Consider the following 140,348-nt stretch of genomic DNA (forward strand, 5'->3'; position numbering starts at 1 on the left):
GGGACTAGTTTTGTAGTAGTGGGTAAAAAAATTTAAGCATATACCACTTGGTATACCCTCCAATCTCCAATCATGAGTATATATTTTGATTTTGGTTTCATATGTTGGATTGGATCTGATGCTATCTGTAAACTTAACTTTATGTTAATTTTCATGATCTAATGCTTACAATTTTTAAAGGATAGAATCCGTTCCAGTAAAGAACTACAAGAAGCAAAAAGAATTGCTGAAGAAATTGAAAGGAAACGGTATGTCTTCTTTATCAATCCCTTTTTTGGTTTTCTTCTATGTCACTGAAAGCATTTTTGCTTTCTGTCTGAAGTGAAATATGTTTTCTTCTTTGCTCAGCAATATTAATTCTAGGCAAGTTGAGAAAGAGGAGGAGAAAAGAGCAAGGGAAAAAGTTGTACAAAAAATTGAACAAGATAAGGTTTGCTTTCTCCACCATTTTATTTAGTTTTGTATTAACCAATAATGTACTTTATCTGAGTGAGATACATTTTGACGGTTCTTTCATTTTCATGATTTATAGCTAAGCATCCCTGAAGTTTTAATTTTGTATCTAATTAGTCCTTGAATTTTATGAAGTGTCCAAAAGCCTGCTAAACTTTTGATGTTTCAATTTTGTGTCTATTAGGTCCTTGACCTATTCAGCAATTTTTAAAATTCAGAAATCTATTAACCACATAATTGAAAGTTTAACAATCTACTATATGCAAAATTCAATTTTATGTGTAATAGATTCGTTAATGGTAAATCCTAGATAAACATCACTGAGGCATTAGCATATATTTTATAACCACAGCTAGAGCATATACCTGTTGACACAGAAGGTTATAAATTTATTGCTTCTTTGAGCTAAGAGAACTGCATTTATGGGTAAAATTGAAAATACAAAATGGTTAAAGAACGGCACAAACTAAAACCAAGCAGAAGATCCTCGAAAAGAAAGAAAAAATAAGCCTGGTGCAAAGAAGCTTATTAACAATAAACATGGGCTTACTGTTTTCTTTTTCTTTTTTCCCTTTTTGGATATTGAGTTATGACAAATTGTTTCCTGTCTATATCCTTCCATTATAGAATTCTTCACATTTGGCAGATAGAAAGAAAGAGGTTCGGTGGAATTCCCTCTGAAAGGTCTGAAAGCCTTGCTACAAAAGCGACCGCAGCCAGAGCAGGGGAAAAGGATGAACTTAGATCACAGTCACTGCCAGCAACTTCAGTCAGTAAAGCAGTCTCTATGAGAGAATGTTTAAGGTCTCTTAGGCACCATCATAAGGTATTGATATCTATGGAAAATGTATGGGTCATATTTTGATGAAGCATTCTTTTTAAGTTTGTCCATGATTACTACAAAATATCACAACTGTAGGTCCACCATTCCTTCAAAAAATCCCTTTTGGCTGCCTGATAAATTTTCTTGTTCTTTTTCCTATGAGCAATGATAGACCATATGAAAATGGAAATCCAAGAAAAAATTTCTTTCTTTAGGAGAATTTGTTATACTTGTTCAGTTTTTTTTGTGTCGCATCTCACACATGAACTGATTTTCCTTTCCTAGAAGTATATTGCTAGATTAGTATACTTTCATTTCTTACTCCTAATTGTTCTATTTTCTGGGTTCAAGGATGATTCTGACAAAGTGAGAAATGCCTACCAAACTCTCTTCATCTATGTCAGAAATGTAGCCAAAAATCCTGATGAGGAAAGGTTTAGGAAGATTCGACTCAGTAATCCTCTGTTCCAGGTAAACTTTTTAATCCAGTATGTTGATTATATTACAAACCTCATGGTTACAACAGCATGTAATGTAAATCTTTACGAAGTTAATATATTACTCACAAGTCACAAATGAGGTCCAAAATTTTCTTGTAGTTTGAGCACTTAATGTAAAATTAGTCTTCATAAGCATTAAGCTCATTCAAATTTATAGGTTAATATTAAGAGACAGGAAAGCAAGAACTGATCAGTCACACAATCACGTTTTGTTTGCTCATTTTTCCTGTCCCATGTATTTTCATTCTTCATTGCAATTTGAGCTTATGAGATCCAACTAAATCTTCATTTGAAGATTAGGCTTTAGGAAGTGCAGCCGCTGTTGGAATTAATATCACCCTTTTCTTTCACATCTATCAATCTTAAAAGTTAATTTCCAAACAAGATTATATTTATCTGTTATTGTTTCTGTACTTCAACAGGAGAGAGTTGGGAGTTTGAAAGGAGGGATTGAGTTTCTCGAGCTTTGCGGCTTTCGAAAAGAAGGAGAGTTTCTGTATCTTCCCCGTGATAAAATCGACTTGGAGGCTTTAAACACTGCTGGATCATTGTTGAATTCTGCATTGACAAATCCCTTTTTTGGTGTTCTACAATCAGTTTGAGCTTATCACTAGGTAAAGCCAGTTCATTGCTTTTAACCAAAACCAACAAGAGATGGCACATAACCTTCATGCTTTGGGATTGGAATTTGTATTTAAGAATATAATTGAATTACTATCATATAATGATTGTATAGTAACAGATTATGATTTGAACACATAAAATGAAGCATTTTAGCTGAATTTGTTTCTTACATTACCTGATACTATTATCTTCAACTTTCAACTTTGATATTGTTTGTATTAGTATTTAGTTCAGACTAAAATCTAGGTAGCCACATTACATTTTTCACATTTGATAATCAAATTAGTCACTACCCTTTTGTTCAAATTTCAAACTTTGGTCACATTAAATTTTGATAACCATTAACTTCAACTAGAAACTTCGAGTAAAATTTTAAAAAATTCAAATCCATATAAAACTATAGCATTTTCAAGTTGATTGATTATTTTCAATAAAAATTCAAAAAAGAAAATTCTCCAAGAAAGAACTCAATCTTTACAAATTCTATTTGAGATGGTGAATGAAACGGTGAAGCTTAAACGAGAACGGAGAAGTCATCCTCAATCCCATCCCTTGAACATCTCTACACAAAATTATATCATTACATACCTAACTATTTGCATTAAGTTAAATTAATATTCCAATTGTACGATATAAATGTCAATGTGAGTATTGTTCATCTCTAGAGATTAGGGGTTCGATTCATTCCTCTTTCGTACTAAAAAAAGAATTTATTTTAATAGAATATTGAATAGGGGAAAATGAAAATGTGTATTAAACACAAAATTAAACTAAAACAAATTTTAGAATTTGAGGGAGGTTTATATAAAATTTGAAAAGTTGAGGGGGGTGATAATGTGTTGAAGTTGAGCTGAGTTCATAACCGAACTTGAGCCATACCGTTTGGATTTGATTGGATTGATGGAATTAGAAATTTAGAACAATGACTCACCAACACATAATCAATGCCCTAATCTTACATCAACAGGATTGATTCCTCATGATTTATTCAATAATTAGTAGATGAAAACACAAAAATCCAGATTACATATACGACAAATCCACGACTTATAGCAAAAATGTCAGCCAAGAGAAATTCCTGGTCCGAGACTGCTCCATTGCTCGGTCAGCAGCACCGCTTCCAATCGCTTCCTGCTCGCCTCCCTTCCTCCAACATCGGAATGGCTTCTCCAACCGATTCTGTTCCTCCCCCTCGACCCGTCTTCCTCGGCGTCGACGTTGGCACTGGCAGTGCTCGTGCAGGTTTCTCAATTTCCTTGCTTCTTCTCTTTATTTCATTTACCATTCGATATTGTTTTCATTTGATTCTATTGCGTTTCTGGGTTTGAATTGGGATGCGTTGGAAATCTGTGTTGTATTGTATGCGTTTTTGCACTTAAGGATCAATTGATTGTCTAGTTATGTTCTATGTACATAGAATTGTAAAGGGTGTTTGACAATGGGTGAAAGTTTTATACTTATTTAGGTGATCGATGGTGGTAGACAAGAAGAAAAAAATACTTTAGTTTGACAATTATATGTCTGACATTTGTTGAACACGATCAAACACTTGTTGGAACAATAAATGCATTGGATACTTGTTGTACAGACACTGCTTTGAGTAATTTTTTAGAGAAATGCATCAAACTCTTTTTTTAAGCATATTAATGTACTTTACCTAGTGATTTTGAATAAATCTTGTGAGTGAAATGCACCAAACTCCTTTTTTAAGCATATAATTGCATTAACCTATTGACTTTAAATTTTCTTGTATAACAATGATAAAATACTTTTTTAAAGTATAATTTAATAAACGTGTCCTTGTCCTGTTTATGTCCTAGATGTTTAGAAAATGATGTCAATGTGTGTTGTGCCATATCCATATCCGTGCTTCTTAGGTTAGCAGCCAAAGGAATTGTTGATTGGAACTTTGTTAGCCAAGTTAGGGTGGGAGAGAGTGTGTGTTATAAGTAGCGAAGTTAGTTTTGGGCCAGATGTGTTGTCCATTTACTCCATTGTTAGCTTGGTTGGGACTTGATTGGATGCTTCTCAACCGTTGAAAAGTACTTGAAAATACATTGTTGGCTTGTTTTGACAGCCTATGATTAACTAGTAGTTAGCTTCAAGTGTTGCTAGGTAGTAGGCATATGAGATAGGTAGTTGTTTGTTTGCTAGCTAAATTGAGGGGGAAGAGAGTGTATTACAAATAAAGGTGATTAAGGAATTTGGATATATAGTAGGTTTTGTGATTAGTTTGCGGCAGAGGTAAGTGTCTTGAATGCTTTATGTGCATTGTGTTTTCAATAACAGTAAATACTGAAGTCCATGCTGTCCAAATTCTGGTTCCTTAGATTTACTGCTTTGACTATTAAAATTTATTGTTGTGGACTTCTCTTTTAGGGATCTTTGATGAGACTGGGAAGCTTTTGGGTTCTTCTAGCAGCCCAATACAAATTTGGAAAGATGGAAACTGTATCGAGGTAATATCCGTACTGAGTTGTTCTCAATTGGTACCAGGTGGATCAGAAATAAAAATTGCATTATATGTTGCCAACATGAACCCATAAGGCAATAATGTGACTCAATTTGTCTAGCCATTGTCAAAAAGTGAGTAACAACTTTGTAGAAATCTTAGAGTTGTATTGCAAGTTTCAAAATTTTGTGACAGCTTGCTTCTGGCCATATAGCAATAACAATAACAGTCAATAGTACAACTGCTCACCCAAGAGTATGTCGGGCTTTCATGATTGTTTATGAGCTTTCTGTTTCAAACCAGCAATCCTCGACAGATATCTGGCATGCAGTCTGTGCTGCAGTGAAATCAGCATGCTCCAAGGCGAATGTCTCAGGGGAGGAAGTGAAGGGTCTTGGATTTACTGCTACCTGCTCTCTTGGTCTGTATGCTATTAGTTGGTTATTTTATCTTGCTTTATTAATGACTGACTGACTCACAAGATAACTATTCCTTCTTTAATTGGCATTTGATGGCAGCCTTTACAAAGTTTCATTTTAAATGGTTTGTTTGCAGTTGCAGTTGATGCTGATGGTTCACCAGTTACAGTATCTTGGAGTGGTGACTCAAGAAGAAATGTAATAGTGTGGATGGATCATAGAGCTGTAGAGCAGGCTGAAAGGATCAATTCTTTCAATTCACCAGTACTACAATACTGTGGTGGATCTCTTTCCCCTGAGATGCAGCCACCTAAGGTATTCAAATAGATGTTTGATCCCATTGTGTGCTAGACATATTTGTTTAAAAAGCGGAACCATTTTTCATTTATTTAGTGAAAAAATATATCTGAAATCTGTGCTCCTTGAGGTTTTAAAAAATGCTCCCCCATCTGTTGTGGTAATACTTAGGGTGTATAGTTACAGAAGTTGGAAAATGAAAATGGAAAGGAGTGATGAAACTTGGAATAGTTGCAAATATAGCAATTTGATTCAAAATAATGAAGTATAAAGCAGCACATTTTAAAAAATTACAAATATAGCAAAATTTGTCAAAATCTATTGATAGACCATGTAGAAAATATTGGTCTATCACTGATAAACCACAATAGTTTATCAACAGTAGAAATCTATCAGCAATAGAGGTCTATCATTGATAGATTTCGCTATATTTGCAATTTTTTAAAAATATTGCTACATAATAATTATTCTGAAAATTGCTACCCATTATAATTACTCACCAAACTTTGCTAAAATAAAACATTTATTCCCATGATCTATCTTCATCATTGTCTTCTTTTCTGTTTTGATAATTGAGAGGAAGTGCACAAAACACCCTTATTACAGATTCAGTTACTTTCTGCTTCTTTGTTTTCTTTTCCTTTTCCGTTTCCACTTTCCATTTTTCTGTTTTATCATCTGATCTTCGACTATTGAGATGAAGTGCATAATATGCCTTTTTCTACAGATTCACAGTCATGGAATATGCTATGATACAGATTATTTTTGCAGCTTCTCTGGGTTAAAGAAAATTTACCAGATACATGGTCGATGGTGTTCAGATGGATGGATTTGAGTGACTGGTTGTCTTATAGGTAAAGAGACAGCCAAATCTCTTGCTTTCGTTTAATCCCAACTCTCGATATCTTTCGTACTTTAAGGTCATTATCTGAATGTTCTAGGGCCACTGGTGATGACACACGCAGTCTATGCACCACCGTGTGCAAATGGACCTATCTTGGTCATGCACACATGTCACAGTACAATGAAAAGGATTCCCGAAATATGGAGGCTTGTGGATGGGATGATGATTTCTGGGAGGAAATTGGATTAAGAGATCTTATCGATGGTCATCATGCGAAAATAGGTGTGAATGAATTAGCTGAAAACATATTTTGGTTGAGTTTTTTTATTGATGAAACACTTAGAATTTCTAAATCATTTTGCACTGATTACGTTCTGAGTGCAGATTTATCCTTTCCATTGCTTGAACTATTATTCCCTCTCTACTCTTTAGTATCCATAAGAAAGAATTGAAACACTTTTTTTCTTGATTATTCTTTGTGTTGATCACTCTGTATATTATTTCCTTTCATAAGAAATGTAAGTTTCGCTCTTATAATTTACCTTTTGATTGCAAAGTTTCTCATGAAATGTGTATGTGGATGTAATTGTACTCAGTTACTCTATACTTTTTGTTTATTGTACCAATCCCATAAAACTGGTTTACTTGTTGCAACTCAGTAATTGATTGTACAAAGTTATTGATGTATAATGTCATTAGGAAGAAGTGTCGCATTCCCTGGTCACCCCTTGGGTTCTGGTCTGACTCCAGTAGCTGCGAAGGTAAGAAACATTGTCCTCAAAATTTGAACTTAGTTAGAATTTTGAAAGTTCCTCATTAGCGAACATTTATGTAATATGCAATATTGCATTGATAGTGTAGGGAAAGGAGAATTTGCTCTGGCTGCTAAACTGTTTAATAATAGGCTGGTTGTGACGTGAGATTAGTCGAGGTGTGTGTAAGCTGGTCCGGACACTCACGGATATAAGAAAAAATAGGAACAAAAATAAAAAAAACAAAAATAATAAAGTAAGAAATCAACTTCAAGGTCATTTTTAATTTGATTGAATTGTTTTTTCTTTGTGCTTATCAGGAACTGGGTTTGGTTGCTGGCATCCCTGTTGGTGTTTCACTGATTGATGCTCATGCAGGTGGAGTTGGGGTGTTGGAAAGTGTACCCGTGCAAGATTCTGATTCTGAAGGTTGTTGTTTGTCCTATATGTTTTCATCTTTTTTTCTTATTATATTTCATTCTTTCATATTGAAAATAACTTTTCTAGGTTTCAATAAGGAGATGATATTGAATCGTATGGCACTGGTTTGTGGAACATCTACCTGCCATATGGCTGTCTCAAGGGATAAGCTCTTTATTCCTGGTGTATGGGGACCGTTTTGGTCAGGTATGGTTGAGATTAATTCCAATATTTTCTGTCAAGTTCTTGATTATAAATAGTAGCATGGTGAGGAGGAAAGAGGCAGGTGGACTATGTTCTCAATGGGACAACGAAAATGCTTTTACCATCAAAATTTACATGGATTTGTTCTTTGCCAATTACTGGTATCATACAACAATTTGTTATTTTTCAGTCTTTGTTGGTTGCTGAGTTCAAATGTCGAATATTTAATATCTATTTCTTTCATAGCTCGGTAAAGAGGGAACAGTTTTATTGCAGTATTTCTTCTAATCGTGATTGCCATCTTTTCCATAAAACTCCTAAATTACATGAATTTTTTTAAATGTCAGCAATGGTACCTGAGTATTGGCTTACTGAAGGTGGTCAGAGTGCTACCGGTGCTCTACTTGATCACATAATTCAAAATCATGTTGCCTCTCCTCATCTTGCAAATCGTGCTGCTTCGCAAAGTATGACTCTTTTTGTTATTTGATTATACTGATGCCGTCTACTGTGATTAAAGCAGGGTATACATAAAAGTTAAATGATTGTGTCTAATCTGGAATTGTTCATCTTCTCTTTTGTCTTTTCTTTTTAAATTTTAATCTTTCAGAAATCTCTGTGTTTGATATCTTGAACAAGTTGTTGGAGAATTTGGTGGTTGATCTGAAGAGTCCATTTCTTGCTGCTTTGACTGAAGATATACACATACTTCCTGATTTTCATGGAAATAGGTGAATGAATGACTGAGACATTTTGCCGAGTAATTTTTCCAGGCGTTCTTTTTCTTCCTTTCCCTGCTAGAGATTATCAACGAACTTGATTGCATCATGGATTAGGTCTCCTATTTCGGATCCAAAAGCAAAAGGAGTGATCTATGGGCTAACACTTGACACAAGTGAGCAACAGCTTTCTATTTTGTACCTTGCCACCGTACAGGCTATTGCATATGGTACACGCCACATTGTGGAGCACTGCAATTCCCATGGGCACAAGGTATTGTGAACTGATACTTTTTTCCCTTGACAAATGGGACTGGATACTTGCCATTTGCCAATGTTATATTAGTTATTATGACAGGATTTTTAATATCACAAATGCATAGTACTATGTAATCCCACACGGCTTTATGTCCTCTCGTAATTTCATCCCATCATTGAAACTATTCATATGTTTCTCATAGAAAAAAGGTTTTTAATTGGTTGTGTAGATTACTTCTCTTCCATCTGACTTCCTTCAAATTTTGTATAATTTGAATGGCCTTTTAAATTATGTAGTTCTCTGCAACCTTACTTGAATGGGATCTGTTCTATAAGTTGTACAACTATGTTCTTGAGTTCTAAACAATGTGTGGTTCTCTACTTCCTCGTGTATTTTTCCACCGCTATTTTCTCTCTCTTAGTCTTTTCTCATCGAATGCTAGCACTTTCTGATGGATTGAAATAATTTAAAAAGAAGTTAAAAATAAGATAATTACAAAACTCAACCCAATCCTAACCCTCATTCTTCCTAGATGGTTTTTGTATTGTAGAATATCCTTACGCATATGTATTTGAAGTGGTTCTTGGGCAAATTTATACATATATCTCAGCTTTATGCCTTCTCAAATCCAATTTTGACTATTTATAGTTTACTTCAAGTATATCTTCTTACTTTTGTTTCTTCTCTTCCGACAGATTAACACTTTACTTGCATGTGGTGGCCTTGCAAAGAATTCATTGTTCATTCAAGAGCACGCCGATATTATTGGTTACCCTTCATTTCTCTATTATTATGATATTTTCATAGATTTTCTTCCGAAAGGCTAGAACTAAATCAAACCCTATCGTAGAAGGATTTTTTATGGCATTTGGATCTTACCCCCTGGCAATTTTGGTGATCAAGAGCAGGTTGTCCTATTATTTTACCTCGGGAAAGTGAGTCCGTACTCTTAGGTGCAGCAATTCTTGGAGCCGTGGCTGCTAGGAAGTATTCTACTCTGCAAGATGCCATGAAAGCCCTGAATTCTGCTGGTCAAGTATGCATCAAATTGTTCTTTCTCCTTTTTTCTCATGATCTCATTCAGCTTAGTTTATTTTCTTTCATTCACAGAATAAGCAAGGAAAATAGTTGAATCCTGTTGAACATAGACCATTCAATATGTACTAAATGGAGTAGTGTCAAGTCAACCATTAAATTTTTTGCTGCATTTGGCAGGTGATTTATCCATCTACAGATCCAAAGGTGAAGTTATACCATGATGCTAAATACCAAATTTTCCGAGAGCTTTATGAACAACAGTTGTCTCACCGCTCAATAATGGCACGAGCTCTGTCATAGCCACTTTGCTCGCTACCGAATCACAATCATTTCCATCTTGTTACTCCATTCCTTTCTTTTCTTATCTTTTCCTTTTTGTGAAGCTCTCATTTGCTTCCCATCAATAGCTTCTAGCTTTACCTTTCTCAGGAGATGGCTGGACGGCATGGGAACTGAAATAAGGAAACATTTCCAAAGTTAACGATATCGATACTGTTTATAGATTGAACTAAGTCAAATAGACATCTTTCTCTCTCTTTCTCCACTGCTATGACAACTTTGTGTGCAGGAGGACTAAACTGGTTTACAAATAAGAATAGTGATCAAAATTTAGTAAAGTCAATCACAGGTACAGAACCGAGAAGTTAAGAAGTTGAAAGAAGATGATGCTTACTCATCACTCCTCTGTGTTTGGAAGAAATTTAAGGATCGATTGCATAATTTAACAACATAGGGGATAAACATTACTTGGTGGAGCAATCCAATATAAAGTTGGAAATTTTGCTCAAATGTTGTTTTTGTACCAAACTATTCATTTCACATATCACTACATAGTCTCATTTGAAAGCATCTTTTTTTAATTTGTAAGAATAACAAAAAATAATGGTAATAATAAAGCTGTTATTTACATTTTCAAAATTGTAAAAATAGCAAATTTAAAAATAAATGGCATATTTATCAAATTTACAATATTAAAATATTAAAAAAAGAGGTGTTGATTTATGTTTTTTTTAAAAAAATTACAATTTTTCATAAAATATTATTGTTATTATGGTCATTTTTTACTTTTAACAACTTTTGAAGTAATAATTTTATGTGTGTACCATATACCAACTGTCTAAATATATTTACAAAATTTGAACAAAACATTTTAGGGTTTATTGAAATTCTCTTAGAAAGAGAAAAAAATCTCTTTTCCCTAATTAGTTTCAAATCTCTTGTTTGCTAATTGGCTTCAAAATTTACCCACTTATCCGATTGATCCAATAAAATAAAATATTGTCATTATTTTTTGGTAAACCCTAATTAACTCATTTATTTACTATACCCTAATTAACTCATTTATTTACTATAGCTAATTGAGAATTGAGAATTTTCAAAAGACGCTATTATCTAGTTCCAAACAAGATTGAAATATTTATCAAGACATCCATAAATGAATGAATCCAAATCTTTCAAATCCTTTTATAAATACTAAAAAAAGCATACACATATTTTGAAAACAAAAACTATAATTAATTTGAGAAGTGCAACTTTAGTCATTAATTGACATAATGACATCATCGTAACCATTACAATAAAGTGCAATATTTATATATTGCCTCAGACTATTTGACTTTTTTAATATTCCTTGCAAGATATTTTGTTTTTTTTTTTTTAACTAAAAGACAGCAATTGAAGAATGTAAGACATCTAATTCTCCAACCCTATGATTTTATATCATATAAAACCCCTTAGCTTTGTTCATATGAAATGGAATATCAAAAACTACAATCTTAACATAAATCTCTTCCTCTTTCCCTTTCAATTTGAAGAATTTTCAATACTTTGCTTTGGGACTGTATTTTTCCTCTCCCTAACACTTAATTTCGCTCGTCAATAAATTCGTTTCTTCTAAATGAAAGATATTAAAACCACATAATTCATTACCTACCAACAATCAATCTCCATCAATAAAGTAGCAATGAACAGAAAAATATAGCAAGTTTGTGGTTGATATTACCTTTCTTGCTGTTGATTGTACTTCTCCCAAAGCTGCATTATAAATCTCTAGCTACAAATTCAAAGGGCCCATTCTTTTAATAAAAAGAATGTCACGCCTGATTCACCTCGAACGGAATGTCGTGTATAAAGCATTAAATCTAAAAGGAATGTCTCAACCAGGTAATTGGGTGCTAAATCGCTAGTGTTCGACATTAAATTGGGGAAAATTGAAGAATGAAACAAGACCATGAAATAGGGATGTGTACATTTTTTGCATAATGTGTCCCAGACTCAACTACATGTAAAGTCCTTCTGGAACGCCCTCTTTCTTTTTGAACATTACCTTCTCCTTTGCTTTCTTAAAGTCTGCATGAGTCACCTGAAGTACAAAGCAAGTGAGTTCGGAAACATCGATCTTGAAAGCATTTTATAGCAGCATATGAGGTAACGTTTCAGGCGTTTAGTTGGTTATTATAGTTACTGTTTATCATAGTCTATGTTTAGGATGCAAACTATTTTAGTAGTATTTACCTTCATTCTACGTTCTCTTAGAGCAAGCAAGCCAGCTTCTGTGCAAATTGCTTTGATATCAGCCCCAGAAAATTCGTCTTTGGTCATTACAAACTCTTCCAAGTTCACATCGTCAGCTAGCGTCATTCTTGATGTATGAATCTATAATTTTTAAACAGCAGCGTCAATAAAATTATATGATGGAAAAAAAAGAGAGCCAAATAAAAGGGTTTTGGGATTCTTCATGCAAAAAGGGTATTTGAAGCACCTGAAAAATGCGTCGTCTTGTTTTTATATCTGGAAGGGGAAATTCAATTTTTCTATCTATTCTTCCAGGTCGTAGAAGGGCAGGATCAAGGCTTTCAATTCTATTCGTAGCAAGAATTACTTTAACATCTCCTCTTGAGTCAAACCCATCCAATTGGTTCAGCAATTCAAGCATGGTTCTTTGAATCTCACGTTCACCACCAGAATGAGCATCATACCTGGCCAACATGTAATACGTGCAATGCAATAAGGAATGCTGCGCTTACATACAAAGATAGAAAAGCTGTCACTATAAGTTTCAATAGAATGAACACCTCTTTGTACCAACTGCGTCAATTTCGTCAATGAATACAATGGATGGGGAAAGATCGTCTGCAACTCTAAAGAGCTCCCTAACCAATTTAGGTCCATCTCCCAAGTATTTCTGGATCAATTCACTTCCAACTACACGCAAGAAAGTGGCTGAAGTGGAGTTTGCCACGGCCTGATCACATCAAGTTAGTAGCACAGTTAAAGTCAAGAACAACCTATGTCGCAGAGACTTCACACCAAACTCAAAAAATAAAGAACCCAACACCGAGCAAACATGAAACTTCTAACAGCCAGTTCACTAGCATGAGAGTTGGAATATATCTTACACGGTTAAGATTAACATAATAATCGTCCTAATTTCCAGATTAACACAATTTTGTGACAGTTTTGCTTGTGTGGTTTGGCTAAGTTAATGGATACCTTTGCGAGCAATGTTTTCCCTGTTCCTGGCTCCCCATATAGTATAACTCCTTTGGGGGGTTTAATTCCAATGTCTTCATATAATTCAGGATGAGTAAGAGGAAGTTCTACAGCTTCTTTAATCTCCTGGATCTGAGCATCTAAACCACCAATATCGGCATAGGATTCCAATGGAGCCTTCTCAACCTTCATAACAGATACCATAGGGTCGACCTCATCTTGAAGAAGCCCAACAACAGAAAGGACCTGAGTAAAACACACAAAAAAAAAACATCCACATTTCACAAGAAAGAAAAGTAATATTCAACAGGACGCAATATTGCAGTTCACCATAGTTCAAGTCCAATTTTCCCCAACTCAGTGTCATCATAAAACTTAATTTAGGGCTCAAATTCGTTCAAAATTCCCCACAAAGCGAACCAACCCTAACCTGAAATTGTGGTCCTAGAGAAATTCAACAGCCTAAGAACCTAGAATCGAAGAGTAGCGAAAAGTAAACAAACATATTCTTCAGCAATTTCTAATTACAAGAACGAAGCATTCCCAGATTAACAACTATAAAAAAACCTACCTTGTTGTGCATAAGAATGGCACATCCAGGCTCGAGCTGGTCTTTATCGACAAACGACAAGATCCCAACATAGTACTCCGGACCGACAGACGAAGACACAATGGCATGATTCTCATCAATCAGCTCCTCCAAATTTCCAACACTCATGGGCGAGCCACGAAGGTCGTCGACCTTAGATCTATCCTCTTCATTCTTCTCCTCCTGGGGCTTCAACCGCTCCTGATTGGTAACAAACTCCTCCTCCATGAGCAAATAGTCCTTGACTCGCTCAAGCTTGAGAAGACGGAGCTTGCACTTGGTGTGGGGGGTGACTGTCGGGAGACGGGCGGCGGCATCGGGACCCTTCTGCTTGCGCTGTTTGCGGCCGACACGGGAGGGAGGGGCGGCGGGCTCGAATTTCTTGTCCTTCTTGTTGGGGTCATCTTGCTTTCGGTCGCCGGGAAGACCGCCCTGCCGGTTGAGTCCGCCGGGAGTTCCTTGACCCATTTTTGGTGAAGAGAGTGAGAAGTAAGAAGAGATGTGAAAAGAGGGGAAGGAAATGAGGAATTGTATTCAGAAATCAATGGTTTCTTGTCCAATAATCCCTCTCTTTGGGCCTTTCTTCTTTTTCCTTTTTCTTTTTTCTTTTTTCTTTTTTTCTTTCTTTTTCTCAATAGTTTCGAAAAGAAAATTTTCATACCTACAAACAAAACAAAAAAAATCAACAAAATTATTCATAAAATATAAAAAAATTTCATATTTATCAGACTTATATGTGTTTATAGTTATATTTGTAGGTAATAATAAAAGTTTATTGATAAAATTTTGATTTTTTTTATATTTGTGTCGAGCTTACATCCATATTGATTAATTTTGGACAACATGATCCTACAAAATTTGTGTGTCAAGAAAATTCTTAGTAAATTAATTTATAGATAAGTGGTTATCATGGATTAAATCTATGACCTTTTAGTTAGTCTTTAAGAAAATTATATTATATTTTGTAGATATTTTCAAATAATTGTTCTTCAGTAGAAAAGATGTAAAACTATTTTATAAAAATAGCAACAAAAAAAATATTTATAGACGTACACCTCTATTGTTCATAATGCACTAATAACAATCACTAATAGTATCAACAATAGACTTTTCTTAGTTTCTATCATTAATAGCATCAATTATAGACTTCTATCAATTTTTATCACTGATACACCTTAGTAGATTTTTATAAACCTATATCAAAGATAAATGACTAATAAAATTAGTAGACTTCTATTTAGTAATATATTTGTATCAATTTTAAGAAGAAAATGGTGGATGGAGTATACAATTAGAATGGTTCGCTTCATTTGCCACATAAAGCCAATTGTGCAAGACTTATGTACCAAGTACACTTGTAGGGACAAACTAGCTTCTATACCTACAACATGAGTAGTGTTGAGTTTGCATTTCTTTTCTTTTTAATGTTGCTTAATTCTAATTTTAATTTATATGTAAATTATGTAAGTTATGTGAAAATTGACTAATCAAATTATTATGTTTAAATAAAAGTACGTATATAAAGTTAAATGTATTAGTAGGCTAAATTTCAAATTCGCTAAATTATGATCAAAAGGTAAAATTTTATTGTAAAAGAATAAAAAATAAATAAAGTGGAAATATAATGCAAAGGTAGATTTATAGGATGGGTTACTTTGTTGCTAAAAACTAAATTTGTTTTAGAAAATAACTAAATCTATTATTGTTATGGAAACTAGTAGAGCAAAGGAACTAGTTTAGGATTTTTTAAAAAAACATGACTAATACAAATAAATGAATGGATTAATTTTTTCATTCAAAATAAAAAATTTATTTTAAATGACAGAACTTCTTAAGGTAAGTTATCATAATTTATTTATGATAAACCACGATAGACTACTATTTAATATGTAATAATTTACTATATTGTGTAAATGACACTTCAAATATGAACATTTGTAATTCCAATCTTCAAAGGCCCCTCAGATAAGTTTTAACTATTTTGATTCTCTAAGTTCTTATATTTCAAATCTGAGCGCAAAATGTCACTGAGTATGCTTGTCCAAGGCGTTTTTTGTCCATGGTTGCATGCTCGAACATCCTCAAACCACCTTATCTTTATGTTTTTTACTTAGTTTAGTCTTTTCCTTTCCTTGTGTTGTCACCGACCTAGAGTGTGACATTTCAACATTTTCATATGCAAGTCTACCAAAGTTTAAAATGTTTAAAATGTACTATAGGGGAGACATAGTAGTTGAGTCCTTGACCAAGCCTTGTTGTACTCTTTGCATTCTAATATTTCTTTGCAACCAACAATCTTCAATGCTTTCTTTAACGATGTTTTCAATGCTTTCTTTAACGATGTTTTCAATGCTTTTCTTTCTCTCTCACGTTTTATAAAATCAATTTCTGTCAAAACGTTAAAGAAGGCTACATCGTATTACAAGTTTGTTCACAACTTTTAGATTTCATATAGCTGACTTGTTCACCGAATTAGAACAAATGTCATACAATCGCATATCCCGTATTTGAAAAGTTGCAATTGTGACACAAAATGCCCCCATTGGCTTTTTGGTAGGTGTATAGTGTCTTAGTCAATATAGCATGTTATAGTTAATAATTTTGTCTATAGTATTAAAGTTTAGCGGGATTGTTTAAATTGTACTTCAACCACACACAAACCCTTCATCCTCAATCTTCATGAGCAAACCTCATCGTCAAAGATCCCACGACGTTAGCTCCCAATGTCAACTATCGTAACTATCATCTCCAAACAACAGGCGACACCCTTCAATGTTGTTCATCAATGATTGTTGTCATTGAGAGTGGTGTCATCAAGCAGAACAAAGGTGTTTGTTCCTCTCTCTAACCTAAGCTCCACACAGTTCGATGACGATAACGTCTTTCTCAAATTATGTTACATGTTTCTGCCTTCAATCGTGTCGCGTGTTGCCACCTTTCATTCACTATTTTCTTGTTTGTTGAATTCATGGTTGTTAGAAGGTTTTTTACATGTTTTTGTTTTTCTTATTTAGTTTTTGAATCTCATTAAGATTTGGACTAAGTTTTAGTTTACCCATGACTTTTAGATGTTAGATCCATGCATGTTTGAGAGAGAGCTTTGTCATTGTCCAAGAGTCTTTTTGGATTTTTTTTTTTTTTTTTGTAGGAGTATAAGGATAATCTGACAATCCAAATAACTTGGACTACTCAATCCATATTATAAGAGTTGGATTGGGATATTTTAAATTTTGGGTTGTGTTGGTTTTTTTTTTTTTTTTTCAGATTGAGTTTTGAAATTTTCAATTCAACCCAACCCAACCTAAGTTAATAATATATTTATATTAAGTTTTATGATATGATGTTTAGAACGTTTTTTTAGAAGTTTGGTCCATATTTGACTCTCCTTAAGTAATACATGTTTTAAAACTTTTTGTTAGGGCAAAATATACTTTTGGTTCATAAAGTTTAGGGTTAGTGTCTATTTAGTCTCTAAAGTTTAAAATAAACACTTTAGTCTTTCAAGTTGGTTAAATACTTCAAAATGGTTCCATAGTGTCTATTTGTTCCCTAAAGCATAAAAGAAACACTTTAGCCTTTTAAGTTTGTTAAATACTTCTAAATGGTCCATTCGTCCATTTTACCATTAGTTGACTAACAAAAAACTGACATGATATATTGTGTGGACAAATTTTAATTCAAGTTGCAATTATATTAATTTTAATTTTATTAGGTGACTTTTTATACATGTTTTTTCTTTTTAATGTTTCCTTTCAATCTCCCTTTTTTCCACCTTTTTTCTCGTATGCAACACCCTCTCTTTTTTCTTCTTTCTTTTCCATTTCCTTAGCTGTCTCCATTTCTCCTTACTCGCAACTCACTTTGAAATTAGAATTTATCATTCTAATTTCTACCGTAAGATTTCAACATCCTTAAAGATCGATATATTATCCATGTCCTTCAGTTCTTAGTTACTTCATTTTATTCATTCAACTTCAACTTCATTTCATCGGATACTCTCCTTGTCGGTTACACTGTAATGATGGTCTGCAAATGACGCCTAGGTACTTTCAAATAAAGGTTAACTTGATTATTGCAACAGTGGTATGCAATTGTACTATATAACACAAGAGTATGAGATATGATTTCAAGTTTATATCATCTCATCCTGTGATTACACTTAAACCATGACATTCTTTTTTAAAAAATCTCTAATATTTTTTTGTTACAAGGGTAAATTAACTAAAAGTTGTGGGCTAAAGGTCAAGGTTGTTGAAAGTTGCAAAAAAAGGAAAAGAAAAATTATGATGACTCATCTTGCGGTTTGCATCGGTAAGAGTGCCTCGAGTCGTGAACTTAATATGTGTATCATTTTAGGAACTTGATGAAATGGTGAGCTTGTAACACAGTTTCACAAGTTGAAGTTCATTCATTCTCTCATATGTAAAATAGATGAGTGGTTCTTTTCAGTGTTAACTCAAAAACTTGAATATGAGGTATCACCTTCTCACTCGCCAAGTGACTTGAATTTATGATTGACTATAAACAAATTGTTCATTCGAGGAATTAGTGATACTCCAAGGGATAAAACCTAAAGATATTTATAGGAGTAAAACACTCTTTTGGACCCAATTATATCTATGAACAACTCGTAAATGATCAACTTGCTTATAATAGTTATATTTAAAGGAATTGAGTTTCGTGCAAAAGTATGTGCTTCCTTTGCTTCAATTAAGTTCAAAAGTTAAAACACATCATTAAAACAAAACATATCAGATTAAACATACTTTTTACATGTTACAAGGGATGAGTAAGTTACCTTTGAAAACTTTTCTTCAACTCTTCTCCCGGTTTTGAAAAGACATCGCACACTCTCTTTTGAATCGTGAATTAACACTCCAATATCTCCATAATGGTATGTGATATTGTCTACATTGGGCATCACTTTTGGTTTCACCCGAAAGACATCATACCATTGGAAATAGTTGTTGTCCTCCTCTCTTATATTTTCATCCATTTATTTATTTAATGTCGAACTTTGATCAATCCTCTTGTCGAACAAAGTATAATCAATCGATCCTTCCAACAATCATCAAATCTTCTTGCTAACTCAACTTTATCCATATACAATAGACCTTTTAAGTTAATACTTGAACATGATCCACTTGTAGATTTTCAACCACATATTGTTCAAGATTGCACATAAAATCTTGATTTTTTTTTTTTCAGTTAATTGATAAAAAAATACATGTAATGTTTTTTAACTTGTCACTCGATCTCCTATTTGGATTGTATATGAAAAAAAGATGTTATTTGAATAATCATTTTTAGTTTTTCAAAAGTTTGTTTCATTTGATAGATACTCAATTCATTTTCTATTTAATCACAAATTATATAAAAAAGTACTATTAAATACCCCTAATATAATAATTTTAATTTTATATTTAAAATACGTTCATCGATTGAGTTTTTGTATTTTATATTTTGTTTTTCTAGTATATATCGATCGACTTTAGCATTAGAGATAAGTGTTGGAGAGATGATTGATAGAATTGGTTTTCATGGATGATTATCAGGGTTAGCAGTCGAAAGTAACTACGTGGAGACCGTCATTGTACAAAATGGTTGTCATAGAGCTTTTCTTAAAGTGGTTCTCGAAGTTCGTGCAGACATATGGTATTTGTTGAAGTTGGTCTCCAAAACATTGTAGGATTGTGTCCTTACAGTTTGCGAGTTACAAATAAAGACATGGAAAACATTGAAGAGAAGGACAAATGGATTAAGTTGAGGGAAGTCAAACATGTTTCGTTATAACCATCTCCACAGGTAAGTTGGTGAATCGAGCATTGTTAAAAGAATTAACTGAAGAGTCAACATGAGATGTAAAAGATAAAAAATAAAAAAGAATCAAAAGTATGTAATGTTTGACCATGGAAGTTGAAATAAAATGAGTATCTTAAGAATATGCTAAAGAAGAAAAAGAATATCCAAAAAAGAAAAAGAGAACATGTTCTCTAAATTTACATTTAAAGTAGATGTTGATTCATATTTCATTTCCAACTTTGCATCTCAAAATTCCGAAAGTGTGTCCTAAAATTTCTATAGGTTAGGACTTAAATAGACATATCCGTTTTTCTTTTTCATGGGAATACGAGTGGGAATCCCCAACTTAATAAGTCACAAACACAACTCACCCATCTTAGTTCATCTTTTACCTTTTATTTTCACTTTTTCTTTTTAGCAATTTTTTATTTTCAATTTTATTTTGAGTCGTTCTTTTGCTTTAAATTAATGAAACGTCGTTTACAAATATCACAATCTATATGTGATAGATAAGATAATTACTATCTATGTCTATTAGACTATTATAGATTGTGTTATTTGCTATAAACACATATACTAATCTATAATATTTTGGTTAATTTTGATATATTTAAAAACAACATTTTAATCTCAATTTGAAGACGTGCAAAAAAGAAAAAAAAAAACAATAAATTTTCTTAGGAGGAAGTTGCAAACTTCTCAATCCCAAAATATGGTATGGGATTAAGAAAGGCACATCCCCTCCACCTTACTTAAGTAATTCTTCTTAGGAATTATTTAAGATAGTGAAATGCATGCTAAGTTAAGCTTAAAATGAAAATGAGATTATAAAACGTCAAAATAGTCGAAAAGAGATTGAGTTTTAAATTGTAGAAACAAAATGAATGAATTGAGTATATATTATTATATATTGAAAAAAAGTAGATAATATTTTCACCCTAGCTCTTCGTCATCGTCCTTGTAAACAAAAAGCAATACACTTGTCTTTTGGAACCTTACAAAAAATTATATGTCTTTATATACATTAGGGTATTATGTTTTTTTAGACTTCTTTATCTTTGTCTTTGAATTGTAATTTAAAACTCGTTCATTTTAATAACTTGTAAGTGAACGAACCTTGACTAAAATTTATTTTTGTTATTAACCCTTGCATTTATTCAAACTATCTTTTCTTGTTAGAGAGTGCACTCGTATGTAACGGAGGGAACATACGAAAATATAATATGTGTTAGCGACGAATAAGAAAAGCTAGGTGAGGGTTGAGAAACCCATCTCTTTATATCTTTTGTAAAACAACAAAAATAGTAGCCTTTCGATTAACACGAATCATCATAGTCGATGAAAGGTAAGGTACAAAGGAGTTTTCCCTTTGGCCGATTTCTCCTTCCCTCAGCCTTCCACAATCGCCACCGTCATCTCTCCCTTCCCCCATTTCTCCTCCTCTCCATCTTCCTATCCTCCTCACCCTCACCCTTTCTTGATCTCCGTCCATCCCTTTCACCCCCTCTATCTCAATTCCTCTCCCTTGATCCCCCTCCCGGCGTCTCTCTCTTCCACTCCGTCGATTTCCAGTGCCACTGACTCCAAACTCCTAAGGTAAGTCTTCACTCTTCCCTCTTCCCTCTTCCCTCTCTCTCGTCTCCCTCACCGTCTTTCTCTGTTTTTTTTTTTTTATGTTTTTTTTTTTGGTTAATCTCAGATCTCTGATTTATTTATTTATTATATTCAGGGCATCGGGTTTAGCTATTCTTCAGTGTAAGGTATGCAAGATTGTAAATTTATTGTAATAGAAGTTTGATGTGTTTATGTATTGGTGGGTGTTGTATCTGTTTCTGTGTTTTTCTCTCTCACTCTTGAATGTTTTGTTATGTGTTGTTGATGAATTTAAGTATTTTAAATTATGATAGGAAATGAAAATTGTAACCTGGTAACGCAATCCACTATGAATTTGAACTTGTCCAAAGATTCAATATCTGAATTTTGAGCTGAGCTGCTACACAATGTTGATGCAATTGATAAGGTTTATGTAAATGTTCAAAATTCTCTATCTAAAAGACCTTTTTTGAAACCCAAATCCCAGTCTTGTTGTCTAAGTGTTTCTGGAAATTCTATGACAACAGGGAGCTACGCCTCCAATCCAGAAATATAATTCAATTTTTTAGGCTTAGTTAGATAAACATTTGGTTTTTGGTTTTTTTGGCTTATTTGGTAGCTATTGGATGTACTACTTCAACTTTATTTATTTTCTAGAATTTATGAAGGGAATACCAATGGTATTGTTTTTTGTTTTCATGCCAAGCCACAGTTCGTTAAGGAGTATTGACCAATATCCTTGATCTTTTAATGTGTTAGTGTTAAGGATATAATAGATCACACTTCTCCGCCATCTTCAAGATGTTTGTGATAAATAGTCTACTTTCATAATTAGTTATTTTGGGTTTACTTTTGGTTTCACTATTGGAAAACTCTACCTTTATCGTAGAAATAGACATGAAATAATCAAAATTAAAATAAAAAATAGGAAACTCAAGAATTTATGTGTAGAACTCCAAAATTGATGAAAAACCACGGCTCACTGAAACGAAACCCATGACAGTGATAAATTGTTACAATCACACAAAATTATCTCCCTGATTCCAGTTACATGAATGCTCTCTGGAAGCTTTTGGTATCACTCACACCATTTTCCTCACTCTCCAACTAGAAAATACAAAAGATATGGGGACTAAAATTGGACACTTGAAAGTACAAGGACTAAAATTGGACACACCTCAAAGTGTATGGACAAAAATGGTATTGTTATCCTAGGTAGCTAGCCATCATGGATTGAACCTTCCCTTTATCAAGGTCATGCTTCCTATTTATCATTAGGCAAACCCATTATGATTTGAACTATTTTATTCTTTTCACACAATTTTGTATCTACATGCATAAAACATGTGTGCATGCACACACAATTTAGGTAGATAAAAGAATATCTTTCCACCCGACCACAATGAACATAAATATGAATACAATTTATAATGTGTGTATATGGACGGAGATTTAACCAAAATGATAGTCTTTCCCAAACTTGTTAGATAATGGACCAGAGCTTGATAAGTATATGTCTTCTAACCCCATCCTTATCACCCTAAAGGATAGCTCTCTCCCCTGAAATACAATGACCCAACAACTATTAGTGTGTTCATAACAAACAAGTATTTTAATTGCAAGCACTCAAGTAAAAATATGTTCATACAAAAAATGATAAAGTAAAAGGAAACCTAAATCTCGTGTAGACAAAAATAGAGGCAGTATAACCAAAAAGCTACATCTAAGCAGTTTAGGCAATGGTTGCTAAAATAAGATTAGAGCATGTTTAAGAGTGATTTTTGAAATGGTTAAAATCACCTTTGTCATTTTTAAAATCATTAAGAAATATGGTTTTAATTATTCAAAACTGACTTTTATGATTTTGAACACCAAAATGGTGATTTTAAAAATTTCAAATTATGCACTTAAATTATTTGTCTCTCATAGTTTCAATTTCAATTTCCCTTTCATTTAAAAGATTTATCACATATTTTTAATTTTTTTTAAAGATTTAACGTATTGTTTTTTTGTGAAAAATTATATAGTTTTTATAGCATTATTAAATCTCCCAAAGTTCTGAAAAGTTTACAATTTCCTAATGTTGCATGTTTTCATTATATGTGGTAGAGAGAAATTTAGGCAGATTTATTATAGTTGTATGAGATGCATGGAAAAACCTAATCTTTTTTCTTGCACAACTTTGAATTCTTTTTAATATTAACTAAAAAATTCACTATACTTTCTATACCTCTACTAGGCTCAAATCCTAATATATGGAGAGTCCTATAAAATAAATCTTTGATATATTTTATACGCAAAAAACATAAGTATTATTCGTAGGTCAACAATTGAGACATATCTCCCTACTTCTAAGAGATTGTAAGTTGAATTTCCACCATATTTGTGATGTAATATTGTAGAAGCATGTATATCACTTTTCCATATACATCAAAGAAAATATATTGTCAGGGATGTTGAAACCACCCACATAGCTCAACATTAATGTGATATTGTCCATGCTCTCATGATTTTGTTTCTAGATGACCAAAAATGAGCCATATTAATATATACATTGTTATGAAATTCCTGCTTCTTTGTGAATTGGAGGATTTGAATGATCTTTTGATCCATTTTTAGAATTTCTCGTATTTTTGGACTGCCTTCAGTTTTGTTTTTGATTGATTCGTTTCTTTTTTGTTTTCTTCTTTAATCTTTTAAACTGATTTTGTCAGGATGTTTTTTTGATTCCTTACAATGTGCCAAATGGATTTGGGAAAACTGAAGAATTTGGTTCGTTGAAAACTGAGAAACTTGGGAGTTGCTTTTTGGATGGTTACAAATTTTTGGTTTGTATTAGGTTTTCGTGATTTTGTCGTCATGTGATTAAAATTCAATGTTTGGGCAAAACTAAGAACTGCATCAATTAGTGACATTCAAATATCTAAACAGATGGATAGCCCTTTGACGCGTAGCTCTACCCCTAATTCCTCACCTATCTCAAATCCTGGTTCACATGATGAAAACCCACGCGTTAAGTTCCTGTGCAGCTTCTTGGGAAGTATAATGCCTCGCCCCCAAGATGGCAAGCTTCGGTATGTTGGGGGAGAGACAAGGATTGTGAGTGTTCCGAGGGATATTACCTATGAAGAGTTGATGGTTAAGATGAGGGAACTTTATGATGGGGCTGCAGTGTTGAAATACCAGCAACCAGATGAGGATCCTGATGCTCTTGTGTCAGTTGTCAATGATGACGACGTGATTAACATGATGGAAGAGTATGATAAGGTGGGTTCTGGTGATGGGTTCACTAGGCTCAGGATATTTTTGTTTTCGCATCCTGAACAAGATGCTTCTTTGCCTTTTGTGGATGGGGATGAGAGGGATACTGAGAGGCGATATGTAGATGCTCTTAATAATTCAAATGACATGAATGATTTTGTTAGACAACAACAACAAAATTCCCCTGCACTTAGTGGCATAGATGATATGCACGGGACTGAACATTTTTTGAATCCAATGAATATTGAAGGTAGTCTTCACACTCAGAGGAGTTGTGAGCCCTTGTCACAATACCACCTGCATCAGCTCACAATCCCTCATGTTGGGTCTGGGGGGCAACAACAATCTGTGGCTCAAAGGTATAGTGAAATGGAAGCTCCATGGAGTCCTGCTTTACTTTCACCTAGGCATCACGGTCCATATGATTCAAGACCAATGGGAGACTATCCATCTTCTCCATTTGCACGGTACCGTATGCCATTCCCCGATTTGCCAGATAAATATTTGGAAAGAATGCCTGAAGACTATGTCAGGCAACAAATGAATCACCAACATATGTATGAACATCAACCACAGTATAATGAGAATATTGTATGGCTGCCAAATGGAACAATTAATGAAGAATCGGGTTTCCCAGGTAATATATTACATGGACATGGTGTTCCAGATGGGAATAGTTCTTGTGAACACTGTCGAGCAAATTTTCATCGGTATCAAGCACACATGGAGCAAGTTAATACCTTAAATGGGCTTCCCCTTGAATACACTCAGAATAGGGAGGCCTTGATGCAGAAGGCAGACACAAAGTTCCATCATGGTATTTTTCCAAACGAGCAGAATATTAATGATCATCGATCTGCTTATAATGAGACACCACCCCATGAGAAAGGATGGATTATGCAACACCAAATGAGTGTGCGAGGGGATGACACGAGAACACATGTTTCTGGGACTGGGCGATTAACTGATCACTACATTGTGGATGGTTCTGGCTCAAATTTGCCTTCTACACAAAGTAATGTTGCTGATGGCTACCATGCTTCAACAAATTTTCATGATGAGGTATTTCGTGATCAGGTTGTGCCTAGTGGGCAACATATGTGTGTTCCTCCTCCTGAAGATCGTGGTGTTGGTTATATGCCTTATGGATATGGAGGAGAACCTCATTATCCTCCAATGGCACAAAGGCATATGCCCGGAAACGCCTCTTGGCGAAATGTTCAGAATCCATTGCATGTTGCTCCCCCATATGAAGCATCTGTTTTCCATCAACAAGGGAATGCAAGTATAAATCCAGGATATATCAAAGCCATGCAAGATGGTAGTCCACGAATTCATATGGGTGTGGACCACCAAAATCCATGGCATGAATCCTCACAAAAAGTTTTGGGTGTTGATGGAGCAACTGGTACAGAGCATTTACCTGCACATGTTTTGAAGACTAACTCGACCACAGTTGGCCATGACAATCAACAATTCACAAGTTTAGAACACATCCAACCACATCTTGATAAAATAAACCTTGTTGCTTCTCCTATGCAGAGGTCAGATTCATCTTCAGCATTCATTCAAGAAAAAATGGTTGCACCTTTTCATCCTAGCCAAAATCCACAACTAAGGGCTGTTAGTGCGGTTAATGAAGCTATGATGATGGAAAGGAAAGTTGTGCATGGGGAAGGAAATGGTCACATGATAAAGGATATGGGGAAACCTGACATCTCTGAAGCACACACTGCGTCTCATCCAGGGCAGAATAACACTGATGATACATATTCCAAGGTTGCACCCCTTGAATTGTTAAATTCAACTTGCACAAACTCTGCAGTAGAAAATGGTGATGGCTTGAAACCTTCTGTAGAGACTCTAGAAAAACCTAAACTATCTGTCAGCCGTCTGAGTTTCTTACCTGAGTTGATTGCTTCTGTGAAAAGAGCAGCACTAGAAGTATCTGAAGAGACAATGGTTGAAGAAACTGCTCTAAGGAGACCAGATTCAATAGAGAAAAAAGAGACAACAAATGAGCAACACTCCTCGGTTAGGACAAAGCAATTGAGCATTTTTTTTGTCACCTGACATTTCATTGTAATTGTATTTGTTTTTGTTGTTTCCTTTGCCATACAGAATAACCATGTGGAACCTGAGTTGGAAACGGAGAGTGAAAATCAAAGCTCCAGAATTGAGCCAACAAAAGCTGAAGAGGAAGCCATTTCAAGAGGATTACAAGTAAACTTACAATTATGCATATATTTTCTTTCACCTAATATATTTCAATTTTCTTAGAAGGATCTTTGATCATTCCTTGTGTTCATTATGACTTTGCTTATGCTTTTCAATCATGTGCTTTGATTCTTTATTCCTTGTATTTGTTGTTCAGACAATTAAAAATGATGATCTGGAGGAGATTCGTGAACTAGGGTCTGGGACTTATGGTGCTGTTTATCATGGGAAGTGGAGAGGTTCTGATGTTGCAATAAAGAGAATCAAAGCTAGTTGTTTTGCTGGACGGCCTTCGGAAAGAGAACGTTTGGTAGAATCTTGGTCTTATTGCTCTTCTTTCACTAGGCATTTGTGTTTTCATAGAATGAATGATTTGGTCCATGTCCTACCATAAGTTTGTTACTTGTTTGTGTTTCAATGCCTAGTTTGTGTAACCAAATATATACCAGCTTTTTGATACCTCTTCCTGCATTTATTTGTTACTGAATCTGTTCAATGTTTTGGTGCAAATACCTCGTTATTGATTTGTACTTCTTTCATACAACAGATTGCTGATTTTTGGAAGGAAGCTTTGATATTAAGTTCTTTACACCATCCAAATGTTGTTTCCTTCTACGGCATTGTCCGTGATGGTCCTGATGGTTCCTTAGCTACAGTGACAGAATTCATGGTTAATGGATCATTGAAGCAGTTTTTGCACAAAAAGGACAGGTAAATTGTGGCAGATAGTTCTTATTTCACTTTCTTAAAGTTCGTTTGCTCTTTCTTTGAATGTATTTCATGCTAAACTGTTCTGATAGCGAGTCCTGGAATTGTGATGTGACACAAATACTACATTTTCATAGGACCATTGATCGTCGTAAGAGGCTCATTATAGCTATGGATGCTGCATTTGGGATGGAATATTTACATGGGAAGAATATTGTACATTTTGATTTGAAATGTGAAAACCTTTTGGTGAATATGAGAGACCCTCAGAGGCCTGTTTGCAAGGTACACTGATCTATTTATTTATGGATATTTCAAAGGCCTGATTTGTAGCACCCTTTCTTCCTGATATTTCTGTTGGGACCTATAGGCATTTTTTTAAACGGAGACAGGCTTCTTTATTAATGATAGAACTATAGAACTCAAAGTACAAGAGAATTATACAATGGCTGTAATAAAGAAGCTTTGAGAGCAAACCTAGGAGGATCAGGAGGCGACCTATAGGCTTGTTTTAATGCATTGTTGTTCTTCTATTATTTATTTGAACTTAGATGTTGAGCGTATCAAATATATATGATTTATGAAGCTAGCGATTTAAAAAAAAAAATAAATCTTTCAACTAAAGAACTACAAATTCTTCCCACCAATGCTTAAGAGTGAAAAAGATTTTTGTGGGTGGGGGGATGGGGGAATGGGGGACTGAAGGTGCGGAGCATTTTGTCTTGGGAAGGAGCTGGATTCTAAATTCAAATGCTATGTGCATGATTTTTTAGATTGGTGATTTGGGATTGTCAAAGGTGAGACAACACACGTTAGTATCGGGAGGGGTTCGTGGAACTTTGCCTTGGATGGCGCCAGAGCTTCTTAGTGGGAAAAGTAACATGGTGACAGAGAAGGTAGGGTCGCCCTTTTCTCATTCTTACCATTTTGTTTTAGCTAGTTACATTTTAAAAACTATATACTGATCTGTTTTCATTGGCATACAGATTGATGTTTACTCATTTGGAATTGTTATGTGGGAACTACTCACAGGAGATGAACCATATTCAGATATGCATTGTGCTTCAATAATCGGTGAGCTGAACTATGGGAGTAAATTTATGCCTCTCATCTATAAGCCATGGATTTATTTATTTATTATTGTTATTTTTTTGTACTTGCTTGCAATTTTCAATGATTTCTTGAATTTTCTGTTTAATGATGAAATCATATCTTAAGCTTGGTTGTAAAACTCTTATAAAAAAGATTGGTTTTAAAACATGTCTGTTGGTTACTCCTGGATTTTTCATGTGGACAACATATATTAATTTAGAGAAGCAAAAAAGAAAAAAAAAAAGGAAAAAAAGGAAAAAAAGAAAACCCTTCTAATTGTACAGCAACTATTATCCAATAGGTTTATGTTCGTGTGATTGGTATTCCATTTTCTATTATTGATATTCACAGGAAAAACAGCCCTTTGGGGTAATTTCCAATCGGAGTGCTTTTGGGATCCTATTATCTACAAATTCAAAACTAAACTCGATAAATAGAAGCCTAGAAGGCTTACGCCTAGAAACAATACCCATAACAGCTCTCGATTTTCAAGGCCCCAGTTATAGGGATCAATGTTACCGAGAAGCTGGTGAGAGATTTTTCTTGGAGGGTTGTGCCTTTGATTTGGGTAACATTATCCTGTGCTTTGTAATCCACACAAAATCACTACCTACCATACTATATGTTTCTTTAGTAAAATTGGGCTCTGAAATGGACTTGTGCTTGGTTGAACGATTCCTTCTGTTAGCATTTCCTCTACTAATTGCTCACTTTTCCACCTTTTTGAAACCGAGCATATCAATAAGGTCTTGACATTCCCTGGTTGAGTAGGCCAAAGATCAACTATGGTTTTGTCCCTAGAATGGTGAACTTTAGTATTTGACCTTTTCAAGACCTCTACTTGAAGACATTGTTCCATCTTCCATGTTCTTTTAAATTTCAATTGACTTCTTCCACGTTTAGTTCCTACCATGAAGAATCGAAGAAACCAGCTTTTATTAGGAAAAGTGAAAGTATCAAAGCGGAGCCAGCAAAAAGGAGACAGAGGCTAACATAAAGGACTTTCGAGACAGAGCCTAGCGAAAATGTGTCAATAATTCTTTTCTGGTATTATCAATAATGTACGGGCAAAATCTGCCACAATTTTTAAAAATGTTTATGAAAATCAAATGGCAATAATTAGTCATGTTATCAAATGCACATCTCAAACTTGAAGAAAGAAAAAAAAAAAAATCCAAATGCGATTATCAAACAAATGAACGGCTAACATTTACAGTAGGCTAAAGATCTTGTTCTACTGAATCTTATTTCTTGTTTTCAGGAGGAATTGTGAACAATTGTTTACGCCCTGAAATTCCGACATGGTGCGACCCAGAATGGAAGGCTTTAATGTCAAGCTGTTGGGACTCGGATCCAGCTAAGAGACCATCATTTTCAGAAATTTCTCAGAAGCTAAGGAATATGGCAGCTGCAATGAATGTGAAATAGTTGTTAATCTCCAATCCAACCCATCCACTATTCCATTCATAAGCTAAGCCAAGAATTGGCAAAAGACACTTTTAAAAAAAGAACATGAAGCATAGTTTTTGCAACTTTAAGGCAATCTGCTGGTTCTCAAAGTGTAAGAAGGCTATTAGATGTGATGTCATTCTCTTGTGGAATCCTTTTCTTTAGCATATTATCTATAGAGTATGGTTATTATATGTGCTCTATAGAGACTGCATTGCTGGAAGACTACAAGTACATATATGAAGGAGATCCATGTAGTCATTGGAATGTAAGGCATCTCTTTATCTCTTTTTGATACCATAAATATTCTAGCTAGTTTAATATTCTCGTATTTGTTATTTCTACTTTTTTGGGTGTTTAAGCATCGAGTTTATCTGACATTTCCCTAATTCCTTTGCTCAGGATTTCACTTGGGATTCTGCCGTTGGAAGCGTACGCCTTACAGTAATGATACAATACATATATATGTTGGTTCTGCTATAATTTGCTGGAAGACCTGTTTTCCTAAATTTTTTTCTTTCACTTCTGTATGTGGGAGTATATATGTAAATAAGAAGGAGATGGAGAGGGGGAGAGGGGAGGGGGGGGAGGGAGGGGTTGCAAATTGGGAAGGTACACATCATCTTTGGGAAGGTAAAGATACTGCTGCAAGCCTAACAATGTACTTCCATATCTGAGATGAAACTGAATTAAATTTATTATACATATAAGTTTTGAGAAGAAAAAATGTTGGTTTGGGTGAGTTTGGTAGGGCCTCATTTGACTTGTCTAATATTTCAAATGCTTGTTTGACTTCGTTGTTTCTATTTTGCTTGCTACTATATGCGTTTGCATAAAGGACAATGATATGCATTTAAAGTTTCTGATGATTAACATCATCAGCATTTTCTTTTCAATGATTTGACTCTCAACATAATACCTAATATGTTCTTAAAGTCAATTCTTTTTGTCACGATTGTCTTTCTATGCAAATGTAAGATTGCTTGTCAAGTATCATCAATGTTGAAACTAGAGTTGACTTGAAAATGTTTGTTCTTTTGTGTCCTATACTCAATTTTTGAGAAATAACTTGTGCGAAAGTGAGCATAGATTGACATCAAAATTTGTACTCGATGGGTTTGGTTGAAAGAATAAAGTTAAGGGAAGGAGCAAGAGACATGTGAGCTCATGAAGTTGATAGGATTCCCAAATTGTTCAAAAGGGAAAAGTAAAAAGTGACATCACTTCACTTGCAAACTACATATTATGGGATAGGATCATGGGTCGCAGTTTTGATGTCCTTTGTTTCTCTTTTCAATTCAAAGAGTTTTTTTTTTTTTCACAAATTTAAGTTGTGCTCAAGATCCTTTAAAATGTGAGTTTCTCAAATTTTAGTTTTATCAAATTAAACTCTAAATTTTAAGATGTGGGTGACACTTTTAGTTGAGTTTTCAACATTAAAATAGTGACATGGGAAGGGCATTTTTGTAATTTTCAGGAAAATGGTGTTTTTGAGTAGACATTGGCTCTCTTAGCTATGAATTGGGTCTGAATTTTTTGGTCTTTTGACTTTGAGTGATCTTTTACTTTGTTCATTTGTGGTTTAGGTTTTGATATTAGTTTGGTGTTTTGTCCGTTAGTTCTTTTTTAAAATTAATATATTCTATCTTTCTATCAGCTTTATGGACACTAATAGACTTCTATCAAACTTCTATCAAAATCTACTAATGATAGACTTGTATAATTCTATTCGCTTTTATCTAAATTGTAAGGAATATAAAAATTTTTACTATAATTTGTAAATAGTTTACCATTTTTTTATATTTAAAGGGTCTTCTTAAAAAAAATAAAGGACTAAATAGTGAAAGTTGAAGAAAGCTTAAAAATATAACTATCATTTATTTTCTAAACTTTTTTACCCTAATGCTTTCTCAAATTCATCATCCAATAATGCACAAACTTAACTAGACCTCTGTGTTTTAACATGTTTCTTGTTAGGTTTTGATATATAATGATTCAAACAAAGAATCAAATTTTCAAGAGTATGTGTAAAAGTTCAGTCTCAAACTTTTGGTATAACTTTTTTTTTTTTGCTAATTACAACACATATCTTCCATCACCCTCTTTATCCTAAAGTTAACAAACTCATAAAAAGAATTAAATATTATTATTACTCACAACATTGAAAGAAAGACATAAAATAATCAATTAGTTTGTAGAGAGCTTAGCTTAACTGACATTCGAATATACCGATATTTTTTATTCAAATCCGCCTAACCCGATTGTTGTCATAGTAAAAGAACATTTAATAAGAAATGAATAATAATTAATTAATGGGATTTGGTTTAGTTAACGAGCAAAGCTTATCTTTTGAGAAAGGACCACTCTTTACCACCTAACACTACTTGAAGAATTTTGCAATATGTCAATGCTTTGATTCTTTGGTTAAGAGAAATGACAAACACAATGAGAGATTTCATTTCTTGATCTTTGAGAATTAGAATCCCAACAAATTATTGAGATTATTTTTTTATATATAAAGGGGTTTGAGTAATTGGCAATTGGAGATAATTTACTTTAATTTCCCCTTGGAATTAATTAATTGGTAGTAGAAACCTATTTTTAATTATTATTATTAGTTAAATATTAGGGTTAGTAAAAGTCAATATTAAAGGTCAATGAGGGACCCTCTTTTCCTTTGATTTGGTTATTAGTTTCTAGGCTTCCCTTAAGGGCTAATTAAGATAAATTTAGTTAATTATAAGTTAATTAAGAATTCAACCGATTATTTAAAAAAGGCACAAATTAATTGATAATAAGAAGACATGAGTAGAAAATAAACTTGATTAAGAAAAATGATTACTAAATTAAAGCTAAATTAAGCAACAAATATGAAAGTGTGTATGAAAATTAAGAGGACAGGAAACCAAAGCAATAAATTTCAAGACAGAAAATAGAAAACAAAATAAAAGACTAGAAAGCAAACAAATTAACCAAGTTGTTAACTTAATTAATTAAAGATTACTTTTGACTTTTATCACTTAATCTTTTTTTTTTAAAAAAAAGGATTAGTGCCAAATAATTGAGCTAAAGATATAATTGAATATACCAATTTGATTTTAAAATGGAAAACAGTGTTTAAATAATATAATTTCTATTCTTATATCCAAAATGTCAAATTTTAACAAAGCCAAGAGTCTAGATGTATGAGTCGATCAATGGTGAAAAAGAAATTAAAGTAGGGATAAATGTTTCAATTATATCAAACCCTTCAACCCCTGTGGATTGCAAATTCGAATACGATTAAATGGATAAAAACACTAATTTCTTTGTTCTAACGGATGATTCTTCCATGTCCACTCTACTTTAATCATTTTAGTCAATAAACCTAATTCAAGTTTTAATAGGGTTTAGGACACCCATTGGCAATGAAAAAGAATAGAGCAATAATAGTTATCAAAATTAAATTAGTTTTCGAATAAAAAAATAATTAGGAACTAAAATGATATTTAAAGTTGAAAATTGTTTGGCATCTAAATAATAATTTGAAAAAGTAATATGAAAAGCCAGATCAAAATTCATATAGAGTTAAAAAAATTGTGGTTGGCAAAGGAACATTATAAGGATAATAGAGACAATAAGGAAGAGAATGATGCCTCTTATATCAATTAAATGAAATAATTTGGGACAATAATTCAAATCCCAATAAATTAATTAATTATTAACCCCCAAAAGCAATTTTAATTAATTTAATATAAGTACAAAAAGATTGAGAGAAAAAGTTAGTGTTGTAGTTTGTGTAGTTGCATGCATTTTTGGACAAAAACCAAAATGAACTAATCCAAAAACCCTAAAGGGATAAGAAAGAAAAAAGAAGAAGAAGAAGAAGGAAAGAAAGATGATAAAGTTTGTGTGTCTTTTTTTTTATTTCTATTTTGAACTTTTCTAGCACAAAATTCAACCAATGATTATTCTTAATAAATATTAAATGAAAATTTATTATGTATAATACTATTCTTTTATTAGTAATATTAAGTCTATAGATGCATTTTTCATCTCTAATTTTTTTTGTTTTCATATCTTCTTTTTACTCTTCTTTCTCTGTTAATTTGTGTGCAAACTAAAAACAATCGTTTTTAAAAACTTGCTTTTGTTTTATAAGAAGGCAATTTCTATATGTACGTTTGGTACGAACTAGGATAAGAAAAATTGGATTCCAGTGATTGTTAATCCGTATGACATAATTTATTGGATCATTTTAAGGTTCACTTTTAAAACTCTTTTATTCTCTCATTTCATTTATTTTTTACTAATCAATTTTAGACAAAGGTTTGATTGATACCACTAAACTCACTTTGATAAAATCATTATTTTTTTTTTTAAAAAGTCGTCCCATATTTTATTTTTAAATAGAGTTGATGTTATTTGTCATAATATTTAACAAGTAATGTAGATAAACAAAATATATGGTTTTTAACAGTTAAAAAAATTATATTTCTATATTTTTAGTTATTATATTATCTAAAACACAACAATCTTATATTTATTTTCAAAAACACAATAATTTAAAAATGGGAACAATCCCAAACTTAACCTAAACATACTAATTAGAACTAAAATATAAAGCTTTTATAGAAGAGAGAAAATAATACTATACTATACTATACTATCTACTACGTACACTGGCTATTGTCACATCTAACATCTTTTAAAAAATAATACAACGAGGATCCCATAATTCTCTCTTTCTTTCTCTCTCTCACACAGGTTTCCAAGGTGTGTATATATATATATGTATATATATTGGAGTAAGGGTGTCTTCTTCACCTATCCAACAAAACTTTCAAACTCTCACTTATAGTTATAGTTGAGTTTTGAGAGAGAGGGAGAGAGATGGGGAGAGCTCCATGTTGTGAGAAAGAGAAAGTGAAGAAAGGGCCATGGTCACCTGAAGAAGATGAGAAGCTTAAGTCTTATATCCATCTCCATGGAGCTGTTTCCAATTGGATTGCCCTTCCCCACAAAATAGGTTCAATATTTGTTTAACTTTATTCAATTTTTTTTTTCCATCTCATGGTTTATATTGAAAGTCCATGATTGAATTGATGATATAAGAGAAATGAAAAACAGGGTTGAAGAGATGTGGAAAGAGTTGCAGGCTAAGATGGTTGAATTATTTGAGGCCAAATATAAAACATGGAGGATTCTCGGAGGAAGAAGACAACATCATTTGTAGCCTTTTCATTAGCATTGGCAGCAGGTTTTTCCCCTTCTTTTGTTTTGTCCCTTTCTCTTTGTTTCTCCTACCTCTCTTTAAATTCCCTCTTTCTTTTTTCCCACCATAAATCATTTTTCAAATTCTTTCTATTTCTTTCATTCATATATGGATATGGTATATTGTATTTTTCAACCACATTTGATTAATTACTGTTTTCGTGTGTTTCGTTTTTAATATATTTTTAAAAAAATTTATACCATTATTAGTTTTGGATTTTAATTTTATTAGTTTTATATATGACGGTGAAATTTCATTACCACACAAGTAATATTTTCAAAACAATAAACAGTACCTTATGCTATTTTTAGAAAAAGAAAAATAGTAAGTAACACTTTGTTTTGTTTGATAGTTATTTGATTTTTGAAGTTGGTAAATTTAAATTGGAAAAGAGATATTTAGAAGTGATCATAATAAACTAGCTGTTCATTTAAAAAGAGTCAATGTCTACCCATTTTATAAAACAGACCAAAACTTTTACCAACCTATATATATATATATAGTACAATTATTAGATTAGATTAGAGAGATTATGTCGTCGTGGTTATTATTACACTAGTTAAGATAAACTTGAGAAATTATTATGAAAGTCTTTAGTTTATATGAATCTGCTTTATTTAACTTTTATAAATATTTCAATTACATTCTTCAATTTTTTTATTTGAATTAAAAAACAATTAAACTTAATGAGAGTATACCACAAGGTTTTGATTTTTAAAATGAATTTGCTGCCTGCCCAAGTTTTTAACCCAACCCATGTGAGATACATAATTAACAATTTTTCTTAATTTAGACTGGAGATAATTAACAAATCTCTTGTGTCTTGATTGTATTGAACTCAGAAATGGAATATATACATGTGGTTTCAGGTGGTCGATAATTGCAGCGCAGTTACCAGGAAGAACGGACAACGATATAAAAAATTATTGGAACACAAGACTGAAGAAGAAACTCCTTGGAACTCCCAAACAATACTTCTCCAACATCAACAAGTTATCATCGCACGGCAACTACAGAGATACTGCACAGGCATTGACAAACTCAGGCATTGAAAGGCTTCAGCTTCAAATGCAGCTCCATCAAAGCACTTTTTCTTTCAACAACGCCTCAACGCTCTGGCCTCCCATGCCGGTCGGGGAAGTTAAGGTAGCCCGAACTGGCCAATTGGCCAACCATAACCATGTTGATGGTGCCTCCTGTAGAGTAGGTACCCCTATGTTGGAAGGCTATGCCATGAATTGCAGGTCGATGAAGAGTCCGACGGTCAGTTCGAGCTCGACGGAGTTAGGAAGGTTGGAAGGTGGAGGAGGAAGAGGGGGGGTTGAGTTTGTGAAGGGAATGGATGGTTCGAAGGAGAGTTTGTATTGGTGGGGTTATGATTTTGATGCAAAATCTGGAGGAGCGACAAAACTGTGGGAGACGGCTGCTTCAGTTGATGTTCAATTGGAAGAGATTTTTAAGGAATTCGAACAGTTTAGTCACAGCCTTTAGGGAAATTAAATGATGTTTGTAATTATTGTTACAAAAATGATGAGAGAGAGAGAGAGATGTTAATTACTAAGTTTTGTAAATTGTGTGAATAATAATGGGTGTGTATTTTGTTAGCTTTCTTGCACAAATTTCTGATTAGATATATATGAATTCACAGATTGGTGGTTTCAATGATGTTTGTGATTAAAGAAAAAAAAAAAGAGAAAATAGCGGTCCAAGTTTCTATAAACCATCAGAAAATTATTGATTATGTACCATATGGAAGTTAAGCCATACTTAGCTTGCTTTGAAATAACCCATATAAACATATACATTATACTAATTATGTTACAATATATTTTCAATTTTATGTTTCATTTTTTTACATTTTAATAATTCGGCGCAACCTCTCTTGACACTGATACTCAGTATATCCACTTTTGTCTCCAACCCTGTAAGTGGACGTGGTTTTGAACTCGTCCTTGGCGCCAACTCTTCCGGTTGATCTTTCTTTGAAGGTTTCACCACGGGAAGCAACCGCCTTGGTTGAGCTGGTTGTACAGCTTCCAGTTTGCCTATTACGATCATGAGTCCTCCAACTTTGTTCGTAGCTGCTCATCTGGTTGTCCTCTATAACCTCAATGTATCCAATTGTTGCCTGAACTTCTTGTCCTTGATTGTATGAATAGTCATTCGAATAGTCATAGTTCTGGTACCCACCATCGTAATGACCAACCTGCTTTGACATCGCTGTGTTTTCTTCCACAACCAAAAGTAAGGATTAATGACATAACCAAAGTCCAAAAATATAATTTCATTCTTGATATAATAAGAAAAGGTGAAATCGGGTGTATGGCAAACTCATTCTGAAGTTAAATTGAAAAGAGAGAGCAAAAAGCTTCAAACAAATGTACCTAACTGGAATTGAACTCTTGAGTTGAGCATACATGAAAATTTTTCAAATAATACGCAAGGATTAATGGCATGTCCAAAGTTTGCATTAACTTGTTACACTACGTTCTGAAAACAAGAAAGACAATACACAATCAAGAGCAGAGTGCAATTGGAACTACACCTCCACTATTACAGAATTCAATTGAAGATCAATTATACTGATGTAAATCCTCTTGTCTTTGTTACTTCTATTGCATAACTAATTTACCAAGCTAGAACACCAGCTCACCAGAAAATAACAGACCGGTTGCTTTATCAAAAGAAAAATCATCGTTGGTTAATACAATAGTCTCCAATCGGTTCTAGTGACCATATAGTTTGTGTCCCTTCACTCCTTTTGTTTATTCTTACAAGAATGCACTTTCTAGCTCTCAAGTTAGCTTGTCTTCCTTGTTTATATGCATTTGCTGCACTAAAAAATACTGATCTAAAGGATCATTTGATCAAGCTTAAATAATTATCCGATTAAATTCCTTCTTAGAAATGAGATTCCATCGAATTTTAAAGGTACCAAGTAAGACCAAAATTTTCTGATATGCCAAAGGGTATTACTCAAATCTAAAAGTCTCTGCATTATTCCTAGTTTAGTACCACTCCATACTTTATTGCCGATTTTATAAGAACTTCTTGCAACTATAGCAGTGTAAATAGCTTGATTTTCTCCATTCACTTCCCCCCCTAAGTTAAGCTACTTCTAAAGAGACAATTGTTTTTCGATTCCTTTGTATGAACCCAGTAGAAAGTAAGAACTTCCAGTTTGGCGAAGATTTTAACATAGCATAACTTCTCTAACCTGGTTGCCTACCTGTCACAACACATCATCGACCAAATACAAGAAGCTCTTGTACTAAACGCAAATCCAGCCATTTCATCCTATTACAGCATTATTGTAATTAAATTATGCTTTTCAAGATTTGTCCACGCTAATAAAGCCCGCACAAATCTTCCAACGTCTTGACAACTTCCTGTTGTCCAAGAATCCATAATCTTACCCACGTTAATAACTTCATTCCCATTTTTACACCAAGCTTTCACGATACATTACTTCTCTTATCAGCTACGATACACTCAGTTCATGAGATCAAAAGATACAACAGATCTATATCATACAATATTTACTATCAGAAACTATTAAAAAGTCTAGTGGAAACTCTATAATTACCACAACACATGCAAGCATATAGTATAAGAATGTGCTATATTTTCGTTGAATATTAAATATCCAGCCACAAGAAACCAGGATTTTCGTAGAAATGGCTGATTCTCATGAACGTACACATATTAAACATTTGGTTTGACATGAAATGAAGATGAAGGGAACACAAAATTCAAAAATAAAGAAAATAAAGAAAGCGAGTAGTCTTTATATAGGCTGAAGGTTTAGATTCCCTGCTTCCGCCACTAGTACATCCCAGTTCATATTGGAGAAACGATGGGTCAAGATGGATGGGTGAGATAAATCGCAACCGTTCATTTTTTCAGTGTTAGAAATGATCTAGGCTGTTGAGATCCGGTTATTTTTTTTATATCATTCAACCCATATCTACTGATTTTGTTATATTTTATAAATAGTTTTAATATTTTATTTTTGTTAGGTTAAATAACAAATTATTTGTTTTCACTTGTGGACAGTAACATGACGGTGCAGTGCTAAGCTCATGTTGGCGAAATAATCATTTTTGTCAAGTATACCACGTTATAACATAAGATTTGGAAGAATGTCTCAATCTTTCCATTATTCACAAGATATTTTTTTATGTTTTTTTTTTTCATACAATACATCATTAACCTTCAAGCATGCAGAGATATCAATGTGACCTTATCATTGGAATCATAAAATTTTCAACAATAAAACTTTATTAATTGTTATGACATCTTTTTTGGACATATATTATTTTGCGCCAATGATTCCCATAATTCTTCTTTTTGCAAATCCCACCACTATAATCACTATAGCGTGTGTTATCTATCCACTCAAAATATAGTTTTTGTGTAAATATGTTGGCTATGTTTCCATGCTTCATGTGCAAACAACTTTCCTTTCCCAGTTTTTCGTTCAACGTCGCACTAACATGAATTTCCATTTTACCCAAAAATTAAAGAGTAACATTTCTTACGACTATATATCAATTGAAGTCATTGGTTATCTCATAAACTTCTCGAAAATATGTGGTACAACAAATTGATTATCAAAAATTTGTAAAACAAGTCTCACAAAATATAATGAGACATAAAATAAACTTGAGACATATATATCATTCATTATGTCTGGAGATGTCAAACGATTTGAGAACAACAGCAGGCTTAATACCCATAATAATGCTTAAATGCCGTCCATTATGCATAATAGTTTACATAGTACATCAAAATAAGACAATTTTCTTTTTCTTCAATCACCACTCAGCTCATACATCTATAAGAACACAAAATTTGTGCATAAAATAAAAAATAGCCCACCCCCACATAACAAACAGTGAACGTCAAAGAAATTAATTATATATACACTAATAATAATTATTAAAAAACAAAAAGAAAAAAACTTGCCAACGTCAAACAAGTTTATAATTCAAATACATTAGAAGAATTATTCAGAGTTTATAATTCAAATACATTAAGCATCCAAAAGATTAGAAGAATTATTCATTTTAGTTGTGAATATTCATTCACAAAATGTGTGATGATCAATGTATCTAACGGATCACTACATAAATATGCTAAAATTTGAGAACTAAATGAATTTGTATTTTGGCATTAATATCATTCCAAAACATTTTCTGATATCGATCTACTAATTCTTTCCACTGCTTTCTTAACCTGAAAAATAGAGAAATTTAGATTATATTACACATTTTTAATTAGAAAAGATGGAAAGAAAGTAAAAGAAAGTCTAAAAGGTGGAAACTCACTTCGTTATCCCAATTGGTGCACAAAATCAAGATCCCAAGAAGTAAAGATTGAATAAACACTCCCATCATGATTCCCATCCATAGTCCCTACACAAATTATTATATCATTTCAACTCAAAAAAACATAACAAGTTATGAACAAACACAAAAGAGAGAAATGGAAATTGTTAAAAGTAAATAAAAGCACACACCTTTCCTCCAATGCCTTGAAAGAAGGCTAAAAAGATGGCCATAGGGATGCCCACAAGGTAATAAGCTCCCAAGTTAATAAAAGCACCAATCTTTTGCCTTCCACATCCTCTTGTGATACCTATTTAACAACAACAAAAGTTAATTACAATCATTTTCAAAAGAAATTTGATTGATATGAATAATATTAGATTGTAAATGTTAGCTGTTATATTTTATATTTAGAGAGAGGTATTTTAGAGAAAGAACATATAATTAAGTTAAACCTGAGAAAATAGATTGAATTCCATCAAAGATGTGGACAACTGCAAGCAAAATCAAGATTTGAGCCAAATATGCAACAACAGTGTCATCACTTGTGTAAAAGTATCCCCATAATCTTCTATCAATGATGATGATGGTGGCTACAATTGCACCCTCTATGCTCACCATCCCCATTGCAACACGTCCCGCTAAGATGGCCGCCTTTGCCCTCATTGCCCCAAGTTCATTTGAAACTCTTGTACTATACCATCCAACATATATATATATATATAGATCAAATTAAATAATTAACCAAAGTTAAATATCGTCGTCCTCTTCATTCAAAAAAAATGACTCCCGAACTTAAATTTTCATAATTTCTTTTATAATTTTATTTAAAAATTATCTACTTTATTTTGATATCCAATCACAAAGTAGTAGACAATAGAAAATGACAACTTCTATTTGTTGTTTTATTTTAAACAAATTATTCACTCAACATTCCACCCTTTCTATTTCCTTAATTGGTAATTCAATTAAAAAAACAATAATTATTAAAACATAGAAAGGAAGAAAAATATGGAAAGCAAAATTAATAAGTGTAACTAACCTCACAGCACCACTTATTCCAAGGGGTATCATGTAAATCATTGAGCATGTATTAAGGCTGTGAAAAATAGATTAATCAATTACACTAATTAAGATTAGAGCCTGCATTATTTAATAACTTGTCATCCTTAATCAATTAAATTTAATTAAAACCACACACACGTATTATACTATATATATTGCTAAAAGACTAGTCCTCCATATTCACCTGATTGATAGAACAGAAGTTTCAAGCTTTGGATTGGGAAGAAGCCCTGATAATAAAACCACCATCTCAAATGACCATATCTCCAAACTGTAATTCCCATACGTACATTCATCAATCAATCAACTGTTAGTAAATTTTTTTACAATAATAAAAAATAATCAATCTTCAAAACTTTGATCTAATGATTTGCATCCATCATATTTATAAGCTTAATTAATAGTGTACAATATTCCAAGGGGGGTTGGAAATTAAATTGCTTTGATGATGTTTATAAATTATTTAAAATTGCCATATGCTTCCATTATGTATCAAGAAGTTATATTAATTAAGAAAATTATAGCATAAGTTAGTGTTAAATTAGTTAAGTATAATAGATATTACCATTAAAAATGGAAAATCAATCTTTAGTGAAAAATTGAGGGTAAAAGTATAATACTAAAAATCAATATATATATATATCTAATTGAAAAAAAAAAAAAAAAAAACTTTAGAATAATAACTAAGAGAATATTTTGAAGAACCCTTTTCTGAAAATAATCGCCAACAGAAAGGTGCCATGTGGCAAAAGATTTGTAAAGAATTGAATTTCTTTAAATTCAAATTTATAATAAATGTTGAGTATTAATTAGATCGTGCACCTCATCATTGTCTTTTTTAAATTATGAAGTTAACCCTAACCAACCATCAAAAGTTCAAAACCAAATTTCATAGCTTTCGTGTTAAGGTTAGATCTCTATACTGCAATTGTTGTATTAAAATAAATAAATTATATTTACTTTTTCTATGTAACTATTTCGTTTTTTGTTTTTATTTTTAAAAATTAAATCTATTTTATGTCTATGTTTTACAATAATTGATTTTTAAAAGAAACTATAGAGGATGCATTAATGTGATTAAATTGAAAAGTTTAGAACCTGTGCATGAGGGCAGAAGGAATGGCGAGTTTAAGGAAGTTCAAAATCCCACAAAAAGCCTCACCGGAAAATCCTGTCCACGTCTTCCGGCACGATGGCGAAACTCTAACATAAACCACCATCGCCGCCGCATTTATCCAGTACGACACAGCATTGGCCAATGCTGCCCCTCGGTTCCCCAACCCCAACCTGACAACTAGAGCCCAACATACAAAGCAGTGGAGCACCGCCGTGGCAGCGGCGGCTGCAGTAGCCGGAAGAACATTGTTCTGGGTCTGCAGGAAACGGACATGGCATTGAAGAATGGCGTACGCAAAAATGCTGGGAACCATACAACGGGCGTAGTGGCCAGCTTCTGTGGCGATCTCGGAATCTTGACCGAGAAACTGGAGAATGACGCCGGCGTTGAACCAGACGCCGGCGAGTGGGAAGCTGATGAGAAGAAGAACAACCATAGCTCTTTGCAAGTGAATTCCAAGTATATGGTATTGTTTTGCTCCATATGATTGCCCACAAAATGTCTCTAATGCACTGCACATTCCATTCTAATAATACCATAATAATATATGTCATAACTCTTTTTTTTTTTTTTTTTGTCTAAAAAAGAATCATCACTTTATTATATGATATGAATGTATGAATTTAAACTTTCTATTTGAAAATTATCAAATCATCTTTATTACTATTACACATCTAAATTTTAAAATCGTAGATTCCTTCAAATGTTGACAAACCCTTTGACAATTTTCTAATAAAAACTTAAAATTTGAGACTCTAAATTAATTTCATTATAGAAGTTGTAAGGGCTTTAGTTGTTAAAATTATACTATTGCATCATATGCCCACTTTATCAAAATGATAAGGAAAATGGTAAATATATATATGCATAAAAATTGACCAAATATTTAAAAACAATAATAATAAAGTGCAACATTTTTTATTGGTTTTTTTTTCTATCCATTATAGATGAACGAACAAATTTAGATTCGAAACTTCTAGTCTACGAATATAAATCGGGCAAGTTGAACTGAACTAAATTCTATACTCACTCGTGATATGTTGTTATTATTATTTATTGCATAATTGTACTCACTCTTACATGTTGCATATAGTTGTACTAATTCTGCCATATTATTATTACTATTATAATCTATATTCTATACTCACTCGTGATCTATTATTATTATTATTTATTGCATACCTGTACTCACTCTTACATATTGCATATAATTGTACTAATTCTGTCATATTATTATTACTATTATTTATTGCATGACTGTACTCATTCTTGTTTGTTTAAAAAATATAGAAATATAAATTAAAATATTTGTGATTTATTAGCGATAATTAACACTAATAAATATTAATAGATAACTATGATAGCTAAGCACTTATGATTGAAATATTTGCTATATGCATTTGTAAATATTTTTCAACAACTCCCTATTTAAATGCTATTATATTCTATTGTTTCTAAAAGTATATATAACAAATGTTTGAACTCAGATCTCAAAATATATACAACCTGTTCATATCTTCGTAATATTTATAAAATACATCATTCATAGGGAACAATATATACTATATTATATCGTTCGACATTTCGGGATTACAAATCATGTAGTGAATAAACTTCAAAATTATATAATAAATTTTTTATTTTTCAATTCTTTTAATATATAAATAAAATTCACGTTTTTTTTTACTATTCGATGTTTAATGGGATTTATCAATCTACGTTATCAAAAGTTTAGAGTTTTATTTAATATAAATTTCTAATAAATCAATAAATTGATTTTCTATTGTTTAATAGAAATTTTCTTTATCTCTTTTGAAAAAATACTTTTAGAGATTGGTTAGATATAAAATTAAAAATTTTAAAAATATATATAAATCTATTATCTATATATATAATTAAAAGTTTAGAAAAGAAATTAAATTAAATTTGTAACTTACGCGAGAATAGGACAATTAACATATATATTTGTATTGTTGACCACCAAATGAATGGTTTGAACTTCCTAACGCTTATTATATTAAAATATAGAAATTTAACATAATTAATAGGAAGCACTCTAAAGGTTTGATATATTTTCAAACCTACAGTAATAATAATTTATTATATTAAAAAGTTACTTTTGGTATGTATTTGAGGTGAAACATCAAACTCCGAACTTGAAGTTAGTGACAGATTTATACACGGTCATCAGATTTTATATAATAAACATACTAAAAAATATCACGACGTTTTACTGATGGTTTGATAACATTCACTACATTTGTAGCAATAAAGAAATACCAGTAATTTTCACGTGATTTTTTGTAATGCAAATATGTGAATTTAAAATTATCATAAAAAAAAAAACTAATATATTTTACTGGTTGAGAGAGTGAAAGTTTGGATCAATGATTTTGTTCATTTTTCTAAAATTATTGTTAGATAACAAATGATGGCTAGGAAATAACTTAGGGTGTTATATGAGTTTTTTTTCAAAAAATTATCTTCCTTTTAGAAAATCATTGAAATTTAGAAAGAAATTTGATATTTGGGCAAAGAAAATTATTGATATTTGAGAAATTTGAGAAAAAAAAATTATTGATGTTTGAAATAAAAACTATTTCGTGACAATTTATGAAAAAAATGATATTTGAGGAAATAAAAATTATTTCGAACTCACAACCAAATGATTGTAGAGGTTAGGCAAAAATGAAGCTAAATTTAATATATATTATAATATAATACTTCAAAATTAATATTAAAATACGAAAATCAATAATATAAAAAAGTGTCGTCGAACCCATGGCCTCTGATCCGCCTTGCTTGAAGTTTATATATATACAAAAAAAACTACTAAAATTGTATTATATTTTGAAAAATATTATAAATGATAATTTTTTTAAATATTAATATCAAAGTAGAATTTAAATATTTTTATTTATAGAAAGATTAGTCAAACATATATGATCTCTTGGTCAAATAGCATACATCTTTTATTTATTTATTTTGAAAAAGATATGATATAGCACACCTCTTTTATTAGATTCTCAATTAAAGTTATGTTCGTATTGGCTTTTAATTCTAATGTAATGATTAAAAAAAAAAATCTACTATAATGTTCATCTTCTTAACTTACATGATTTGAAGCATTATCGTATTAATACGTAATTAACACATATACTCAACCCCTCCCCTGACATTTTATAAAATTAAAAGTAAAAGTAAGAAAAATAAATGAAAATAGTTAGTAATTTCAATAACGTTACGTAGAAGAAGAAGAAGAAGAAGAGAAATGGTTACGTACGAGGAGGCTGAAACCAGTGACAGCAGCGAAGGAAGTAGCCATGGAAGCACTTGCTAGAGGGAGCTGCCCGAGGTGCCCCACGAACATCACTGATATCATTTGCAAACAGTTTATCAACACGTTCATCGTCATCAGTGGCCCAGCTAACCGGAGCTGCCTTTTCACCTCCTCCCATGTCTCATACCTCGTAAAACATCCCCCATCGTCCTCCCTCGGCGGCAGAATAAGAGGGGATTCCAGACTTTGCTTCTTCGTCTGCTCTTCTTCCATGGCCACTCTCTCTCTCTATTGTCAATGGAGGGACAAACTTCATTTTATAATTGCATACGTTCTACGTACTCCTTGGATGCATTAATGAGTGAAATGGAAATATTATTTAATTCAACTTTACTCCCTATATTTTTATATATTTGCATGGACGTGTGATAAACACTTACTTAACTTTCAATTTATTTTAGGTAGAGTGTGTTCTACTCTCTAGATAGACATGAGATTTTGTGGAGAAAAATATATTTATCTGTTTTCTATTTTCTGCATTCAACAGGAAGAAGATAACAAATATATATACGATTGAAAACCCTAAAATTAATATAGGTGTAAATTAAGCGAGTCGTAACATGGTTGTGAGGACTTAGCATTTATACGTGACTTAGCACTAATAAATAATTTGAGAGTGCTGCTGATGTGGTCATCTTCCTTGATACAGTTTGTATCTAATAGACTAATACGATATATGTATATACTATTCAGCTCTTATGTCTAATTTTATTTAGTTGAATTTCATAGTGTTGTAATTTAGTTTTGGAGTTTTGAATTAGATTATTCAGTTTAATATTTAAATTTTAAAAGGTTAAGATTTTGAAGTTTGAGATAATTGGTTTCAAATTACCCGTAAAGATTATAAATATTAATACTTAAAAAATGATACTCAAAATTTTCATGAGGTTTTTATTAAGCTTATTTAGATTAATAATTAGGTTGTTTTTACTCTTCAAATCATATGTGAATATGGTTAAATTTTTATTTCTATTTATATTGGACTAAATAAGTGACACATATTTTAGGAGAATTGTTGTTTTAGAAGCATGTATACGAGATATTAGAGATATACATGAATACTTAATAACATTGTCGAACCATTTAATTCACATATGTATGAATATTTCTATTCTTATAATTATATTATTTCAATGTGTCTTTAAAGGGTGTATTTTTTTGACACTCTTGAAATGCATTATAATGTAATCTAAAATTTATATTTGGATTGAGAGTTGAATCCGAATTGTAATATCAAGTATTCGAATTGTAATATCAAATTTATAATTCTGTCTCGATAGTTTTCAATTAAACTCTATTTTTTTTATCGTTTTGTATTTTGTTCCACCACTAATTTACACAAGCATTTTCAATATTTGTATGATTTCTACCTGTTTTTCAAACACTGCCTACAACACACTTGTGGGGGTGGTAGTCGGGGGAGAGTGGAGAAAGAAAGATTATATTAAAAATGTTTTTGGCAGTAAAGAAATCGTAAAAAGATTTGTCACATCAACCAACTATGAATTGACGAAAAGAAGAAGACCACATAAACGAATGAGACTGAGATATATACGAATTAAGATCTCTGAGTGTAATGGGTTTGGATCTCATCAACCTCACATATAGATTTGTTCAAATATAAATAGTTATGATGCAACCCTTTCTCATATGACACCAACTTCAAATTAAAATTTTTCCAAACTCCATTATGAGAAAAGAGTATTCATATTATGTTTTTAATTATTATTATGGGTAGATTATGCTTAGTTGAACCCTATTTTTTTTAAAAAAAAAAATCAACAAAATCTTGGACCAAAATATTTACAAAATAAAAAAATCAAGCTTGAAAATTTGAATTTTTAAATTCTAAAAAATAAAAAATAGCGTATACATATAAAATATAGTTGTAAATATAACAATTAAATTCAAAATAATTAAGTGTATAACAAGATTTTAAAAGATTTGTAAATATATCAAAATTTGTCAAAGTCTAGATTAATATTTACAACATGGTCATACAAATCTATCACTCACAAATTTTGCTAACTATATGTGCAATTTTTTAAAAATATTGATATATACTTAATTATTGTTCTTAAAATTGTCACGGATTATAATTATCTTATATAATAATAAGAAATTGTTTGTTATAGGGCTACAATGAATTCATTTTAATTTTAGAATATCCGATACATATTAATGTGATAATGAGCATTAAAGTGAATTTTAAGTACAAATTGTTATTTGATGGTATCATTCTAATAGAATTTGTGGCATGAAACTGGTAACTCTATCAGCAGCCTTCTTAACCTGAACAAGCTCCAGAAAATTAGATAATTACATATTTCATAATAATAACTTAGGGACAATTTTATAAATTCTACTACTAATCATGATATACAAAAAAAGAAAATCAAACACTCATATAATTATAATTAATAATCTTACTCACTCATTAAACATACCCAAAACTTCACTATAAAAATTTTTAAATGCTGTTGACCTACAACAAAGTTTATCTTATGATATTTGGTTCAATAGTATCGTTGAATGAGAAATAACTAAACGAATAATTTATATATATAAAAAAAAACATGATCTAATCTAACTATTTTAATGATCGATGTATTGAAATTATAAAATTAGATTAGTTGAAGAGAAGTGTTTAAAGATGCATGATGAGAAGTAGCTTACTTCATGATCCCAATTGGTGGATAGAATCAAGATCCCAAGAAATAGAGCTTGGAAAAATACTGCCACCATTATTCCCATCCATAGCCCCTACACAATAATATATGAATTCTAAGATTATATATATATACATATATATTAAACAAACAAATAGAGAAGAAGAAAAGAATTTAATTGTAAAAGTAAATTATAAAGCACACCTTTCCTCCAATGCCTACAAAGAATGCTAAAAAGACAGCCATGGGAATGCCCGCAAGGTAATAGGCTCCCAAGTTAATAAAAGCACCAATCTTCTGCCTTCCACATCCTCTTATGATACCTATTGTTCAAGTCCAATACAGTTTGGAAGTAACCATTACCCATTTTGATTAGATACTTTAACATAAATTTTGAAACAAATAAATTTATGTATAACTTGATTAGCATTGAAATGCAAATACATTCATGTGACTTGACACAATAACATCGAAAGCACAATTCTTTTGTAACAAGAAATAAAATAATAAACAAACCTGAGAAAATAGATTGAATTCCATCGAAGAAGTGCAAAATGGCAAGCAAACCCATGATTTGGGTCAAATATCCTACCACAGTCTCGTCAGTACTATAACAGTAACCCCATAATCTTCTGCCCAGGACGATGATAATGGCAGCCATGGTGCCTTCTGTGGCCACCATCCCCATTGCAACACGCCCAGCTAAGATAGCCGCCATTGACCTCCTTGCTCCAAGTTCATTCGAAACTCTTGTGCTGTCCCATAACACTAAAAAGTTAATTCAAGAGGCTTTCAACCATATTTAAACTATAAAAACTAAATTTAGGGTAATGCAGAAAAATATATGTAAATTGAAGTAATTAAAATAAATAAAAGAAAATGTGACTATACCTCACTGCACCACTGATTCCAAGGGGTATCATGTAAATCATGTAGGCTGTATTGAGGCTGAAAAAAACAAGAGATCCATTAAAATGCTAACAAGAGATCCATTGAAATGCTAACAAGAGATCCATTGAAATGCTAACAAGAGATCCATTAAAATACTAAGTAGGATTAGTACCAGCATTATTACTAAATTAATTAATCAGTCTTCAGTAACCTGATTGATAGAACAGAAGTTTCAAGCTTTGGATTTGGAAGAAGCCCCGATAACAAAACCACCATCTCAAATGACCATATCTCCAAACTGTTACCAAACATTGATAATTAATCAATCAACTAATTAAAGTTCTTCCAAATACAAACAAAGATAATTTCCAATTTCCAAAGCTATTTTCTGGATGAGCCTTAATTGCAAAGTAAATAGATTTTCTTAATCTTAGACGCAAATATAATTGGATTATGATTGAGGCTATTTTTCTTTCATGGTCTAATATATCACGTTGTCTTTTTCACCATTACCATTTATGGTCAATTGGTAGATTCATAACTTATCTATTGTATCAATAAAAATTTATCTTATTAGTGAGTTTTAAGTAATTTTATATGCACACATCCATGTAAATAAAGACAAATGCAATAAACAATTAAGACAACTCATTAGATTATCTTGATGGATTATGTTTCCCCAAAGTAAACTTGACCTAAATGGTATGAAATGATAATTTTTGGAGTAATTCTAAAATTGTGAAGATTACTTTAGTTATTTTCCAAATTACTCGTTAAAATTATGTATTTAATTTTACACATGCTATTTTCATATATTATAGTTGATTTTGAATTATTAAAAACATTTTTGAAATCCATTATAGAAGTATTAAAAATAGTTTTCACCGTCATTGATTTTTTTTTATAGTGATTTGATTTACCTTTCTCAATTAACCCTCTAAAACATGAACAGATTTAGAATGGAAATTGTTTTAAATCAAATTGAAGAAACCAGAGAGAAAAACAAGTTTGGAACCTGAGCATGAGAGCAGAAGGAATGGAGAGTTTAAGGAAGTTGAAGATCCCCCGAAACGCCTCGCTGGAAAAACCAGTCCACGTCCTCCGGCACGACGGCGAAACTCTAACATAAACTGCCAATGCCACAGCATTTATCCAGTAAGATATAGCATTGGCCAATGCTGCTCCTCGGTTCCCCAACCCGGACCGGAAAACTAAACACCAACACACAAAGCAGTGGAGCACCGCCGTGGCGGCGGCAATGACTGCCATAGGAAGAACATTGTTCTGGGCCTGCAAGAAACGAACATGGGACAGTTGAATGGCAAAGGCGAAAATGCTGGGAATCATGCAACGAGCATACCGGCCAGCCTCCGCTGCGATCTCGGAATCTTGACCAAGCAGCCGAAGAATGTCACCGGCATTGAACCAGACGACGGCGAGCGGGAAACTGACAAGAAGAAGAACAACCATGGCTCTTTGCATGTGAATTCCAAGCATATGGTATTGTTTTGCTCCATATGATTGCCCACAGAATGTCTCTAATGCACTACCCATTCCATTCTATACATATAATAATAAAATATGTTACAAATATATTATGTATATCGTGAATCTCTTTTGGTACAAACTACTTTCAAATTCGTTACATATATATTATATATATCGTCAATCTTTTTGTACAACTAAATTCAAATTGGTTCTGGCATGTTTGGATAGTTATAAAATGGATTAAATTATTTTTATCAAATCTTTAATAAGTAACTTTATTAACTTAAAACGAAATGAAGACAAAGAGGAAGAGGTCGAGATAGGGAGATCGAGAGAGCCAGGTCATTTGTTGTTGTCGTGCTGTTGTCATCTGTCGTCCGTTGTCTACCGTCGACACTTGTGAGCTGCCATGCTTCCCTCGTCGGTAAGCGTTTGTTTTTTTATTTGCTTTCTTTGTTTCGTTTAAGTTTGAGAAAAAAAAATATTAATTATGTATGTTTTTGTGATTGTCGAGGTATTCTCTTGTTTGTTTTTCTTCTTGTCATTGTCGTCCGCCGCTATCCTTTCGCTGTCGTCGTTGTCCACCCGTCGTCAATAATTCTTTGTTTTTAATTGTTTTTAAATTTTGGTTTGAGGTTGAGAAAAAACTATTAAATTTGTGTGTTTGTCTTTCCCTCGTCGTCCGCCCCTCACTGTTCGCCCCTCGTTGGTAAGTCTTTCCATTTGTTTACTTATTGTTTCAGGTTTTGCAGTATTTTTCTTAAATGAAAGATCTCTCAACGCACAAAAGAAACGTCGGAAGAGTCTTGACATCTCCCAACGTTTATTTAAACATCGAGAGATGTCAATGTAGTTTTTTCCAGAGAAAAGATAACATTGCTGATCAGATTTTAGAAAATTTCTTTTTTCTATATTTTTAAAATATAGTTTCAATTTTTTTCAATCTATAATAATTTCTCAAATAATTATATTATTACTAAACTTTTATAATTATGTTTTATAGATATGTTAAAGTGGATTGTTTATTTTTAAATTATATTTAATCTATAAAAAAATGGAAATGAGAAAGAGAAAACATAAACATAAATGATCATTTTTCGATATAGCAAAAAAAAATTAAAACTAGTTACAAGCTATAACAAAATCATTAAATTGACTGTAAATTTGAGATTTTTTTGTTAAAATATTTGGTAAATAGTTTTAATTTTCTTTTGCTATTTATGACAATCTCTCAATAAAATAGTTATTAAACAATTTTTCTTTTTGTAATTATAATATAGGTAGCAATTATATAAATAATAATTAAGTATATAACAATATTTTAAATAAATTGCAAGTACAATGAAGTCTATCAACGATAAAAAGGATAGATTACTATTATTGATAAACTCTTATGGTCTATTATTGATAGACGATCGTTGTAGATTTTGTTATATTAGTAATTCTTTAAAAATATTATTGTATACATAATAATTTGAATTTAATAGATCATTTTCTTTGTTTTAAGAAACAAAAAGAAAAAAATAGGTATCAAAGATTTATTTTTGAATTTAAAAAGAAAAATCATAAATTTTTGTATTAGAAAAATTGGCAGGTAACCTAAGCATTAAAAAGAGAAAAAAGGATGACAAAATATAGTTTTCCAATTGAATTTTTAAACTAAAAGGTTGAAAATGAGATTAGGTGACATTGTTATTATTATTGAAAACGAAAAGATAAAAACGAGAGACATAAATTTAAATATCCGAAATATAAAGTGTTTTCTTGAAAACAAAACATACCATGGAAATTAGCGAGGCACACTTCACAAGGAACAGAGAGTATTTATTTACTTACTTTTAAATATAACAAAATAGATATATTTCAAAAGGGCAATTAATCATTTAATTGTAGTCTAAGCCTAAGTTGGCATCTACCATAAAAAAATAAATTATTTATTTTGGATAGATATATATGAGACACAAGCCAACTTTTAATTAGGTTGTAAAGGAGGAGTGGAACGCATGCATCCAGGTATTTTTTAGTTACCTTTGTTTCTTTTACGAGGTCACATTTCTCTCTAGTTTACTTGACTCAACCTTGTGCTTGCAATTTGTTTTATGTAATTTATAGAAACAACTTTATAAACAGTATCGGTTATCTATAGAATGAATTTTTAATATATTTTAGTGAAAATAATTTGATGTTGATGAAATAGAAGAAGATGGAGAAAAAGGGTACGTACGAGGAGACTGAAACCAGTGACAGAAGCAAAGGAAGTAGCCATGGAAGCTCCGGCGAGAGGAAGCTGCCCGAGATGTCCCACGAACATGACCGATATCATTTGCAAACAGCTTATCAACACGTTCACCGTCACCAGCGGCCCGGCTAATAGGACCTGCCTCTTCACCTCATCCCATATCTCATCCCTCGTAAAAGATCTGCCATGGTGTCTCGGCGGAATGAACGGAGAATTCAGACTCTGCTTCTTTGTCTGCTCTTCTTCCATGGCGATACCTCTCTCTCTCTCTCTCTCTCTCTCGTGAGTTATAAGTTTACAGTCAATGGAGGACCCAACTTTATGATTGATGTATTCTACTGCTTGGATGTATTAATGGGTTAAACCAAAATATTGGTTAATTACAACTTTAGTCTAAACTTTTATATATTTGCTTCTCAGGGGTCTTCTTAGTAAGTTTTATTTTATAATTTTGTCCAACTCAAATTTGAGTTTGATTTCCAATTCCATTACTCGGTTTTAGTTTTTTTTACTTTTAAATTGATTTCTTTCGTGTTAATGTTTATTAATGAGTTTAAATTAGAAACATTTTTTAAAATAAAAATGGTAAAAAAATGATAAATTTAACAAAAAAAATATTACAAAAATATAGCAAAATTTGATAGCTCATTTAAGTTTTTATTTTTTTATTTTTTATTATTATTATACATGCAAATAGTTTCAAATTTTTTAAAAGTTGAAAGAAGAACCCAACATTAAAAAGTTAGATGGTTTTAATGTTTGAAATAAAGGGATGGAGGAGCTTGGACCTACATAGGATATACAGCTACACCAACACAAGATATTAGCGTCAGTATAGGAATTAGGAACATTATTTTGACAGAGGGAAAACTACATTTAAAACTCTTATACAAAGAAAAATACTTTTGAATCTTGTGATATAACGACAAATACCTCAAATTTAGAAAACATTAAATGGACAAATAACTTTGATAGAGATGAAAAGTTTCTGTAGAAATGAAAGTTTGTGACAGAGAAAATGAAAAGATGTTAAAAAGAATTTGCTCAAGTTTCACCTATAGGACTTATTTAAAGAAACTATTTAAAATAACAAAACTTGAATTCATTCTCCTCCTCCTCTCTCATTCACTGAGGTGGTAGGTGACAAAGGAGGTGGAAGAGTGGGGATGGAATATAGAATATAGAGAAACAAATAGAAAAAAACAAATAATATTGGGAAGGAAAAAGGAAATGAAGAAAATAAATGATTTAAAACATATAAGTAAAGAAATGTCACATGGACCAACCGATGAATACCCTAACAATGAAAATGACAGCAAAGATCAAATAAATTTTAATGACCTAAATAAATCTATCTTTTTTTGCTAAAAAGAATTAATTTTTTACATTTGGAATAGAGAAAGGATATTGTGTTATTGTTATGTATACCATCAATTTTCATTAAAAAGAAAAGTTGCATTCACCCAATTTCTTAAACTTAACACATATACACACTCACTGTTTTGGTTAACTATCTAGTTGTTGAATCAGAAAATTGGTTAACTAAATTTCATTACACTCACTGTTTTAAAATTTACCAAAAGTTGAGAACTGAATTTGAATAATTAATTAATTAAAATAAGAAAAAATTAGATCTATTCGTGTTTAATTATTAATTAATTTTGGAAAAAGGTTGAAGAAATGTGTTGATTGTGGTGGACAATTATGATTGAATATAGTGTTTGGATTTATGTGAACTGACATTGCTCTATTAAAATATAAATAATTTTGTAACCATTTCATTTGAGACACACCTTTTTGGAAACATTAAAATCAAACTTTTGCATCACTCAATTCGTCAATTTAATTGATTGGATCACCCAACATGCATCGATGCAAACAACACCATAGCTATATACTCATTCTTTAATATAGATTTGCAATACACTTGATAGTTGCTAAACATACATCAATATTCAACCTCATCAAAGTAGATCACTTGTGAAGTAAGACAGCAACCAAAAGTTTAGAATTAATATGAGATCTTAATTTAATTAATTGGCACACTCATCTCTTGCAACTTGTAAATAACATTTGGAGATCATGCTTTCCAAAATGGAACAAAAGCTTTGATGATAGCAATGAATTGAGAAAACAAAAATGAAAAATAATAAAATTCTATGTGTTTGGTGAAGAAAGTGAAGAAAACTTCCTTTGTATATAACACTTAGGAGGATGAGCACCAATGGATTTAGTACATGCCCAGGGGCTCAACCTCCCTCAACTTTATTATCTTTATATAATATGTATAAAGAAAACTAATTAATGTTTAATATTTGTAGATAACTTAGTAGTTACTGTATTTGTCAGCCCCTAACCTGTGTTGGAGTTATAATTGAACGGCTAGCTCGATAATAGTTCTTGAGTTTCATTTTTGGATGGAGGAACAATGATAGATGTCGCGACGTGATCACACAGAGTGAACGAAGATCTCATTTATTTAGTCTTAGTAAATGAATAGGTTAATTTAGAGTCGCCACCAATCATATTAAGGTGTGGTTGGTCATAAAAAAAAACATTAGTTAAGTTTAGATTTAGGTTCGGGTGTCACTTGCGTGTAGGAAAAGTGTTAGTCCCTTACCACGTCCATAAAAATGGTTACAAAAAAATTATCTTTTAATAGTTACAATGATTCACAAAACAAAGTTTTACTTTGTTTTTTTTTAAAGTCTCATGATTCTCAATTCACATCTAAGAAAATGGCTCATTTATGAGTGACCAAGGAGTCATTAAAAAAATGAAGTTCATTTTTTTTATTTTAAAAAATATATTTTTATTCACATCACTTTCATATTTTAATTTTCATTGTAGTTGTTTAATGAAAAATTTGATGTATCTAGAGAATTAATAAATTCCAAAGAAAACACTAATCAACTCTCCTTTTTAGATACATAATTGTTTATATTTTTTTAAAAGACAATTTATTAATTAAATTTCAAAATAAGAAATTTGAGGTGTTCATGTAACTTAAATCATAAAATTCATAAATAAACCTGACTGCTTTCTCCTCTCAAAATTTTATATTCATACAAAATTGACAAAAACCAAATAAATTTGTTCATACATTTTGCTATTTATGAAAATTGAAAATAAATAATAATAATAATAGCAAATCGGTATGAAATATGTGAAATAAGAGAAATACAGGTTGTGAAATAATGTACCGTTGTGAAAATAATATTCAGAGTTGTGTGAAATAAATAAAAATAAATACATAGTGTGATACCAATTAAGTCTAATCAATTAATATCAACCCAACAAACTATGGGATTCATACAAGTCTAATCAATTAATATCAAATTCCTTCATTCACCCAACAAAATTCATGAACATTAGTGTACTAATAAAGTAACACAATATTAAGATATTCTTAACAATATATCATACAAGGCTAATAATTCTTTTTTGAACATGTTAGCAAGAAAGAAAAAAAGGTATTACTAGGTAGTTCTACTTTGTGAGTAACTTTTTCAAAGAATTGAAGTTCTTAGTTGAACTACCCTCAGGTTCATTAGCCTTGAGAGCCAAATCTTTAATAGCTCTAAGATTGCTTCTTATTTGGTCCCCTTTGTAAGGGTCTAAGATTGTCTCCATAGCCTTCATTACTCCATCCTTTGTAAATATTCCATTTGGAAGTCCTAGTCCAACCTTCCACTCACATCCAATTGTCCTAACATTAAGGCCATTGTCTCCAACAAAGGGCCTACATATCATAGGCACACCTTCCATTATAGCCTCCAAAACAGAGTTCCATCCACAATGACTTATATAAACCCCAACTGAAGGATGTGCCAACACTCTTGTTTGGGGAGCCCATGCCACCAACTTTCCTTGCACATCAAATCTTTGAAGAAATTCCTCACAGAAGCTTTCCTTAGGGTCGCCTCTGAATGACCATAGAAACCGAACTCCGCTCTCAACCAGTGCCTCTGCTAAAGCTGCTAACTCGTGAGGTGGGAGTGCTACAAATGTACCAAAGCATATGTATGCTATGGAGTTGCGCTTCTCCTTGTCTAACCATTCGAGACATCCATACTCGTCGTTAATAATTGATTTCGGTGGTGTTACTAGGTTAATTGGTGCAATGGTGAGAAGTTCTTGAAGCTTTGGTTTAAGTATATCGAACATCACGGGCTCAGTTTCTTTGAAGCTGTTTACGACAACGACCGAAGCTTTGGGGAGATGTAATTCCATTTTATGTAACATGGTTGTAATTGGTGATTCCAAGTCTCCACGAAACCCTTCATGGGGCAAGTCAATATTACGGATTTTTGAAAAGCCAGGGAGGAAGTTGATGACTTTCTCTTCGTCATCTCCTGCAAAAATCTAATCATATCTAAATCCTCAAGAAAAAAAAAATGTTATTTCCTTCTTAAAACAGTGAAGAGATATGTTTGGTTGATTGAGAATTTAATAAATTATTATTATGGAAATAGTTCTTATTTTTAAAAGTTATTTTTCTATTTAAGAAAAAGGACTTGAAAAGTTAAAGTTGATCATGAGAATTGACCAACACATGCCTGAATCCACCAGATTTTGACGGAACAAATCGGTGTGAAGATGAACAACGAGGCTCCGTAGCCCAGCAATCCATACCGGAACCCAAGCCACCTCCATTTCCGCCGAAATCTCACCGGCAAACCACAAAAATGCGTCACTCACCACCCCTCCAACCTCCACAGCCGCCACCTCCCCCGCAATGGCCTCCTTAAAACTCCCACATGCCGCCTTCAAGAAAAGCTCAACCGGCTCCTCCGGCACTCCCCATCTCCAGACGTATCCCTTCGGCAGACCGTCGCAAACGCTGTAAGGGAAAACGTTGTCGTTTGGTTGGCCATCGTTGAAAAGGGCGGCATTGGAAGTTGCTGTGTTGAAGAAGGAGAATTTCACGTCGGGAGCGTCGCTGGCCAGTCGGCGGACGAGGCCGAGAAGACTACGAGGGTGGCTGCCAAAGGGGAAGGCTAAAACCAGCACTTGGTGCCTCCATTCATGACTTCTTGCTACTTCTTCCATGGACATGGAGAAAAAGTGAAGCTTTTTTTTAGATATATTTGTAAAATGTAACTGATTAAGCCAAGTACTATACGCTTCAAAATTCACAGCTTAACTTTTTCTCCAAATTTCAATTAAGATAGTTTTGAATTTAATATAAAAAAAAGGTAACATATAAACTACAATTAGAACTCAAAGACTACACTAATCCAATAACTGATGGGAGACCCTCTCAAACATCTCTAGGAGATGGAAGCTAGCTATCTACAAAACGGGAGAGTAGCAAACATTCTTAGCTTTAAGCCCTTCTTTTACCAACTCTTGTGTGATGTAGAAAACAAAATATCATCATCAGTTACCAACTTTCCAACAAAAGGAAAAAAATCACACATTTCAAAGAGTAATTCTGACCTCATCAAAGATTTTCTACATCAACCACCTTGATCCCACGCTAAGAAGGGATCATACTTTTTACAAACAATATATGAGTCTTCAAACTTTTGTGAGTAGAATATATCACACAGTACACACTTTACTTTATAATAAATATAATAATTTATGTCTTTTTCATTTTTCTAATAATTTAATCTACAAACTTTATTGTATAACCATCCATCAATTAACTATATCTATATTTTAAATTTGAAGTTGCAAAAAAAATATTAAGTTTCAATAGAAATTCTTATATAAATTGATTATTAGTCCTCAGTCTGTCAACTACAAAATCTAAATCACTATAAGATACAAATTTACGTAATGATTTTTCTTGTGATACGGATTCAATTTAAAAAATGTGATGACATGAGTCCTATTATTATAAAAATATATTTTTACAAACGTCCCATAATTAACACACCTAATTAAATAAATATAAATTAAAAACTAAACTTTTTTCTTTCCATCAAAATTGAATCTCTCACATGTTGTCTAGACTCTTCGTCCTTTATTTATTTTTTAGTTAAAAAAATATAACTGACATATTGATGTATAAACTACAAAAATAAAATAAATACAACACTTATGTTTTAAAATAAACACTATGAAATTGTAAACAAATATTTCCACAATAATCATAAACCTCAAAAAAAAAAAAAAAAGAAAGAAAATAATAATTGGGAGATAGAGAAAAATAACATGTCAATTAACCATAAAATATACCAAACTTGAGGCACTAAAAAATTTATATGTTGATGAATTTTATTAAGCATATGAGTTGGAAAGTGAAAAAGAATGACAATGTGCCAAAATGGCAACGATCAAAATTTAGTTGATAGTGATTTTTGAGTTCTCTCATAAAAGTTCAATTTAACATCTAGCGTTCAAATAAAAATTACAACCTTAGATTATTAAAAGTGATTATCTTATTTTGACATCCTAATAATCCAAATATATGAGTCACCTCATCATTCTGCTAGAGAGTTAAAGAGAATTATCTCAAGAACGAATGTTCCTCTAAGGTGTGATCACTCCTAAGTTATCTAATCTCGTGAAAGTATATAGTAAAAGCGGAAGATTCGTCCTTGAAAAAAGAGTATCAACCTACGAGAAGACAATAAAATTGAGGATTTGCCTTATTTTGAGTTGTATTTTCAATATTATTTAATTTATTTCTCTGTAATTTCTTCTTTGTTTCTTTACCCATTGAACATTCTCTTGTAGCTATGATTTCCAATTTAATGAACTTTATCATTTTATATCTAGGCATGAGCTAAATTCTCTATGGAGTTCAATTATGTGGACACCCTTGGTTTAATTTTATGCCTCCAGCTTCGTACCTCTTTAACTTATGTGTTTCATTTGTTGTTTAGGAAGAAATATTGTTAAGTTAAACTAATCATTTAATTTAGCAATCTAGCATATAAAATTAGGATGTAACATAGTCCATAAAGGAATATGGGACTAGAAGCCTAGAAATAGGAGTTTCATGTTGTCTTAGAAATAAGAAACACCCTAAGTTATCTAGCTAACCATGAAAATAATAGGCATTAGATGCTTGAAACTTTTAAAAGGAACTTGATGTACACGATCGAATAGAATAATTTTTTTTTATTTATGACTATACCACAATTCCAATATGATGCAACCGCGTTAACTAAGGCACATTGCCCATTGGTTGAAACATAATTATATCAATATATTCAACACTTTTGTTTTCAACAATTATACTTCAAAACAACTTATTTTATGGATTAAGTTTTAGTTTGTATCAAACAATTCTTTCTTAAAAGAATTGAATTGAATTAATTGGACGAATAGTCTCATTCAATTCATCCTCACATTCAAAACTTTGTCACTAAAATTGATGTAAAACAAATAAAATTATCCCAATATTTCAAAATATCATAAGATAATTAATCCTAGAAAACAATGTTAAACCAAGATGTATATATATAATATTTCTTTCTTCAAACACAAAACCAGTGTATGCAATTTAATAGTACGACATGTCGACAAGAAAATTAAATTTCCCATTAATTAAATTTCTTCTTCTTATTAAAAAAATCCGCATTTACAAATTTCCCAAATTGCCCTTCGCAGTGCGTAAATCTGAGTCAGTGTGTGCTTATCCAATTTTAAATGAATAAACCAATTTGCCACGTCAACTTTTTTGCTAATTTTAACAATTTCAGTGGTTACCTAACAATACATCACTGCCCAATAATAACACAACTTGTCACCTGCTTTTTTATCCAACAATCGGTGAAGTTATCATATCCATCTAGATAAGTCATTTTGGTTTACGCTTTTTATTTATGAAATTAATTATCTTTAAAATAATGAAAGAGAACTAATTGGTCAAAGACAAAAAAGCCCCTGAAATTTGTTCACTATTATGCGTTTTAGGAGATACGAGAGACTCTCTTTAATTGAGTAATGATTTGAAATAATCGATTTGATTTCATCCGAGTTTTGCGAATTTTGATTCAATTTATGCATTATTATATTCATTATCTAAAAAAATGGATTTCAAAATTTATCCGTTTCCTATTCTTCCTTGGATTGCCCCCACTATATATTTCACCCTTCGATGTCCACTGATGAGATGTGGATTGATATTTCGTACTCCTTTGAGGATCACTTCAATTCCTAATCGTGACTCTCTTTCTTTCTTCGCTTTTTTCTCATCTGGGTCGGTGAGTTTTTCACATTTTTCACTGTGCCCCTTCTCATTTTTGCACTTTTTCTCATCTGGGTCTGCAGTTTCTCTTCTTGATTCTGTTGCGATCGCTGTAAAATTGGCTGATTCTTTGTTTTTGGGTACCCAGGATTTTTGGTTCCATTGTTGATGATTTGTTTGTTTGCATGTTTGTTGTTTCTGATTGAGGTTTATGCGGTGAATGTTGCAGAAATAGGAAAAAGAAGATGAAGTCTCGGGAAATATCGGTTCTGCTTCTGTGTTTGCTTGGGTTTGTTCTCGGAGCGGTGAGCAATTTCTTCTTCTTCTTTTTTCATCGTCTTTGTTTATTTTGATCGAGTGTGGTTCTACTTTTTTTCGGTATCTGTGATTTTTGTTTCTGTGTCGTTTTGAATGAATGTGCTTTGGGATTCTTGCAGATTGCTAATTCTCACACATGTCCTGCTGATCTAAGTAGTGAATGCAGTCATTCTGGGGATTGGGAAGGGGAATTTTTCCCTGGTATTCCCAAGATTAAGTATGAGGTATGCTGGTGTGATGAATCAAAAAATCGTTTGTCTTTGTATACTGTAATGAATTCTGCCTAGAATGTTATATAAATTCAATTCGATTATAGTTTCTGCAAGTTTTACTTTTTTTTGGATAAGTTTGCATTATTTTAAGGGCCTGTTTGGATTGGAAAAAGTATTTTTTAAGTAGCTTTTTTTTTTGAACTCTTTTGATAACAACAATATTCTTTGGAAGTGTTTCAAAAGATTTTTTGAGTAATGGAATGCACCCTAAATTTTCATGGTGTGACAAGTTCGAAGTGATTTTGAAAACTACACTTATACATTGCTTGCTTGTCCGAAGATGATAATCTACGCATACCATACCATAAGTAACAAAGAACTCTTTTTTTTTTCTTTCGGTTCTTTCCTTATGTATCAGGGTCCCACTAGCAAAAATCCACTGGCATATAAATGGTATAATGCTGATGAGGAGATTCTTGGGAAGAAAATGAAGGTTTTGTTTCTTTATTCACTGTATTGTTTGGGATTCAAAGCGTATGTTAATTGTCTCTGAGAGGACATATTGTGCCCACAGGACTGGATGAGATTCAGTGTTGCATATTGGCATACATTCCGTGGGACTGGAGCAGACCCATTTGGTGCTGCCACCAAGCATTGGCCATGGGAAGATGGTACCAATTCAGTGGCTATGGCAAAGAGGAGGAGTAAGTGATGAATCCACAAACTCGACCCTATTTGGTAAATGCGGCCGGTCAATCTAACTGACATGAGTTTATTTTTTGATCCGCAGTGAGAGCTAACTTCGAGTTCATAAACAAACTTGGGGTTGAGTGGTGGTGCTTCCATGACAGAGATATAGCCCCAGATGCGCCTACTTTGGAGGTATTATTAAGTTTCTTGTATCCTCTCCTTTTGCATGTTTGGGATTCTATAGCATCTGTGTCCTCTACTTTGGAGGTATTCCTAGATGCACAAACTAAGTTTCTCGTTAATTTTGCAAACTAAGCTTCTATTCTGTTTGTATGATTTTCATAGGAAACTAATGCAAACTTTGATGAAGTGGTGGCTGTTGCTAAAGAGCTTCAGGTAATTTTATTTCTTATATATTTGGGTTTCTTTTTTATTAATGTATTTAGATATTAGCTTACTGAATATGAAAGTGGTTTTATTTTTACTGCTTAATGTGGGGCATGGGGTTTGTGATTCATATCCTTATGTCACTTTGTTGGTGATTCTATAGCATTATTAACCTTTGAGTTTGATGACCTCACTGATATTGAGTTTGCATTACCGTATCTTGCAGGGAACCAAAATTAAACCTCTGTGGGTTACGGCACAACTCTTCATGCACCCTCGATACATGCACGGTGGTGCTACTAGGTAATACATTTGACCTTTGTTATGTGTAGCTGTTCCTGATATCATTATTTGAGCTTCTTTTTTTTTTTTCCTGCAGCTCTGAAGTTGGTGTTTATGCTTATGCTGCTGCTCAAGTCAAGAAAGCAATGGAGGTGAGTGTGAAGACACTTATAAGTCATTCCATGCTTAGTTTAGTTTAAAATTTAATATTGAATAATAATCTATGCTAATCTTTCATTGTCTTCAGGTCGCTCATTATTTGGGGGCAGAAAACTATGTATTCTGGGGTGGCCGTGAGGGTTATCAGACTCTACTGAACACTGACATGGGGAGAGAGCTTGATCATATGGTGAGTTATTATAAAATTTTCAGTTAGTAAGAAAAGATATATGGAAATAGCTTTCTTGTGTTTTGTTATTAGATTAACTGTTATTTATTGTTTCTCCCATTCGGAACCTAGCTATAAAGATTTTTTATCTAATTTGGTTGCAGGCTAGGTTTTTTCAAGCTGCCGTTGCCTACAAGAAGAAGATTGGATTCAATGGTATGTTGCATTTCCAAATATTCCAAAGAGCTGAGAAATTCACAATGGAACTTATGAATTCCTTGGGACTTTTAATGGTAGTTTGTCAGTGTTAAATTATTTTCTTGAACTTTGTAGGAACATTGTTAATTGAACCCAAGCCCCAAGAGCCTACAAAACACCAGTGCGTTATTTACTTTCTTTCTTACTTCCTTTCTCTTTTTTCATTGGTTTGCCCATCAAATACACACACCTCCTGTATCGGGCTTGTGACTTGTTAGCTTCTATACTTATGAATTTATGAATTTATTTTTTATTTTATCAGATATGATTGGGATGCTGCAACATCTGCTAATTTCCTGCGGAAGTATGGTCTTATTGGTAATTGTTTTGTCTTCTCTCTTAATTCGTGAATATCTTGATGTTTTACTTTTATACAAAAAGTTTGACCCTTCTTTCCTCTTACAATGCTCTTAATGCTTTTACATTATTGAACCTGGTTTTTATTCCCCTCATTTCTTTCTTTCTCTATAGATGAATTTCAGCTCAACATTGAATGCAATCATGTCACCCTATCGGGTCACAGGTAAGCAATCCATAAGAAATGATTGATTTTGATTACTTGTCTTTTAACTTCGGTTACAGTTCATAATTTAGTAACTTTTAACATTTCTGAGAACTTCTTCTGTTTGTACATTTCAGTTGCCACCATGATCTTGAAACTGCGAGGCTCAATGGGATTCTTGGAAGCATCGATGCAAACACTGGCGATCCTCAAGTTGGTATGAACCAAACCTTTTAAGAATTAGAACTATTACGGACGTTATCACATCAGACATGACATTAAAAAGGCATAGCATGGTGGAATACTAATTTTAGCTATTTAATGTCACAGGTTGGGATACTGATCAATTTATGACCGACATCGCAGAGGCGACTATGGTTATGCTAAGTGTTGTGAGAAATGTATGTAATGTATCTTGGTTCAGTTTGCCAAGAGTCATCTGTTCAAAGCTTTACAACATGAAAGAATATCCAATCACAGAACTTATTGATTTTTTTTTTTGTGGGCAGGGCGGATTGGCACCTGGTGGATTCAACTTTGATGCGAAATTGTTAGTTCTCTCATTTATTTTATATTTCCATCTTTCTCAGACTATGTATGGTGTTATTGTTATTCATTGCTGACCTTGGCTGCTGCATCAACTACAGGCGAAGAGAGAGCACAGATGTTGAAGATTTGTTTATTGCTCACATTGGTGGAATGGACACCCTTGCCCGTGGTCTTCGAAATGTTGCTAAGCTACTTGAGGTAGTCTCTTCATTCCTAACCTTCTCTTGTCATTTCAAATTTAGTATAATAGGTTCTACCTCCTGCTGGAATCTATTAATAATGTCTAATGGTGATGTCTTGAAAAAGGATGGTTCTCTAACTGAGCTTGTTCGCAAGAGATACGAGAGTTTTGACACTGAGATTGGTGCACAAATAGAGGTAAGCTATTCTAATTACTTCACTATCTATTTGATTTTTTTTTTTTTTTACAGTGATTTAATGTAAATTTACATTTGGTGCAGGCTGGTAAGGCTGATTTTGAGTTTCTTGAGAAGAAGGCCTTGGAATGGGGAGAGCCAAAGGTTCCTTCTGCCAAGCAGGTACATACATAACATACTCCCATATTCTTATGAAATGATACTCATAATTCATATAAGACCTGAGAACTCAATTTAACCAACCGAACTGTACTGTTGATCAAATAAACTAGAATTTTTTGGTTTGAGTTAGAAACATTTAAAATTTTCCAAAAATATTAGAAAATCCTTTTTATCTACCATAGAGTGACATTCATATATCCAGAACCAGTTTGATTGTATTTGATTCAACAATTCTTTTTAGAATGTTTTACTCCCAACAACATTTAGGATCATTTAGAAAATAATTTAGATTTCTCAAGTATGTACCTGAGAGAAAACCCACTTGGAATAACACCCACTATTTCCAAAAGATTTTTTTACTTTAATAAATAAACTTTGAAGTGTTTCCCAGACTGTTTTGAGTGGTTGATTAAATTTCAAAGCCATCAGTAACAACTCAACCGAAAATTTATATGATTGGATTGGGTTGAACCTATGAAGTTAGGATCAAGTTGAGCAAGTTTGTAACCCAAGTTGAACCGAATATATTATTGTTGTATTTTTGTTGGCTTTATATGTGAATGGGTGATGTATGTGCAATGTTTCAGGAACTTGCTGAGATGATTTTCCAGTCAGCACTGTGAAGAAACAAGAGCAGTTCCTAGTTCTCTTAGTTTTTGTTCTTTTTTTATTCCCTTATGGTTTAAAATAATGAAGGTCCATTATTCATGGGTTCAGACTTGTTCTGATTATGGCAGAAAAGTACATATAGAACAGATAGTCTTAGGTTCAAGTCTAGCATGTAACTTTACCTTTGTTGGGTATCATTAATTTAACTTATGACAAAGGGTGACAAAGGGAAGTGGTATGTGAATTTTATTGGGATTTATAAATATGACTTTTTTTTATTAAGTCTTTTTTATTCTATAGTCCTCTTTATGATTTTCTTGCAAATAATAGAGAAACTTTGGATATGAATAATAAAAGGAAGGTATGGTTTGATAAGTGTTAGTTTAGTGGTGCGATTTCAAAATATTTTGTATCTTATATACCTAGTTTTAGTCACATTAGCAACCAATATAAGTTTACAACACCAATTATACATACTTGAAGAAGAAAAACAGGCTAAATCACAAAATATATCATTCAATTGTTTTGAAATTAGTATCATTCTTTTAAAAAGTTTCAAAATAACTCTTGGATTTTCAAAATAGGAATTCAATCAAAATTGGTGGTGTTGATCTAAAATGACATGATAGTGTTTCAATTCTAATTTCCTCCCACAGATATCAAATACTTTCCTAGTTAAATCGATTCAAACCAAGTTAAAAAAATTATAGTTCTGTTTGTTGAGTAACTCTTTAACTTTTTTCTTTAGCCTCTACTTGAGATTCTTAACTCTTTGTTCTATTTTTAACTCCTTGTTCTCTTTGTCCGTCACAACTTTAATTTAGTTTTTTGAATTTATTTTCGTTCATGACCTTCCTTTATCTTTGACCTCTTGTTTCTTTCTCGTGTTCGAAGAAAAACATGAGTGTAAAAGAAGAAAACATAAGAAAATGGAAGAAGAAATGAAAAAAGAAAGAAAGAAAAAAGAGATATGGTTGTAAAATACTTGGAGCAACACAGTTAGAATGGTCTTGGAAAAAAGAGAAATGAAAATTAAGAAGGAATTTGGATGATATTAATATTATTAAGCAAAAAAGAAAGAATATATAAATATAAATAAATATACCTCGGAAGTGACGTGGATTGAACGCACCGTAGCGGGAGCAACACCGCCATCTAACAATTTACTTTTCTGTTACCCAAAATTTCCAACTCCATTTCTCTGAATTGGCGATACCAATTGGAGCACATCGCCACCCACTTCTTCTTCTTCTTCTTCACTCTGACTCTTCTTTACAACCCCACTTCTTTCCCTAGATTCCTCATTCAATTCATAATCCTCACAACAACGCAGGTTTCTATCATCTTCAATTCCCCATTTTTTTTCATTTTTTACTTCTCTTTTCAATTTTCAGTCTCTGCTTGCTTCTTCTTTTTCAGGGATGTATTGAGCCTCTGCGTTTGAGATCTGATCATTTAATCTATCTATAACTATAACCCATCATTTCCTTTCTTCACATCATGGGGATTTTGTTTACTCGAATGTTTTCTTCGCTTTTTGGAAATAAGGAAGCTCGGATCCTTGTTCTTGGTCTCGATAATGCTGGCAAAACTACAATTCTCTGTACGTTTTTCTTCATTTCTTTTTGTTTGACTTCCTTATGTGTTGTTGGGTTTCTCTCCTTTTTTTTTTTTTTTTTTGATGGACACTTGCGCGCCATTTTCTGATGGATTCTTTCCTTAATGTTGTGCAGATCGGCTTCAGATGGGGGAGGTTGTCTCCACTATTCCAAGTTTGTATTCTCTCCAAATGTGATCTTCTGGTTTTCCTGTAATTAGAGCATTTCGTTGTTCATGAGAATTAGAATTAGAATTTTCGGCATTCGGGTTTAATAGGGGTTGTGTCAAATTACCATAGTAGTTGCTGCATTAGTTTTGTAGATCACATAATACTAGTGTTTAACCTTTAAAACTATGGTTGCCTCATTCATTTCTCTTTCAAGACTTCTAGTGTTTGAACCTTTTGTATCTTCTCTTACTTTTTCTGTGGGCTTCCTATTCTATTTAGAGAAGGGGAAGAGATTGGAAGTTACATCTTGAATTTTAAAATTTAACTACAAAAAGCTTTGGTATCAATTTTATTTTTCAATTGTTTAATTGTAGATAGTGAAAAGTGCATTGAAAACAACCATTAGTGGTTAACCTAGAGTCGCAGGCTATAGATCTAGTTTCACTAAAGATGACGAATTCAAACTATGGTAGAATGTTGTGAATTTTACATGAGAATTTTCTATGACTTGGTTTTTTTCTGCGGAAATATCAAACTAGGTTGTGCGTAATGCTACACCTTGGATTTGTCAGTATGTCTTTTTTTCCTTCTTCTATTGCTATTTTATGAGGTTTTACTTGTGTAAATTTGGTGGGGTATTTTTGTTCTGTATCCATTTGGTTCTTTGATGCTTCCTAATGACTTCTTGTTACAGTATCTTCAATATTTCTTAATGGAAGATTCATTAGTGAAAAGTTGAATTGAAAATAATTGTTTATTGTATTGGCATTCCTTCAGCTACTGTTCAAATGCCTAATAAACTTTATCCTTTTTTTAATGCAGCAATTGGGTTTAATGTTGAAACTGTTCAGTACAATAATATCAAATTCCAGGTCTGGGATCTTGGTAAGCCAATCTAGGTCCTTGTATCTTTAAGTGAAGATACGTGATCTCATGTTGTATCATTTTTTCCACCACTAATTTGATGGGATCACAAAACACTTTAGAGAACAAAAGCAGAGAAAGAGAAAGGAGCATGCTTTGTTCTGCTAGAAGTAGATTATGACGATTAATGTTCCTTATAGAAAAATGAAAGATTGTGCAGATTTGTATTGATTTTATTCTAAGTAATACTTACATGTAATCCGGCATGAAAATTAGTTTCATATTATTTAGCATTAATATTGCTAAGTTGATATAATACTACCATTGTTGTTGTTGTTATTACTATTTTATTTTACTTTTTGCTGTACGAACCAATTCCAACGAGGGGCAAATATTTTAGTCGTGTTTGGTTGCATGTCCATGCTTTCTTCTTACTATGACAAGCTTACCAACTTGGAGCAAATATTAACTTTGATTATTTTTTAAAATCCATCAGAGCATCTTGGTTATGTCGTTAATTGTTTTTCGTTGTCTGTAATGCAGGAGGACAGACTAGTATCAGGTTAGTTTTTTCCATTTGCCAGTCCTTAGATATTTCCCAAGAAAGTTGAAAGTTCATGTGTTTTTTATTTTTTTATCTGATGCTTAGTTAAAATCTCTAGCTTGTTGAAATTATATCTGCTAAATGTTATGTAAGACTGAATTGAATACGATCTATTTAACCAAAAAAGAAAAAGAAAAAGATCGTTTGAAGGTTGGGGGGGGGGGGGGGGTCTTTTTCGTTCTTCTCCTGGATCAGCTTACAGTTCAATGCATTTACAATTTCTTTGGTGTATATTTTAATTTAAAAAAAGATAAAGAAAACAAAGAAACTCTATAGTTTATTAGAATTGTAAAGACACTCTTGAACGGAGATACCTAGTTTTGCTTGTGTCTGTAAATTTCTTCGTCAAAATTTGAATATCATTTCTATCAAGAAGATGGTTTTGTGCAACCTAGCACCCCTAAGTGAGGTAGGATGCTTTTCATTTTCTTTTCTGCCTGAAATATTCAACTAGGTGCCTCCCTTTGGCTTTTACCTCCAATTCCTAGATCAATGATTTCTTCAGCTGGAAGGAGAGTACAATATAGTTTTTTTAATCAAAAGAAAAGATAAGAGGCGTTTTCCCTCTTTTCTCTTCTTTATTTTTCCCTTTAAATTGAAGACTTGTACTATGTTTCTTCTGATAATTATGATAATGTAATTCGTCTTCACTACTGCTAATTCTTCCTTTTCTAAGAAGCTATTTGATTGCACACTTGCAATTATACCAAATTCTGAAGTAAAGGGAATTGGTCTGGACTTTATTAGGTTCTTAGAGGGATTGAATGGTTTATGGTAAACTTCATGATTATTGTTGTATAGTTATCATAAAATCCTACATACATGATTAATATTATAATTATGATTTAATTAATATTATAATTATCCTTTCGTGTTCAGTTATTCTCTTTCCCCTTCCTCCTCCTCCCTCCCTTTTCTCTCACCTTTAAATGCGTTGATCACTAGTATTTGTAATTATAGCCTTCATATAATTCTATTCGATTGTACGTTGTCCTTTTTTATTGTATGAATTGATCAGACTCCTTTGTTGAGGTTGGGGATTGTTTGTATTCTTGTAAGCCCATGTTTAGTTTTTATTTCTCTCAATGAATGCGTGTAAGTAGAAATCTTGGGTTATTCTAGAGAGAAGTGGAAGGGGATTCATAACCTTGTTCATTTGAGCCAGTATCAGTCTATCAGACGTCACTTCATGAATAGTTTCTCATGTCAAGTGTTAAGAAGATATTGTTTCTGAAGTTGACTAATTGGTGAATTTGTTACTTGAAAGTTGATACATACTTCGGCCCATCTATGTTCTCCCAGTATAATAATTATAATTGATTCTGTACATGAACTTTTCTTTCTCCTGTCATTTTTCTTCTCTTCTAAAATGGATCTAGCTAACAAGGTGCTTGCCTCGTGTCATAGACCATACTGGAGATGCTATTTTCCAAATACGCAAGCTATAATCTATGTGGTTGATTCAAGTGATACTGATAGGTTGGTGGTAGCAAGAGAGGAGTTTCATGCAATACTTGAGGTAAAATATGGTTGGTACTTACCTCATAGTTGATAAACAAAGTGTAGAAATTTGTCAAATGCCGAGGCTTTGTTTCTGAAATTTTGATATGATGTCCAATGATTAGTTATAGTAAAGTTATGCATTGTAGTACGCTATTTGATGTCGACTGACATCTCAATTTTTTGTGGTAATGAAATACGTCATCTAGTGCATGGACTTGTATATGATCCATAGATGTCAGTAGTAGTATGCTTGCATTGCTTTTTGAAAAAGCAAGTATGCTTGCGTTGCTTTTCAAAAAGTAAGTATGTTTGCCTCATTATTCTTTTCCTTCAGTTTCCAGTATTTTACTTTTGCATAAGAATTAGAAAGCACTCAGAACTGTCAACAGTTTCTTTTGGATAAAGTATTGAGTTTGGTAATACGAGTTTAATTTTGTTTGTCAGACAAGTTTGTTAGCTAGTTTCAAAAGTTTTTCTTGTGTTTGTTCAGGAAGAAGAGTTGCGGGGTGCAGTTGCCTTAGTTTTTGCAAATAAGCAGGTTAGTGATGTTGCCTATTCTTTATATATTTTGCATGTTTTGTCAGAAAATAGAATCCTAGACTTTGAATTATGAGATTCTGATAAATTCTGCAATTGGAGTAAAAAAGTGGCTTTAAGGATTTATTTGTATGTTTTGAAAGGAACATAAAAATGTCATTTCTTATTATTTGTGTTAAAATAACTGTTTAGAATTTTTTTTTTCCGTGTTTTATATACCTTCCATTTTACTTGTTCAAGCACAATATTAAGTTTATAATTACAACTCCGAAGTCCGAACTGTGTGAAGTGAACCGTAAGTGGACGGTTATTTCATTTCACTGTTTCAAACAAAATAAATTCTAGAAACAGTAATTCTTATTTCCTTCAGAAGCAGTCATACTTGAAAACAGTAAAACCTTGCTTCTCTTTTACCAATTCCCCCTGGAAATTTCTCAACTCAAGTTTTGGAATTTGAAAACTGTTTCTCTAAATTACAACACAAGTTCCAAGACCCAACATTTGTGATTGTGTATCTCAGACTTTTGAAGGCTTTGTACAGAATGTTTAATAAATATGGTTAATGCACTTTAATATTTTCTATATTTTCTACATATTATCTTCCCATTGGTATAGGATCTTCCAGGTGCACTTGATGATGCTGCAGTCACAGAGGCTTTAGAGTTGCACAAGATTAAGAACCGCCAATGGGCTATATTTAAAGCCTCCGCTATAAAAGGAGAGGGTCTTTTTGAGGGATTGGATTGGTAAGTTGCAAGCTTATAGTTTGCATCTGCTTTTGTTTTTGTTTTTTCAATGACCGCAGAAACTATAATAATTAGGCACTCCTTTAGTAGCTGTGGAGGGGAGGGAGATGGTCGATAGTAATGAACAAAAGCATGGAAGAGTTTCTTTTTCTCTTAAATTTTGTTTCGTTAAAGAACACATAATCTTTGATATGAAATTTGTAATTAACAATTTTCAAAGTGAAAGACCATAACTATTTAACAGAAGTCTTTTTAAACTAACGATTGCTATCAGCCAGACTGATGATCTGTATTGGATGTATAATCCCCGACAATCTTGTTTATTTTTGTACCTTGGGAATGGGGGTATATTTATCTGTTGTGAAAGCATCATTATGCTTATACTCTATGTAGATACCGATCATCATTCACATGCCATTTCTGTTTTAACTCTTCCATCTGTCGTTCACTTCTCTTTTTCTCTTAAAATAGTTCGATGTCAAATAACTACGTTGTTGAAGTATTTTACTTGTTTTTACGGCTTGCTTTTATATAGTTAACTGGTGTAACTTGTTAATTCAGGTTAAGTAACACCCTGAAGTCTGGAGGTGGCTAATTCTTAGCAGCCAAAAAAGAATATTTGAGGCACCCAGTTGGAGAATACAGTGTTTAAGCGTTATAACTTGCAGAAGAGAACTCATTTGCCGATTGATTTCGCCAGTTTTACTTTGTTTTCTTAGTCACAATTTTTCTTAAAGGGAACGAACTATTGGTATACATGTAAAATTACTTTCATTAAAGATGGTGACCACTGAGTTTTCACCGACTTTTTTTTTTTGTTTCCCATCTTTAATTGCTGTGGTTTGAAGCATATTTGTTAGCGTTACATCATTTCTGTATCAGGGATTGTCTAAAGATTGAACTTTAATCACTATTCCCTTGAAGAGGATATTCTACTCTGAAGCGTTGAATGACCCACTGTCTTTACCTTGTTGATGAAAGGATGTTTGCTCTACTTTTGAAGAACTTTTTGGAGCCGTTTGGGAGTAATTTGGTTTGGATTTAGTTAAATCATGGGGTTGATCGATTGAAATTGGAAGTTTTGGGATTCTTGAAACTTGTGTTCGAGTTTGGTTAACTTGTTCTTTTAGGTAATTTTTATTCTTAAGTTTTCTGATCTCTGATAATTTATTTTTGAATTGCATATTCATATTTTGATCGAGTTTGTGTGAAGCAATTTTTTCAATCATATTCGAATTGATATTATATTATACTATGTGCATGCAGTTTGCAAAAGGTAAAGTATTCCAATCATGCAGTTAGCGTAGGAATTTTGCAAATAGTATGACAAAAAGTTGAATTGAACTAAGCCTTTGTTTTTCAAAATTTTGATAAAAGTTTTGAGAATAAATTTTACAATGTTTGACAAAAAGTTTATACCTTACGAATAAACAACAAAGTATTATTTTGCGAAGATTTTGAAGGTACACTCAAATCTAAGTTTAGTTTCGGTATGAACACATTAGTGAAAAAAGGTTGGTTTATTATCATATTTGAAATGAAGAATCAATGTTCTTTCCAAAGTATATGAAATTGAAGACAAAATCAACCTTTGACATCTCATTACTGCAAGTTTTCTTTATAACGGAGTCCCCTCCTAAGAAGTAGAAGAAAAGTAATATAATTTTTATCTCATGACCTTGACATTGCTTGCTTTGAAGAATTTGAGGACATGAACCCAAGAAGAAGATGATGATATGAATTATTGTGCAATTTTGATATAATTTTATTATTTTCTCACCTTTCTTGTTTTTTTTATTATGACATTTAATCCAAAAATCATCTATAAAAAATAGATAATAAATGGAAATAAGAAGATGAACACTTTTTTCATCTCCCCAATAATGTGTTAGACACATAGATTAGTATAGGATAGAGGTATAAGTGTAATTAGATTTGTTAGTAGTTAGATGCTTATAATTAGATTTACCATTTTTTTAAAAAAATTTCAAGTTTGCTCTTTCTTATCATTATCTTTCTCTTAGTGAGCAATCTTTTTTTCTTTTCCTCTTTTGCTATATTTTTCCTTTCCATCGTCTTTTTCTGTAAATTTTTTTTAAATATTTCAATTTGTCATTCTTTTCATATTCTGCAATTTTTTTCTTTCCATTGTCCTTTTCTTTTCTTCTATAAGCTTTTTTTTCTTTTCCTTTTTTTTCTTTGTTCGATATTTTTTTATATTTTTTTCAAACTTTTATTTGGTTCAAGATCGTGGTATATTTTTTTCAAATTATTATTTGAATTTTTAAGTTCGTGTGCCAAAAATAAAAGATTGTGAAAAAAAATCATTAAGATTTGGCTACCCTAATTTAAATGATGTGTGACAAACGTAAACGATAGCGTACCAATTTATTTTTTGAAAAAACAGTTTACCTATCAAATATAAACGATCGTATAAAAAAGAATAGTAAAATCTGAACAATGATTTTTCCAAATATATTAGGTGCACTGAATGTCAATATAAACATTTTTGGTATTTTTCATTGTAGGTCTGTGAATTTTTTTTTTTGAAATTATTTTATACTTGTAAATTTTTGACAAAGTCTAAATATTTTACCGCTTTGTTATATTTTTAAAAGTATCCAATTATCCATCCTCAACGAGGAAAAAAGAGAGGTATTTCAGGCGGTATTTTTATGAATGTAACTATTAGAGATTTCATTAGTTCAACAATATAATATATAAATGTGGAGTTTTAAACATTTGACACTATAAAAATTATTTTAACAAATTTAAAATAATAAAACGAATTATACCTTTTCAAATCCTCACTAGTTTTCATCACTTTTAAAATTTTAATAAATAATTACTATATTTATAAAAGATTGAGACTAAAAATGTAAAATCAAGTGAACAATTTGAAATAGAATACAAACTATTAAAATAAAGTTGTAATATTTTAATAGTTAGGAACGAAACCATTAAAATAAAGTTGTAATATTTTAATAGTTAGGAACGAAACTGGAACAAAAATTAAACTTGAAGAACTAGACGTGTAACATTTTAAAATCTAATAAGAAGAAGGTAGAAACCAAATATAAAATTTAGAACTAAAAGTGTATTTTTTAATTAATATATATATATATATATATAAAAAGATAAGGAAAAGTAAATAATTATAATTTTATATTTTAAATAGGAATGTAAATTATTATTTAAGAGAGATACAATAAGTTGAGCATGTAGTAATTAAGATATTTTTGAAGTAGAAACAAATGGCTACTCTTTTGTGCTATTAATTAGCCATTTTTGTTACACCCCTCTTCGTTGCATAATCTGAAGGCCAACATATCTGCAATCATTTTCATTTTTTAGTTTATTAATATATGAAAATGTTGTATACAAACCAAACCACAAATAATTGCATTTCTTATTATTTTTTCCTTCATAAAACATCATACTAATCCTATTTTATATTAGTTTTAAGATTCCATCCATTGATACACATTTATAAACTTCTATTTGTGTTTATCAAGAACATGGATAGAAATTGATAATTTTCGATAGATACGAATTGATAGAAACTGAAACTTTGTTATATTTTGTAAATGTTTTTACAGTTTCATCGTTTACAATAATTTTCGTTCATTATATTTTTTCTAAAGTTTTCCAACATTCCTAGGAATGATAATTTAAAATGGTTTATATTGTCTTGATTATTTTAGACTATTCTTCAAAAAGGAATTTAATATATAGTCCAAAGTTTCCTACTAAAACGGTAATGATAACTATTTTGTTTTTAGTTTTCTAAATGTAAAAATTTTCTTTGATTTCTCACCGTAAATTTTAAAAACTACTTATTTTAGAAAAAGAGGTATTGACAAAAATAGTAAAAGAATTTATGATAAATACAACTAAGATTTTAAATTGTAAAAGTAGCAAATTTAAAAGCGCTAATTTTCTGATATTCGCCTGATAGTCATATTTGTCATATTTGCTATATTTGTAATATGAAAAAAAAAAGTATCATAAGCAATTTTTTTTAATTTTTTTCTCATCTCATGCAATTAAAAAAAAGTTTTATTTTCATTTTTTAAAAAGAAAAACAATATTCCTCCTAAAAAGAAGAAAGAAAAAAGAAAAAAAGAAAAAAAAATCCAAATAGGGTAGATTTTTTAAAAGACAAAAATTATCCTATTTGTCTTTACGGTGATGCTGTTTGATTGAATTATGGTAGTAAACGATTTGAGTGTGTGATAGACGATGATCACGGATAGATAGTGATATTATGCTACTTTTGAAAATATTTTGATTCGTTTTTGTTTAAAATGTATTTCACCATCATTTCCAAACAATTCAACAATAATTTTAAGAAAATATTTTGATTTAAACTTTCGAGATGAAAAGTATTTTTTTACTCACCGAGCAAGCATCATGAGAGTGGCAGTAGGATTAGATCCCGGCGAGACTGCAAAAGTGGAGCCATCAAGTACACGCAAATTTTTAACTCCGATAACACTATAATTACCATCGACAACTTTTCCAACTAAACAACCTCCATGGTAATGCCAATACAACGTCACCGTCTTCTTACAAAACTCCCCAACTGCACTATCATCCGACAAATTTCCCGGCAACGGAAGCCCCACAAATTGAATCGTCTTATTACCCTCCAAATCCCTCGTCTTAATATTCTCTACAGTTTGAGTTTTAAGAAAACCTCCCACTTTTCTCACTCCCTTAACACACATAGCAACATCGGCAGGATGAGAATAATAATTGAATCGAACAATGGGATTGCTTGCTGCATCGGCAGAGGAGTTTAAACGAAGCGAGCCCGTGGAGGCAACTTTAGAAAATTTGCCACCAATGGTAGCCAGGCTAGTAGTTGTTAAAGAAGTGGAATTAGGAGGGAAAATGCTAAATAATGGGGGAATTGAGAGCGGTGTTGTACTAGCAATGGATTGGAAGTAGAAGGTTTTGTTTTGTGAAATTCCTATGACTTTTGAAGAGGTGAAACTCAATGGAAATGGCCAAGCTAAGACGTAACCAAAACGAGGATAGTCCATCATGGATTGGCCGACATGTGGTTGGTGAAGAACAACAGGTAGTTGTAAAGAAGAAAGATAAGATTTTGGGCCAATCCCACTTAGAAGGAGAAGTTGAGGACTTCCAATGGCTCCTGCACTTACAATGATTTCTCCTTCTTTGCGAATGTATGCTGTGTGTAGCTTTCCTTTTGAGTCTGAATACAAAACCCCATTCGCTGATAAACCTACACCAAAATATATAGATATATAGTTTGAAAAAGTATGAAAATTCAACATTTAGTGGAACAATAAACTTATTTTGTTATCATTATTACACATTTGTGTGTATGTATATAATGCAAAATCGCAAACTTGACTCTCAACTTTACAGTATCATAGAAATTGGACCAATGATAAAAAATTTAATTCTCAAAATTATATAATAAATACAATTTATATGATTTATATATAATAAATATAATTTATATAATTTAAATATTAGTGTGAGAATCTAATTTCTTATTTTGAAAGTTAACGAGTATAATGCAAATACCATTGTATGGGGATAATTTTTTACTCCTTCTCTACACACCTAGCCTCTTTGTCTACTAGATGGAGTTTCATAGACACTAATTTCTAATTATAAACCTAAATTCTAACTTTTTTTTCGAATAACAATTTTAAAAATTAATAATTAAATATATAACAATGATAGACTCTTATATAGTCATCAATGATATACCAATATTTGTAAGATAATCGATAATGATAGACTTTGACAGATTTTGAAATATTTGTAATTTATTTAAAAATGTTATTCAATATGTTAATATTTTGAACGAAATTAATTGCTATATTCAGTGCTATTTATTTTTTAAACGAAAGGTTAGAATTAATTAACCTTTTTATTTTCTTTTTCTTTCTATATTAAGTTTTGGAGCTTTTAAAGGTAAAAAGCTAAGATTATTAAGCCAATATGCACTAACCAGAGAAGAGAATTCTTTGAACAATAGCCTGAACAGCAACTTTGAGATTTGTAGGTTGAGCCTTATTTAAAAGCTCCACAGCTCCATGTCTAGTCCCATTCTCATCAAAGATAGAACCTGAAATTTTAGTTCCCACATCATCTCTTAAATCAAACCCATTATCAGGCTCAACTCCACCTTCAACAAGAAACCTTCTAAAAGCACCTTGCCAAAGATTCAAACTAGGTTTAAACACTATAGCCTCTTCAACCCATTCATATGCCTTCTCCACCATTTCCATGTCCAATTCTTGCATCCCCAATTGTGTTCTGAAAAACTCTGGATCAGCTCTCGAGTACACACCGCCGTTGATCATGCTACTCCCACCGAGGACTCGCCCTCGTATGTTCTCAACACCGTCCTCGGAAATGAATCGATTGAAGGGATTCTTGCCGTCGTCTTCGACCGTGAAAACGTTTAGTAACTGTTGTTCGTTTAATACAGAGGGATATTTGCTTGGTTCACTGCCTCTTTCAATAAGGAGGACAGAGAATTTTTTTGATAATGTTGCAGCTAATGGACACCCTGTTGTTCCTCCCCCTACTATTATGTAGTCATATTCTTCTTTTATTGGGAATTCACTTGCATCTTGTACAAATTTCATGTAGCTAACATCTAAACAAAACAAATTTGAGGTTAGATGTTTATATAAATACATAATAAAAAATGGGTATACTTCAATGTTAATAAACTAACGACTATGGATTAATTTTTTTAAAATAAGAAAGAAAGAGGAATTTTTCGTAGAAGTTTATTGTTATATAAAATATAAACATAAGAACCAAAGGGATAGAAACTAAAATTTATGGATTAAACCATCACCTCAAATTGAAAGTAAAAATATCTTTTCAATCCTGTTTGTTTAATAGAACAAATTGTGTAACAATGTATAAGAAGACAGAGAGTAAAACTAATTTGAAACTAATTTTAACAACGTGTAAGAATATTTTTTCCTTTTTTTATTTTTGAGAAAAAAATGGAACTAAGTTAACTTTCATAAAACTAATTAATAAGAATTAATTTACTAAAATAAGACCTTGAACAAGCTGAACTAGCCGAGAGATTAAAGAAAACAATAAAGACAAAAGGGTTTTTACCTTGATTGAGTCCTAATTGGGAGTGAGAGAGAAAGACAAGGATGAGAAGGAGAAATGCAACCATGGTTGAATAATTCTCCATGTTTTTATCAAAAGCACTTTTTTCTTGTTTAATTGCCTTTGCAACCAGGCAGGTTTATATAGACATAGGATAATTGAGTCTAAAATAGAATACAAGTTATGCAAGTAATTCTAGAAGTCCATTCATGCAAGTTATTCAATTATTATCACGAATGATCTACATTTGTTTTTCAAACTTTTATTAAAGATATAAAATAAAATACAATTATTTTGGAGCCTATTGAAATAAATTTGAATTTCCCCCTCAATTATATGACATTTTCACCCTTCTAAACTTCTATTCTTTTAATAAATATATATAGCTATCACCAATAATTAGATGCAACCAAATTTACCATGTATTTGAAATACATTTTCAAATATTTATTTTAGAGAAAAATTAGTGTGTTTAATTATAACCACTTTAAAATAACTTTTGAATAAAGTGTATAAAAACAAAAGAGTTTAAAGAAAAATGAGTTTTTTAATAAACATCCTTTTCTTAACCCAATGAAATGGATGATACAATATTATTGAAAAATATTCAAAGGTAAGAAACTAATTATTGAACTCACAATTGCGTTTCCCCCTGTTATGTTGGTGGGTCTGTTATGGTCTACATTGCTTCCAGGAAAATGTAAGATCTTCTTTTACAGTTTGTTACATAATAACATAAATGTAACCATGAAGATCCAGAATTTGAACATGATGTTCTTGGAATTCCTTGCATTTCCTAACTATGCGGTCCTTGATTTTAAGTGAAAAGTTGTTTCGGAAAAAGAACGTACATGTTGATATCGGTTCATTCATTTTTTTTCTTTCTAAAATTTGGTTGACATTACGTGTCCAATAGTTTTTGCTTCATTCATCCCAAAACCACATTTTATTGGGACGGTTTCGCTTTAGTACCTATGAATGACTTATGCCTAGGATTTAGAATCCGGATTTGGCACTTGATGGCCCCCATATTTCTATGCATTATGTTGAGAATCGCGTCGTACATTGGAAAAAGATAGATGGACTACTGGATTAATTGCTAATTGATTTTGAGATGGAGTTACTATAAAATATGATACTCATGATACTCAGTCCAATAGATATCATCTTGAGGGGGATATGCATGGTGAGAATACCACACAGGAAAAATAAAATGAGACTCACACTCTTATTGTAAATAATAGTTTTCCATTATATTAATAAAGACATTTGCTCTATCAGAGCCAGGTTTCGATCCTGGGACCTGTGGGTTATGGGCCCACCACGCTTCCGCTGCGCCACTCTGATTTGTTGATATTTAATTAAAGTCTTTCTTAATCATATTTTCAGATTTTCATGATCTATTTCATTTGAATGTGATATCAGTTCATTTCTTAATTATACTTTCATATATTTATGATCTCTCTCATTTAGATGTGATATCAATTCCTTTATATCTCCTTCTAAACTTGAGGCCTTACAATAAATACGAGGACTATTGGCATACGTATTTCGTTGTCCAAATTCACGTGCCAATTACTGAAATACACACTATAAACACTAGTCTTTAGTGGTAAGTCCATGTCAAACTTATACCGGGAGCACATTAATTTCCCTGACAAATTAATATTCTGCTGAGGTAACCGAGTTGGAGGGGTTGAGCTTGATATTGATTGTAAGAGAGCTAAATTGCATGAAACGAAAGTGAATTGTAAAGATTCAATAAAGAAAAGCCTAGCTTAGGTTATACCGATCTCTCCCGATCCAAAGAATTAGCTCATTGATTAATTATCATTACTTATCTCTCTGTAATGTTTTGATCACCAAACCAATAATTTAATTACTTAAGATAACTAGATAGTCCTAAGATTATAATTTTTCTAATTCAACACGATGAAGCATGCATAATTGAATTATCCAATAATAGCATTAAGTTCAAGAGAATGTTAGGTTGAATGGTCAATTTTCAGGCTTCTAATTGAACAAAACATTTGGTATAATTAATCCTAAGTTGGTTAGAACAATGTTCATCCTGATAAAATAACAAGCTAACCTAACCTATTGCTTCTAACTTAAATCTTATATATCAAAATTATCACCGGTCAAAGATTTAATTTGAAAACAAAAATTTTGAAAACAAGGGAGCCAAAGAAAACAGAGTCATGTTTCTAGATATGTGTTTAGTAGCGGAATCATAAATTAAATTCCAAGTTAATGCCACTAATAGAATGATGTTGGTGTCTATCAATGTCTAATATTATTGATAGAATTTAAAAATTTTGTTATAGGTCGTAAATATTTTGTCTAATTTGCTATTTTTGACAATTCCCTATATTATTGCATGCTATGTATATTTTAACTTAACAAAAATAATTGAGTTTATATCATGAAATATTATTTTTGTTATTGTTTGTCCCTTTTAAAATAATTATGCATTTTGGATTCTATCAACGACGAAAATTGATACCGGTGCATATCGGGTAAAAAAAGAAATGAGACAATAGACCACATCTTCCTCCACTGCTCTTTCATTAAATCCTTCTACAGCAAAGGAAAGGATCTCACTGGTTGAATCACTAGTAATGTTTGACAGCCTAAAAGCCCTTTGCAAACACATTTGTTCTATAAATATCAATTCTCAAAGGGTTTGATTCTCTTCCATCTTTTGATTGCCATCACTTGGACAACTTGGTTGGAAAGGAACGACATAATATTCAACAATAGCTACACTTCCTCGATCAATCTATAGGCAAACATCTGCAAACTGACTGCCCAAATAGCCTATCAAATATAAGCTTTTCAAAAATTATTCCGCTTCTACTATTGCTTTAAATATCAGTGCTTTTTATTAATATGTCGAGCTGTATTTTTAGGCTTTCTCTTTATATTTTGGCTTATATCGAGCCTATATGTAATAGATATTTTGTATCTCCGAAGCTTTATTGAATATAATATTGGAGATGATGAGGGTGCCCACCTAGTGGGGATGCTCGGTGTGCCTACTAATACTTCCAGTTTCATTTTCTAGAAAAAAATTCTTTAAATTTAAAATACATAATCTAAAACCAGTTTTCAAAAATAGAATTCATACCACCAACCAAATGCCTTCATGAATTTAAAACATAAAACAAAATCTAAGTTACTTACTAAACCGAAAAATTTTGAACTTCATCTCTTGATTGACAATATACCAAGTTAAACTGTACTCGTGTTTGGTTGGAGTTTTAATTTATTTTAACCTTATGACTTTTAACTTATCGTATTTAAATGCTTAATTAATTGCCATAATCACTCATTTGAACTTTTGCAAACAACCTATCTAGTGAAAGTTGGTTTAAAATTCAACTAATAAAATCCTTAAAACTGGTTATAATGTTGAATATTTAATTTTTCTCTCTCCTTTTTTTTTGGTTAAAAGAAGTTAACATTTTCAAATAATATTTATACAGCTATAAGTGATTTTGGACCAAATGATATAATTGAAATTTAAAAATGACAAAAAAAAAATGCATATGATATATGTTTTGAAAGTAACAATTAAAGACCAAGTAGCTGGCGGATACCCACTCTTGTCAAACACTCAATTGTGAGGCTAACTCTAGCCAAACATAAATTAACACAATTGAACTCAACCAATGAAATGTCATTTTATTTTGGAAAAGCTGCAAATGTAGTAATTAGATTCAAAATAATTAAGTATATATCAAGATTTTAAAACATTTGCAAATATAGCAAAAACTGTCAAAATCTATCACTAATCGTCTATGTTGCAAATAGTGTAATTGTAATGGATGACCATTTGAGAAATAATAATTAAGAATATAGCAACATTTTAAAAAAATTGTAAATATAGCAAAACTATCACTGATAGACTTGTATCATTGATAGGTTTGTATGATCTATCAGTGATAGACCAATTTTTATAACATGGTCTATCAGTGATACTATATCATTGATAGAATTTGACAAATTTTGCTATATTTGCAATTTTTTAAAAATGTTTCTATATATTTAATTATTTTGAATTTAATTACTAAATTTGCAACTATCTCTTGCAAATATTGGTCTATCATTAATAGACGTCTATCAGCGATAAAAGTCTATCAGCGATAAAAGTCTAGCACCGATAGATTTTGCTATATTAGTTCTTTTATGCATGCACTATATCATCAGGGTGACCCCTAGCCAAACAAAATCCAAGCACGCCCATTTAAGGATTTGTTAGAGAGCACAACATGACATCTATGATGTTGTGCTCAAATCTTCTAATATGCAGTAACATCCTAAAATTAAGGTAATTTCTAATTTTGTTTTTGATTAAGTTATTATTGGATTTTATTTTAATTGAATTTGATGGAATTGAAATTAATTAAGTATATATATGAGCATGTATATTTAATTAATTTTTTGGATTTTTGGTGAAGTATGTTATTAATTAATTATTTGGTTTTGTGTAATTATTTGATGAAATAGAAAAATTGACAAACAATACATTTACATAATGGATAATTATAAGATGTATAATTAAGTGGATATATGAGTATGCGTACTTAATTAATTATTTGAATTTTTTTAAAAAATATAAAACTTTATAAAGTATCTACACTTCATACAACAAAACCTCTGAAAGACAAATAATTCATTACACTTGATTTTTCTATGAAGTATAAATATTTTGTCGAACATCCGCAAAGTGTAAATATTTTGTCAAATGTTCAATTCATGATAGATAATTTTATGATAATGAACTATTTATTTCGTTTTGATATTAGTAAACGATTGTTTAGGTTTGGTGAAAAAGGAAGAAGAAACGAGAAGAAGAAAGACACAATATCTGATAATGATAAAAATAAAAGAGATGATGATAAAGAAATCGCTAACAAGCATAATGTGAAATTCAAAACCATTTGAAAATATGGCTTAGTAGGTTTTTATTTTGTTATAAATGCTTACAGTTCCCAGTGAACTGAAAAGAAAAGGGAAAATAAAAGAGAAAAGAAAATAAATTTGGACCCTTCTTCTCTCCACGTTTGAACCCAGCCATTGCCCATTGTGCATCTTTGTTCGTCCGGCCATACCACTCCCAGCCACTTTGTCCAACCAACCGGAGCCCGACCCGAAGCTTTTGACCGTGTCGCACATGAAGCCCAGCAGTGTCCATTCGTGAGCCGCGAGTCACCTCCTCCATTCAAGCCATGTTGTGTGCCATTCCCTAACCAAATTAATGTCGAGTGGGGGATCTGAGCCTTGTCCTCACTGATGAGTCATGTTCGCCATCGCTATGCTCTCCATTGGTGTTTTGGGTGAGTTTTTGGGCTTTATTGAAGTTGTGTTGTGGGTTTTCAATATCCATTATTAGTCACCAATGGATTGCATCGTCACTCAAATTTGTGTAAAATATATTACCAAATTACACACCAAACACTAGCATTAGTGGTAAGTCTGAGCCAAACTTAGGGAGCACGTTAATTTTCCAATCAAAATAAGTTTTCAACCGAGGTAGTTGGGGGTTTTGATGGTTTTTCTTAATTGCAACTAAATAAATTGCAATGAGAAAATAAACTATAAAAATTATATAGAAAAAAAATCTAGCTTGGGTCTAACGAATTTTCTATTTGATGTATTCAATCATGCTTTTATCATTACTAATCTTACTATTTTTTTGATTGATTATACCTAACCAATTTAATTGAGTTGTCGTGAGCAACTAATTAATTGTTACCAATTGAATTAACAAGGGATCCGTGGCGCAATGGTAGTGCGTCTGACTCCAGATCAGAAGGTTGCGTGTTCGATTCACGTCGGGTTCATATTTTAAATTATATCATTCTGACAGCACAAAGTTGTTATAGGCCTAAAGACAAGTGTGTTTTTTTTAAGCTTCTTTCGAATTTAAGCAAAATAAGATAACTTATTTTCAACACTATTAATCAATCAATCAGCATAAGTATGCACTAGAAGTTCATAGTCCAATTGTTTCTGGTCTAAAGCTTGTGAAGGATGAAGAAGGTTGTTAAAGTGGATAAGACTTTTTATAAATAAGCTGTAGGGAGTTTTATGCACTTACATGTTGCTAAACGTGCATTAAGGTACTTGAAGGGTAAATCTGAATTTGGAATTTTCTACAAGAGAGGAGGAGATGAAAGACTTGTGCCTACACAGACAATGACTATGTCGAAGGACTTGGATGACAGGAAAAACACTTCATAATGTGTTTCTTCTATGTTCAAGAGTAGTAGCCTGACATTTTCTAAGAAGCAGCCAGTGGTGAGTTTATCCACTACAGAAGTCGAATTCATTGCTGCTACATTATGTGCATGTCAAGCAATATGGTTGAAAAGGGTTTTGGCAAAGTTGAGTTGGAAGTAATAAGAAGTTGCAACTATTTTTTGCGACAACTTAGTGATTAAACTTTCAAGAAATCCAACAATGCATAATTGCATGAAGCATATAGATTTTTTCTTTCTGGCCATTCTGCTGAGGTGAATGTGTGGCAGGAAAAAATCTTTTGATACCTTATTCCTCACAATAATTTGTAAAAGTGATTCACATGTATTCTTCACCACTATCTGATCATAAGGCCTTGATGTAAAGATTGGTTGTCTTTTCTAACCATCACCTTGAATTTCTTGAATACTTCAAATGCTTCTAACTTTGCCTTGATGTAAAAATTAGTCGTCTTTTCTACCATCACCTTGAATTTCTTGAATACTTCGCATGCTTCTATCTTTTCTTTTAGAAAATAAACCTTAGTCTTTCTTGTATAGTAATCAATAAAGGTAATAAAATACCTTTTCTCACTGAAAGACATTAAGGTGGCAGGACCACATTTGTTTGTGTGTATAAGCTCGAGAGTTCTCTTTGCACAATATTCGGCCTTCTTTTGGAACATTGTCCTTGCTTACTTTCCATGTACACAGCCTTCACAAAACTTCTTGGTGTAGACCATTTTTGGTAGTCCATGGACCATGTCCTTTGCTAACTCTTTTAGCCCGCTGTAGTGTAAGTGTCCAAACCATAAGTGCCATAAGAGTGCTTTGCCCTCCATGTTGACTTGTAAACACTTTTCTTGTAATATTCTTTAAGTTGAGATTAAACATCCATTTTTTTGCCATCTCAACATGTGTGAGTAACCGATCATTTCTGTCATTCAAATATAGCATTCGATCTTTCATGATGACTGAACATCCTTTCTCCAATAACTGTCTCATGCTTAGAATATTATTCTTCAAGTCAAGTACAAAGTAGACATCCTCCATAGTACCTTATTTTCTATCTTTTTTTAAAAAACATAATTTTCCTCGACCTTTGACTTGAACCTTTGATGCATCTCCAAAAGACACATATCCATCTTCCATCTCCTACACATCAACAAAAAAATGTTCATGCCCACACATATGATTGCTTGCACCAGTGTCAAGATACCACACCATTTCGCAATCCGGAGTGGTGCCTTCATGGGTCATCATGAGAATGCCGTCATCTTTGATCTCTTCTTTTGCCACTAATTTTGCGTTTTCTTCCATCTTCTTCTTGGCATAGCAATCCTTTGCGTAGTGTCTATATTTTTCACAATTGTAACACTCAACATTTGGACGAGCGACCACTTCTTCCACGACCTCGATCTCATCCACGACATTTTTGTTGACTCCTTTGTTCTCTCTTCATTGTTATTTCCACGACCACGACCTTTGCTGCGAATGAAACTGCGACCACCCCTCGACCACGCCCACTTTCTTGATTGTGTTGTGCATACATTGCTTTTTCTTCTTTGATAATGACCATCTTTGTTTGTAAGGCCTCTTCTAGAACCTCTTGTTTTTTTTTTCCTTTCTTTGTTCATGTGCTTCAATGGAATCTGCAAGATCATCAATAGTCATTTCTTCAAAATTCTATGACTCCTAGATTGCTCAGATGACATTTTCAAAGTCATTTGTCAATGATCGAAGGATTTTCTCCACAACCCTGGCATCTTTGAGAGTTTCTCCATTGCGTTTAAGTTGGTTCACCATCGTTTGAACTTGGGTGATGTAGTCAGATACTCCTTCTGACTCCTTCATTTTCATGGTTTCCAATTCACCTCGAAGAGTATGGAGCCGCACTTAACTCAATCAACACCCTTGAAAACCTTCTCCAATGTGTCCTATGCTTCATTCGATGTTTTTGCACCTGCAATTTTCTTGAAGTCAGACTCATCCACAACTTCGAACATGTGATAGAGAGCAGTTTTGTGTTTCATTCACATTTCGTCTTTTATTGGCTTCAATTAATTTGTTGTTGGATTTGCAATTGGAGCGAGCCTCCACTTCAAGACCTTCTTGGACTACTTTCCATGCGTCTTGAGTGTCTAGCATCGCATGCATTTGAATATTCAAGTTGTCATAGTTTGTCTTGGTGTGTCGTGATAATGACATGATCTGTCTTTTTTTTTAAAAAAAATATACTATGCTCCCATGATTCAACTTTTTTCATTAAAGGTTATCAATGTATATAGTCTCACAAGGTGTTTCTCTAAATTCCTTCGATAAAATCACTAATAAAAGCAAAATTAAAGAGATTGCAATAATCAAGATAGAATTTCAAAGGTTGCAATAATTCTTGACCTTTCATTATACAAACTGCCGTAACTTTTATTCTAGATAACTCCAAAAGACTTGAAAACTTGAACCATTAGAAAGTACACAGCCGGGGCATCAAACTCCATAAGTAATATACTTATTCAAAATGTCGTTTGATCTCTCAAATACATGTCGAAAAACTAACATTTTGAGTTTAATGCTCAACAGTTTCATAAATACTTTTTTTTTTCAAGAAGAATCTCAATTACAAGTAAACAATTTCTAACTCTCACTTGTTGAACATACTTATTCAATATTCTCTTAGCCGATAAATTTTATCATGATTTTAGGGTATTTATAGAAGTAGATTTCTTAACCAACTGCTTTAGTGAAAGTTTAACAGGAGTAATTCTTGCTTGCATAGTAGAATAAAGCAAAAAGAAAAAAAAATTAAGATAAAATAATATGGTATAAATTAATAATAAAAGATGAGATGAGATTGTATATCCTAGCTTGCCAATAGGATTAGAAAATTCATATCCTAGATAGCGTCAGCAAGCAAACAAGATATAATTATCATGATTTGTCATATCAATCAAAAAGTGTTCCATCCGTAAGGAGATAAATAAGCATAGATTGACATTTATGGAAAAATCACAACCTATATAAAGTCCTATCCCAAAGGTTGAAATATTACATACCTTTCAAGACAATATGCACTTACAAATAAAACAACTAGAACACAAAGATATATAGAATGAGGTGAGGGAGAGTGCAATCAACAAAGAGAAGGGTTTGGAGTGACTTGGGATCCTTAGAATGGCAAAATGAGAGGTTAAATTTATAGTTGTTGGGCATGGGTAGTGTTGCAAACACTATAGGCTGCGTTACGAGTCTATGAAGGATCTCATCCGTCGCATCAAGTTCGTCTGTTGCACTCACCTTACCTTGTTTACTGCTCAGCATCCCGACTTTGTCTTCTTTTCGTGCCACCTACTGCATGCATGGGAGACAACTGTCCGCTTTGAGAATCTTGGGTGATGTCACAATGCTATAGTGCAGCATAGTGACGCTGCCCTCTTCATTTTTGTAATGTTGTGTTCTTTCTTCATTTTTGCTCAAAATTGGTCTGATTTGTATCGTTTGCTCCCCAACTGAGAAATTAAACTTTGTTTGGTAAGCTTCTGAACTAAGTGGGAATGATGATGATAGTACAGAAGTTCTCATTTAGGAAAGATGTTTCAATGCACCTGCAGACCAAATTGAACCTTTAAAAAAAAAATCATTGTTTGATAAGAACACTAGCAAACACATTAAAGCTAATCTTAAGTAAGAAGAACAAATAAACACATTTTAAGTGTTTATCAGTCTCTCCCTCATATTACAAATATTTCAACTGTTGGTGTCACATGCATTTAAGGTTTAGGGTTTCTTAGCCAAAATGTTGAGTGTTACGATCACATGCGTTTTTTCTTAGCCAAAATTTAGCATCAACGATTCCCTTTATTTACCATATGAATAGTCCTATGTTACCAATCATTAATTATTGCATTAATTTAGTATTTAATTTGAATGGAAAAAGTGAAACACAAAGCATAACAATATATGTGTGTTTATTTTGCCAAAGGGAACAATAACTCAATTGACAGAATTAAGTATATACGAATGACTGAGATCTATGATATCAATCCAAACAAGAAGGAGGCATGGATGCATAGTTTATCTCATGTGTCCTCATAACCACTAAAAAGAACACCTTTCTATTGGTCTTATCTAAAATATTGCTATTCATAAATATGAATTTTTTTGTCAATTGAGATGCACATGCCCTTCCTTGCCCCACTTGGATATGCTCTTTCTCCTCCCCTGTAGTTTACGCTAAACTCAATCTTTCTTGAAGCATTTTCATGCCAACATATCTGCAAAATCATTTCGATATCATTATTTTATAGAAATAAATATACTAAAATACTTTCATAGTAACAACGTACGAAGTTTTGATTTTTTTAATATACAGATTGAATCTCTCACCTCACGATTATCTGCAGGGTTGGATTGATCATGGTTTTTAAATTGTAAAGTTTGTAAATCACTTGAAGTTGTAAAGATGTTTTTGATGTTTGAAGATTAAGTTAAAAAACTTTAGTTCTACTAGATAAATTTCAATGTTAATATATACATGTGTGTATACATACGTATGTATATATACAATTGAATTAATATATAACAATAATATCAGTAGCTAGTGATCTAGTAATAAAAACTGTCTTTAAACTTACTCTAAATTTAGGTTTAAACTCACTCCTTACATTTTACATTTTGAAAACCAAATCAAAAATAAAAAACTAAGAGAAATAATTTTTGTTTTTAAAGTTTGTCTTCTCTATAAATTTCTATTACAAACAAAACGGGTGAAAACAGGTAGTTGAAAGATATATATAAAAAAAGACTTACCGTCCGAGCATCATGATAGTGGCCATAGGATTAGTTCCTGGCGACTCGGAGAAAGTGGAGCCATCAACTACACGAAGATTTTCGATTCCCATTACTCTATAAGTACCATCAACAACTTTTCCGACCACGCATCCTCCATGGAAATGCCAGAACGTCGTCACCGTTCTCTTACAAAACTCTCCAACCAAAGTATCATCTGCCATATTTTCCGGCAATGGAATCCCTAGAAACTGAAGTGTTTTCTTGCCCTCCAAATCTTTTGTCTTAATATTTTCTATCGTTTGTGTGTTCAACAAATCTTGGATCTTTCTTAATCCTCCAATACATTGTGCAAGGTCACGGGGATGCGAAAAATAGTTGAATCGAACCATTGGACTCTTTCGCACATCAGTAGAAGAATTCAACCAAAGAGACCCCAAAGAATCAACTTTGGAGAATTTTCCACTGATGAGAACTAAGCTCATGTTCAGTGAAGTTGATTGAGGAGGAAGAAGACTAAAAGAAGGTGGAATTGAGAATGGTATAAAGCTTGACAAAGACTCAAAATATGTATTCTTTTCTAAAATTCCGACGACTTCCACCGTCGTCGTTGGTAGAGGAAATGGAAGCACAATATTGACGCCAAATCGAGGGTTGTCCGACATGAATTGTCCGACATGGGGTTGGTGAAGGAAGAGAGGAAGGTTTAAAGAAGAAAGATGAGATGTTGAGCCAACCCCACTTAGAAGGAGAAGTTGAGGGCTACCAATGGCTCCAGCACTTAGAATTATCTCTCCTTTCTCATGGATGAATGCTGTGTGTGACTTTCCTTTCGAATCTGAATACAAAACCCCATTTGCAGATAAACCTACAAAATTCATGTAAATAGTATGGAGAGAGTTGAGTAGATTCACACAAACATCTCAACCAAATAAACATATATATGCGTGGTATACTCATCAACTTATTTTATATCACAACAATCCAAATTTGTTGAACAATATTTTGAACAATTATTAAAAAATGTACCAACAATCCAAACCGAGCTACAAGTTAGACATATATGCATGATACATATCATCAAATTTCAATAATTATAAAATTATTGATTTTTTATTCCAATTTTTTAAAAAAGTTTTATGGTATATAATTAGCTAGCCAAACATAGATTCAAACCAACCACTATGTTTATAAACTTTGTTAGGTATAGCAAGCCTTCGAATTATGAGAGCACAAATGATAAGTCAAAGCATATTCAAATTCAATTTAAAAATCGTTTTATGTTGACATTTTCCCCTATCAAATATCTTACTTTCATGAATACAACAAACGGAAAAAAATGTATTTACGGCCCGTGCCACAAATTGAAAAAGCTCATGAAGTTTATCATTTTTTAAAAAATATCTAGGTTTGCTCTTTCTTATCATCGTCTTTCTTCTCCTCTCTTCTGCGATTTTTTTTCTTTTCCTTTTCGGCGATATTTTTTCTTTCCATTGTCTTTTTCTTTTTTCCTCCAATTTTTTAAAAATATTTTCCTTTTCATATTCTTTCTTCTGTAATTTTTCTTTTCCTTCCTATCATCTTTTCCTCTTCTTCTGTAATTTTTTTTCTTTTCCTTTTCATCGTCTTTTTCTTTCTTCAATAATTCTTTTATATTTTTTCAATCTGTTATTTGGTTCAAGATCATGTGTCAAATATAAAATATCGTGAAAAAAATCGTTAGGATATTGGATTGTCATGCAAACGATAATGTACAAAAGTAGCCAAATCTAAATAATGATGTACTAAATATAAACAATAGTGTACCAAAAAATCTTGAAAAAGAAAAGTTGAGATTTGGCTACCCTAATTTAAATGATCAAATTGCCAAATTTAAATGTTCATGTGTCAAATCTAAACGATCATATGCTAATTCTAAACTATTGAAGTACAAAAATATCTAAAAAAATCGTTTTAATTTTGCTACCAAAATTTAAACGATTAAATTAAACGATCGTGTACCAAATCTAAATGATTGCAGACCAAAAAATCTTGAAAAAATTCGCCAAACTCAAATCTAAACTATCAAATCTAAATGATTACATGAGAGAATAACCAAATTTAAACGATCGTTTCCCAAATATATTACGTGTTCTAGATAACAATTAATCATGAGACATTTTTGGAATTTTACATTGTGGGGTTGTGAGTATTTTTCGATTTTCAAATTGTTCTATATATGTAAATATTTAGCTCATTTATTCTATTTTGAAAAATTCCCTTTTCTTTTCATAATTTTTTGGGTTTTGTTTTAAATAATATTTCGATCACCCATTTTCAAACCTAGGTAATACAACACATGATCAAAAGTAAAGCATATATTAATTATTTGATGTCATATATTATATACTTCTTTACATATCTTGGTTTAGTTTAATAGGTTGGACCTTTTTTCCCTTAGATATCACTTCTTCATAACAAGTTTGAAAATGTTTGGGTATAATTTTAATTTTAACAATTGATATGTGTTTTTGAAAATGGGCGTATGTAACAAAATTGGTGAAAATATTTTAAAACAGATAAAATTTCATAGCTATTAGTTATAGATATTGATAAATAAATTTTTAGAAAATAATACTGTAGGTGGGCACCTTCATTGTACCCACATCATTCTCAATTTTTAGACATTGATAAATATTAATAAACATTTATTAGTGTCTATTAATATATATCAATGATAAGTGACGATAATAGTCGTCTATCAGTATCTATCAATACTTATCATTAATATTTTTTTATATTCATAAATACTTTAGTTAATTTTGTTATATTTGAAAACTAACATTTTTTTTAATAAGATATACACATATGGGAGAGACTAGGAGGTGTGTCTAGACGCTTCAACAAAGGTTGACACATTGCACACCCTCATCAAACTTTGTATCTAGATCGATGAACAGGAGCTTGAAGGGAGCTCACAGACAAAATATGCTATTGAGAAGCAACTTAATTAAAAGAGTAACAAAATCAGTTAGTACTAACCAGAGAAGAGAATTCTTTTGACTGTAGCCTGAACTGCAACTTTAAGATTTTCAGATTCTCCCTTATTAAGAAGCTCTACAGCTCCATGTCTATTGCCTTGGTTATCAAAGATAGAACCTCCAATTTTAGTCCCTACAAGATGTCTCAACTCAAACCCATTATCATGGTCAACCCCAACTTCCAACAATGCCTTTCTAAAAGCAAATTGCCAAGAACTCAAATTTGGTTCAGAAACCAAAGTCTCTTCAACCCATTCATAAGCTTCTCTCACCATTTCCATGTCCCATTCAATTATTTCTTGTGTTTCAAAAAACTCTTTATGAGCCCTTGAATAGAATCCAGCATTGATCATGCTACTACCACCCAAAATCCGCCCTCTTAGATTCTCTACGCCATCCTCGGAAACGAACCGTTGGAAGGGATTTTCACCATCGTCTTTGTCAGTGAAAGCATTCATCAATCCTTGTTTGTTCAATACAGAAGGAAACTTGTTGGGAATATTGCCTCTTTCTAAGAGGAGGACGGAGAATTTTGATGATAATGTTGCAGCTAATGGACAGCCTGCAGTTCCTCCTCCTATTATTATGTAGTCATATTCTTCTTTTTCTGGGAACTTATTTGCATTGTGCACAAACTTCATGTAGCTGACATCTGAAGAAAAGTTTAGAACCAATTTTTTTTCTTGTTTTGAAAATATTCACAATAAAAAAAAAAAAGAGAAGGTGAACTGATACATGTCAACTAGGTTATTTGATACTTCTCGACAACTTTCATTACCAAAGTTTAGAACTAATAAAAGAGAGAGAGAGAAAGAAGTGGATTACATATATATATGAAGAGAGTGCTATTAGTTTTACCTTGATCACTATTACCGAGTTTAGTGTAACTGGTGGAGAAGACTCCTAAATGAGATTGACAGCAGAAAATAAGGATGTGAAGAAGAAAGGCAGACATGGTTGAGTGCTCCATGATTTCAAAAGCTATACAAGCGTTTGCCTAAATATGCATATAGGCAACCCATGCATGAGAGATTTTAGTTATGTATAGGGCATAAGTTGGAATCTAAAATAGGGAAGAATTAATTTTTTTTCAGCGGATATTTGAATCGCACTTGATTCTTGGCACAAAAAATGCTAGTTGAACTAAAATAATTGATGTTATATGCAAATATGCAATATTTTATCTACTACTTGGATTGCACATTTTAGTCCACCTAATCACACACAATAGGAAAAAAAAAAAAAAAAAACAAAGACTAGTATATATATGGAAAATTGACAAAATGACTCCTCCCACTTTTTTTTTTTTTTTAAATAGACACTTTCCCAAAAACTTGTTTTTTTTTTACCTGTTTGATGATGAAAATAAGGTAAGCACACAAAGTTCTGATGGTTAATACATTTTTACTCTTTTTAATCAATTAAATGCAACAAACTTTTTATATTTAATCAACCACTACAAAAATTGTGATATTACACCTCGAATTACTAACAAATTAATAAAAGAGACATTTTTAAAAATAGCAAAATAAATTAAAATATTTACCAGCTATAACTTTTTTTTTGGATTCCGTCAATAAACTTGTATCACTTTTTGTTAATGACATTGATAGGGCATATCGATATTTATTAATATCTATTATTAATAAATTTAAAAATTTTGTTACATGTTTGTAAATATTTTATCAAATTTGTTATTTTTGACAATTTTCCTAAGTAATAATAATAATAATATTCAATCAATCAAATATTTAATATGTGAATAGGTTTACAAAGTTCAGTGTAAAAATTCTAATAAATTAAATAACAACGAACAAATAGTAGCGATTGAATTTAAGATTTCATGGAGTATACCTATATAGATTAAAGTTGGACATTTGAAATTATTAGAGACTAAAATGATATTTGAACTTTATTAGTGTTATTAAGTTCATCAATTCTTGGTGCTAAAAATTCAAATCCCTAACTAGTTAGAAGAAAGGTATGTTCCCTAGATGAAGGGACATTATATTATACAATACTATGATCTTCCCATGCATTTTGTTTTTTTTGAAGTTAGAAATTAAAATAAAAAGTGAAAAAAATATTTTCATAGTAAAAAATAAAATTTAATCTCCAAGTAGACTAAAAAGAGAAAAATGGGAAAGGGTTAGAGTTCTCAACAACTTTCAAGGACTTGAAACCTCATTTTAGGTGAGATAAAGTAGAAGACGAGGATTGAGTGTATGTGAAGAATGTTTTTTCATATCCTACATTTTGATGACAAAGGTTTTTGAATTTTGAAATGGATTTTAGGAATGATTTTATATTTGTCATCTTCTAGTATAATACGCTTATTTAGCAAAGAAGAAACTACGAAATAGTTTAAAACTAATGAGTTTAGAATAGCTAGAATGTTTGTTAAAACTACTATTGATTTTTGTGGGAAGTTGGTGATCAGATTCTAATTTCTTTACTTAGATACCAACTTTTTGTTTCTTTTGGTAAGTTTTGGTTGAGTATCCTTTCCTAATTATATAGGTTTTTTTTAATGTTCATTCACACCCTATCTAATAAGCATTTGATTGAATCTTAGAAGAACACTTTTTTTTTTTTTTTTTTAAATTTTAGAAGAGTAGTCATCTTTTTCTTGGATTGATATATATCCATATACCTTTCACAAGAGGAATTTAAAAATTTGGGACATGTCAAAATATTCTCTTTTATTTGTAGTCTATTAAAAGTGACGGTGACGTAAAAGTATTTTTACATATTTCTTTTGTAGTAAATAACATGTGGTTATATCTAACTATCCATTTGATAATTAGAGAAGAAACTCATCTAATCATCTTATAAACGTTACGAGGTTCATTGATTTTTTTTGACATGGAGTCCTCAATATCTCATTTGAATTCACCTTTATAGAACCAAATCCTACCTTTTCCTAACCAAATCTACATTGAGTCTTCATGGCCATATTTTTTCATACCATATATTATAATATGTGTGGCATAATATATTATTTATTGTGTCTCGAGTAATCTACTATACATACATGTGGTGTGGTTTTGATACAAAAATGCTTATATTAGTTGGTTTAATATATGCATAGTGCAATGTAAGAAAGTTTAAATGACAATTTTCATTGATTAAATCAAAGATGAAATACTCAGCATATCGTTGAAACGACAAAGTTTTCTTAAAATCAATGGAAGGCAATCAATATATCTTAGGTAGTCTCGATAAGGACCAAGGTATCATATAAAATTTTCTTTCAACAAAAGTCAAAATAATTGAGATTTAGCCTCTAGTTAATTCATCACGGCCTCAAGATTCTTTTGGGTAAAATACCCATTCTTATCGCCATAAGGAAATTGAAAGAAATGATCGGGGTAGCAAAAATATCAGGTGTCATGAATGCGATGGATTTGGACACCTTCAGACTGAATCTGCTACGTTCCTAAAATGAAAAAGAAAGGACTGACAGCAAATTTATCAGATGATGAAGCTTCTTCGACAGGTGAAGTCGAGGATTTTGGTTATGCCTTCATCAACATAGCTACAAAAGAAATACTTCAGAAAAAATAGGAAAACTCATGATGTAAGCAACAATAAGAAAGATGGTGAACATATGGTTCAAATCAGTAAGGACTGGGTAAAGAGTCGAGAGGAAGATAAGCTACTGATGACTCAACTGCAAGAAAGAGTTCAGAGACTGGTGGATGAGAATCATTTATATCTGGCGTATATTGCAAAGTTGAAAAATGAGTTGTAAGAAGCCCGTTTGAATTTGAGTCTCTGTCTAAAAATGTCAAAATGCTCACATGTGGCACTCAAAGTCTTGATCAACTGCTGAATGAGGGTAAACCAAAAAGTGATTAAATGGGTATGGGTTATTCTGGTGGAAGTTTCGCAAGCACCTCCAAGACTGTTTTTGTTAGAGCATCGAATAAAATGAATCACCAAACACATAATACAAGTACCAAGAAGAGCATCAAGAAAAGATGTTTTTGTCATATCCGACCTTTTTGTTTTCAACTACATGGTTTTCCCTCAAATAAAAGGTTTGCTCATAGCTCATCTAGAAAGTGTATTACATCTCAAATCTTAGAACTTCTACATATGGATCTAATGGGACCTATGCACAATGAGAGGCTTGGTGGAAAACGATGTCTTTGTATGTGTAGATGACTTCTCTCGATACTCATGGGTTAGATTTCTTCGAAAAAAGTCCGAAACCTTTAAGGTGTGTCAAACATTATGTCTTCAACTGCAGCGTTAGCAGAACAAGGGAATTATTCGTATACGTAATGACCATGGACGGGAATTTGAAAACAGTGCTTTTGATGAATTCTGTTCAATTTAAGGTATTTTTCACGAGTTCTCTACTCCCCTGACTCCAACAAAATAAAGTTGTTGAAAGAAAGAATCAGACGCTACATTTAACTAGTCTTATATTCCTCCTCTCAAATGTTAAACTTACTCCATGAATAAGTTCCAAAGAAAATTCACAAGACTGAGAAGGAGAAGTTGAAGCGAGAGCATTTAAACGATCTCTTCCTTGACCTTGCAAATGCCCTTGGTAATTCCTGCTTCTGCCAATCTATGACTATATTGCTTTATTGATTCACAACTATATCCCTTCTCCCTTTTGAGTGTTCTGTTTTCTGCCATTAATTGTCACAACGATTGATTATAAGGGTTTTTAATAATTTAATAATGGATGGTTTTTATTTTTTTGTTCTGCCATTATTTTTTTATGCTTCTTTTCGTTTTGGTTGAAGCTTAAATTGGTTTAATTAGGATGCTTTTTTTATGGAAAATGGGCCAAAATTAGTCAATGTTTGAGATGTTGTTCATACCATTGAACACATATTGTCTTTTTTATGGAAAATGGGTAAATATATGTCCTCTTCAAATAGATCAACTTGGTATATTGCCTATTCTGAGGAGCTACTTTAACGTCTCATCCAGACAATTTGGGTTTTATTACATCTTCCTTTCTATCTCATGTAGCAACTCAAAAATCTTTGTTGTCTTATTGTTTCTTCGAGTATTTGAAAAGTTAACACTGATTTGGTTTGGTTTGAATTGAAATGTAAAGTAACGTATAGAATATGCAGGTGACAGCCACTTTAACCCTTGTTGCTGCAAGTCCGTCGGCTGGATTATTTTTCTTTATGCCAAGATTTGGACGTCTGCAAGTCTCATAAAGAGCTTTCTTGTAGCATGTTTCAGATCTCCATATAGTTCTAGCTTTTGCTATGTCTTTAACCATACATTTGTTAAAGATTTTATATAATTATTTAATTAATAACCACTATTATCAGTGTCTACATAATCAAACATTGATGTATGTTTTTATATATTTATGTAGGTGAATGAAATGATGTCTTAGCCAGAGGACTAAAGAACCAACAATGGCAGTTAGCTCTTACCCACAATATAACTGTGAACACTTATATTGAATTTTGTTTGTATTTTGAAGGTTAATTTGTGTTGTTGGTACATTTACAAAATACTTTATTTACCCCCTAATGTATCATTTTAGACTGCAACTTTAATTAAGTAAATTATTAAATACTTTATTTTGTAATTTTAATACTTTATGAATGTAAGTATTAGTATTCATTGTCGTGCGAAATATTTATGTGTGTAGATTAAACTAAATTTGAGTTAAATTATCTTTCTCGTAGCCATAAGTTCAAGTTATAGAAAGATTTATATAGCTAAAAACAAAATGCTATCAAAAGGTTATTATAATTATTAAAATAGTTGGAAACGATTAAATAGCATTATTATGCTTAATATTACAATTACAAATACTATATTATAGCTTAATATTACAGCTATAAATACTATATTATAGCGTCGAAACAATGCTATTATATGTTAAGCTATATAAACTTATTATAGCTCTAATGAAAAACGCTATCAAATATTTTTATAGCAACGTATAGAAGCTATATCTTCATACTCTACGATAGCATTCGTTATAGCTTTGAAAAAACGCAGGCTGTCAGGACTTTTGAAAAAGGCTATAAGAAGTCTATTACAACCTTTTTCGTTAACTATCATATGTGTTGTTAGCTCTGGTGGTGCAAGTTTAATTATTACACTCTTTTAACTTGATCTTTGTTGCAAAATCTTAAGGCCAACATACCTGCGTGGCCATTTGGAACTTGTTATTTCATGGAAATAGAAGATCAACAAAAAAAAATTTAAACTTTTCAAATAATACATAACAATATTTTAAGAAAATTATTTTAAATGACAAAACTATTTAAAATATTTATAATATATAACATAATTTTAGACTCTATTAATAGTAAATACGGATATAGAAAATAAAACACTCATAGATAATGATCTATGATAGATTTATATCTTTGTCTAAAATTTTGCTATATGTTTCATAAATATTTTCCTGTTAAAGACCACTTTGATCTACTATCCCTAATATACATTTAATTCTTTTAATTCTATTCTCTAAATGTCCCTTGAAAGGTTCATATTAAGAAATTTAGAGGAAAAAAAAACAATTTCAATTTTAGACTCTAAACCTTCGTTGACTACGAGATATCTTATTTAGTTTTATATTTTTTTTTTCCATATTTTTTAATTTTAATTTTTATATATCTTAATAAAACAGTTGAATTCTTAAAACAAAAATTATTGGTTTTTACTTGATTTGATATTATATTCAAATTCTTAAGTTTAAAAGTGTCTTGTTGTCTTTAAAACTACCATTTCAGATCTCTTCAATTCTTTTGTTAAAGACATTAACTTAATAATTTTATATCTAATTGACTTCGTAAAAGTTTTTAAATATTAAATGGGTGAATGAACAAAACTTAGTAGACACCAATCCATACATGGAAAATAAAACAATTGAAGTTTTAGAAAATGATTAAAAAAATTTTAATTACAAATTTTTTCTCTAAGGTTGAAATTATCAAGAGGGCCACATTTAAAATTAAGCCTTATATATCGTTAATAAAATCTTATAAATATATAGTTCCTTTATGAATTAATGATGTATCCATTCCTTCAAGTTAGGACTAAATTTTAATTATTAGTTATAAGTACTAAATTTAATTTAATTTCTAATTATTAGTTATATGTGAATAAATGTAAAGTAGTACTCACCGGCCAAGCATCATGAGGGTGGCCATAGGATTAGTTCCTGGCGAGACAGAGAAAGTGGAGCCATCAACTACACGTAAATTTTCAGTTTCGATCACTTTATAATTACCGTCCACAACTTTTCCGACCAAACATCCTCCATGATAATGCCAATAAGTAGCCACCGTTTTCTTACAATATTCTTCAACAGCGCTATCATTCCACAAATTTCCCGGCAATGGAAGCCCCAAAAACATAAATCCTTTATTACCCTTCAAATTCTGGGTCTTAATCTTTTCCAACGTTGGAGTTTTAAACACATCTCCCAATTTTCTTACACCTTTAACACATCGAGCAAGATCATCAGGATGGGAATAATAATTGAACCGAACAATGGGATTCTTCTTCACATCAATAGAGGAATTTAGTTTAAGTGAGCCTTTAGAATGAACTTCGGAGAATTTCCCAAAAAAAATGGCTAAGGTTGGATTAATTGAAGTGGGATGAGGAGGAAGAAGACTGAAAGTTGGTGGAACTAAAAATGGTGAAGGGCTAGCAATAGATTGGAAATAGATATTGTCTTGTAAAATTCCAACAACTTTTCCTGATGTAGGAACCACTTGGAATGGAAGGATAATGTTTGTCCCAAAACGGGGATTGTCGGTCATGGATTGTCCGACATGTGGTTGGTGAAGAACGACAGGTAGCTTTAGGGATGAAAGATGAGATTTTGGACCAATTCCACTTAGAAGGAGAAGTTGAGGACTTCCAATGGCTCCTGCACTTAAAAAGATTTCTCCTTTTTCATGAATGAATGCCGTGTGTAACTTTCCTTTGGAATCTAAATATGAAACTCCATTTGCTGACAAATCTGCATGTTTATAATATAATACATGTGAAAAAGTGTGGAGTTGATAAATTATTTAGACCCTTTAATTTGAAACTGATTTAAACTTGTTTCACTTGGTAGTAGATTTTTGTTTATAATTGATATGAAAGGAAAAAGAATCCTAACCTTTTTATTTATGACTGATATGGATATAGATTATAAGTATGAATAATTATTCTAGAAACAAAAGGGGATAAAAGGGAAAAAAAAATAACAAACTTCTGTTATTATAGATATCTATATGAATATATATTATTGATTATTAATACTAAACATCCATACTGATGGTGTTATCAAAATAAAACTTTGTTAATAGAAGAATGGTTTAAATCGTGAAACATGATTAGATTGTTTTTAATTAGGTTTACTTTAGAATTATTGAATCTAATACATTTATATTTAATTAGGACTAACCAGAGAAGAGGATTCTTCGGACTGTGGCTTCAATTGCAACTTTTAGATTCTTGGGATCAGCCTTATTTAGAAGCTCCACAGCTCCATGCCTATTTCCTTTATCATCAATGATAGAGCCTCCAGTTTTAGTACCTACAAGATGCCTCAAATCAAACCCATTATCGGGAACAATACCCCCTTCCAACAAAGCACTTCTAAAAGCAGATTGCCAATCTTTCAAAATCGGTTGTGATACCACACTCTCTTCAACCCATTCATAAGCTTTCTCCACCAATTCCATGTCCCAATCAACACCTGCACTTTCAAAAAACTCTTTATGTGCCCTTGAATAGAACCCGGCATTGACCATGCTTCCACCGCCGAGGACTCGCCCTCGAATGTTCTCTACGCCGTCCTCCGAGACGAAATGTTGGAAGGGAGTTTTGCCATCATCTTCTGTATCAAAAGCCTTCAATAGACCTTGTTCATTCAACACAGAAGGATATTTGTTGGGGTCACTGCCTCTTTCAAGAAGGAGAACTGAGAACTTTGATGATAATGTTGTAGCTAATGGACACCCTGCAGTTCCACCTCCTATAATTATGTAGTCAAATTCTTCTTTTCTTGGTAAATCGGTAGCATTATGTACAAACTTCATGTAGCTAACATCTGAAAAAGGAAAGTTCATACCAAAATAAGTATCAATGAAGGTAAATGTGATAAAAAAAAAAGGTGACATGTTACAAACGTTGAAAAACTGTGAGCCTCATTCTGACGATAACTTTCTGTAACAATTTGTAATCGTAGTACCTTGATTGGGGATAGCATGCGAGGAGTGAACTTGTAATTGAAAGATAGAGATTATAAGGTTGAGTATGAGAATGTTAGCCTTAGAATAATTCTCCATTATTTCCAAAAGCTAAATTTGGGGATACAAGCTTCTTTTGTTTCCTGAAGTTTACAGCCGTTGGTATATATACATACAAGGTTTGACTTTTGATTTAAATGAATATACTTCCATTTTTTACTTTTTACAAAATACATTTTTACTTTTAACTCTTTCAATGACAAATGTTTAAATTTCAAGAATAACTATTAAACACTTATGTATGTTTGATTATTCAACTTCAATGTCTAAGGGGCAATTTGAAAAACAAAAATTGAAAATAAGGGATCAAAAGAAAATAGAGTTATGTTTTTGGTACCAGATTTATAAATTAAAATTCAATTTAAACAATTGGTCCAAAGACCACTAGGTTGAACTCTTCTTTTTTAAAAAATTTATTATTTCATGTATTTTATTCGTTTTTCATCTTTTAAATATTTTATCTAAACTATTTTTTATAAATTTAAGTTAAATAAATTTTTAAAAAATGAGTTTTATTAAATTTATAAAAAATCAAAACAAAATCAAATCAAACGATTTAATATTAAATTAAATAACTTTTCAATCTTTAAATAACATAAAAAAAATGTATAACAAAAAAAAAATATATATATATATATTAAAGCATTTAAACTTTAAATTATATAAGAATTTTCTTTTTAAAAAATCAATTTAATGACAAGATTTGATTTAACATTTTTTAAATTAAATTTTGAATTTAACTTTTTTACCAAATGCTCGTACTTTCTAAAATGTACTTTTTTTTCTCTCCTTATTTTTATATCTTTCATTGATTCATTATAAATTTTTTTATCATTCTTGTTACTCCATGGAATGACAATTCTCTAATTGAAAAAGAGAAAAAAAACATAATGTTTAGGTAAGAAGAAAACTGAGATTGTTTTATCTTTAATAGGAAAAACCAATAATTTATTCAACCGTAACGATTACTTAAAAAATAAAGTTAAAAATTTCATGTGGTATTTAAAGAAATTAAGGCAAATTGTTTTGAGAAAACTAGGAAGATTCGATAATTAACTATACAAAATTTGTGTAATAAGGTTAGAATATGAAAAAACTAATAATTTTATTTGCACGTAATAATTACATCAAAAAGTAAAAATTTGACATCGTATTTAAAAAAATAATGAAAAATGTTTTACGAAAATAGGACATTTTGAGAAATTAATTATACGAAATCTGTGTATTGGATTTAGAATACATATTTCTTTAAAAATCAATAAATTGTTCGCACGTAACAATTATGTAAAAAATTGTTGAAAATAGACGTTAGATTTAAAGAAACTACTAAAAAATATTTTACGAAAATAGTATAATTTAATAAATTAAATATACGAATTTGTGTTGGATTTAGAATACGAATTTTTTGAAAGAAATGTATATGAAAATAAATTTCATAACACTACCTACATAACACTTACCCCAAACACATCTTATCATAATACTAGATTTATCATAACACTAACCTTTCATATCTCAATCTTTCCCCCAAACACACCATATCAGTTATTACCAACCAAACATTCTTTAATTAGATTGACAATATACCAGTTTGATTAGTGTAAGTATCACTTGGCTGTCACAGTACTATGACAGATTTATATATATTTTTTATGACAGATTTAATTGGGGATGGCATGAGATCTCTTTAATCCTATTATTAATAATTTTGGTTTGAATTTTTATTTAGATGCTAACTATGGCTAGTAGTAATTAAGATATACATTCATTAGCTTTGTTTGTTAAGTAGGAAAAGAAATTAAAGATAAAAAAAAACCATTATCAACCACATTTATTCATTAGAATTTAAACATAGGATACAAGACCACATAAACAAGAATGTGTTATGAAATGGCCTAATTAGAATAGTTTAATCACTTTTAACTTGATCTTTCTCGCAATATATTAAGCCCAACATATCTGCAAAACAATTAAAAAATTGCCAGAATTAGATAGAGTAAAGGGCAATAAAATAATCTAAACCATAATTTAACTTTTTAAAAATCTATATCGTCTTTGAGTACAAAGTACCAAATTAAAGAATCAAATTTCAACTCCATATATTGTTAAACTAAAAGCTGCACTAACTTCTTTTTGAAGAAAAAAATATCAAAGTGTAGTTTATTTAAACATTTTGCTCAATAACATATTTTTCTTTTTTTTGTATTTGAAAATTAAATCTATTTTTTTTCGTGATCTACATTTGTAAGTACACTAGTTAATTTTTAATTAAATTCAAAATAAATAAAAAAAGTGTCTAGAAACCCTTTTTCTTAGTTTTCAAAATTTGCTTTGGTTTTTAAATCATGGGAAAAAAAAAGATAACAAAATACTAAATTTAGAAGTCTACGAATTTAATATTTAAAAAAACAAAAATTCAAAATCAAATTGTTATCAACAAAGCTTAAATAATTAAAATATTGTTTGATAAACATGTGATTTGTTCAAAATTATGTTATAAACAATATTTCGATCCACTTTGTTTATTTGGACAAATATATACAACAAATTGAAAACATATATAGTCAAACAAACATACATATAAATATAAAACTCACCGGCCAAGCATCATGAGAGTAGCCATAGGATTGGTTCCAGGTGAATCAGAAAACGTGGAGCCATCTACTACACGCAAATTTTTAATTCCCATGACTCTATAATTGCCGTCGACAACTTTTCCTACCAAGCATCCTCCATGGTAATGCCAATAAGTCGTCACTGTTTCCTTACAAAACTTTTCAACCACACCATCATCCGATAAATTTTCCGGTATCGGAGGTTCCAAAAACGCAAAACTTCTCTTACCCTCAAAATCTTGTATCTTAATCTTTTCAATTGTTGGAGTTTTAAGAAAATCTCCAAATTTTCTTACTCCTCTAACACATTTAGCAAGATCGTCAGGATGAGAATAGTAATTAAATCTAACAATGGGATTTTTCTTCACATCAGTTGAAGAATTCAATTTCAAGGACCCTTCGGAAAAAACCTCAGAGAATTTTCCAACGATGGTGGCTAAGCTCAAATTGACGGAATTAAATCTATGAGGAAGAAGGCTAAATGATGGAGGTAGTGAAAACGGTAAAAATCCTGTGATAGATTGAAGATGGATATTGTCATCTAAGGTTCCAACAACTTTTACGGCTGTGATAACCAATGGATATGGAAGCACTATATTGGCAGTGAAACGAGGATTGTCAGACATGGATTGGCCGACATGTGGTTGGTGAAGAACGACAGGTAGTTTTAAGGATGAAAGATGAGATTTTGGGCCAACCCCACTTAGAAGGAGAAGTTGAGGACTTCCAATGGCTCCTGCACTTAGAATAATTTCTCCTTTTTTGCGGATGGATGCTGTGTGTAACCTTCCTTTGGAGTCTGAATATAAAACTCCACTTGCTGATAAACCTACACAAGTCCAAGAAAAGAAATCAATGTGATACAAAGTTGGAGGAAGCCATTTATGGAACTAGTAGGGGTGTAAGTGGTTCCGTCCGACTAGGTTTTTACAGAAAACCAAAACCGAACCGTTCATTCGGCAGAAGAATTGGTGTGAACCAAAGCCGAACCATATATAATCCCAAACCGGATGTAATAGTGTGTTAAATATAAGGACTAAACTGTCAACATTAAGATTTCGAGTTTTACGTATCAATATTAATGGATTTATCAACAACCAAATAGTTATAGTTATATCAATGAATTAAAATAATGTGAGATTCACTATTCCATTTAGCACTAACCAGAAAAGATGATTTTCTCTACTGTGGCTCGGACGACAACTTTAAGATTATTGGGTTGAGCCTTATTCAAAAGCTCCACAGATCCATGTCTATTTCCTTCCTTATCAAAGATTGACCCTCCAATCTTAGTCCCCAAACGATGGTTCAACTCAAATCCATTATAAGGACCAACGCCAGCTTCCAACAAACCATTTCTGAAAGCATATTGCCAACCATTATTCAAACTTGCTTCAAACACCACACTCTCTTCAACCCATTCATAAGCCTTTTTCACCAATTCCATGTCCCACTTAACTCCAGCAGTTTCAAAAAACTCTTGATGTCCCCTTGAGTAGAACCCACCATTGAGCATACTAGTACCACCAAGGACTCGTCCTCTTAGATTCTCCACGCCATCCTCGGAAACAAATCGTTGGAAAGGATTTTCTCCATCGTCTTCAACCGTGTAGACGTTTAAGAAACTTTGTTCCTTCAATACAGAGGGATACTTGGTTGGTTCACTACCTCTTTCAAGAAGTAGAACTGAGAAATTTGATGTTAATGTTGCAGCTAATGGACACCCTGCTGTTCCTCCCCCTATTATTATGTAGTCGTATTTTTCTTTTGTTGGTAAATCACTAGCATCATGTACAAACTTCATGTATCTAAAATCTGGAAAAAAGAAAAGAAAAGGAATAATATATTTATGATGAGAATATTAAAGGCAATTAAAAAAATATTCACTCGATGAGAGAAATCAATAGATATGCTGAGACATCCCAATTAGGTTGACATGGAAGCATATTCATTAGGCTCCAAGCCCAAAGATAAAGCGAGCAATGCAAGGAGGCAACCATAATTAAATGATGTTGGAAGAAAAATGGGGTTTTATTACCTTCATTAGGTTTAGTGTTTGAGGAGAGGGAGACTCCCAATTGAAACTGAAGCATAGATATGAGAATGAATAGAAGAAAGGAAGCCATAATAAGACTATGCTCCATTATTGTGTTTTTTCAAATTTCTTTATGTGGAGAGGGCATGTCTGAATGTGTATATATAGAAAGAGATAGGAGTTTGAATTTAAAATAATTTGACATTCTCGTGATAGCTAGCTGTGATGTATACAGTTGGTCAAATTTAAACAACACAAAGAAAATGAACTTTTACTCTAAATCGTTTTTAGAGAAAAATAACATGATTAGAGAAATACCATGTCCTTTCATTTTTATCATTCTTGTTACTCCATGGAATGACAATTCTCTGATTGAAAAAGAGAAAAAAAAACATAATGTTTAGGTAAGAAGAAAACTGAGATTGTTTTATCTTTAATAGGAAAAACCAATAATTTATTCAACCGTAACGATTACTTAAAAAATAAAGTTAAAAATTTCATGTGGTATTTAAAGAAATTAAGGCAAATTGTTTTGAGAAAACTAGGAAGATTCGATAATTAACTATACAAAATTTGTGTAATAAGGTTAGAATATGAAAAAACTAATAATTTATTTGCACGTAATAATTACATCAAAAAGTAAAAATTTGACATCGTATTTAAAAAAATAACTGAAAAATGTTTTACGAAAATAGGACATTTTGAGAAATTAATTATACGAAATCTGTGTATTGAATTTAGAATACATATTTCTTTAAAAATCAATAAATTGTTCGCACGTAACGATTATATAAAAAATTGTTGAAAATAGACGTTAGATTTAAAGAAACTACTAAAAAATATTTTACGAAAATAGTATAATTTAATAAATTAAATATACAAATTTGTGTTGGATTTAGAATACGAATTTTTTGAAAGAAATATATATGAAAATAAATTTCATAACACTACCTACATAACACTTACCCCAAACACATCTTATCATAATACTAGATTTATCATAACACTAACCTTTCATATCTCAATCTTTCCCCCAAACACACCATATCAGTTATTACCAACCAAACATTTTTAATTAGATTGACAATATACCAATTTTACAAGTTAAACTCTACATACTTTAACATGCCAAAATATTGAATACCCATTTAACTTGTTTGGTTGGAGTTTTAATTTATTTTAACATTATGACTTTTAACTAATTAATTATAGTATTTAAATGCTTAATTAATGGCCACGACAACTCATTTTTACTTTTGCACACAACCATCCAATTCAAAATACTACCTAAACATACAATAAAATTTAACTCAACTAATAAAATATCATTTTATTTTCTATAAAATCTCTTTTATTTTCTATAAAATCTCTTTTATTTATTGTATTGTTGAATATTTAATTTTTTTTTGTTAAAACAAGTTAGTTTCTTAAATTTGGATAAATAATGTAGTTTTCAAAAATAATTATTAAAATATTGTAGATGGAAATACTATGTTTGAGGTTAGAGAAGTGTTTTAGTTGGTTAGAGAAGTGTTTTAGTTGCTTCTGAATGTCATTCTTGAAGAGAGTATATATCTTTATGTCTCAACCCAAAGGTTATAATCCGACGTCAGGAGCAAAAAGTTTGCAAGCTGAATCGATCCATTTATGGGTTGAAACAAACATCTAGATCTTGGAACATTAGATTTGATATTGCGATCAAATTAATCTTACGGTTTTAACCAAATCGTTGATGAACCTTATGTATACAAGAAAATCAACAAAAGTAAATGGCTTTCTTAGTACTTTATGTGGATGACATCCTTCCCACTGGGAATGATGTAGGATGCCTAACTGACATTAAAACTTTGGTAGTAGCCCAATTCCAAATGAAAGATTTGATAGAGGCACAATATGTTCCAGAGATCTAAATCATTAAGGATTGTAAGAACAAAACGCTAGTACCGTCTCAAGCAATCTATATCGACAAATTGTTGGTTCGATATTTGATGCAGAACTCTAAGAAGGGTTTGTTACCTTTCTGGCATATGGTTCACTTGTCTAAGCAGTAGTGTCCTAAGGCACCTTAAGAAGTTAAGGTTATGAGACGTATTTCCTATGTCTCAGTTGTGAGTAGGTTAATGTATGTTATGCTCTGCACTAGATCAGACATTTGTTATATAGTGGGAGTGGTCAGTAGATATCACTTCAACCCAGGGTTAGACCACTGGACAACAGTTAAAATTATTCTCAAGTATCTGCTACAAGAAAAATGGTCTACGATGACAGTTATTTTCTGTCGCGAATAAAATTCGTGACAGTCATTTACAGTCATAGAAGCGGGAGTCATGGAAAGTCCTTCCATGATAGTTTTCGAAAACTGTCGTAATAAGATTTTTCATGACAGAAAATAAATGTCGTTAATTACTATTTTATGACAACAAATAACTGTCATATTTTATATTATGACAATAAAGAACTGTCATCATTTGCGTATTAACGACAATTTAAAAATGTCACAAATTCGTTTATTATGACATTTTTTAAATGTCAAGAATATGTCAATCGTGACAGTTTTTTTAAAAATTAAATGTCAATGTTTTGCTATTTATGACACTTTTTTCTGTTAAATATAGGGCAATCCTGATAGTTTTTCTTATAAAATAATGTTATTGTTTCAATATTGACGACAGTTATGAAGTGTAACGAATTCATATATTATGACATTTATTTCCTGTTGCAACTTCTTCAATTACTATCGTTTTTTCCTGCTCTCCTTGTCGCTCCACCATTACACGAACCATTTGAACGACAATAATATTATAATACATAAGACCCATATAAAAACAAATAGTCGACACTTTAATATATATACACCATAATACACTTTGTAATATTCGTACATTTTCAATCAAGTTTTGAATAATTTACAAGTATGAAATTACAGTCTTTAATCAAAACTAGTGTAAATATCATCATAATGCATATAACATGATTTTCTGTACAAGCATAAACAACCAAAATATAGAATACAATCTACATACCAATCTTCCATCTTCATCTCTAAACAAACCAAAAAGTGTTCTATCCATCAATTGCTCCAAGTTAGATTCATTGCTTCAATAGATTCTTCCAAACCTAGTAAGAAAACAAAATCTCATTTTAAAGTATGACTAAATAACATCTCAACCCTTCATTCCAGCCACCCTCCCAACATAATCAAGAATAGTGAAAATGGCACACACATAACATATGTCTAAACCCTTTATTCCAACCCCCCAAGTGAAAATGGCACACATAAAATAAAAATTAAGAAAAAGACTACCATAACTGCAGGATAGTCATAACACTTCAACATGTATTTAGGTTCAAGAACTACCAAACCACCCTCAAAAAGGTAAACTCACACCCACGTTGTCATAAAATAAAATATGCCAGTTATTTGAAGTCGTTGAATGTTGATTAACGACATTTATTTCATGTCATAAAATAACCTATTGCGACAGTTTTTGAAAACTGTCGTCAAAGGACTTTCCATGACTCCCGTTTCTATGACTAAAAATAACTGTCGTGAAATTCGTTTACAACAGTAAATAACTGTCATCATAGACCACTTTTGTACTAATGCACACACATAAAGTGGTTCTCTACTTTAGCCAAGAGTTGGAGCTTTGCTCCCCTATAACTGAGGGCACTCAAACCCCAGATAGGAAAGACAACATGGGTTTTTGGCCTAAAGCTCACTTAAATGTTCAAATTAGAGACCTCTAAGCTGGTATGACAAGAGAGTACCACAAGTCATTGTTAACTTTGAATATAGACAGTTTAGGTGAGCTCTTTGTACCATTGATTGTAACTCCAACATTTCAAGGAAAAGTAATGTTTCTTTCTGCAGAAATAATAATCAACTGTTGCACTTACGAAAAACATTACGCCCCTTAAACCAAAAATTTGGGTATTTTCCACCATACCATCTAAAATAATTAAGATATATATGTTGCATACAGCCAGTAATTATATTACATAGTAACTATATTTATCATAGTTCACAACACACCTAAAGAAGGTTGCTCCTGAAATCGTATAATTCAGCAGCTGCCAAGACCACATTACAAAGATGGTTGCTACAATAAACCTGAAAACAATAATGGAATCAAAAGCTTAAAGAATAGCTGATTATTATAAGAACCACATCCCAGAACTGAAACACAAACAACATCACAAGAATTATTCCAGCATCTCTATCTTCAACTTTATCCGGACTCTCAATTATCTATTTCATTATCAAGATACATAGATGGGAGAAATAAAACAATAGTTGAATGACTTGCATAATTGAAAATTTTGAGCTCTTTGGATATTATTGAATTCTTCAATTAATCCGTGGTCAAATTCTAGAATGTCGTAACATATATGAGTCTATCACTAATAATAGGTGTTCATCAATAATATACTTTTATCACTTGTAATAAATCTATCAGTGATAGAAATTTATTATTGTTAATAATTTTATCATAATTGATAAGCTTCTATCAAACGGTAGAAGATTAGTGACAAGATAGTTTTTACAATATTTTAGTTAATTTTCCCATAAATGCAAAAGATTAATGTCTTTAAAATTTGTAAAAAATTGTATTGAATGATAAATTAATTAAGTTATTTTGCAAAAATGTCTTTAAAGTTTGTGATTTTATAAATATAGCAAAAAAAAATAATAAGTCCAAACTTTTTTATATGCATGGATTGGATTTTGTTTTTTTCATTTTCATAAATAATAAAGTATATAATTTAATTATAATAACTTGTTTTTCCCTTTTTGGGCAGGGAACAACATTAGCTGGTAATGAGTTCAATTATGTTTGAAGTCAACTCTATTTTATGAGTAAAAGAGAAGACAAAACAATAAGTTTATTGTGGGAATAAGAAGAAAAAAATAATACAATATTTAGAAACCCATTAAAAATATGAACAAACAACTATCATAATAAAATACACATTAATTATATTAAAGGAAAAAACAAGATAGATGCAGCCGACGAACAACTAACAAGAACATTGACCAAAAATTGGCCTCGTAATTTATTTGAGATTCGATCTTTGATGGAGTAACTTAAGGCCAACATATCTGCAAAATTATTTTGAAATGATTAGTTCATTCAAATAAAAGAGAATATTGAAATTAAATCACAAGTTACATCCTATTTCTTTATATGAACATATTATATGGTGTTACTTTTTTTTTTTTTTTGAAAGAAAACTTCAAAGTTTTGATAATCCTATAGTTGCAAACATAGAGAGAAAAAAAAAGGAATTACTCACCGGCCAAGCATCATGAGAGTGGCCATGGGATTAGTTCCCGGCGACTCAGAGAAAGTGGAGCCATCGACAACACGCAGATTTTTAATTCCAATCACTTTATAATTACCGTCAACCACTTTTCCCACCAAACATCCTCCATGGTAATGCCAATAAGTAGTCACTGTCTTTTTACAATATTCTTCAACAGAGCTATCATTCCACAAATTTTCCGGTAGTGGAACACCCAAGAACTCAAACCCTTTATTACCCTCCAAATTTTTTGTCTTAATCTTTTCCATAGTTCGAGTTTTAAGCAAATCTCCCATTTTTCTTACACCTTTAACACATCGACCAAGATCATCAGGATGTGAATAATAGTTGAATCCAACAATGGGACTCTTTTTCACATTAGTAGAGGAATTTAATCGAAGTGAGCCTTCAGAATGAACTTCGGAGAATTTTCCAACAAACATGGCTAAGGTTGGGATGATGGAAGTGGCTTGAGGAGGAAGAAGACTGAAAATTTGGGGAATTAAAATTGGGAAAGGGCTGGCAATAGATTGTATATAGATATTGTCTTGTAAAATTCCAACAACTTTTACAGAAGAAGGAAGAACTGGAAATGGAATGATGATGTTGGTGCCAAAACGGGGATTGTCGGACATGGATTGGCCGACATATGGTTGGTGAAGAACGACAGGTAGTTTTAAGGATGAAAGATGAGATTTTGGGCCAATCCCACTTAGAAGGAGAAGTTGAGGACTTCCAATGGCTCCTGCACTTACAATGATTTCTCCCTTTTTGCGAATGATTGCTCTGTGTAGCTTTCCTTTTGAATCTGAATACAACACCCCATTTGCTGATAAACCTACGAGTCAAAATAATACATGATAAAAAACTGTGGAAATTATCGGTTGGAATAAATGATATGAACTCGAAATATGACTTTCTTCAAAATTAATGCATTTTAGAATAACTTTTCACGAGTTAAATTGAACTTGAAATAAGCTTTTTTCAAGTTCAATTTATTTTCAAAAAAATCTTGTGAAAGAGTGTTGCTTCAACAAGAAATGTACTTTGTTAAATCCTAGAAAACAATTTCTCGGAGTTGGTAAAATTATCTCAATGGAACAATACATAAAGTCATTGGCTCAGGTTTCCTCATGAGATTACGTTAAAGTATAAATTAAAACTCCAGTCATTTAAAACAAATATAATTTAAATGGAATATTTGCAAGCACTAACCAGAGAAGAGGATTCTTTGAACTGTGGCTTCAATAGCAACTTTAATATTTGTGGGATTAGCCTTATTAAGAAGCTCCACAGCTCCATGTCTATTTCCTTTATTATCAAAGATTGAACCTCCAGTTTTAGTTCCCACAAGATGCCTTAAATCAAACCCATTATCAGGGACAACACCACCTTCCAATAAAGAACTTCTAAAAGCAGATTGCCAAGCATTCAAAATTGGTTGAGATACAACAGTTTCTTCAACCCATTCATAAGCCTTCTCAACCAATTCCATGTCCCAATCAACACCTGCACTTGCGAAAAACTCTCGATGTCCCCTCGAATAGAACCCGGCATTGACCATGCTTCCTCCGCCAAGGACTCGTCCTCGTATGTTCTCTACGCCATCCTCCGAGACGAAACGTTGAAAGGGATTTCTTCCATCATCTCCAGCAGCAAAAACGTTCAATAGACCTTGTTCATCCAACACAGAAGGATATTTGTTGGGGTCACTGCCTCTTTCTAAAAGGAGGACTGAGAATTTTGATGATAATGTTGTAGCTAATGGACACCCTGCAGTTCCACCTCCTATAATTATGTAGTCATATTCTTCTTTTGGTGGTAAATCAGTGGCATTATGAACAAACTTCATGTAGCTAACATCTGAAAATTTAAGCTCATTCCAAAATAAGTATCAATGAAGGAAATTTTTTAACAAAAAAAAGGCGACATGTAACGAACGTTGTAAAACTGTCATCCGATTTGTGAAGAAAACTTATTCTGTAATAATTTGTACCTTGATTGGGGATAGCATGTGAGGAGTGAAGTTGTAATTGAAAGATAGAGATCATAAGGCTGAGTATGAGGATGGTAACCCTAGAATGTTCCATGGCCTTTCGAAAGCTAAATGTTATTGGGATACAAAGTTTGTCTCCTCCAGTTTATGAAACTGTTGGGTATATACATTTATATACGCACAAAGTATGACTGTTAATTTGAATGCATATGGTTGGTCAAATTTAACCATCATTTTTAATTCTACTAGCCTTGTATTGTGTGCTGCCAATTTCTCAAATGTGAATGTATATTTTATTTGAAAATGTTTAATTTTGAATTAATTATTCCTTATGATTTTGTTAGCTCGCCAAGGCCTACTTGGTACTTTACATGTATAGGCTTAACAGCTTTTCTAACTATGCTTAACTTAAATCCAACACGACATTAGTTATCTAATCAAAATTAAGAATCCTAACTTTCTTCGCATGCCTTCTTCTTGCATTACAATATCAAAACATACTTATATGTTGCTGACTTCATTGTATACTATTGTTATCGCGTAACTTCAATGTAAATTCTCAAATCGCCTACTTTCCAAAATTCTTTTTTCTTCAAAATACCTCGATTTCAAACACATGTCTTATATTACGTCGTCATGTTAGATTTCTAATTTTATATTATTCCAAAAATATATTTCAACTTATCAAAATCTTCGCGCGATTACTCTGTTCTCAGCATCTTGTTCATATTTTTTTGGCAAGTTGATCATAACTAATTTGTGTTTTAATCTTTGTTGATCGTCGAAATTTTGATCACAGTGAATGGTGTTTTCGCATCCATCACATGCGGAAAATGTTTTCACCATCGATGTTTGCACATCCCATCACGGGAAGTTTCCCATCTAGATATTAATTTCTTTTTTCTTCTTCTCGTTCTTATTTCTTCTTGTTGTTTTGTGCTGCATCTTCTTTTTTAAAGTTGTTTGGAGAATTAATTTAAATTTTGAGGATTATTTTTTTTGTAAATTATTTAGATTTTAGTGAGATGCTCATTTTTATTTGTTTTTGTGAAGTTGTACATATAATTAGTTCATCCTTGACTTTAATTTGTTTGTGTATTTTAATGGAATGATGTACATATAATTTAAATTTAAATTTTATTATTATTATTAATTTATGTGAAGATGTGGGCATTCAAAATCTATCCATCCGTTATATATTTGTAAAAATGTATTTAATGAGTTAAAAATAGTTTGCAATACAACTCTATCACTCATTTAAAAATAAATAAATAAAATTAGTTTACATTAGGACTTTATCACTTTCTATCCATATTTCTATATTGTGTAAAAATGTAGTGGGTTAAAAGTAGTTTGCAATATGACTCTATCACTCATATTCGTTCATTTTTTGTTTTAATTTGTTTGTGTTCTGTAATGTAATGATCCATGATATACATATAATTTGAAATTTTATTTTCTTTTATTTTTTATGTGAAGATATAGACATTGAAAATGTAATGGGTTAAAAGTAGTTTGAAACACTCTATCATTCATTTAAAAATAAAATTAGTTTGCAATAGAGGTTTATCACTTTTATCACCGATAGGACTCTATCACTTCCCATCAATTTTATATTATGTGAAAATGTAGTGAGTTAAAAGTAGTGTACCGTAATAGGACTTTATCATTTTTCTATCCGTGGTAGAAAGTGATTAAAGATGGTGAAAAAACTTAATCACTTTCAATAAATGATAGACAGTGATAGAACTCTATCGATAGGTCTATATGATCACATTTCATTAGTGATAGATAGTAATAGAACTTTATCATTTTCTATCACTGATAGACAATGACGAGACTCTATACTTAATATTTGTTGTTTACTAATGTGTGCAAATGTAGTGAGTTAAAATTAGTTTGCAATAAAAATCTATCACTTGCTATCATAAATCATCTCTATTACTTTCATCCGTGATTGATATAGGCTACAACTATATTCATATATTTTCCAGTTAGCTGCTTATAGAATGTGGTTTTTTTTTTTTTTTTTTGTATATTCGTAAATGTTGATTTCTTTTTTCATTTTTCATTTATTATTAGGTCATTCATTGTAATAGCGCTTGTGGTAAACAATTCATAGTGAAACCCGAACTTCGAATTTACCCCTATCAAGTTTGGTATTTACATGAAATTCCTTATTCTTATGGGCTTGTTGTACTTCGATTACTTATTCTTATGTTTTTCATTAATATTATTCAAGCACGTTTTTGTTAATAGATGGAATGTGTTCGACCTACTGGAATTCGTTCAAATTGAAGAGTTGTAGATGATGGCATTTTAGCATAATCTCCTATCTTACACGTTTAGCAAGAAAACCTAGAAAGCTAAAGATCCCATTGATTGGTGAACATTCAGCAAGATATTGTTGTTGCCATGGCAAGGTTACAATTCTAGGACTTGAAAACTTTGACAAATTAATCAACCATGAATCATTATGTAGTTACATTTAGACTTTATGAAGGGTATTTTCTTTTTTCCATTGGTTCTGTTATTGAGCTTTTAAATGAATAGAGCAATATCGATATATCAAATTTATGAAGGGTATTTTCCTTTTTTGATTGTCGATGGAAAGAAATAAATGTCTATCAATATTTATCATTCTAAAATCACAATTTCTTGTGATTACAAATTATAACATTCATAAAAGTTCATTGTCATTATTATCTTTGATATATACTGATACTTTTCTATCAATGTCTATCACTAATATACATTGATATGTTTTTTTCTAGTTTCTATCATTTATAGAAAGATATCAGTGTCTATTAATGTTACACACTGATAGAAAAATATCTACACTGCTATATATTCAATGTACTTAATAGAGTTATCTACACTGCTATATGTTCAATGTACTTAAAAGAGTTTGATTCAACATTATATACACCAACCCTTATAAAATCACAACATATGCACTAATATACATTTATATGTTTTTATCAGTTCCTATCATTGATAGAAAGATATCGGTGTCTATTAGTGTTACACACTGATAGAAAAATGGCTAATGCTTTATTTTGCATGTACCTAGTAGAATTTGATTGAATATATATAGTAGCTATTAGTGATAACAACCGATAACAACTACCAGTACTATTCACTAATTGTAGCTACTAGTAATTGCTTTCAATGCAAAAAATTGAGAAGAAGTGTCAGAAATAAACATTTGTCAAATTAAAAGCTATTAGTGATAGCAAATATCACTAATAGCAATTATCGGTTGTAGTTTTCAATTTGAGAAATTAGACAAAAGAATGACCAAAATGGTAGTTTGACGTGGATATTTTAGTGTTTTACTATTTTTATGCTATATATACAATTATTTTATCATTGTGTTATATATGCTATTATTTTAGGCTTGTTTGTGATTTATGCAACTAACCCTTATTATTATTATTAAGATTTTATTTTATTTGTTTATTTATTTATTTATTACAAAAATAATATTAAGTATTACTATATTATTGTAAAGTCAATAGCCCAAGCAGCAACCAGCTGGTTCATTTAATTTAATTTAATAGTTATTTTGCAAAATATTAATACAAATATCTATTTATTGAGTGATCAATCACAAACCCCATTACATAAATGAAAAATTATATATTAATTAAAAATTAAACAAATTATATTCTTCTTAATCCAGTTTTTAATAGTTGATGTAATTTTATATTATTCCTTACGATAACGACAACGATGATGATAGTAATAATATTATATAAAAACCCACACGTGATAGTTATTTATTTATTTTTTAGGAATTCCAACTAAAAATGTACATTTGGTTCTATCGAAAAGAAAGACTTTATATTATCCCGTTGCAATATATATTCACATACACCTACACATCTAATCTTTTAATAATGTTGCTTAGTCTACTATTTAGAAAAGCTTAATTAAAATGTAATCAAAGGGAAATGGAGATTAGCTTTGTATTATTAGTTAATGGCCCTTGTTACACTCAAACACGTTTCTTCTTAATGATTTTCGTAGTAAGATCTCTATTCTCTATTCAAAGTTGTGTTTAAATATAATAAAATAAATCAAAATATTTATAGATACAATCAAAATTTATTTTAAATCGTGATAAAACAATTTTTTTGATATGCTGATCTTGATTAGATTTTATATTTAGAAAGTAATGCAGTGAAGAATTAAAACAGACAATTCTATAAAAGTTGAAAAACCAATGGTTACATTCGTAGAATTTTCAATTTTTATTAGGTTTATGGTGATGATATAAATATAATGATGGATTATATATAGCTAAGAAAGTATTTAAATGACGTGTAGATTAGCTAGCATCATCATACTAGATATTGATTATTTTAATTCTTTTGTTATTTGAAAATATAACAAAAAGATATTGAAAATGATCAGTTTAGAAAACTTCAACGACAATTTCTCTCTTTCTTTTTTTTTTGTTTCACACTCATTTTTCTAAATTAATCATTTCTGGCAACGGTGTTAACAATGTGTAAATCTAATTGCAATATCGATACACTTACTCATTCCATCATTATGGAATATATTATTAGAAAACTTACAGTAATTAAGAAAATTAGACTTTGTATGTATGTGCCAGTTACTCCTATGTTGGATCATTTCAAGATATTTGATACATTCACTGCCAACCAAAAATACAGAAACCAAAATAAGAAACCAAAACATTCAAACTTTAAATCAATTAAAGACAGACTTGGACGTTGGTCACAAGTTGAAAACTTAGTCCCTTTGGAGAAAGTTAGGATGGATTCGGTTCCTAAAGTTTTGTCTCTAATATAATGGTTTGATAGATCTCTTGAAATAATTTCTATTGTAGTGACTATTATTTAGTGATGTCAAACTTTATCAAACTATATGAGCTATTTATAAGATGTATTATTAAACTATAGGACTAAATACTAACATTTTGGACATATATATGGAATGAACCTACTCGTGACCAAATTTTTTCATGCATTGTAGAGGTAATTTGACCGGTTTGATCTTGCACTGATCTTGTACTGTAATACAAGGCTTTATCAGTATGAAAACAATTGAATGAGTCAACTGAATCATTTTATAATTCTGTCATTGCATTGCGTGAACTCAATCATCATGAATATTATATTAATTAAAAACTTTTCAGGTTGCTTTCTTAAATCACCCCTTATCCAAAATGCTTAAGTTGATTGGTAAAAATAAATTTAATCACATATCATTTACCATCATAATTGTAGGAGGTTTTTAAACAAATAATCTCTGGATTATATATATACTCTTATAATAAACATATTAATTCAGATTGATATATTCAAAAGTTTAAAGAAATGGATGAAAGTACATTTAACATTACATGATTTATTTTAAGCTAAGTTGATCAATACTATTAAATATATATTTTTTAAAAGTTAATTAGATCTTATTTGATACGATGAATGACGTTCCTCAATTAATAGTGTAATTCATCATTTAACAATCTTACTTTTTGATTAATGGAGCATGCCTATTTTGATAATATATGTATATATGTACATACACATATATATTTATATATAAATTCATCAAATTTTCCTTTGAAAAAAGATATATTAAATTTGATGTGTAATTGATATAAGCTAATCGTGATACGACTAACAATTGGAAATATAAAAATATATACATGCATCGAACTGTGATCATAATGGATCGCAGGTCTTAATTCATTTTAGAATAATGGATAAATCTCAATAAATTTAGACACGTGATGAATATTATATTTTATGTCATCTGTTAGCTAATATTTATGTTCAATTATTGATTGAGAAAGTTTTCGTGGGGCCGGAAAAAGATATAGGACTAAAATTTATTAATAAGAACAATAAAACATTACCTTTGGTTTGGAACTCCTCAAAATGTTTAGGTCTAAATTGATATGTTGAACAAATTTGAGAAAATAAAGACTATCAACTTGATTTTTTTTGTTGAATTTTATGTCCTAAAACTCATAGATAGTAAATGTAATTCATCAATTGTTATTTTTTAAAAGAAGATACGAATTAGATCATAGGCAGTATAATTGACCGTTAATAAAAAAAAAAAAATTGATAAAAGATACGGTTGGGTCAGCAGGTGCACCAGTACAGGTCCACTAGGTGGACACCCCCTTAGCATACTCATCATTCCCGCTTCACTTCATTACTATAGGAAGAGAGGTACATGAAGCAAAAAAGAGTACAAAAAGGGCTAGAGGAAAGCCCATGGACCGTACCCAACAAAAAGCAAATGAGAGAAAGATTAATCGAATGCATTTAAATTTAGAGCAATAGAGCTAGCTGAATAATTTGAAAAAAGTTTGGATCTGCGCCATCCTTTGTTGAGGGAGGTTCCCATCTAGAGATCACTACTTTCCAACACTTACTATCCTTAGATTTCATAAATGAAACCATTCTCACTTTCGAGTATGCATAGTTAGCCCCATCTAGAAACTGAGGTCTTAAAGTTGAAGTTCCTTCATGCACAAAATTCATTAAAGACAAAAAACTTTGCTTTGATACCAATTGATAAAATAGTGAAAGAATCAATAGTGGTGATTTAGATGAACCCACATTTAACAGCTGAGGATACAATAATCAAAACAATAAGTAGAGATTGTAGAAACACAAGACATTGTTAACGTAGTTCGATTACACAACATCTACATCTAGAGGGTCCTTGACTCGAGATTAGAGATTTTATTTCTTTTATATATAAATCATAATCAAACTATTATGATTTTTAGTACAAAGTCTAACACTAATCTTCTTCACTTAGTACTATTAGTGATACGATATTACACTAAGTAACACTGTCACTAAACTATTTCAAAGATAAATTTGGCAAACAAAAATCTCCCCTTTAATCAAGTTTTTCATCAATCAACAGATTAAGGTAGTAAACTGGAGGATCTCCTCCTGAATCACGTCCTTTATCATGACATATAACAAAAGTTCTTTATATCATCGTACTACAGAAGCATGAACTTCAGATCTTATAACCTTGACACTAATCGTTATCAAATAAATTAGCAACAACAAATCACACCAATGAGAGAGAATTTACATGCTTCGGGTTCTGTATTTTTCTAGTTGTTCAATATAGAATCTGATATTTTTTTTATGTAGTCTTGCACTGCAACAACGTCTCTCTCAATGTAACAGAATAAGTCGCACACTCATGAATAAAAAATCGTACACACGAATATCTTTTACTCCGAAGTCAAATCTTCATCATTTAAGGAAAAAAAGTCTTTTAAAAATGACCTAAATAAAATATTTCTCATCAGAATAATATTCACAAACTTTACTTAAACGAACGTTTTTTCCCACGTCAACTAATTAAGAAGAAGACAATAGTGAACAAATAAAATATTTGTGGACCCACACAACTTCTAACATGAAACGTGGATGAGAGGCTAAGGTACTATTTTCTAGGCTTGGGTTTCTTAGAGACTCCCTATCCCTTTGAATTCATAAGAACTTAAACTTGTTGTATGTAATCTTTAGTTCAATTCTTAATTTGAATAATGTTTTGTTATATGTTTATAACACATGAAAAATATTTAGTTTTCCCTTTACTTTGAATCTTTGACTCACAATTAGTTATGATTTGTTTGGAAGCAATTGGTTAGGTTAGCTTGTAAATCTATCTTGATGTGCATTGTTCTAACCCAACCTGGGATTGAACCTATTAAATGTCAATTAGACATTTCATCTTAGGATCTCCAGAACTTAATGCTATTGGAAAATTCAATATTTCATGCTTAATCATATTGAATTGGAACGATTAAAACTTGGGACAATTTAGCTATTTGAAGTAATTAAATTGGTTAGGTGAAGGTTGCATTTAGATAGGTAAGGATAGTTCAATGAATGAATTCTTTGGATAAGGGAGAAAGTGTTACAACCTAAGCTCGATTCTTTTAATATATAATTTTCTTCGCTTTACTTTTTCTCCTCTACAAATTTACTTTTTGCATTATCAATTTCAACTCAGACCCCCTCGGTTACCTCGAGTTAGAAATTAGTTTGTTGGAATCAGTGTGAATCTTGAGTTTGACTTGAATGTAAACAAGAAAAAAGCACTAAAAAAATAAAAAATAAAAAAGCTTAGAGAAACAGCTGGAATTGGGTCTCCCTTCGGCTGGTGCCGAAAAACAAGATATATATATATATATATATATATATATATAATAAAGCAGCACGTGATGTCAGGGGCAACAACGTGACACTAATTGACGAATGCGTGCAAATAGGGTTTGGGTCGTCTCGGTGTTATATACGTTGTAAGCTTATGAGGTGTACTACCTTCTCTGGCTTAAAACTTTACACATGGCATTGTCGGGCACTGCGATGCTGCAGGGCAAAAGCCAAATGACTTCTTTTCTTTACCTGCTTGCCTCGATTAATGCTATTCGACTTCGTATTTATCCAAATTAGCTCCAAATCGACATTAACACTACATTCCAACTTCAAATGGCTCAAAACCTATAAAATAGCCAATCAATAATGTAAAATCAAAGACGATCTTGAATTAAGCAGAATAAGATTGCGTTTTTCAACTCTATCAGCATATATTACACGTTAATCTTGACCTATAGTTTTTATATGAATCTAATTCATATTTTATTAATTTAATATTTAACTCTTTCCAATTTAATTTTCTAATAATTTTATTTTGAATAAAGTTTTAACTAAAATACTAAGTAAATTTGAATATTTTAAATTACATTCAAAGTATATAATAACCTCAATACTCTTTGTGCACTAGGCAATGAGTCTTAGTGGACTTACATATTTAAAACTCAAACGAGATATATGAGATTAATTTGCTAAACTTATTAACTACATTAATCAATATTCATTAACTGTGTATACACTTCAATAATTAAAAATTTACCATAGATATATTTGTGTGTTCACGGATATAGATCAATAATAACAAGTTAATCTCTTAGGAATTGATTGGGATCTTATCCCTACACAATGGTCATTTTTTGCAAAACTCTTTAAAAACTACTCCCCATCAACAATACCTTTAAATTTAAATGTTTTTTCTTTTGTACTCGATCAACTAATGTAGGGCCTTGATCAATGAATGCGTCGATCGAGTCTGTTGAGCGTGCTTTCTGATATTCCTCATAAAAAATGTGTCTTTTCCGAAAAAGTAATCACGATGGTAATTGCAAAAATGCTATAGAACCCTTGTTACCATTGATGCATCCTTGTATTCTCTTAACACAGAATCTCATTACTTTAATTCACACATCTCGTTCAACATATTTGACAACAATTATCACTTACATAGTCATGACATAGAAACATTTACGAGTATTTTAAGATAAATAAAAGCTAGACTAGCCATTTTAATACATTTCTAACTATACCAATAACACATTAACTTATATTTAGAAGCTTTTTAAAATTATCTTTAATGATCATTTCCTCTAAAAGGATAGGTTACCTCCGTCCAAGCACTACCACACACAAGATTGATTCAATTAGTTTGCACTAACATTAATTTCAACCATGGATTCCCAAGTTTAATTACACTCTTTAACTTGAGCTTTGTTGCACAATCTTAAGGCCAACATACCTGCACAACCATTTTGAACTTGTTATTTCATGAAAACAAAAGATCAAGAATTTTTTTTAAGTTTCCAAATAATACATAAGAGTATACTAAAATTATTGTAAATGATAAAATTACTGAAAATATTTACAAAATATAGTAAAATTTCAGATTCTATCAATAATAACCACCGATAGAAAATAAATATTGAATTAGTGGTGTATTCTTCGGATTAAGACTGAATTCTAATTAAATTTTAATTTTCTCCTAACCATAAAGATTTTTTTTTTAAAAAATTGCTATTTTTGAAAATTCAATTTTTTAAAAAAAATCCGCTAAAATATAAATATGTACTATTACTCACCGGCCAAGCATCATGACGGTGGCCATAGGATTAGTTCCTGGCGAGATAGAGAAAGTGGATCCATCAACTACACGTAAATTTTCAGTTCCGATCACTTTATAATTACCGTCCACAACTTTTCCGACCAAACATCCTCCATGATAATGCCAATAAGTAGCCACCGTTTTCTTACAATATTCTTCAACAGCGCTATCATTCCACAAATTTCCCGGCAATGGAAGCCCCAAAAACATAAATCCTTTATTACCCTTCAAATCTTGGGTCTTAATCTTTTCCATTGTTGGAGTTTTAAACACATCTCCCAATTTTCTTACACCTTTAACACATCGAGCAAGATCATCGGGATGGGAATAATAATTGAACTGAACAATGGGACTCTTCTTCACATCAATAGAGGAATTTAGTTTAAGTGAGCCTTTGGAATGAACTTCGGAGAATTTCCCAAAAAAAGTGGCTAAGGTTGGATTAATTGAAGTGGGATGAGGAGGTAGAAGACTGAAAGTTGGTGGAACTAAGAATGGTGAAGGGCTAGCAAGAGATTGGAAATAGATATTGTCTTGTAAAATGCCAACAACTTTTCCTGATGTAGGAACCACTTGGAATGGAAGAACAATGTTTGTCCCAAAACGGGGATTGTCAGACATCGATTGTCCAACATGTGGTTGGTGAAGAACGACAGGTAGTTTTAAGGATGAAAGATGAGATTTTGGGCCAATCCCACTTAGAAGGAGAAGTTGAGGACTTCCAATGGCTCCTGCACTTACAATGATTTCTCCTTTTTCATGAATGAATGTTGTGTGTAACTTTCCTTTTGAATCTAAATATGAAACTCCATTTGCCGATAAGTCTGCATGTTCATAATATAATACATGTAAAAAAGTGTGGAGCTAATTAATAAATTATTTGGCACCCTTTAATTTGAAACTGATTTAAAATTGTTTGAGATCACATTTTAATTTTTTTATAATGGATAAAAGAAAATAAATCCTAACCTTTTTAATTATGACTGATATGGATAAAGATATGAGTATATAGATTATAAGTATGAATGTTCCATATACAAATCATAGAATAAAAAGGAAAAAAGTAAGTACACTAGTTGTCAATGAAAAATATAACAAAAAATGTCTCGTGATTAATGAACATTCAACACGTAATATATTTGGTAAACGATCGTTGACGATAGTTTAGATTTAATCGAATTTGGTTTTTTTTTAAAATATTCTTTGGTTTTAGATTTGGTTATTTCGATGTTTAAATTTAATCGTCTAAATGCAAATGCGGACCTTTAAATTATAGTAGTCAAATGATTTTTTCAAGATTTTAGTATAGAATCGATTACATTTGGTAGACTATATGCAAATCTAAAGGATTTTTTTCAAAAAAAATTGGTAGACTATGGTTTAAATTTGAATATTTTTTTTAAGTAAAAACCTCTCAACTTCCCATCCTTCCTTCACCTCCCAATTTCGTTTCGACGCCGACGAGCTCAGCATGTTGACATTTGTCCAGCCAAAACAAACCTTCATAATTTCTCTCCAGGAACATTTACTTCAGCCAACCATTACAAATCAAACTCTGCATATTCATAAATCTCTTTAACCAACCTTTACATCTTCCCCTTCAATATATTAACCCCATCCTTTTCATCCTTCAGATACTACCGAAAGCTACTGACTGTAAAAAATTCAAGATGTCTTCCTCTATGATATTCCCGCGCTACTGCCAAAAGGCTAAACAATTGGCTTTTTGGGATAATGTTGCTGAGAAATACTTTAAAGGCTAAACAATTGGGAGTACTCTTGCATATCAGAAGAGAGAAGAATCATTTTTGTCAACTATACATTATCTAGCCTCCCCATTAACCAATTGTCGATCTTCAAAGTCCCATCTTCTGTCTGTAAAAAGATTGAAAACCATTGGAGGGATTTTCTTTGGAAAGGCAGCCATGGTGATCAATATTACCTTGTAAACAACAAAAAGAAATTGCATCCATCATATGGCCCATTGTGTCGATGTCAAAAAACAAAGGAGGGCTCGAGATTACTAAAATGGCTGATACTAAATTTGCACTGATGTGTGTAAATGACTTTGGAGGTATCATTCTGAATCTCTTGCTTTATGTAGGAAATTCATTGATGTCAAATATAACAAATCCCCATCTGAGCTTTTTCTTTCTAAAGCAAAATTTAATAGTACGAAAGCTCCGCGGAGATCAATTATCAAATGTTCAGCCTGGTATAGCTTTAAAATAATCGATTGGAAGATCAATAATGGAGAGCTCTTATCTTTCTGGCACAACCTGTGGAGTAGAAATGGTCCCATAAAAGTCCCATAATAATGGAGAGCTCTTTCTCAAGCTCAAAATGCTAATTAACATCAGAGACATTTGGAATGATTCCACTCAGGACTGAGACTTTAAGCCGAGAAGACATTTTCTTGATAGAGAACAAGAGTTGTGGAACTCCATCAAAGCATCTCTCCCTTCCCCAAATCAAAATAGAGACCCAAACTTTCCAATTTGAACGATCAATGGTAATGATTCGTTTTCGGCAGCCTCTGTTAAACAAAATTTAGATGTCACAACTATTGATTCTCTGGATATTGTGCTATACAAATCCGTTTGAAAATCAAAGATTCCATGCAAATTCTTCTTGTGGCCTATCTTCCAAAAGGGATTATTCACTTGTGATAAGCTGCAAGGTAGGCTGAAAAACCATTGCATCAGTCCTAGTAGTAGTTGTATCCTTTTTCAGGTTAGTAACGAATCTGATGATCATCTCTTCATCCATTGTAATTTTGCAAATTTGGGATAAAATCAAGAAGCATGCGTGTTGGAAAAATAATAACCAAAGCTGTCAAAGCCTTTGTAAAGACCTCCACTCGATAGACACAAGTCATAAGAAAAGGTATCATATTTTTCAATTTGTGGGTGTGGCTACTTTATGGCCGATTTGATTGGAGCGAAATTATTGTTGTAAGGGATAATTGTAAATTTAACAATTAAATTTAAAATAATTAAGTATATAACAACATTTTAAAAACATTGCAAATATAGCAAAATTTGTCAAATTCTATCAATGACAGAGTTTATCACTGATAGACCATGTGGTAAAAATTGGTCTATCACCAATAGATCATACGAGTCTATCAGTGATACAAGTCTATCAGCGATAGTTTTGCTATATTTGTAATTTTTTATAAATGTTGTTATATCCTTGATTATTATTCCTCTAATTTGTCACTTTTACTTGAACTTCCTTTGTTTGGGCTTATTTCTAGCTCTCTTTTTGTTTAACATCTTGTACCTTATACTTCAATGAATGAAACCTTATAAGGGATGATGAAGGTGCTAAAAAAGTGCCCATTAAGAATGTAATCGGGTTGGGTTGGGTTGGGAGACATTCTCAACCCAACCTAGATTTTCAAATTATATGAGCTGACAACTTGAATAACCCAAATTTAGTTTCCAACCCAACCCAATTCGGCCTATATTTTATGGTTGGGTTGTAGGGTTGTGTTGTTTTTTTTTTTTTTTTTTCGTTTCTACTTTCTAACGAAATGGAGGTGGACGACGAGATTGTGAAGGACAAGACCGAAGACTGAGGTGAGATGGAAAGAATAATCGAACACCATGAAGAAGGGTGAGTGGGGCATGAGGGGATGAAGATTGAAGAGGGAGGAAGACCTAATTTTTAGACTTTATTTTATTAAATAAATAAATAAATATATATATATATATATAATTAATTTGGGTTGGATTTGGTTGAATCGAATTTTTCAACTCTCCAACCCGAGACCCAACCCAACCCAAAAAAATTAATTTTTTTAACCCAACCCATTAACCTAACTCAACCCAACCTTTATAATATTAGTTGGATAGTCCGGGTTATTCAAGTTCAACTCATATTCTTACATCCCTAGTGTCCGCCTAGCTAGTGGTGATGCAGGGTGCACCTAATGACCCAAGTCGTATTGTTTTCTAAAAAATATTTTTTGTACACAATCGTTTAAATTTTGAATAGATATTGATCGTTTAAATTGGAGTAGTCAAATCTTAAATGATTTTTTTAAGCTTCTTTGGTACACGATCGTTTAAATTTGACTATTTTTTGTACATGATCGTTATTCAATATCTCAAGATTATTTTTCACGATCTTTTATATTTGTCGATAAAAACAATCAAATAACAATTTGAAAAAAAAAACAAAAGAAATATTTAGAAGAAGAAGAGAAAAACACGATTAAAAGAAGAAAAAAATCTTAGAAAATAAGAGGAGAAGAAAGACCATGAAAATAAATAAAAAAATCTATAATATTTTTTTAAAAAAATCAATCTAATGGACTTTTTCATTTGTTATATTTATAAAATTAACCTTACTTTTAATTACGTTTACTTAGAATTATGAATGTGACACATTTTATTATTACTATTATCATTATCATTATTATTTTCTCCAATAGTATCGATAAAGGTAAAAGTAACAATAGATTTGACTGATTCATAATCAGTGTAGTAACAAAATATAGGTAATGATAAAAATAGTGAGTCTCACATGAAATTCAATTATTGACAACCCGTTTCATTCCACAATTAAATTGCATGGTTTGCCGGTATATTTTAAGGTGGGTCCCACAACTCATACTATAGTAAAATAAACTAAGTGTAGTCTACTTTTCATATTATAACTAATCCATTACCTTCCCACGTGAGGTAAAACCTAGCCAAAATCAATTGCTTTTAAATTTATTCATGTTTCAAAATCTTAGAATAATTGAAATAATTTCTAATCTAATCCTAACTACTTTTTATAAAAGATAAGACATTGAAATGGACACAAACAAATGTTTAATTAGGACTAACCAGAGAAGAGGATTCTTTGGACTGTGGCTTCAATTGCAACTTTAAGATTCTTGGGATTGGCCTTATTTAGAAGCTCCACAGCTCCATGCCTATTTCCTTTATCATCAATGATAGAGCCTCCAGTTTTAGTACCTACAAGATGACTCAAATCAAACCCATTATCGGGAACAATACCCCCTTCCAACAAAGCACTTCTAAAAGCAGATTGCCAATCTTTCAAAATCGGTTGTGATACCACACTCTCTTCTATCCATTCATAAGCTTTCTCCACCAATTCCATGTCCCAATCAACACCTGCACTTTCAAAAAACTCTTTATGTCCCCTTGAATAAAACCCGGCATTGACCATGCTTCCACCGCCGAGGATTCGCCCTCGAATGTTCTCTACACCGTCCTCCGAGACGAAACGTTGGAACGGAGTTTTGCCATCATCTTCTGTATCAAAAGCCTTCGATAGACCTTTTTCATTCAACACAGAAGGATATTTGTTGGGGTCACTGCCTCTTTCAAGAAGGAGAACTGAGAATTTTGATGATAATGTTGTAGCTAATGGACACCCTGCTGTTCCTCCTCCTATAATTATGTAGTCATATTCTTCTTTTGTTGGTAAATCGGTAGCATTATGTACAAACTTCATGTAGCTAACATCTGAAAAAGGAAAAGTCATACCAAAATAAGTATCAACGAAGGTAAATGTGAAATTAAAAAAAAAAAAAGGCACAAACGTTGAAAAAGTGTGAGCCTCGTTGTGACGATAACTTTCTATAACAATTTGTAATCGTAGTACCTTGATTGGGGATAGCATGCGAGAAGTGAACTTGTAATTGAAAGATAGAGATTATAAGGCTGACTATGAGAATAGTAGCCTTAGAATAATTCTCCATTATTTCCAGAAGCTAAATGTGGGGATACAAGCTTTTCTTTGTTTCCTGAAGTTTACAGCCGTTGGTATATATACATACAAGGTTTGACTCTTAATTTAAATGCATACGTCCCTTTTTTTGGAAGGAAAGGAGAATTCAACAAAATCGATGAAACCAAAGAGAACCCAGTGAGTGGAAAGGAAAAAACAAAGAATGAATTCATCTTTAAAAGGGCTTGGCTTAAATGGTTGATCAAATTTAACCATTTTTTTAATTTGTATTAAATTAATTTAGTAGTATTTTCTTGAGTGTCACAAAATTTTTAAACGTAAAGTTTTATTTTATTAAGATTTACGTACTTTTCGAAAGAATAAATTGTTTCACACACATTTTCATCATACAAAATAAAAGGCAACTCTTCTTTTGGGTTTTATTAACTTTGTATAACACTATTCTCTTTTACTTACCATGATTTCATTTGATATTTTAATTTTAATTTTGGTTAACAGCTCTAAATTTTAAGGGGAATGAGATCTAAAATATCATGAAGAAATTTTATACTATTGGTAAAAGAAACAAGGTATGTTGAGAGAATAATTAGTCATGTGTTACATTTAAATCTAATCCGTTATAAATATAAGATTAATTTTTATAAATATAATAAACCATAAAAATATTTATGAATCGTATAACAAAATGAAAAAACTCACAATTCTGGTCATTTTTTAAAAATATTTTAAATTTATCCTTCTTTTTTATCGTTTTTCTTCTCTTCTTCTTTACGTTTTTTTATCGTTTTTCTCTGCGATTTTTTTTCATAATATTTTCTCTTTTCTTCGGAAATTTTTAAAATATTTTTGTTTGTCCTTTCTTCTTCTATCTTATTTTTTCTGCAATTTTTCTTTTCATTTCTATCGTCTTTTTCTAGTGTGTTACTTGGTTTAAGGTTGTGAAGAAAAAAAAAATTGTTGGAGATATTGGATAGACAAGTCCAAACGAACGTACCAAAAGTAACCAAACTAAACGATCGTATACCAAAAAATCTTTAAAAAATCATTTAGATTTGGATTGAAAATGTGTTATCTAACTTCACTTAGTTTAGAATTGGTCATTGGTTTACGTGTTTATTTGATTATTTAGTAGGTTTCAACCACTTAATCGGTAGAAGAAGACATTATTAGTAATGAAATTGATCTAATTCGGACCAAACGGAGCTTAATTATAACATCAACTTAAAAGTGAAGTCAACAAATTAGCTTTGCCACGAGGAGAACGGTGCGACGCTTGCTAGCTCCCTGTCCACATAATTTCTAAAATATATCATTGTTATTAAAATTGAATGGTTTGAAAAATTGTTTAATATTACTTTGACAAAAATAAAAATAAATTAACTAAGGAAGATAAATTATATTTAAATACAAGAAATGTAAGATAGCTGTTGGATGTTTGTTTGGTTTGTTTTCTCTATCTTGATTATATGAACCAAACATAAATATCACTTATTTATTAAAAATAAAAAAACATAATTATTTCCTTCATGATCCTTTGACTTTATATATTTTATATTTCTTGCAATAACGATATGTAATAATATATAAATAGTCAGATGATATTTAACTCTTTCGATAAATGGTTACAATACCCATCAAAGCGTCGTTTTATGTAGTCATCACATACTTAAATATTTTTCAAAAATAGGTTTTTTTTAGAGTAAACTCTTGGAATTAAAATGTATCTTTGAATAGTAATTCAACAAGATCGTAGGTATGTTTGAGTTTATATGATCTTGTAATTAATCTTATATTGAGAAACGTTAATTAAAATGTAAGGATTAGTATTTTCTCTTTTATTACTATAGCATAAGTCTAACTCAACTAATACAAAATAAAATCTGAAAAAATTCAGTGTTCTTGTCGATGATCGTTTGATATGCTTGGTGTGTTGTGGAGATTCATAATCAGTTTGAAATAACTTAAAGAAAAAAATTAAAATTAAACACCAAAAAATCAATTCAATTATACAAGTCAAAACCTAATCTTAGTGATTTCTATTTGTCCACCACTTGCTTCTTTTTTGAAGTTTCTGAAAATTCAAGAATGTGTTCCACACGCTAATTATTATCAAATAAAAGTACTGTGTTATTAAACACACATTTATTAATCCAATGGGATTTTCCAACGAGATCTTATCTCATATAGTACAGAATGGATAAGTACATAGAAAAGTGACTATATTTTCATGTGAACAATACGTGATAAAGCCAATACGTTTCTAATTAGTTAGACACAGCCATGAAAGTTCGTATATTCAATTTGTACAATGAAAACCAATTTTATAAAAAACCAACAACGTGTGGAAGTGACCAAACCTATACCAACTTATTGATTGAATATATATACAAAATGCTTCTCACCCATAAAATTTAGAGCAAATACTAATTTATACCGCTAAACTATATGGGGTTATATCAATTTAGAGTCTTAGACGTTAGATTAATAATTATACGGTTTAAACCCTCAACTTTTATAAATATATCAACTTAAAAACATTACCTTTCATAAACATATCCAAATAAAATATAATGAAGAGTGTTTGAATTGATATAATAATATGAAAGTTTGAAGTTTTAAATTGATATACAATTGTAAAAGTTTAAAGTCTAATTGATATAATTATTAATTTTAGATTTAAATTAATACAACTAGAAAATTTAATTTTTAAATTGATATAATTATTGGTTCATAGTCTAATTAATAGAATCGTACGATCTTTCTCCATATTTTCCCAATCCATTTGTGTATGAACTATCTTAAAATTGAAATATATACATATTTCAAACTATATTAACTTGACTTTTAGCAAATTAAAAAATTAAAAAATTAAAATAGAAAATCTTGATTATTTTATAAATTTGATAAGAACTCTCCATATATATATATACAACTAATGAATTCATCCGATGTTAATTGTTTAGGTAATATTTATGTTTAATTATTTGTTGACAAACTGTTCGTGGGGTCAAGGAAAAGATATGAAAAGAAAATTTATTACATTGTTTGCGTCAAATAACTTTAATTACAATATGTGTTGTGTAATATGTCGAAGACATTGTCAAGAACATCGGTATCGACGTACAACTTCAACAATATATGCTTTTCATTTACTATTTATGAGTTGCAGATATCGTGGATTCTTTATCTTTCTGCAACATATGTCTTCTTTACTCTCCTGTAAATAATATTTTTCTATTGTAAATATATACTCAAGGCTAACCATATTTATATAGTGCGCTTATTCAATTTTAGAGTTTATCACCTCATTAGAAAAATCTGTATATTAAACGTTTTGAGTTTAAGGGTTGTCTAAGTTGCAACCTTATGTAATGTCATTTAGTATCTTTACGTTTCTCATCAAGTTTGTTTTTATGATAGGTCATTTGTGTAGATCTTGAGAAAAGTCGTTCTTTTGATATAATATTTAGGGAGCCTAAACATGGTGAATATGAGAGAATCTCACTCCTAGAGCATGCATAATCATTTTGTATTGTGATCAAAATTTCATACAAAGTTTTAAGAAGGATTGTATATTGTGGAAGTGAGGTAAGCTCAAACTTTAGGGATGAATAGAGTTCAAGTAAACACGTTAATAAAGGAAAATTGTATTGAGTGACACACAATAAAAAATATAAGCAATAACAACATGAACTTTTTAATTTTGCAAATATATATAACAACTTTTTAATTTTGGTTGATATTTTTTATTTTAAACTTTTCATTATTCCCTCCTATGAATTTCCACAGTTTTCTCTTCCTCGTCTGTTTCTTTCTTTTAACTTTCTCCTTCCTTCTCTTTTTCCCCGTTACCTTTTCATTTTTTTCTCCTCTTCTCCACCGTTCTTCACTGTTTCTCCTCTCTGCCTACTTCTCTTCTCCTTGTCTTCTTCTCCCTCTTCTCCATCGTTCTTCTTCAACATATATCCTTCTCTTCTCTCTTCTGTTTCGTTCTTCTTCAGCAGATCTGCTTCTCTTTTTATTGTTTTCTTCTCGTCTTCTTCTCCAATTCTTCTCATTCTTTCTCTTACAAGAAAAATAATTTGTTTCTTCAATTATGTATGTATTTCTTCCCCTTTTTTAAAGGCGTAATACTTTTTTCTTGTACTTATGTACGTATTTCTCTAATTGGTGTCCAAAATTGGTAAGGGAGTTTGATCATCATCTTTTCTTTCTTCTTCTGTGAATTGCTCACATTTATTGTTTATTGAAATTAAGGCTACGATTTGTCCTTCCTCGTCTTTTTTTACCCAAAGGGGCTTTGCATTGTTTTGTTTTATTTAGTATGTTTGGTTATGGTTTTTTTTAAACAAAATTTGTATCATTTTTTTTATATTAGTGAAATGATGTACTTATTATATGTAGTAGTTGACTAATACATTTACTACATGTTTTTTATTTTCCCAAAAGTGTTGCAGTTCATTGTAGTTATGGTTCAGCTTGCAATAATTGTTTTTCATAGTGGTAAATGAGATGAGCGAAAGTGCTATATATGGATTACAAAACAAATTGTGTTTTGATTGATGAAGTGATATTATCGTTTCATTCTTTTGTGAACTTGATTCGTACTAAAATTCAGGTTGAGTAATGTATTAAACTTTCAGTTTTGTTGCCTATAGGTAGTAATGGTGTTCAACATGTTCTTAAGATAGTTGAAGATAAAGATGTGCCTTGGTTCTTGACGTTGGTTAAGGATCCACTATAAGAAATGTGACTTTTAGTGTCATGTGAAAAAAATGAAAAATTGTCTTTAATGTTGTTTTTAAAAAATGAGGATAATTGATAAACCGACATTAATGATAAGGGTTTAATGTCACTTTTAAATCGACATTAATGATCCGTTCATTTTTAATTTTTTCTTTAATTTTTTTATTTCGTAAAAACGGACATTAATGATCCTCTCCAAATTTATTATTTTTTTAAAAGAAAAATTAGGTTGTAAAAAGTAAATTTCCCTCTCTTTCATACTTTACTTTTTTCTCTTGAGCCCACGAAACCAATTTTTCTTTTCTTCGCTCCAAGTCAATTTCTTTCCTTCTCTTCTCAATCTGTGACCCTACATCGATCAACTTTCGAACAACCATCAATAATCATCGTGCCCAGTCGTCGTCATGCCTGTAACCAATCCCTCAAGTCAGTCACTGACATGCTTTGGCTATAAGAAACCCCTCCTACCCATTCGTCTTCAAATCCACCACTGTGCCGACAGAAACAAAACAACGGAGAAGTTGAATCTGTTTCTGTTCTAAAAAAATGTGTAGCGTACTTTTTAATTGTAGGTTCAACTAGAGCCGACAACTTCATGAGTTTTTGGACCATCAAATAAATGTGTAGCGTACTTTTTATATGTATTCTGATGGTATTTTCACTAGGTTTGATTAAGGGCTGGAATTCCATACTTTCTACTTTTGATGTACTTTTAAATTATTTCAAACTTGATTAGAAATGTACGAATATTACAAAATATATTATAGTGTGTATATATATTAAAGTGTCGACTATTTGATTTTATATGAGTGTGATGTATTAGAACATTATTGTTATTTGAATGGTTCGTGTAATAGCAAAACGACAAGAAGAACAAGAAAAAACGGTAGTAATTGAGGAATTTGCAACATTAAAAAAATGTCATAATATATGAACTCGTGACATTCCTTAATTGTTGTCAATATTAAAATAATGACAATTTAAAAAAAATTGTCACGTTTGATCTATCTTTGATAGGAAAAAAATGTCGCTAGTGAGAAAATGACATTTGATTTTATAAAAAACTGTCATGATTGGCATATCTTTGACAGAAAAAATTGTCATAAAATACGAATTCGTGACATTTTTTAACTGTCGTCAATTTCGAAAATGTGACATTTATTTTTATAAGAACTGTCACGATTGACATATTCTTGACATTTAAAAAATGTCATAATAAATGAATTTGCGATATTTTTTTAACCGTTGTTAATATGCCAATGATGACAGTTATTTGTTGTCATAAAATAAAATATGACAGTTATTTGTTGTCATAAAATAATAATTAATGACATTTATTTTATGTCATGAAAAAACTTATTGCGACAGTTTTTGAAAAACTGTCATGGAAGGACTTTCCACAACAGGCGATACTATGACTATAAATAACTATCACGGATTTTGCTCGCAACAGAAAATAACTGTCGTCGTAGACCATTTTTGTTGTAATGAGTTATGATAGAGTTCTCTACGTTATTAACACGTTGAAATTAATTACACACTCATGATTGCATATCACAAATTAATCATACTTGAAAGACTTTGATAAACTCATAACTGTATATCACAAATTAATTACACATAAAAGATTTTTTATAAGAACGCAATATATTGAAATAATTACAATAATTACACTTTAAAACCAATATTGATAGAAATTATAATTTAATTAATGTTATTAAGTCAAATGAACATGAACATGATTTAAAAGTATTTCTAACACAATTAATCTAATTATTTTTTAATTTTAATTCATTTACATAATTATATATCTATACAATACTATATTTTTATAATAAGTTAATTAGAATTTGATAAGAAATATTGGAAAACAAACAAATAAGCTAGTTCTCACTCAAACAACAAAAGAATAAGAAAAATTTAATTCAAAATAATAATTTGGTTATTTTTGTGATTTAACCAATTAATGTTATTTTGATATTAAAACGTTATTTTAAAATAAAATCAATAGTTGAAATTCTCCTAGATTCAAAATAATAATTGAGTTATTTTGAAATCAATAGAATTGGGTTATTTTGAAATTTATTTTAAAATAAAATCAATGGTGAGATTCTCTCAACTTCAAAATAATAATTTGGATATCTTGATATTCAAGTCATAAATGTAATTTTTAAGATAGGAAACAAGTTGATATTTTTAAATTTTGAAATTCAATTAAGGTTATTTTGATACAAAATGCATGGTTGAGATTCTCAAATTCTGAAAAATAATAATTTTATTATTTTGAAATTCAATTGGGTTATTTTAAAACTCAAATTCAATTCAGATATTTTGAAATTAGTAAGAATGAATAAAGTTAAGTTATTAAAATGTTGAATCAATTAGTTGAGTCTCGAGATATTAACAAAAAAGTAATGATATGGATTGTTGTATCTTTTCCAGGTAAAAATTAATTAAAAGTCGATAAATACATAAAATTAATTAATTACAGTGTAGAAACAAAATAACTATCGTTGAAGAAAGAGGATATTTTGGTATTTTGTAAAATATCATACACGTGCAAAAAGAAAAAAATGTTATTTGTTAAAATTTAAAAGAAAAAATAGTTTTACCATTTTTGAAAATGACATATTTTATTATTCGGAACAAAATATATCCTATCACGCACAAAAAATAACATTAAAGAGTAACACAAGAGTCCACTAAGTAAAAGAATAAATCATATTATTAGGACTCGGTATGTACTACAATTTTTTTCCAAGCTATCAATGGTTAGTTAGCTAGCATTGAATTGTGGGGACATTTTAGCCTTTTAGTCAATGAACTTAAGAGTGTTGGTTCGAGCCATTAATTTCTTTGCAGTAGATATTAATGACTTATATGTAAAAATCATACCTAGTTTTGGAATCAAATTTCGTTTTCAAATATAAAAAATGAAATAAACATTTATAAAATGTATCAATGTTATTTTATATTTTATTAATAATAAATATTGTTAGACAATGATAGACACTATCCGTACATATTAATATCAGTCTTTATTAATATCTATTATTAATAAATTCTAAAATTTTAGTATATTTGTAAATATTTTCTAAACTTTTGACAACAAATTCACATTTTCACTAAAAGTTAGAAATAATATGGAATTAGGAAACAAAATCTTTTTAATTTAAAAAAAAAAACTTTTTTTTTCTAGATTTTGTACATAAATTTTATAAATGACTGAAAATAGAAACATAAAAAATAAAAGAATGATTAATTCCAAAATATAATGTAAACGAAAAAGAACATTTATTAAACATCTTAAATGGTTATTGACTGAAACAGGCAAGGATTCAGGACCATATTCTCCAATAGCAATGATAAATGATTGGACCCAACCATTTAAGCATATGGGTAAAAGTAAATTGAACCTTATATCATCTAAACAAAGACATATAGTAGTGAAAAATGATAAAAATAAGATGCATGCACAATATGTTAGTAAGGAAATTAAATTAAAAGTCCCTGATTTAAATCTCTCATCATTTATCTTGATTTACACTTTTAACTTGATCTTTGTTGCAGTACTTTAAGGCCAACATATCTGCAAAACAAGTTAGAACTTGTAAGTTTAATTATGGAAATAAAAGATAATGTAAAAGAGAAAGAAAAAACTAAGTTCACCTAATAGTGCAAAGGTCCAAGCCCTTCATTTATTTCAAATAATAACAAGAAGTAGCATTTTCTTTTACTACAAAAATGCTTCTTATAAACAGGTATCAAGGTTCAAAACATAAACTGTTTATATTATATATTAAACCAAAAACCAAACTAAACTTAATCAAACCACACACACATACAGACATATAGACATATATATATTTTGAGAGATCCAGCAGGTAAAAAGATTAATAAATAAATAAACTCACCGGCCTAACATCATAAGGGTGGCCATAGGATTAGTTCCCGGCGAGTCGGAGAAAGTGGAGCCATCAACAACACGCAAATTTTTAATTCCAATCACTTTATAATTATCATCCACAACTTTTCCAACCAAACATCCTCCATGATAATGCCAATAAGTAGCCACCGTATTTTTGCAATACTCTTCAACAGAGCTATCATTCCACAAATTTTCAGGCATTGGAAGTTCCATAAATTGAAATCCTTTATTACCCTCCAAATCTTGTGTCTTAATCCTTTCCATAGTTTGTGTCTTAAGCAAATCCTCCACTTTCCTCACTCCACTAACACATCTACTAATATCACCATGCTGTGAATAATAATTGAATCTAACAATAGGATTCTCCTTCGCATCAGTGGAAGAATTATTCAAATGAAGCCATCCTTTAGAACTAACATTAGAAAATTTACCTACAATAATAACTAAGCTTGAAGTGATGGAAGTGGATTGAGGAGGAAGAAGACCATAAGATGGTAAAGGGAAAAATGGTAAAGGGCTGGCCAATGATTGTAAATGGATGTTTTTTTCTAATGTTCCAACAACTTGCGCTGTTGAAGCAAGTAACTGGAATGGAAAAATAATAGAACGACTAAAACGGGGATTGTCGGTCATGTATTGACCCACATGTGGTTGGTGGTGAACGAGATGTAGTTTTAAAGATGAAAGATAAGATTTTGGGCCAATCCCACTTAAAAGGAGAAGTTGAGGACTTCCAATAGCTCCTGCACTTAAAAATATTTCTCCTTTTTTATGAATTAATGCCGTGTGTAACTTTCCTTTTGAATCTGAATATAAAACTCCAACTGCTGATAAACCTGTCAGTTGGAAGTAGAAAAACGTGAAAAAAATAAGAACAACTTCTGTGAAATTTTTGCTTATTATGTTATCTATTTTACGTTTCTAAGTACATTACTTGACATTTTTTTTCCCATAAAAGTGTCAACGTTTCAAAAATTGTAAGTTGTAGATTTTGTAGTAGTTAACATAAGTATTTATTATTTATTTAGGTAGAGATGATAAGTTTAATTTCGTTTTGCTTTTAAGTTTTAACCATTGGTATATCGTTGTCATGCATTTATTAACATGTCATTGATGTGATTATGTTTTGGAGACACACAGACTGGATCATCACCATTTTCTTAAAAAATATTTATTTTTTATTCTGCAAACTACTGTATCAGTCTATGAACCAGTGAGTTTTGATCTTTTAATTCTTAAAAAAAAAAAAAAAAAAAAACCAGTCTATTTTTCCTTGAGTTTTAAAAATATATGTTTTTAAATTTGAAATTAAAAAAAAATGTTCAAAAGGTGC

At 31.3% G+C, this 140,348-nt stretch overlaps 17 protein-coding genes, 2 long non-coding RNA genes and 2 other non-coding genes across 28 annotated transcripts in view; 8 read left to right on the forward strand and 13 right to left on the reverse strand.

Moving 5' to 3' along the window:
• The window catches only part of LOC101210384 (UBX domain-containing protein 1), a 5,105-nt gene extending 2,536 nt beyond the window's left edge, over positions 1-2,569 (forward strand). For all 3 annotated transcript variants that reach the window (XM_011650611.2, XM_011650612.2, XM_004149025.3), the window contains 5 exons: positions 181-248; positions 349-430; positions 1,100-1,279; positions 1,628-1,747; positions 2,199-2,569. In XM_011650611.2, coding sequence (XP_011648913.1) covers positions 181-248; positions 349-430; positions 1,100-1,279; positions 1,628-1,747; positions 2,199-2,378 — 630 coding nt within the window. In that variant the 3' untranslated portion in view covers positions 2,379-2,569. The remainder of the gene's footprint in view (positions 1-180; positions 249-348; positions 431-1,099; positions 1,280-1,627; positions 1,748-2,198) is intronic.
• A 738-nt stretch (positions 2,570-3,307) lies between these two features.
• Positions 3,308-10,354, forward strand: LOC101210133 (FGGY carbohydrate kinase domain-containing protein). Its single transcript, XM_004149024.3, has 15 exons — positions 3,308-3,642; positions 4,780-4,859; positions 5,156-5,273; positions 5,408-5,586; positions 6,340-6,422; positions 6,510-6,694; positions 7,112-7,173; positions 7,485-7,593; positions 7,672-7,791; positions 8,136-8,255; positions 8,399-8,519; positions 8,625-8,781; positions 9,462-9,534; positions 9,675-9,802; positions 9,982-10,354. The coding sequence occupies exons 1-15, from the start codon at positions 3,459-3,461 to the stop codon at positions 10,102-10,104; spliced, it is 1,842 nt and encodes a 613-aa protein (XP_004149072.1). The 5' UTR covers positions 3,308-3,458; the 3' UTR covers positions 10,105-10,354.
• Positions 10,355-11,729: 1,375 nt separating this feature from the next.
• LOC101209885 (26S proteasome regulatory subunit 4 homolog B) lies at positions 11,730-14,435 on the reverse strand. Its single transcript, XM_004149023.3, has 6 exons — positions 13,868-14,435; positions 13,297-13,542; positions 12,879-13,048; positions 12,566-12,782; positions 12,319-12,459; positions 11,730-12,166 (listed from the first exon to the last, which is right to left on the reverse strand). The coding sequence occupies exons 1-6, from the start codon at positions 14,351-14,353 to the stop codon at positions 12,083-12,085; spliced, it is 1,344 nt and encodes a 447-aa protein (XP_004149071.1). The 5' UTR covers positions 14,354-14,435; the 3' UTR covers positions 11,730-12,082.
• Positions 14,436-20,959: 6,524 nt separating this feature from the next.
• Positions 20,960-30,765, forward strand: LOC101215475. Of its 5 annotated transcripts, none has more exons than XR_004214726.1 (12): positions 20,960-21,283; positions 21,417-21,447; positions 23,995-26,375; positions 26,478-26,575; positions 26,663-26,764; positions 26,916-27,068; positions 27,306-27,469; positions 27,604-27,751; positions 28,240-28,362; positions 28,453-28,540; positions 29,820-30,275; positions 30,410-30,765. XR_004214726.1 is itself a non-coding variant. In XM_031881507.1 (10 exons), the coding sequence occupies exons 3-10, from the start codon at positions 24,212-24,214 to the stop codon at positions 29,984-29,986; spliced, it is 3,309 nt and encodes a 1,102-aa protein (XP_031737367.1). In that variant the 5' UTR covers positions 20,961-21,283; positions 21,417-21,447; positions 23,995-24,211; the 3' UTR covers positions 29,987-30,279. The 5 variants fall into 5 exon arrangements, 1 of the variants encoding a protein (XP_031737367.1); XR_004214724.1 differs by having other exon boundaries at positions 20,961-21,283; positions 23,995-24,108; positions 24,212-26,575; XR_004214723.1 differs by having other exon boundaries at positions 20,961-21,283; positions 23,995-26,575.
• A 4,024-nt stretch (positions 30,766-34,789) lies between these two features.
• LOC101215232 (transcription factor MYB36) lies at positions 34,790-36,923 on the forward strand. Its single transcript, XM_004149045.3, has 3 exons — positions 34,790-35,015; positions 35,117-35,246; positions 36,131-36,923. Exons 1-3 carry the CDS (start codon positions 34,880-34,882, stop codon positions 36,750-36,752), a joined length of 888 nt encoding a protein of 295 aa, XP_004149093.1. The 5' UTR covers positions 34,790-34,879; the 3' UTR covers positions 36,753-36,923.
• A 3,302-nt stretch (positions 36,924-40,225) lies between these two features.
• Positions 40,226-46,559, reverse strand: LOC101214994 (protein DETOXIFICATION 16-like). Its single transcript, XM_031880605.1, has 8 exons — positions 46,057-46,559; positions 42,755-43,299; positions 41,841-41,927; positions 41,634-41,690; positions 41,047-41,285; positions 40,783-40,901; positions 40,592-40,678; positions 40,226-40,499 (listed from the first exon to the last, which is right to left on the reverse strand). The coding sequence occupies exons 1-8, from the start codon at positions 46,324-46,326 to the stop codon at positions 40,443-40,445; spliced, it is 1,461 nt and encodes a 486-aa protein (XP_031736465.1). The 5' UTR covers positions 46,327-46,559; the 3' UTR covers positions 40,226-40,442.
• A 1,637-nt stretch (positions 46,560-48,196) lies between these two features.
• Positions 48,197-53,741, reverse strand: LOC101214752 (protein DETOXIFICATION 16). Its single transcript, XM_011650615.2, has 8 exons — positions 53,386-53,741; positions 50,689-51,233; positions 49,885-49,971; positions 49,674-49,730; positions 49,299-49,537; positions 48,987-49,105; positions 48,790-48,876; positions 48,197-48,405 (listed from the first exon to the last, which is right to left on the reverse strand). Exons 1-8 carry the CDS (start codon positions 53,647-53,649, stop codon positions 48,349-48,351), a joined length of 1,455 nt encoding a protein of 484 aa, XP_011648917.1. The 5' UTR covers positions 53,650-53,741; the 3' UTR covers positions 48,197-48,348.
• A 3,148-nt stretch (positions 53,742-56,889) lies between these two features.
• On the reverse strand, positions 56,890-58,452 carry LOC101214510 (kaempferol 3-O-beta-D-galactosyltransferase). The gene is made up of 2 exons (XM_004149042.1): positions 57,960-58,452; positions 56,890-57,755 (listed from the first exon to the last, which is right to left on the reverse strand). Exons 1-2 carry the CDS (start codon positions 58,450-58,452, stop codon positions 56,890-56,892), a joined length of 1,359 nt encoding a protein of 452 aa, XP_004149090.1.
• A 2,956-nt stretch (positions 58,453-61,408) lies between these two features.
• LOC101209640 (xylose isomerase) lies at positions 61,409-66,505 on the forward strand. 2 transcript variants are annotated; one of them, XM_011650616.2, is made up of 21 exons: positions 61,409-61,565; positions 61,779-61,854; positions 61,987-62,091; positions 62,498-62,572; positions 62,654-62,783; positions 62,870-62,961; positions 63,115-63,165; positions 63,383-63,459; positions 63,536-63,590; positions 63,686-63,787; positions 63,931-63,982; positions 64,100-64,145; positions 64,287-64,342; positions 64,496-64,547; positions 64,664-64,743; positions 64,857-64,927; positions 65,036-65,076; positions 65,174-65,273; positions 65,382-65,453; positions 65,537-65,614; positions 66,202-66,505. In XM_011650616.2, exons 2-21 carry the CDS (start codon positions 61,795-61,797, stop codon positions 66,235-66,237), a joined length of 1,431 nt encoding a protein of 476 aa, XP_011648918.1. In that variant the 5' UTR covers positions 61,409-61,565; positions 61,779-61,794; the 3' UTR covers positions 66,238-66,505. The 2 variants fall into 2 exon arrangements, with proteins under 2 accessions (XP_011648918.1, XP_011648919.1); XM_011650617.2 differs by having other exon boundaries at positions 61,530-61,689; positions 66,202-66,237.
• Positions 66,506-67,318: 813 nt separating this feature from the next.
• Positions 67,319-73,225, forward strand: LOC101209396 (ADP-ribosylation factor 1). Its single transcript, XM_004149021.3, has 9 exons — positions 67,319-67,556; positions 67,643-67,826; positions 67,957-67,995; positions 68,814-68,876; positions 69,399-69,417; positions 70,867-70,978; positions 71,453-71,500; positions 72,115-72,245; positions 72,807-73,225. The coding sequence occupies exons 2-9, from the start codon at positions 67,724-67,726 to the stop codon at positions 72,838-72,840; spliced, it is 549 nt and encodes a 182-aa protein (XP_004149069.1). The 5' UTR covers positions 67,319-67,556; positions 67,643-67,723; the 3' UTR covers positions 72,841-73,225.
• A 2,164-nt stretch (positions 73,226-75,389) lies between these two features.
• Positions 75,390-79,474, reverse strand: LOC101214272 ((R)-mandelonitrile lyase 1). Its single transcript, XM_011650619.2, has 4 exons — positions 79,377-79,474; positions 78,241-78,894; positions 76,647-77,499; positions 75,390-75,576 (listed from the first exon to the last, which is right to left on the reverse strand). The coding sequence occupies exons 1-4, from the start codon at positions 79,456-79,458 to the stop codon at positions 75,537-75,539; spliced, it is 1,629 nt and encodes a 542-aa protein (XP_011648921.2). The 5' UTR covers positions 79,459-79,474; the 3' UTR covers positions 75,390-75,536.
• A 1,174-nt stretch (positions 79,475-80,648) lies between these two features.
• Positions 80,649-80,720, reverse strand: TRNAM-CAU. Its single transcript has one exon. It is a non-coding gene; the product is annotated as a tRNA-Met (tRNA).
• Positions 80,721-84,319: 3,599 nt separating this feature from the next.
• LOC116402036 lies at positions 84,320-86,105 on the forward strand. Its single transcript, XR_004214391.1, has 2 exons — positions 84,320-84,715; positions 85,502-86,105. It is a non-coding gene; the product is annotated as an uncharacterized LOC116402036 (long non-coding RNA).
• On the forward strand, positions 85,151-85,222 carry TRNAW-CCA. Its single transcript has one exon. It is a non-coding gene; the product is annotated as a tRNA-Trp (tRNA).
• Positions 86,106-89,566: 3,461 nt separating the features above from the next.
• On the reverse strand, positions 89,567-94,170 carry LOC101214030 ((R)-mandelonitrile lyase-like). Its single transcript, XM_031880830.1, has 3 exons — positions 93,425-94,170; positions 90,425-91,325; positions 89,567-89,889 (listed from the first exon to the last, which is right to left on the reverse strand). The coding sequence occupies exons 1-3, from the start codon at positions 94,062-94,064 to the stop codon at positions 89,844-89,846; spliced, it is 1,587 nt and encodes a 528-aa protein (XP_031736690.1). The 5' UTR covers positions 94,065-94,170; the 3' UTR covers positions 89,567-89,843.
• A 5,011-nt stretch (positions 94,171-99,181) lies between these two features.
• Positions 99,182-102,762, reverse strand: LOC101213785 ((R)-mandelonitrile lyase 1). Its single transcript, XM_031880723.1, has 4 exons — positions 102,620-102,762; positions 101,831-102,478; positions 100,552-101,398; positions 99,182-99,565 (listed from the first exon to the last, which is right to left on the reverse strand). Exons 1-4 carry the CDS (start codon positions 102,714-102,716, stop codon positions 99,526-99,528), a joined length of 1,632 nt encoding a protein of 543 aa, XP_031736583.1. The 5' UTR covers positions 102,717-102,762; the 3' UTR covers positions 99,182-99,525.
• Positions 102,763-104,482: 1,720 nt separating this feature from the next.
• On the reverse strand, positions 104,483-107,483 carry LOC116401960 ((R)-mandelonitrile lyase 1-like). Its single transcript, XM_031880482.1, has 4 exons — positions 107,331-107,483; positions 106,457-107,107; positions 105,275-106,121; positions 104,483-104,636 (listed from the first exon to the last, which is right to left on the reverse strand). The coding sequence occupies exons 1-4, from the start codon at positions 107,434-107,436 to the stop codon at positions 104,597-104,599; spliced, it is 1,644 nt and encodes a 547-aa protein (XP_031736342.1). The 5' UTR covers positions 107,437-107,483; the 3' UTR covers positions 104,483-104,596.
• A 2,705-nt stretch (positions 107,484-110,188) lies between these two features.
• Positions 110,189-111,838, reverse strand: LOC116401961. Its single transcript, XR_004214280.1, has 2 exons — positions 111,364-111,838; positions 110,189-110,444 (listed from the first exon to the last, which is right to left on the reverse strand). It is a non-coding gene; the product is annotated as an uncharacterized LOC116401961 (long non-coding RNA).
• A 342-nt stretch (positions 111,839-112,180) lies between these two features.
• LOC101213549 ((R)-mandelonitrile lyase 1) lies at positions 112,181-114,761 on the reverse strand. The gene is made up of 4 exons (XM_011651814.2): positions 114,631-114,761; positions 113,850-114,497; positions 112,626-113,472; positions 112,181-112,431 (listed from the first exon to the last, which is right to left on the reverse strand). The coding sequence occupies exons 1-4, from the start codon at positions 114,722-114,724 to the stop codon at positions 112,386-112,388; spliced, it is 1,635 nt and encodes a 544-aa protein (XP_011650116.2). The 5' UTR covers positions 114,725-114,761; the 3' UTR covers positions 112,181-112,385.
• Positions 114,762-123,897: 9,136 nt separating this feature from the next.
• Positions 123,898-130,514, reverse strand: LOC101213062 ((R)-mandelonitrile lyase 1-like). Its single transcript, XM_011651816.2, has 4 exons — positions 130,255-130,514; positions 129,468-130,115; positions 124,604-125,450; positions 123,898-124,263 (listed from the first exon to the last, which is right to left on the reverse strand). The coding sequence occupies exons 1-4, from the start codon at positions 130,349-130,351 to the stop codon at positions 124,224-124,226; spliced, it is 1,632 nt and encodes a 543-aa protein (XP_011650118.2). The 5' UTR covers positions 130,352-130,514; the 3' UTR covers positions 123,898-124,223.
• Positions 130,515-138,359: 7,845 nt separating this feature from the next.
• LOC101212821 ((R)-mandelonitrile lyase 3) overlaps positions 138,360-140,348 on the reverse strand; it is a 3,217-nt gene continuing 1,228 nt past the window's right edge. Inside the window, exons 3-4 of the mRNA XM_011650621.2 lie at positions 139,002-139,851; positions 138,360-138,676 (exon numbers count right to left, since the gene is read on the reverse strand). Of these exons, the coding sequence (XP_011648923.1) occupies positions 138,637-138,676; positions 139,002-139,851 (890 nt within the window). The 3' untranslated portion in view covers positions 138,360-138,636. The remainder of the gene's footprint in view (positions 138,677-139,001; positions 139,852-140,348) is intronic.

The sequence above is a fragment of the Cucumis sativus genome, chromosome 2 (assembly GCF_000004075.3).
Source record: "Cucumis sativus cultivar 9930 chromosome 2, Cucumber_9930_V3, whole genome shotgun sequence".
NCBI lineage: Eukaryota > Viridiplantae > Streptophyta > Magnoliopsida > Cucurbitales > Cucurbitaceae > Cucumis > Cucumis sativus.

What these genes read in the sequence shown, in the direction of transcription:
- LOC101213549 (XM_011651814.2), bottom strand. Translation starts at nt 114,724, where the DNA reads ATGGAACATTCTAGGGTTACCATCCTCATACTCAGCCTTATGATCTCT. An exon ending in ACATGCTATCCCCAATCAAG is followed by an intron (nt 114,498 to 114,630) that starts GTACAAATTATT and finishes TTAAATTTTCAG; the next exon opens with ATGTTAGCTACATGAAGTTT. An exon ending in TCAAAGAATCCTCTTCTCTG is followed by an intron (nt 113,473 to 113,849) that starts GTTAGTGCTTGC and finishes TTTGACTCGTAG; the next exon opens with GTTTATCAGCAAATGGGGTG.
- LOC101214510 (XM_004149042.1), bottom strand. Translation starts at nt 58,452, where the DNA reads ATGGAAGAAGTAGCAAGAAGTCATGAATGGAGGCACCAAGTGCTGGTT. An exon ending in TCAAAATCTGGTGGATTCAG is followed by an intron (nt 57,756 to 57,959) that starts GCATGTGTTGGT and finishes AGATTTTTGCAG; the next exon opens with GAGATGACGAAGAGAAAGTC.
- LOC101214994 (XM_031880605.1), bottom strand. Translation starts at nt 46,326, where the DNA reads ATGGAAGAAGAGCAGACGAAGAAGCAAAGTCTGGAATCCCCTCTTATT. An exon ending in CCTTCTGCCCTCATGCACAG is followed by an intron (nt 41,928 to 42,754) that starts GTTCTAAACTTT and finishes TGGGAATTACAG; the next exon opens with TTTGGAGATATGGTCATTTG. An exon ending in TTCAAGGCATTGGAGGAAAG is followed by an intron (nt 40,679 to 40,782) that starts GTGTGTGCTTTT and finishes TAATTTGTGTAG; the next exon opens with GGACTATGGATGGGAATCAT.
- LOC101214030 (XM_031880830.1), bottom strand. Translation starts at nt 94,064, where the DNA reads ATGAAGTTTGTGCACAATGCAAATAAGTTCCCAGAAAAAGAAGAATAT. An exon ending in CAAAAGAATTCTCTTCTCTG is followed by an intron (nt 91,326 to 93,424) that starts GTTAGTACTAAC and finishes TATTTGGTTGAG; the next exon opens with ATGTTTGTGTGAATCTACTC. An exon ending in ACTATCATGATGCTCGGACG is followed by an intron (nt 89,890 to 90,424) that starts GTAAGTCTTTTT and finishes ATGATTTTGCAG; the next exon opens with ATATGTTGGCATGAAAATGC.
- LOC101213062 (XM_011651816.2), bottom strand. Translation starts at nt 130,351, where the DNA reads ATGGAGAATTATTCTAAGGCTACTATTCTCATAGTCAGCCTTATAATC. An exon ending in CCAAAGAATCCTCTTCTCTG is followed by an intron (nt 125,451 to 129,467) that starts GTTAGTCCTAAT and finishes ATGAACATGCAG; the next exon opens with ACTTATCGGCAAATGGAGTT. An exon ending in ACCGTCATGATGCTTGGCCG is followed by an intron (nt 124,264 to 124,603) that starts GTGAGTAATAGT and finishes ATGGTTGTGCAG; the next exon opens with GTATGTTGGCCTTAAGATTG.
- LOC101209640 (XM_011650616.2), top strand. Translation starts at nt 61,795, where the DNA reads ATGAAGTCTCGGGAAATATCGGTTCTGCTTCTGTGTTTGCTTGGGTTT. An exon ending in GGAGAGAGCTTGATCATATG is followed by an intron (nt 63,788 to 63,930) that starts GTGAGTTATTAT and finishes ATTTGGTTGCAG; the next exon opens with GCTAGGTTTTTTCAAGCTGC. An exon ending in AGATTGGTGCACAAATAGAG is followed by an intron (nt 65,454 to 65,536) that starts GTAAGCTATTCT and finishes CATTTGGTGCAG; the next exon opens with GCTGGTAAGGCTGATTTTGA.
- LOC101209885 (XM_004149023.3), bottom strand. Translation starts at nt 14,353, where the DNA reads ATGGGTCAAGGAACTCCCGGCGGACTCAACCGGCAGGGCGGTCTTCCC. An exon ending in GGAAAACATTGCTCGCAAAG is followed by an intron (nt 13,049 to 13,296) that starts GTATCCATTAAC and finishes TGATGTGATCAG; the next exon opens with GCCGTGGCAAACTCCACTTC. An exon ending in GACGCAGTTGGTACAAAGAG is followed by an intron (nt 12,783 to 12,878) that starts GTGTTCATTCTA and finishes CATGTTGGCCAG; the next exon opens with GTATGATGCTCATTCTGGTG.
- LOC101215475 (XM_031881507.1), top strand. Translation starts at nt 24,212, where the DNA reads ATGGATAGCCCTTTGACGCGTAGCTCTACCCCTAATTCCTCACCTATC. An exon ending in CCATTTCAAGAGGATTACAA is followed by an intron (nt 26,765 to 26,915) that starts GTAAACTTACAA and finishes TTTGTTGTTCAG; the next exon opens with ACAATTAAAAATGATGATCT. An exon ending in GCATTGTGCTTCAATAATCG is followed by an intron (nt 28,541 to 29,819) that starts GTGAGCTGAACT and finishes TCTTGTTTTCAG; the next exon opens with GAGGAATTGTGAACAATTGT.
- LOC116401960 (XM_031880482.1), bottom strand. Translation starts at nt 107,436, where the DNA reads ATGGAGCATAGTCTTATTATGGCTTCCTTTCTTCTATTCATTCTCATA. An exon ending in AAACACTAAACCTAATGAAG is followed by an intron (nt 107,108 to 107,330) that starts GTAATAAAACCC and finishes TCTTTTTTCCAG; the next exon opens with ATTTTAGATACATGAAGTTT. An exon ending in AGAGAAAATCATCTTTTCTG is followed by an intron (nt 106,122 to 106,456) that starts GTTAGTGCTAAA and finishes GGACTTGTGTAG; the next exon opens with GTTTATCAGCAAGTGGAGTT.
- LOC101214752 (XM_011650615.2), bottom strand. Translation starts at nt 53,649, where the DNA reads ATGGAAGAAGAGCAGACAAAGAAGCAGAGTCTGAATTCTCCGTTCATT. An exon ending in TCACTGGTTTCAGTCTCCTC is followed by an intron (nt 51,234 to 53,385) that starts GTACGTACCCTT and finishes TTATATGTATAG; the next exon opens with AATGGAATGGGTAGTGCATT. An exon ending in CCTTCTGCTCTCATGCTCAG is followed by an intron (nt 49,972 to 50,688) that starts GTTCCAAACTTG and finishes GTTTGGTAACAG; the next exon opens with TTTGGAGATATGGTCATTTG.
- LOC101213785 (XM_031880723.1), bottom strand. Translation starts at nt 102,716, where the DNA reads ATGGAGAATTATTCTAAGGCTAACATTCTCATACTCAACCTTATAATC. An exon ending in CCGAAGAATCCTCTTCTCTG is followed by an intron (nt 101,399 to 101,830) that starts GTTAGTCCTAAT and finishes ATAAACATGCAG; the next exon opens with ATTTGTCAGCAAATGGAGTT. An exon ending in ACCCTCATGATGCTTGGCCG is followed by an intron (nt 99,566 to 100,551) that starts GTGAGTACTACT and finishes ATGGCCACGCAG; the next exon opens with GTATGTTGGCCTTAAGATTT.
- LOC101215232 (XM_004149045.3), top strand. Translation starts at nt 34,880, where the DNA reads ATGGGGAGAGCTCCATGTTGTGAGAAAGAGAAAGTGAAGAAAGGGCCA. An exon ending in TGCCCTTCCCCACAAAATAG is followed by an intron (nt 35,016 to 35,116) that starts GTTCAATATTTG and finishes AATGAAAAACAG; the next exon opens with GGTTGAAGAGATGTGGAAAG. An exon ending in TTCATTAGCATTGGCAGCAG is followed by an intron (nt 35,247 to 36,130) that starts GTTTTTCCCCTT and finishes ATGTGGTTTCAG; the next exon opens with GTGGTCGATAATTGCAGCGC.
- LOC101210133 (XM_004149024.3), top strand. Translation starts at nt 3,459, where the DNA reads ATGTCAGCCAAGAGAAATTCCTGGTCCGAGACTGCTCCATTGCTCGGT. An exon ending in CTGAGATGCAGCCACCTAAG is followed by an intron (nt 5,587 to 6,339) that starts GTATTCAAATAG and finishes TTATTTTTGCAG; the next exon opens with CTTCTCTGGGTTAAAGAAAA. An exon ending in CCTGATTTTCATGGAAATAG is followed by an intron (nt 8,520 to 8,624) that starts GTGAATGAATGA and finishes ATCATGGATTAG; the next exon opens with GTCTCCTATTTCGGATCCAA.
- LOC101209396 (XM_004149021.3), top strand. Translation starts at nt 67,724, where the DNA reads ATGGGGATTTTGTTTACTCGAATGTTTTCTTCGCTTTTTGGAAATAAG. An exon ending in TGGCAAAACTACAATTCTCT is followed by an intron (nt 67,827 to 67,956) that starts GTACGTTTTTCT and finishes AATGTTGTGCAG; the next exon opens with ATCGGCTTCAGATGGGGGAG. An exon ending in CTTTTTGAGGGATTGGATTG is followed by an intron (nt 72,246 to 72,806) that starts GTAAGTTGCAAG and finishes TTGTTAATTCAG; the next exon opens with GTTAAGTAACACCCTGAAGT.
- LOC101214272 (XM_011650619.2), bottom strand. Translation starts at nt 79,458, where the DNA reads ATGGAGAATTATTCAACCATGGTTGCATTTCTCCTTCTCATCCTTGTC. An exon ending in CCAATTAGGACTCAATCAAG is followed by an intron (nt 78,895 to 79,376) that starts GTAAAAACCCTT and finishes TGTTTTGTTTAG; the next exon opens with ATGTTAGCTACATGAAATTT. An exon ending in ACTCTCATGATGCTTGCTCG is followed by an intron (nt 75,577 to 76,646) that starts GTGAGTAAAAAA and finishes AAATGATTGCAG; the next exon opens with ATATGTTGGCCTTCAGATTA.